This window comes from Epargyreus clarus, unplaced genomic scaffold (assembly GCF_041222505.1).
Source record: "Epargyreus clarus isolate Ecla_fem2 unplaced genomic scaffold, WU_Ecla_fem_2.2 ptg000015l, whole genome shotgun sequence".
Classification (NCBI taxonomy): Eukaryota; Metazoa; Arthropoda; class Insecta; order Lepidoptera; family Hesperiidae; genus Epargyreus; species Epargyreus clarus.
Window position 1 is genome coordinate 7,471,195 of NW_027332223.1, and position 115,526 is coordinate 7,586,720.

At 34.1% G+C, this 115,526-nt stretch overlaps 13 protein-coding genes across 23 annotated transcripts in view; 5 read left to right on the top strand and 8 right to left on the bottom strand.

The window, feature by feature from the left end:
- Positions 1–786: 786 nt before the first annotated feature.
- Positions 787–23,292, bottom strand: LOC140747753 (probable G-protein coupled receptor Mth-like 3). The gene is made up of 8 exons (XM_073080344.1): positions 21,950–23,292; positions 17,914–18,158; positions 16,369–16,552; positions 15,663–15,741; positions 6,260–6,444; positions 5,651–5,843; positions 4,364–4,554; positions 787–2,638 (listed from the first exon to the last, which is right to left on the bottom strand). The coding sequence occupies exons 1-8, from the start codon at positions 22,914–22,916 to the stop codon at positions 2,505–2,507; spliced, it is 2,178 nt and encodes a 725-aa protein (XP_072936445.1). The 5' UTR covers positions 22,917–23,292; the 3' UTR covers positions 787–2,504.
- Positions 23,293–28,098: 4,806 nt separating this feature from the next.
- Positions 28,099–37,024, bottom strand: gbb (glass bottom boat). The gene is made up of 7 exons (XM_073080346.1): positions 36,472–37,024; positions 31,786–31,975; positions 31,187–31,341; positions 30,516–30,716; positions 29,538–29,611; positions 28,675–28,809; positions 28,099–28,245 (listed from the first exon to the last, which is right to left on the bottom strand). Exons 1-7 carry the CDS (start codon positions 36,845–36,847, stop codon positions 28,120–28,122), a joined length of 1,257 nt encoding a protein of 418 aa, XP_072936447.1. The 5' UTR covers positions 36,848–37,024; the 3' UTR covers positions 28,099–28,119.
- Positions 37,025–39,953: 2,929 nt separating this feature from the next.
- c12.1 (spliceosome-associated protein CWC15) lies at positions 39,954–42,851 on the bottom strand. Its single transcript, XM_073080773.1, has 4 exons — positions 42,505–42,851; positions 41,025–41,304; positions 40,514–40,618; positions 39,954–40,148 (listed from the first exon to the last, which is right to left on the bottom strand). Exons 1-4 carry the CDS (start codon positions 42,633–42,635, stop codon positions 40,011–40,013), a joined length of 654 nt encoding a protein of 217 aa, XP_072936874.1. The 5' UTR covers positions 42,636–42,851; the 3' UTR covers positions 39,954–40,010.
- A 1,432-nt stretch (positions 42,852–44,283) lies between these two features.
- Caper (RNA-binding protein 39-like protein Caper) lies at positions 44,284–48,978 on the top strand. Of its 3 annotated transcripts, XM_073080348.1 has the most exons (10): positions 44,288–44,443; positions 44,693–44,747; positions 46,285–46,333; positions 46,485–46,542; positions 46,807–46,886; positions 47,065–47,605; positions 47,685–47,951; positions 48,025–48,240; positions 48,343–48,467; positions 48,566–48,978. In XM_073080348.1, exons 4-10 carry the CDS (start codon positions 46,540–46,542, stop codon positions 48,852–48,854), a joined length of 1,521 nt encoding a protein of 506 aa, XP_072936449.1. In that variant the 5' UTR covers positions 44,288–44,443; positions 44,693–44,747; positions 46,285–46,333; positions 46,485–46,539; the 3' UTR covers positions 48,855–48,978. The 3 variants fall into 3 exon arrangements, with proteins under 3 accessions (XP_072936448.1, XP_072936449.1, XP_072936450.1); XM_073080347.1 differs by lacking the exons at positions 46,285–46,333; positions 46,485–46,542 and having other exon boundaries at positions 44,284–44,443; XM_073080349.1 differs by lacking the exons at positions 44,288–44,443; positions 46,285–46,333 and having other exon boundaries at positions 44,731–44,747.
- Positions 48,979–50,531: 1,553 nt separating this feature from the next.
- On the bottom strand, positions 50,532–53,720 carry LOC140747759 (uncharacterized). 5 transcript variants are annotated; one of them, XM_073080357.1, is made up of 5 exons: positions 53,265–53,720; positions 52,602–52,628; positions 52,287–52,371; positions 50,857–51,208; positions 50,532–50,776 (listed from the first exon to the last, which is right to left on the bottom strand). In XM_073080357.1, the coding sequence occupies exons 3-5, from the start codon at positions 52,355–52,357 to the stop codon at positions 50,573–50,575; spliced, it is 627 nt and encodes a 208-aa protein (XP_072936458.1). In that variant the 5' UTR covers positions 52,358–52,371; positions 52,602–52,628; positions 53,265–53,720; the 3' UTR covers positions 50,532–50,572. The 5 variants fall into 5 exon arrangements, with proteins under 5 accessions (XP_072936458.1, XP_072936457.1, XP_072936456.1 ...); XM_073080356.1 differs by having other exon boundaries at positions 53,047–53,720; XM_073080355.1 differs by having other exon boundaries at positions 53,043–53,720.
- Positions 53,721–54,621: 901 nt separating this feature from the next.
- On the bottom strand, positions 54,622–58,854 carry LOC140747758 (uncharacterized). Of its 2 annotated transcripts, XM_073080350.1 has the most exons (4): positions 58,670–58,854; positions 57,979–58,407; positions 55,493–55,649; positions 54,622–55,138 (listed from the first exon to the last, which is right to left on the bottom strand). In XM_073080350.1, the coding sequence occupies exons 1-4, from the start codon at positions 58,743–58,745 to the stop codon at positions 54,904–54,906; spliced, it is 897 nt and encodes a 298-aa protein (XP_072936451.1). In that variant the 5' UTR covers positions 58,746–58,854; the 3' UTR covers positions 54,622–54,903. The 2 variants fall into 2 exon arrangements, with proteins under 2 accessions (XP_072936451.1, XP_072936453.1); XM_073080352.1 differs by lacking the exon at positions 55,493–55,649 and having other exon boundaries at positions 54,995–55,138; positions 58,670–58,853.
- Positions 58,855–59,956: 1,102 nt separating this feature from the next.
- Positions 59,957–66,057, bottom strand: LOC140747803 (2',5'-phosphodiesterase 12). The gene is made up of 8 exons (XM_073080423.1): positions 65,059–66,057; positions 64,591–64,714; positions 64,054–64,193; positions 63,569–63,731; positions 63,212–63,494; positions 62,827–62,953; positions 62,516–62,667; positions 59,957–60,112 (listed from the first exon to the last, which is right to left on the bottom strand). The coding sequence occupies exons 1-8, from the start codon at positions 65,714–65,716 to the stop codon at positions 60,005–60,007; spliced, it is 1,755 nt and encodes a 584-aa protein (XP_072936524.1). The 5' UTR covers positions 65,717–66,057; the 3' UTR covers positions 59,957–60,004.
- A 1,751-nt stretch (positions 66,058–67,808) lies between these two features.
- On the top strand, positions 67,809–68,975 carry Sec61beta (Sec61 translocon subunit beta). The gene is made up of 3 exons (XM_073080359.1): positions 67,809–67,998; positions 68,155–68,357; positions 68,572–68,975. The coding sequence occupies exons 1-3, from the start codon at positions 67,996–67,998 to the stop codon at positions 68,657–68,659; spliced, it is 294 nt and encodes a 97-aa protein (XP_072936460.1). The 5' UTR covers positions 67,809–67,995; the 3' UTR covers positions 68,660–68,975.
- Positions 68,976–70,045: 1,070 nt separating this feature from the next.
- Positions 70,046–72,601, bottom strand: fz (frizzled class receptor). Its single transcript, XM_073080358.1, has 2 exons — positions 71,226–72,601; positions 70,046–70,906 (listed from the first exon to the last, which is right to left on the bottom strand). The coding sequence occupies exons 1-2, from the start codon at positions 72,406–72,408 to the stop codon at positions 70,386–70,388; spliced, it is 1,704 nt and encodes a 567-aa protein (XP_072936459.1). The 5' UTR covers positions 72,409–72,601; the 3' UTR covers positions 70,046–70,385.
- A 470-nt stretch (positions 72,602–73,071) lies between these two features.
- On the top strand, positions 73,072–79,893 carry ida (anaphase promoting complex subunit 5 ida). Its single transcript, XM_073080743.1, has 13 exons — positions 73,072–73,357; positions 73,441–73,517; positions 73,650–73,866; positions 74,210–74,343; positions 74,938–75,047; positions 75,404–75,560; positions 75,765–75,952; positions 76,642–76,870; positions 77,208–77,358; positions 77,655–77,834; positions 78,763–79,197; positions 79,492–79,652; positions 79,747–79,893. Exons 1-13 carry the CDS (start codon positions 73,228–73,230, stop codon positions 79,864–79,866), a joined length of 2,289 nt encoding a protein of 762 aa, XP_072936844.1. The 5' UTR covers positions 73,072–73,227; the 3' UTR covers positions 79,867–79,893.
- A 392-nt stretch (positions 79,894–80,285) lies between these two features.
- IntS2 (integrator complex subunit 2) lies at positions 80,286–84,853 on the bottom strand. The gene is made up of 7 exons (XM_073080361.1): positions 84,356–84,853; positions 83,892–84,265; positions 83,438–83,622; positions 82,784–83,132; positions 82,594–82,666; positions 82,325–82,508; positions 80,286–82,242 (listed from the first exon to the last, which is right to left on the bottom strand). The coding sequence occupies exons 1-7, from the start codon at positions 84,646–84,648 to the stop codon at positions 80,323–80,325; spliced, it is 3,378 nt and encodes a 1,125-aa protein (XP_072936462.1). The 5' UTR covers positions 84,649–84,853; the 3' UTR covers positions 80,286–80,322.
- Positions 84,854–87,789: 2,936 nt separating this feature from the next.
- Ac3 (Adenylate cyclase 3) lies at positions 87,790–109,135 on the top strand. Of its 3 annotated transcripts, none has more exons than XM_073080888.1 (21): positions 87,790–87,917; positions 90,620–91,260; positions 91,839–91,988; positions 92,065–92,180; positions 92,484–92,595; positions 92,676–92,803; positions 93,055–93,213; positions 94,910–95,048; positions 96,735–96,830; positions 97,090–97,181; positions 98,198–98,453; positions 98,750–98,833; positions 99,260–99,364; positions 100,280–100,488; positions 101,283–101,358; positions 102,683–102,905; positions 103,530–103,612; positions 103,900–104,001; positions 106,134–106,382; positions 107,070–107,216; positions 108,342–109,135. In XM_073080888.1, the coding sequence occupies exons 2-21, from the start codon at positions 90,721–90,723 to the stop codon at positions 108,432–108,434; spliced, it is 3,159 nt and encodes a 1,052-aa protein (XP_072936989.1). In that variant the 5' UTR covers positions 87,790–87,917; positions 90,620–90,720; the 3' UTR covers positions 108,435–109,135. The 3 variants fall into 3 exon arrangements, with proteins under 3 accessions (XP_072936989.1, XP_072936990.1, XP_072936991.1); XM_073080889.1 differs by having other exon boundaries at positions 87,804–87,917; positions 90,544–91,260; XM_073080890.1 differs by lacking the exon at positions 87,790–87,917 and adding an exon at positions 88,743–88,939.
- A 5,668-nt stretch (positions 109,136–114,803) lies between these two features.
- Positions 114,804–115,526, top strand: part of serp (chitin deacetylase-like protein serp) — a 12,385-nt gene continuing 11,662 nt past the window's right edge. Inside the window, exon 1 of one of the 2 annotated variants that reach the window (XM_073080370.1) lies at positions 114,804–114,938. In XM_073080370.1, the coding sequence (XP_072936471.1) occupies positions 114,884–114,938 (55 nt within the window). In that variant the 5' untranslated portion in view covers positions 114,804–114,883. The remainder of the gene's footprint in view (positions 114,939–115,526) is intronic. The other variant, XM_073080371.1, reaches the window with a different exon arrangement.

The window sequence follows — 115,526 nt, forward strand, 5'->3', positions numbered from 1 at the left end:
ACCTTAGTTTAATTTATTAGACAAGTATCTACTTCAAATGTTATCAGTTTTCTCTTATTAGCTAATTACTCGTAAATAAGTGGAGACCGTAAAAGCGTGATAAATATATTTTATAAGACAAACAAACACACGCACCGCTTCATTGTAATTGATATGTTGCCGTTACTGTGTGTATTAGGCCAACATCCATCATTATAATGATTTAAAAGGTCAAACCAAAATAGCAATCCTCTTAAAAACTAGCTTATTCTTGGCATTTTTATATTATGACATTGAAAAATATGGATCTATAGTCTGATTCATAATTAGGTGTCCAAAATGTAAACAAAGAAAAGTCACTGTCAAAATGCGATTACAGGTATTATAAACTATTGGAAAATGTACATTGATCTTAATTTATTTAGATTATTATTTTATTACTTTAATATCGTCAAAAATAAGAAACTACCATTTGAAACATATTGTCTTGATAGGTCAATACCGTTGTTTACATTTTGGGCACCTATAATTTAGTGTCACTTCACAGACACTACACATGTTCTAAAATGGTAGAGCGCTCTATTGTTTGTGAGAAGCACCACCAACACACTCAATTCTGCCTTATGGCTATTTAAATGTTGGTTTAAAATTAAAATTAACCATACTAATAAAATTTAATTGAAATCAGTCGAACTATTTCAGAAATAAGTGTGTACCAATATGGCGTTAGATGGATGTGATGTGATTAGCTACATAGGTTGTACATTGACTAAATGTCTACCCGAAAAAAAGGAAAGTAAAAAAAGATTACGTTGAGAATATACTTTATTTTGTGGTCCAGCTTCCTTTGTAATTATGCAAAAATATACGCTTACAGACATACCAATAAACATTTAAACGAAATTAAATTTATACAAAAAACATTCGTGTTCTAGATTTTTATTACCTTAATCTATGACTAGATGACAGGTACTGTAACCTAAACGATATTGATTTCATATATATAACATACTTCACATTCAATCATATACATGTACTTTATATTGCCCAAAAGATACACTTACTCCTTAAAAATACCTAATTACTGATTACATACGTGTTAGCCACATCCATCAAACACATCATGGAATTCTAAGTGTAGTTAGTAATAATAAAAAATGTTTAACTACATACAATATTTAACATCAAGGTAGGTACTTGCTTCTCTATTTTTATATATTCCCTCCATCAGGCTTGCAACTGGAAAATACATGCTTTAGTGCCGTTTAAAAATTTTCCTTAGTAATTGTTTAAAACAATGAACATCAAAAACATATATATTGGCAAGAACATGTGTGATATCTTATTACAATGTTACAGAATTTTATAATTGTATAAAGAAATACCTAGATAAAATATGGGCACCTACATATAAAATATCCTAGACAAAAAGCTCTTAATAAGCGTATATTCTTATTATAATTATTAGAGATGCGCCGAATAGTGGTTTCATCGAATAACCGAATAATATTCGGTTTAACCTTTACCGAATCAAATATACGACCGAATTATTCGGTTAACCATTGCTTTATTGTCAGTTTGTCAATTATGTGTGTTCATGAACACTAAAATGTTGATTTGAATTTTAAAAATAAATACTTATTTAAGGTTTAAAATAAATGTTGACTATACTAACTCTAGATTAAGTAATAAATGTATTGACTTGAGGTTTCAAAATAAATGTTGATTTGATGTTTAATTGCTTTATTTTATTAGCTTTATTCAACACATTTTTCATAGAATTTGAGTTTTACTTATAATATAAGATAAATCTTACATAAGAAGTTTTGTGTTTTAGTCTTGTACCATGTCGTGTACACAAGAAAATAGAGACACTCGAACCGAACATATTCGGCACCAAAACCGAATAATTCGCCCCAATACAAATAGTAAAAAAGATGCCGAATACCGAATACCAAATGAATATTCGGCGCATCTCTAATAATTATTATTAAATCTAGGTAAGCCATCAAATATTCATAAGAGTAGTATAAACATCTACTAATGATTTGAATATGAAATTAAACATGAAAAATATGTACCTATATAGTAATCAGTACACAATAATACCTTACTTGGTAGACACACAGCTATAGGACAAGGCTAGTTTAATTATCTAATTTACTTAATTGTCTTATCTTGTACACCAGACGTCGACAATATCATTCCAATTTAGTTCAATTTGGAAGAAATTACTGTTACTCTACTTACTTATATAGATTAAAATATGACTACAAGCTTATCTAATCGTAAAGAAGAAAGTTCATACATAAAATCAAATCAAATTATGATTCTAGGAAACTTCAAAATGACAATATTTTAAAAAATAATAACTTTACCGATAATATCGAGAATTTCAACGTGATATTATCTATATGAAAAAAAAAATATTTATAAGAAAAATATTACAAAAAATATTTCTAAGCTCAAGCACTTTGAAGTAGCGATTATTAAAATGCCAAATGGCTCTTATTTCACTTTTATCCTCACACTTGCTTAGGGTTGGACGTAGCTTTGAGGTTAGCGCGTTCATCCGAGCTGATCGTCCTCGACAGGAAGGTGGAGGAAGTGCGGCCGGACGACGAGGTGCCGTTCTTCTGCGGATCTGGTTTCGCCAGCCCTGTATATTAGTAGGAGTTAATAATGTCAAACTCTGATAATGTGGCGAAAGCGACATGCTACATCACACTGACCGAGTACAAGTGTTGTAAATATCTGTTAAACATTTCGCACTTAAATTCAGTGCACTGATGGTTATAGCACTCAGATTGACTTTATAACTTATAATTAATGAGATGCAATTTAATGATAGATAGACAGAACTATAATTAGTAATCAACAATGATAATTAGAGCACAGAAAACAAACACTACAGGAAAATTGTTTCGTAACTTTGTTATTGTAACGATAAAATGACAATTATCTATATGATTCACATATTCTATGAGTAGATAAAGCATACGAGAGCTTGACGCATTACTGTTGTCGTGATTAATGTAATTTATGAAGCCTTGCTTTTAAGCATCGAGTAAAAATCAAATCAAAAAGCGTTTTTTATTATATAATCTGTTAAGCTTAACTAGAAGTTGTTTTGAAGTAGGTACTTTATGCTTCACGATGACTTGCTGTTACAAATATATATAAGGCCGTGATATCTAATGTAGATAGAAAAATAGAGATAGAAAAACATTAAAACATTAATATGTACTTGGATCGTTTGGCGCCCGAGATAAACCTGAAAAATATAATTTTATGGCTATTTACATTTAAACATTATCTTAAAAACTAAGAATGAAAATAATAATCATGAAATGATTACAAAATAAATATTTACGTACATAAACAAAATATTTTTTTTTTTTTGTATATTTTAAGAAAACCCATGAATAATTGCAAAAGCGAAACTATTCTCGTGAATGCCAACTTTCACATAAAACCCGTACATATTTCCGAGTATTTTAAAGTAAATTCCAACAAAAATCGTTCAATTATTTCCATGAAAGTTCGTAGAAAGTATATGAAGGTAAATAGGTAGAACTTTGCTGTAGTTTAACATTATCTCAGTAGCTATTTACTTACGTAGATATAACCTACACTCGTGACACTATCACCCTATGGAATAAAAATTCTAAAAAACGTAATACACGTAAACAGTAAGTAGATTACATTTTCCGTGTAAATGTTAATCATAATGTAGGAAGTTTTATATACCTGTAGCACTACCATGAGTTGGCATAGAAACGCCACTATAGAAATTGTAAATAGAAAACTATTGTCATTTTGCTAGTGAATAACATAACTACTATCGTTACGGTATTTCTTGACAACGTCTGTCAAATTAATGACTCATGGGACCGAATTTGTATGGCAATAGGTCATAATGACATTCGCTAATTTGATTTCGATAGGTTTTTTTACGTTACGAGTGGCTCACACTACGGAATTTAGTTCTACGAGTAACCACCAGAGGCGCTGTACAATTTTTCATACATTTATTTTACGCAGTCGTTAGCGAGTAATACTTTTGTAAACTCATGGTAGTGCTACTGCTATCCAGCGACAACGCGGAATGATTCTAAATAAGCAAGGTATTCTGAATTATAGTATCGACAATTAGTATTCTTTCGAAAAGCGTCATTTAGGTACATTTCAATATCTTAATCTCTACCTACAGCCAATTCAGACGCCATTGCATTTATAAAAGACTCCAGATAAACCGAATCTTCACAACGATTTATGGGTTAAAGTGACTAATCAACATAAAGTGTCTCATCGCCATCAATTGCATGTATATTGTATATAGACAACAATAAACAACATTTTAGATAAGTAAAACTATCCTCACCTAATCGTTTCTTGATAAGATAGTAGACTTTCGGCTTGACGACCAGGATGAGGAATATAAGAACACCCTGCAATTCATTGATGAGGTCGACAATGTTCCACAACCACAGTGGTTGAGTGACCATGGTGGACAGCAGCTCCGAAACCCAACCAGCGCCCATCACTACCCATAGTTTTCCAGTCAAAATGTACCTGTAAGAAGTTTTTGACATAAATTACAGTTCTTTAAAAAAAATATTTTTGCCAAAAGAGTTATAATTCAGTCTCCGATTTTTAGTATTCGGCATGTAATGTTATAAATATACTAATTAATACTAATTACAGTATTAATTGAAAAATATATTCAAGTACTGCAAGCCTCAAAATTTCTTAATGAGCTTTCAGTCACAGGTTGTACCTTTATCTATTTAAGAGACACCCTGTTTCTGATGAAAGAGTGATTAGTTATTTATTCATGAATAAAAAAACTGCTCTTGACTTCCGCTTGCGGCAATATTTTGATAAGTATCCCGATATAACTGAATTGCTGTATTAATCAAAATTAATCTGTTTTAAAAGTAAAATTATGCAGTCAAACCGACCATCGACCCGGAAACTTGTTAATTTCTTCGCAGTCCCCAATCGGTTTTAATTCCAGCATCCGTTTACGTGATTTGCATGCAACATATCGACCTTACCCGAGTAACACTCCGACAAAGTTTTTGTTTATTTTTATCGAAACGAAGCTGTCTATTACCACCAGAACATTAAACAGTGTTAGTGAGATGTAAGAGTTACAGCCGAAAATATTACCTACATCCTCTTAATACACTCACAATGCCATTACTACAACGTTCTATAAAAAGAATACACACGAAATAAACTTATCATAGTGCACGAGGTAACGCTCTTCGTTGTAATAATGAAAGAATGCGGTAAAATTTTACTGTTATTTCCTACGTGTGTCATGTATAATGTCTTGAATTGACGTAAAACCCATGGATTAAATTAAAGGGCCATATAAAAATTATGGCAGCTAAATTAAAACAGCGGTTTCTTGAACTATTCATCGGAATTAGTAAAGTGTATCCAGAAATTCCAGATAACATATAAACAGGCAAACAGATACATTTATGTTACATGTTAAAAACGTCAGTTCATTCTTGACAAGATTTTCATACAAAAACACAGAGGAAGATATGGTTACAGATGAATATATACAAGTTTTCTGTGCATTGAAACAGCTAATATATTGTAGTACTATCAAAACAATACTGTTCCTTTCGAAGACAGAAAAACTCATACTCACTTAGCTCTATCAATTCGGAATCGTTTTTTGGCTCGATCACCAACCGAGCCAGCCTGAAGTCGATGCACTTCGGACTTGATCTGAGCACAATGTCGCGCCGTCAGCAACCATAAGATGAAGTTAGTACAGGTGAACACACCCATAGGAATCACAAACAGTATATAGTGTGGCCAGTCAGAAGGAGAATTTTGAGCTGAAAATAACAATTCATTACGGTATATTTAGGTAATTTTGGTAAGTGGCATAATCGCGCTTAGAATAGTTCAGATATTTAGATCAGTTATTTACGTAGGATCATAAAATTTTGTAGAGCATACGAATCATTATACGACAGTAAATAGAAATGCAACGTGATTCTGATGAGATACGTTCTAAGTAGCTAATACAACTGCTTAAGATATTCAAATGTAAAGTAAAACCAAATCCAACTATTCAAACATATAACTTAAATCATGTGTATATAACATCATACATAATTAAACATGTTCGTTAAACCTAGTGATAAATACTTAACGATCCCTATAAAAGAAAAATTAACTGAATCCACTAAGTAACTGTCGAACAAATAAAAAAAAGATGCAATTACTGCAATATCATATGATAACTTACCAGTTCCAAACCAACAGGCCCCTTCCCCGATGTTGGAGTCGAGATGAATAGAGACAGGATACCGATCAAGGAGGTACGTGGTTGTAGTCAGCAATATCGTGATGCTCCAAGCATACAGCGAATACCAGAGGAATCTTCGCCTTTCTGAAGAAGATTTGCGCAACGGTTTCACTGTCCGAACACTCCTAAAAGAGAAATAGAAGGACAATATTAAAAAAAAGTCAAACTATAAATTCCTTATCTTCTCACATACAATATTATTAATTTTTAATTTAAATATTATGAGTCGTTTACTTTACTGCTTGTCATTCGGGCCATTTTTTATTTATTTTTTTGTTTTACATGCACGATATTTTTATTAAAAACAAAATACTACCCTAGCTTTATTTATTTCAATCTATTTTTCTCATTTATTTTCAAACAATTCACAACTAAGTCAAACTTAGAATAGCTAGGATGTCAAGATTTGTATCAAAAAATCAACCACCATCTTTTTTTTTTAATATAGGAGTAGCAGACGAGCATGCAGTCCACCTGGTGGCTACTGCCGCCCATGAACATCTGTAATCAACCCCAGATAGGATTAGATATTCCTGCCTGAGGTCGGCCACAGATGCGCCGCTACCCCTGAGGACTAAGCTGGAACGCCTCGGAAAAGTCTGTCTCCCTTACCACACCCTTCAAACCGGAACACAGCAGCGTCTAACACTGCTGTTATAAGGTGGAAATAGGTGTGGCAGTGGTGTCGCCGGAGTCAAACCACAAAGGGTTCTACCACCTTCCAAAAATCTAAATGTAGACATAAGATTTATGTAGAATAGGTGTGTAGCTAATTCTAACTACGATTGGATAATATTCTAAAGTTGGCACTATCTGTTATACATTAATAATTGATGAGTAAGCATGTGTACCCGGACCTCGAAATATTTTCGAGCGAGTTTAAATGTAATACAGGTGGGAGGAATAGAAACACGTCTAAAGAAATAATAGACAATTTCTCTCTTGCGTGCCTGCAAATCGGTTTACAAGTATTACATTTTCGCACACACTTACTAATTGTTATTTTTATGAGAATTACAAGTTCGCCGCGTATTTCTTAATGTTTAGATTTTTAGGGTTTAGTACCCATAGGGTAAAAACGGAACCCTATTACTAAGCCTCCGCTTTCTGTCCATCTGTCACAGGACTCTATCTCTTTAACCGTAATTGGTAGAGACTTTTTTACAGAATTTGTGTAACGGTGGCCGCCTTAACAACAAATACTAAAAATAAGAATAACTTGAAAATCAATGGGTGTCGCCATAAAAGAAACCGCTATTTTTCGACTTGCACTTGGCTAATTATTACATTACATTTAGTCACAAATAATGTAAAACTTACGATAACTGAAAACACAAAAATATCCTATTAATACACATTACAGTCATTCCCGGAACATTTGTTAAGCAATGATTAAATTAAATTACCCATGATGTTATAGATATTAATGGCGCGTCATAATCTGTTTACTTAACAAAGTAGATTTCATGTTTGTTGAGTAATGGACGATGTTCTACATATTTCATGCTATATATTAATATTAGTCATTCGAATATGACGAGGATAAAGTTTTTGTTTTAGTTAAAACTGCAGAACATGTTTAGATATTTGACAAATTGTCTATTAGAGAATCAATGATACCATAAATGACCAGCATTTTAGATATATTCAAAGTAATTTTTTGCCTTATCTACTGAACATCAGTACATTACTATCAACCTCTCTAAAAGCAGAATACTTAGCTTTAAATTTCAAAAAGTACTTAAGTAAATTAAAGTTTATATCCCTAAATTTTAAGCTGAAGCAATGAAATGTCCCGATAGCTTGATCGCCCGATTGAAATTCGAATGCAATTCAAGGTCAAGCCATTATTGTCCCACTCCTGGATGTATTCGCGAAGTAAGAAACTTAACACACTTTTGAGGCCTTTTATTTAGAGAACACTCAGACGTGATTCCTCATGTTTGCCTCACCTTTACAGCAAGTTATAAATGATTTCTAATATGCACATTGATAGTAAGAGGTGCGTGTCTGGATTTCAAACCTCGGACTCCGCCATTGACAGGTGGAGTTTCAACCTGTCTATTACAGATATTACTATTGCTTTAAATGAAATAAATTAACTAAACGATGAAAAACGACCACTTGAAAATTACCCACTTATTATTCTGGTTACAGAATTTCAATAATTATCACTCACATATATATTAATATATTTAATCCCTTATCTGTAGGGAAATATAGGTCAATACATACTTCCAAACTTATATTGTTTCAAATCATTACATATTTTTATATATCCAAACTAGGTATTTATTGTAAACGTAACCAACAAAAGGGCTATAAATATATTGCAGATGTGCATCCTCCGGCTTGTTTAAACAGAAGTTCAAACGTAAAAACGTATACCCACAGCACTGAAGCACACCACAATCTGTTTATTTATGTTATTGCTATTAACTTGATGATAAATTTGCGAACATCGCGCATATGGTCCATTGTTTGGGCGGTAATTTAAAGACGGTTATGAGAGGTCGTGCAACTAGATTCAAATACCTAGTCTGGTTATAACTATACTACTTTTAATACAAACAAGAGTCGGAGAAGAATGGCAAGGATGTTCAACTAAACGAATTGCCATAGCAATTTACTATAGATACACGATAACATGGGTACCAATAGAAGAGACAGGTTATAGATATAAAAGAAAGGATCACATTACAGGGCCGTTGTTTTTTTACAATATTTTAGACCCAACAACTAACCCTAGATAATCTTATACTGGATCTAAATAAGTACAAAATATGCAAAACTGTAAGATTTTCTTGTAATTTTTAGGCGACTTCAAGGGTGAAGACTTTGAAGTAATGAACTTATGGACCCATAGAAGATGACGACGCGATTTCCTGTACCTACGATATTAGTGAGTGCAGCATTGATATTATTGATTGATTGTCTGTTATTGATATCTTACTCTATGCACTACTTGCTATGTTAATGCTTAAATGCGGTAAAAACAAATTCCGTCTAATGTGATAACCTAAAATAGGAGTCTTATCTGTTATTCATGTTCCATTACAGTAAGTGTTTTCATAGAAGCTTTAGTAATTTAGATACTAATTTTCATAGCAGCTTCAACATAGGGGATTCCCATTGAGATTAGAAATATGTCTGGATTAAGCACGAATAAAGAATCAATGTACTAATGAACTGAAAGATACCATAAAACAGTAGGCACTCGAAAAGTAGGTCAAAGTAATTAACAAAATATATAACCATTTTATTGCGATTTTATTGCGAACGATATAATAACGAAGCTGTTACTTGGCGACAAATGTACAAGAGCCTATTATGGCAATCTAAACACAGTTTTAGTGCTAATCATGATAAAACCAGTCACGGGGTTTTATTTGCCCACCAAACGTGAAATCTGTTTAACACGTCATCCGATAGTGAAACAAATTAAAGATTAAACCTAAAAATTATCTATACTATAGTTTTTGGCAACAACAATGTGTGTATTTACACACTTACAAAGCTTATAGAAGCGTTCACGCGTATAAATAAACCAGAGCGAACGATAATATTTAGATACCAAACTATAATTAATTGTCTAGATTTATATGTAGATAGTAAGTTCAAAAGCTTGATTTTCATATAATGGAAATAGAAAACGAGCGTACAGTTCATGTAGTATGTCAACAGTTGCTCAAGAACCTCTTATAAACCCTTGACAGATTTGTCCTACCTGAGATTGGCCGCAAATGTGTTGCCACCCCTGCAGAACACATCATGCTAATATAAATGCTTCTTCCTTTCTAGAACTTTCAAATCAATATTAATTTTAATATTATTACATATAGGCAAATAGGTGAGGCGGCGACGCCGAAGTACGTAGAGTCGAAGTACGTAGAGCTCTGCCACCATAAAAAATATACATTTATCATAGATATGATAAATGTACTTTACCTACTTAATTAAATTGTTAGTCAGATGTTAACAACTTCCAGTTAAAAGTTCCAAAAAGGTGTGTTTACAGTAAACTCCCCACTGACGTGTTTTAATTACGGCCCAGCCTTCTTTACAGCTAATACAAAGGTGACTATTTAGTCGGTTTTATTAAGGTCATCTCGTGTTCTTCTATTTTAATTTACTAAGAGAGAAATGTATTTCGATACGTAAATTTAATACGTTATAGGCAGCAGGGCATGCGATTCATTTGCTAATTTACTCGTGTCACTGTAGCCGTATTATTACATCTACAGTATTGTAATTTAATGTAGGTACATGTACAATACCTTTTTCATCATATAGGCATAGATTAGTAAAGATTATTCGCTCCTAACAAGAAAATGTACCCAGATTTGTGAATTGAAATAGTTGCGTAAAAAAGTTTTGCCACGTCTCCGTGCTAAAATGTCCCTAAAATATTTGAAATAATTATTTATTTATTACGTAAATTACGCAGTATTAGTTATTTATTCGTAAATTTTCTCTAAAAATGTTTTTATTTGTCAAGAATTCAAAAAAATAACTTACTAAAATAAGCCGTTTGTGGCTTCATTCAATTTCAAGGCGGCGAAGTATCTTTACTAATCTATGCATATAGGTAACACCTTATACCTAACGAACGCTCTGATGATTTCATGAATAATAAAAAGCACAAAAGACGTATTTTATTCTTTAAATATTTTATCCTATATTTCTTCTTTAAATAAAATATAGCATATTATATTTCATCTATTGCCATTTATTTTAATTGTGATCGCGGTTAATTTTTAATGTCGATTAGGGGTTCGTGTTCATTGTTCGACAAGGTTTGAGAAACCCTGGCCGACTTCGTAATAAAAATATTGGTCAGACTGTAATACAATAGAGTAAACAGATTGTCGCCCGAACTAATAGGAAAAGCCCATAATAATCAAACAGAGAATCAATTCCATGACGCTCAAAGCTCTTTTAGGCGTAGTCGTGTGGCGGGACGACAGTATCAAATAGATTAAGGTGAATTTTCCACACCCCGACCTTTATTATATAACGAATGACACGTAACTATATTAGAGACATAACATGCTTTGTATTTATGGGAAAAAGTGTCGATAACTAAAGAAACATTTATCATATTATACTAATTTAGTACAAATTTTGGCAACTTTAAACACATCGAAACAATACTGACTCAGAAAATTTACTTAGTTGATTCATCATTCATCATTCAAATTAAATAAAAAATACATCGTATTATCCCATTTTTCTTACATCGACATCGGACGGATTAAATCATTGTTAACATCATAAGCGCAGTAACATAAACGACCTCTTACCAAATTCAGAACAAGGACGAGATGCAATATAAACTAACCGTTCACGTGTTTTTGGACGTCGTTTGCCATTAATTAAACAACGGAAAATCTGCGGTATTCAATTAGCTAATAGAGTACTTATTGACTGTCAGATAGGTAGGTATTTTAGAAATAGTTCCTATAAGTTCTGTTTGTCACTCCTCCAAATATCCGTCTGACCTTCCATTCAGGTGTGATAGGTATATTTAAACATAGTCAAGTGTCTGCGAGCACCAACCACGTCAAATTAATTTCCTACAAGTACATTAAGTGACACGAATACTGATAACGTTACATAGGTAATTTATTGAGATGCGTGTCTGCACATAGGAATTTTAATTTACTTTTCGGCTACAAAGCTACTTTATTTAAGCATACGTTTAAGTACGAGTAGTTCACCATTATTACTTAAGCACTGCACGTTGCTGTGCTACTACCTACTGTATCACTAAAAAATAAAAAAAAAACTACAAAATCCTTGAATATAAATAGTCTTTCGTCTCTTTTTTATTTGGTAGCTATTGTCGAGCTTTTGTGTCATTGATTAAGGTAAATAGAAAATTTATAATTATGGTAAAATTTTTCACTGGATTAATTCCACATATTATAAGTACCTAAATACCTATACTTAAAGAATAAGAAGCAAAATATATCATAGATATGTAGGTACTTTACATATGCATGGGTTACGCACATGGAAGAAACAAATCCTCCCACGTTCATATGATGAAGGCGATTAGTCATAGACTGAGTTAGAAGAACCAACACACACCAGTTAATTAATCAAAACATTTTGAGTTGATGAGTGTCTTACATGAATTTTTATGTTCATGCCTGATTCCTGATATTTATAAAGAAGTGCGAAAATCAACAATAAGTAAAAAATCGATAATAATATATGAATAATTTCTGAAAGTTTTGTCGGGACATAAATGAAGTTAAATTATTTTACAAAATTTTAAATATACCTAGTAATAAAATAATATTGTAAAAATAAATAGATACTTATTACCTATTTTACTATAATTTAATTCGTTGAATAATATGCAGATTTTAGACGCGACATTTCGATTTTGTTTAGGTCAACTTCGTGCAGTAACTTTAGTTGTTTTGTTCACCAATCCTAGCTATTATACAATACTTATGATACAATTACTTAATTCATTACAATAATATACAACAAATAAGTAAGTATAGGCAGTTGAAACAAGCCATCAACGGAACTTTAGAAAATCCCGAAAGATACACTGAGTAACACATTTCGTTAAATTGCTCAAAATACGCACAGTTTTTACAGAAGTGTAACGAATATACTAAGAAACTAGACCGACAATGTGAGTATAAACATTGATGCCGACAAGATAGCGAGCAATTTCTAAAAACCGATCATCAAACAACCGTCTGCATATACTCATACCTACTCGGTGTATAAACGGAATTATAAATGGATTTATGAAAAACTGGCTATTTTCAACCGTACGTTATTTTGATATAAATCATTATTCGAAATTCCTCGTGCCTGATTATCGTGGATATTTTCTTTGTTGTAAAATAGTATACACACAAAACAATTGAGATATTTTGGTATCCGTTTCATAACATAATCAATGATAGCATAGTGGTGGTACACCGCCTCTTAATCAGGGGTCCAAGGTTGAATCCCAGGCACGCTCCTCAGATTTTTCAACGTTTATACGTAAACTTGCTTAAACGGTGAAGGAATAGGAAGGTACCTACATCGTGAGGAACTTGCACGACTGAGAGTTCTTAAAAAGTTCTCAAAGGTGCGTGAAGTCTATTAATTCGCACGGTTAACCGTGTCCTAAACTCTTCACTCTTAGAGGAGACCCGTGTCCAATTATGGGCCAACAACAACAACAACAACAACAACGAATACTCTTTATTTGCACACCACAATACAAGGAACACATAAGATAATATTAGAGACGGTATACAAAAAGGCGGTCTTATCGCTAATGAGCGATTTCTTCCAGACAGCCTTTGGTTAAAGATATATGAGACATGAAGAAAGTAGGGTTTACACATAAAGAAGAAAGTAAACTACACATATATCTTATGTAAATGGTATTACATAGGTATAATAGGTACACTAAAAGGAAATGCGTCTTGGAGAAGAAGGATAAAAAGAGGAGGAAATTCAAATCAAAGCAAGTAATGAGCCTTCACTTGGTTCTTGAAAACATGCAAGGAACTAGATAGTCGGATAGATTTAGGGAGAGAATTCCAGAGACGGACAGCAACAGTAAAGGATTTATGGTAGAAAGAGGAAGAGTGCATAGGAGTGCTGAGGACAAGGACAATAATGGGTCGACGACGGCTATTTCGTAACATATCAGTATAATCCGTAAATAAGACCCGTCTAAAGGACTACTGGTCACTTCTAATTCAAGTAGTATAGTTGTCCACGACACTTAGTGAATATAAAAATTTAAAGATAAAAATAACGAATTTAAAAAGGTGACATTTGTGTTTTGAATCCGGTGGCACCATCGCTATATGTAGACCTTTTCTGTCATGTTCGTGTTAAACGAACGAAGGCAACGCATCAATGGCCAACCTAAAATTATTATAGTATACCTATTATAGCAATGTTAAGTTTAATTTATCCTATATGAGATTGATCAGAAACGTTCACGGGTCGCAGCTGTCACGTTTCCTGAGTTCTATAATATAAGAAAGTAACTTAAATCTCGAATTCTCACATAAAATTACTTAAGCTATCGTGCGATCATAAGGAAATACAAAATGGGAATCGATAGTTTCCTCATAGCTCATGACAATATACCTACACTTTAATAAAAATAAAAACGTATCTGACATTGCAGATTGATAATTGGAAGTAGTCACTAGGTAATTACAATTCAAATAATTTAAACGTCGTGTTCCAAGCTCAAGAATGTACCTAACTCTAACATTATGCGGATTTTAAGCATCATTTTACGACCAGTAATACCTAATAATAAATACTATTTAGACTATTCCTGATCATCGTCAGCACAGCAACAGGCTTGCAAAGTGTGGATTTGTAAATTACACACGTTTGCCTAACCCGGAAAACCAAATAATTGTCTAATATACAAGCAATAATAAAATCAAAATCTTATAGTTAAAAAACTCCGTGCGAGTACATACTAATCGTAATTAATTTCACATTGAATTTTAGTTTTTAATAGGTATATATTTGTACATTTTATACTTTGTATTCTTTATACTTTGGCATTACGCAGGACAACACTTTTCGAAGAAATTAAGGATACCTACATCAAAATACAGTTTCGATTCTTCTCATAGTAACAAACATAATAAAAACTGGGGCTAGAAGCGTAGACGTGTTAGGGGAAGGTTTATATTCGATCATAAAAATAGCAAACACATTATCGTCGATAGGTATTGTTTCTTTACTTTCGTAGTTAAGCAGAGCAAACGAAAACAATGGGATGGGAAATTGTAATATATGAGAAGCAAAAATCAACCGTTTTATTTATTATAAAATACCAACAAATATTAAGGAAAGATAGCGCTGTACTAAATAATAAATCATACTGTTTTATGTACCAACACAGCAATAGCCGATACCTTTTGTCGATTTCTGTAGTTCGAAAGTGAAATTCGGAATCTAAAATTAATTTAACGGTTTGTTAACGATATTAAGCTTTGTATCGAAGGCCAGGGTATCACAAAGTAATGTATGCTTACGCATTACGTAATGGTTTACGCCAGTTATCATAGGGGTGGGTACGCGACAAAATTTACGTAATGGCTTTTAAGGTTCAAATTGTACAAAATGTCTCCCAGAATCGAATCAAATTATGACAAGAAACCAGTCAAACACAACATTAATTTTAAATTACAACTACGAGTATTTGTGGCTATATTCTTAACAAAGTTTTATCTATAGCAAATTATTAAAGGAACACTCAGTTATTTTGAAAATCAAATCGGATTACTTATAAGCAATCCGGTAGAACAGAACACAGTATTATTACGTATGTAAATCTTACCCAAATGTCCACCATATGTCGAAGCACATGACGTTCAACCACGCAAACGCCGCCGTGAAGCCAAAGAAGATGGCGTATCCTGTGCAAACAATGCTAAGTAGTGATCAAACAATATTATAATAATTACTTGTACATAGAGAAGTACAATCCGCGCCAAAGCGCTAGTCCGCTGAAGTTGTTGCGAGCAGGTGTAGTCATACAATTTACTATGGCGACGCGACTCATTTCTATGTTCAGAGCGGACTAGCAGTTTGGCGTGAACTGTACTGATTTAATGACTGCAACCTATTACCGTTCGGCTGATCACCACCGGTGAAACTCTAACATAACTATACTGTTTTAATATTTATTTAGTTAAGTAAAGTTAATGTTATGTGAACATTCTATAGATAATAAAATTAAATATAATAACTAGGTAGGTAAATTAAGATTATAATATGTGTACACTTGTGCAGTTACGCTGAGCTATTAAGCGATTACACTCATAAGTACTTACTTAAGATAATTTTATATTTTCTACGAGGCGACCATTTCAGCCCTCAGGAGTGGCGACGCATCTGTGATCAGCTCTTAAAGCCTGATCTTTATGAAATTGGTCATAAATTGGCAGTGACCACTTACCATAAGGTGAACTGTAGGCTCCTTTGCTACTTTCTACGTTAAAAAAATATAATTAGACAATATTTAAAATTTAACTACTCCTTACCAAGCACGGTACATTCCAAAACGTTGTCCACAGATGTATACTGCACTCTAGCCAGGCAGCAGTAAGCCAGCAGCATCATGCCCACATGGCAGATCAAGTTCCGCCCGTGAAGATTACGCAGCTCCGGTATGGTCACGTATACCATGAGCGTCAGCGCCAGACATACGCATGATATCGCAATCATCTAGTAACATCACAGAATGAATTTTTTTTTTTTTTTTTTTTTTTATAATATAGGAGTAACAGACGAGCATGCAGTCCACCTGATGGTAAGTGGCTACTGCCGCCCATGGACATCTGTGATCAACCCCAGATAGGGTTAGATATTCCTACCTGACTTCGGCGACAGATGCGCCGCTACCCCTGAGGACTAAGCTGGAACGCCTCGGAAAAGTATGTCTCCCTTACCACACCCTTCAAAACGGAACACAGCAGCGCTTAACACTGCTGTTATTAGGCAGAAATAGGTGTGGCGGTGGTGAATGAATGATTTATTAAAGACCATTAGAATGGTAAATGGTACTGGTCAAATCTCTGTCGTTAGACGTCTCCTCTCAGAGCCACCCTGGCCAAAGTATAGGTAAATTTCACACACCTTTGAGAACTTTTTATTTTTCTGAAGAACTCTCAAGCGTGTCGTGCCAGCTTGATAAGTAAACTTAATATATGGATTGCATTATCTACGTGGAAAGTTATTCATCGAATGATTATTCTAAGTTATTCTCTTATATGCTTTCACAAGAAATACTGGTAAGTGCTGCGACTATCTACAAAGGATATTTACAAGTATCTATCTTTTGTAAAGCAAGTCTGTATCTAGGTATTATGGCATGTATGAAAAAAGACGCCTTAATATTCTTGACAAATCTACTTTTCGTTTTCATTTTTGACTTGACAATTTTTGGGGTTTCTTCACAAAAAATGGCTAAGAGTAGCCATATTTATAAATATGTTAAATTTTATGTTAAAATCTTTCACCTTTTAACGAGATTTTTTTTTTTGTTCGTATAACCCGTGTCAACTAAAATATTCTTTAAAGAAGTCAGACAGAGTCAGAGTTTAGTCATACAATTTGGTTAAATTATTTTAAGAAAATGTTACAATTAGAATATATGTGCTATATGTACAGTATATACATATACACATAATGACATACTTAATATAGACAAACAGATATTCATGCATACATAATAGGTATATACAACTGTAGTACTGTACAAAAAATACCTAATAATATACCTACATTATTCAGATATCTTACGGAGGTGGTAGAGCCCTTTGCGACTTCAGAGACACCGTCGCCACACTTATTTCTGCCTTATAACATAAGTACTAAGCGCTGTGGTGGTCCGCTTTGAAGGGGCATACTTATCTGAGCTATCCCCAGTTAGTTCTCAAGGGTAGGAACGCATCCGTAACCAACCTCAGTTAGGAATCTTATCGTATCTTGTGTTGATTACAGATATCCTTGGATAGAAGTAACCGCTTACCATCAGATGGACTGAATGCTCGTTTGCCATTAGTATTATAAAAACCAAAGCTTACCACAAAAGACACTCGGAAGTTTTTTATCTCCTTCTTACGAATAAAACAGAGCACTCCGCTGGTGACAACATCCTTAGAAGGACAGCTGCGGCGGTCAAATATTTCTAAACAATATGTATCTGTTACGCCGAAGGGCATATCCAGTTGCCCTTCAGCAGTCAGTTGGTGCTGATCTTGTGTTTGTGACTTATTTAGAACATATCTTCCGTCCGGACATTGCAAGGATATGCGGATACCCATTGTATCTGAAAGGACAACGTAAACTTTAACACTATATAAACATTTAGACACTACAAGAATACGGTAGGTATTCTTGTAGTTGTATTTATTCTTAAATTAATTTCATCATTCAATTAATTTTGTTGTAACATGATTTATGTACCTAAATATGTTTCTGTCATTATATCTTTTTAATATGAATGTAAATACCATATAATACTCGTTTGGCATAACAACCGTATGTAAGTATCTACTTGTTATTTAACATAATTGTACATCGCATGTTGATAAATTCTGAATTCATCAGAGCGTATCACGCCATGAAACATTTAATGTACTTCGTTATCCTTATCCTTACTAATATTATAAATCCGAAAGTAACTCTGTCTGTCTGTCTGTCTGTCTGGTTGTCTTTTCTTCACGCCTAAACCACTGAACCGATTTTAATGAAATTTTGTACAAAGATAGTCTGAGACCCGAGAACGGACATAGGATCGTTTTTATCCCGGAAATCCCACGGGAATTAGGGATGCGATCTAAGATCGATTAATCGGAGAATCGATCTTTTGGACCAAAAAGTCGATTATTTTAATCGATATCCTTACTAATCCTTACTAATATTATAAATGCGAAAGTAACTCTGTCTGTCTGTCTGTCTGTATGTCTCTTTTTCACGCCTAAACCACTGAACCGATTTTCATGAAATTCTGTACAAAGATAGTCTGAGACCCGAGAAAGGACATAGGATAGTTTTTATCTCGGAAATCCCACCAGAACGGACTCCAGTAATGGATCGATTCAGTGAATCGATCTTTCAACCCAGAAGATTTAAATTCGATTTTCGATTTTCGATTTTACCTACAGTTACTTTACTTATCCATTCTGATCATGATCATCTATCTATTTATATAAAAATGAATATTTGTCTATATACTTTTTTATAGAATCGGAAACTATGCATTTGATCAAGTGATGATCTTTTGCAGAGTTGTTGTCCAAGAGCCCACGAAGGTTTGGGAGGTAAGACTAAATTTCGACAGATGGCACCACTGTCATTCCAATGAAAGTACGAATTTTCTGTTTTATGTATGACATATTATATCTTTAAAATGCGGGCGAAGCCGCGGGCACCACTAGTCTTCTATATATCTATTATGTACGACAGAAAAATAGAAAGGTCTAATAGAATCAAACGTATATATAAACGGGACTGTACTTTTTATAACTGCATGTTTGCATGCAGTCTATCTGATGGTAAGGAGCTATTGCTGACCACGGGCATGAGTAACAGTCCCAGATATGATTAGATTAATACCTGCGGTTTGCTACCCCTGAGGAATAAATTAATACGCCTCGTACGTACTTGACGTATTCTTTACCATTAGCTTCAAAGCGGAACAGAGCAGCGTTTAACACTACTTTTACTCGTATTAGACGGAAATATATGTGACGGTGGTGCTTCAGGAGTCGAACCACAAAGGGTTAACGTCCTTCAAACAATATAATGGGGTTTCTTAAGCTCATATATGTTTTTTGTGTCGCTTTTCAAAAGTACCGTATAATTCGATAGAATTAAAATATACATAGGTAGGTTTCTGTAAAAGCTCTGCTTCTGCCAATAATTAGTAATTACAATAATATGTTCAGAAAACTTAATGAATAATTCCATTATCATCATATATAATTTCAATCATATAGTCGAATTACCTATGTCTGATTATATCCGTTTATTTTTCACTTTTCTAAATATAATATAAGCAAATTAGAAAACAGGAAATTCAGTCCAAATCTTATAAAAGAGACTTAAATGATTATTACTACCTTGTGTATTTTAACATATGTATATCTATCATTTTTGCGATTATTAGTTATATTATTAATTTTATACAATTTGAATAAAATACTGAGTAGGTAACAAGTTTAGTAATGTGTAATTGCGTACGTGTTAAGTAAATGCTATCTGTTCTGTTTACATAAAATATGACCTCCGAAATCTTGTCTCCGCAATTTTTACGATAAATACAAAACTTAATACCATATAAACATAGCGTCTTGTAACATATTGATTTTACATAAAATGATAACTTAAACTTTGTATGTTTTTATATTTATATATAGTACATAAGTAGGTACTATCTTTTAATTATAATAACTGTACATAACGATACTGAAGCCTGAGGTTTAAATTCGGCTCGTGTGTCTTTGATGATGATGATGTGAGTTTAAATTGGCTTCACATTATTCCAATCCTAGGCACAGTAGGTAGGTACCAAAAGTGTTATTATGTTATTATGGGACAGTATTATATGTGACCATGTCGCCTTTACATCGAACTTTCAAGTGCCTTGACTTAGCTATAATGATATGATTTCATTATTTATCAGCAAAAAATCAGAACATAAATATAAGTCCCACAAGTGAGGTTTTTTTACACACATACATTACATATTATCTGGATTTATAACCGCTCATTATTTCGCAAACTTTTATTAAATTAGATTAACGGAAGGTAATTAGGCGAACGCCATGCGATACGCCAAACATGTCAGATTGCGCCAAACATGTCAGATTATTCGTTATCATTCGTTACATGTTGACGAAATTGTTTTATCTAAAAATATCTGGTCATATGTCAAACACACCTCTCAGAAGGATAAACGCAGTTTACTGTTTTGATTCTGAAGCTGTCATGTTATCGCCATCGCCCAGTGTTGACTGGCCGAGAATACCATTAGGCCAAATGGCCTAAGGGTAAATACCCTTTGTTACACTAGTTTAAGGTGTATCAAGAAAAATAAATAAATAAATTACTAAATTAATCACCGTTTACAGCAAAATGCTTAATTTTATGCAATACCTATACTTAGTAGACGTATTTAATTATAGGTACGATATTTCGCAGCAAGTCTATTACGGGAAAAGCTCTCGTAAAAAGCTTCCGCTTACGCTAATTATCCCATCAACCACAGTAACATAATTATAGGTATATAGAGAGGTACCAACAATTTTAGCGAGTAAATACGTAATACTATAATCTCAAAACAATTTCTAAAAATGTAGCTTACAACTATTCATAATATACCCCACATATATAAGAATACCCCACATACATAAATATACTAATATATACCATTACTATTTGTTTTAATAATCTCGTAATAGGTTTCCATTTTTCGTTTTTTTACATCCCCAAGGAACCTATGTTTTACAGATATTCAATATACTGTATATTGACAAATCACGCAGCCTATAACAGAACTATACAATAGATGTTTAAAAGGTTAATTCTGTATCAGTTTTAAAAATGCTCTTATTATTACAGTCCACACATACACTTCAATTTGAATCGCTTCATAAATAAGGTACTCTAGATCTAATCGTAGTAAGCTTTTATCTTAAATTTTAATGCGATAATTATACTCGTATTAAGTATTACAAAAATCATTAAATAAACAAAAAAAATGTTTTATTGGAAACAAATATAATATGTATTTAAGGTTTTATTTGAAGGTGGTAAAACCCTTCGTCGTTCGACTCCGGTGGCAGTACAGCCACACCTATTTGTGCCTCATAACAGCAGTGTTAAGCGTTGCTGTGTACTGGTTTGAAGGATGTGGTAAGGGAGATATATTTTTTCGAGGCGTTCCAGCTTAGTCCTCAGGGGGGGTCGGCACATCTGTGGTCAACCTCAGGTAGGAATATCTAATCCTTATATCTTGGGTTGATTACAGATGTCTACGGACGGCAGTAGCCACTTAACATCAGGTGGACTGCATGCCCATCTGCTACTCCTATATTAGGTATAAAAAAAACTTACCGGTAATGTGTTCATTTTCTTCTATTAAAGGTTCCATATAGTGGGACATATTGAAAAATACTTTATCATCCACGTAAGGCACACAGTCACTGGCTAAACTTCCACAACGACGAGGCCTAAAATGATGTCCCGGGGGACAGCACTTCCTGATGCAAAATGCACCATAAGCCGAACAATCCCGGGAACACACTTGAGCAATCAACCCATCACTATCGTACTTCTGCTCTATACACCACTCTCCCTGCCTCAGTCTGTTACTGTATTTGCCATCTCTGCTATTTGTAGTTAAAACACTTCCATCTACGTTCAATGTAAAATGACGGTCATTCAAATCTACAGCATATTCATCGAATTTACACGGAAGACCAGTTTCCACCTCGTAAATGTATTTCCCTTGTTTATTTATCCGGTTTAATAATTCTTGGTCAGTATTATCTTGGCTAGAATTTCTACACGTGTGATACTCTATATCATAACTCTGTCCTCTTGGACAACATTTACGTAAGTGATCTATATTCAATTTAGAGTTAAATTCTTCCTCAGCCTCTGTTTTGTTACAAGTTAACATAACAATTTTAGGAATGTTTTGTTTGAAGGTACCATTGACAATTTCTGCGACAAGTCTATCATAACACTTATTTTCCGACACAATTAAGGTAATTTCGACACTTGTAAGTTGAATCATTAGTGGATTGTCACAATATAGGGGAAAACCATGTAGAACATCGACGTTCCCTCCAATAAGAAGCGGTACTACCGAAATGTTGTAAGGGTTACTAGAATCACTGTTAACGCACTCAAATATTTTACTGTAGTCTGGGTCGAACTTGGAAACTTTAACAAGCACTTGGCCCGGGGGACAACATTTCCGGAATACCAGCTCGAAATCTTCACTGGGAGGTGTCGTATCGTAGCCCGCACTCGCCGCTGCACTGGTTAATGCACACAGAACAAAAAGGAGCAACATATTTTAGTTTAAAAAGCTCGTCTTCCCACAAATATTTTATATTCATTTATAACAGGTGGCGAGCGTCGATCGTCTCGAATAGCATTGTTTACACAACGGACGAAGTATGGGACGTGCGTTGTAGCTCATCGACGACGGCTGAGTAACGCGGGCCTCCAAGCTCTCTTGATCAACGCCGGAGGCTGCTGCGCCCTTGAAGCTGTTGACGTGACTTCCTGCAACTGCCCTACTACTTCTAGTAAACTTTAACAATACTATTCACTTAAAATTTTAGTGTTCAATATAAATATGAATTCTTTATTCCTTTGGAGCGCTACGAACGAACGCACGTACACCTTCGATTTGATAACGTTGCGCGTACTTTATGTTGACTTGTAAATAATGTTATAGTGATAATGCGACAAAGATGACGGCTCAGCTACTTATCAAATACTGATAAATATGAAACGATTGATTGATTTCTTGGAAGATAACGATATTTTTCATCGTACGCGTAGATTACGTGCACAAACAAAAATATTAACATTAAAAATATTTTGAAATTTAGCTTATTATATTATATTTATATTATAAAGTCATTATTTTCTACAGAGCGATATTATTGTTAATATTTTCTTGGTAATTTACTTAAAATTATATATCCATAAATAACATACAAATGTATTATATGGATTGTCGTTAACATACAATTATTACCAAAACGGCAATGCATATATTATAATTATGTGTCTGCTTGGGAATAATTATTCAAAGGTGTGATTCTAATAAGAATTTTATGCGTGTATTTGTTTCTTAATAAAGTTTTCCTTTTCCTTTAATGCTAAATTGCAATTATTAGGTGATGATAGTTAACATTACGTTATTATGTATTTACAAACTATAAAATATGCAAATATTTTGTCTCTGGCATCATCGCTATTTTCTTCATATTCATGTTTGAACGTCCAGACATTGTGAAACAAACCGGTTGTGCCAGCGATCACAACAATATGGACTAGTTTTAAGAACCAATAAGTTGGACGTATTGTATTATACCATTTCGTTCTAACTCAACTTTGTTTTCTATTAGAAGAAAATATTCATATAAAAGCATTGTTCTTCATCCAACTTCTCCCCCATCGAAATTAAAATGTATTAATGTTTTGTATCAAATTAATCCTAATTAAATATCTGTCTTTTGTTAACTTTACATTATTGTAGAAGATCCGAAGCAAAATCGAACTGGACCGAGCTGATAATAGAATGAAACTCATTTTATAACGAAATTAGTACATTGGGTAATACATTAAAAATGGGTTTGCTAAAAAAATCCTGGACAGGATAATTTTAATTATTTTTTGAAAAATTAATTTTCTTTTTGCAGACATCCCTATATCAACGTGTTCACAATAAAACAGCGCTTCTACTGATATAAAATTTTATCTATTATCATCATGAGTGAAAGTAGTTGCCAGCGAAATACCTGTTTATACCTGACAACCCAGTAGTTCGTCCACGTAAATAATAGGCAACCCAAAGCCTGCACATTCTGTATGTTTTTAACATTCACTCAGAATAGAATTTTCTTATTATCTTGATGTTGCAAAATTTAATTTTCAATTAAATTTTAATTTTTCAAAAAATAATTAAAATTATCCTGTCCAGGATTTTTTTAGCAAACCCATTTTTAATGTATTACCCAATGTACTAATTTCATTATAAAATGAGTTTCATTCCATTATCAGCTCGGTCCAGTTCGATTTATCTTCGGATCTTAGACCATTACAATAACGTAAAAATGATAACAAATAACTGGATTTACTAGGTATATACATAATGTTGCGGCGATGGTCCGTTCAGGCGAAGCGTGGAATAGCGTGGTCGCATTCTGCGACCGCGTTATGAGCGCTAAAGAGGACGCCGAACGGGCCAGGGAGCGCGCCGATCCCGCGCGGAGACGGAGACGCCGAGGGCGTAGATAGCGCCCTCCGGCGCGGTGTCCCTGTAGTACCGGGACCAGAATAGGGCTACGGTAACCCTTGCCTGTCGTAAGAGGCGACTAAAAGGGGCTTCCGGGGTTGCGGGCGGCAAGAGTGGGAGCTCATACCGTCCAGCAAGCGACCCCGGGAAGGACAGCGGTTTGTGTGGTCGCATATCGCTGTAATCACCAGGGGATGTGAGAGGAGCGTAAATTGCTCCCCCCAGGGCAGAGCCCGATAAAAGGGCATCGCGTTAGGAGGACTCCGGTTGTGTTCCGTTGGAGATCCCGGAGTTCTCCACCAAACGCTGAGGACGGCCACCGGGGGGGTTTTAGTGTGGTAAAAATCCCACATAACCCGGCGTCACTCCCATGGCGTCGGGTTTGAAGGTTTCCCCCCCGTCAACAAAAAAAAAAAAAAAAAGGTATATACATAATATTTCCTTAATGTTACTAGTTATCCAAACCTAACCACTATAACCATGTAGGAATTGCACTGATAAACATTGGATAAATTATGATTTGTTTGATAAGGGACATACATGATTTACATTGATAATATAAATCATGTATGTCCCTTATCAAATTAAATAATAATTTTGCTATAAGTCTCTATGTATTTCCAGATTAACATATTATCTTAAGTACTGGCAGAGGATATTATTTACCATAGTGTAATTGCCAAGTGAAGTTACCAAATTTGTCGGGTGTAAGTTTCGGGATTACGAGTTCGAAATTAATGCCACATTATGCATACTTACTTCTGCCTTTTATTTGAATATCTGCCCTATTATTTTGTTTCATTAAATGACTTTGTTCAATTAACCTCCCCTGTGTACCCTTACCTGTAAAAGTATAATAAGGTATGTTTTCTTTGTTTTTTTCCATTCCATTATTAAAACAAGCTACAGATTGATAAGCAGATTCAGCGACTGTGTTGTTTAGTAATCTTATTATTAAGCTATTCCTAGTAATGGCTGAAGTTATAGTAGCTACCTACATTTCTCTATAAGACTTTTTGCCTTTCTGTAGTTAATTATATAAATTAGCGAACCCCTGGGGTAGGGAAAAAATAATATGAAAGGGTAAATGCAAGGAGAGCAACGGATGACTTACAAGAAAACAAATTGATTTAAAATGGTATTTTATTTCCATCAATGTACATGTTTCAAAATATTACGAACAACATCTTATTGAATAACGCCTTATATCTATAACTATATTATTGACTTGTATATTGGCACGTGACAAAAATAATTACAATTTTAACTATGGAGGGGTACATTGCTTTTAGTTATGAAATCTTGTCAAGTGACTCATATAACCAATAAAAATATGTATATTAATAATAATATTTATACATACATTCATTCATAGTTATGAGTATTCGTTTATGTTAAGCCGATAAATAGATAAAATATCCTTTAAAGCGTGTAGATTATGTGCATGAATGGAAATTTATAGTGTGATACTCGTGCGTAGTGTAAAATATTTAGTTGTTTTTCGAATTCACTAAATATAATTTCATAACGAAAAATATACCTAACAAGTAGAATTCAATACATTTTTCTACATATCAATACATACATACATACATGTGCACAAAAATGCCGTAGGTCAACAATGATGATTGTAAACCTACGGCATTTTTACGATAAGTAACGGTATTTTACGACAAGCAAAGATTTCTGAATACTTACATAAAATATATATCGTATATAAGGACCGATCCGGCGAGGCAAGCTGAGCTATTGCCCAGAGCAGCAAAATAAAGGGCGGCAAAATTGAAATATCTGACATATTTGTTGTTAAAGAACCTTTTTGCCAGTCTTCCCACGCTACGGCAAATTCATGACTTTTATGGTGTCAATATTTACATAGCTACTATATAACCGCTATATATTTTTATACATTAACGCCTATTATTTTTAAATTAAATAAATGTGATGTTTCTGGATAAATTTACGAGTAACTACGAAATGTCCCTGTATAGTTTGGCCTGAGCTTATAAGTATAAAGTTTCATTTACACTATCTACGACATAAATGTATTTATCACAATATAATTTTTTCTCTAACACTTTCTTCTTTTTCTTATATTTTATCGTTGTAGGTGGTAATAAGGCACAGTTATAATTTTAAAATTAATAAAATTTTGAAGTAAATTTGTACCCCTACTCTTCACACATTCATTAATTACAATTCTTTATCTGGAGGCACGACAGTGCCTCCGCCAAGTCGAGCTTCTAAAATTTTCTGGAAGTACTCTACTTCGCCAGTTATGATAAATTTATTGTGTGTTCTTTCTTTTAATTTTAGTAGGTATACAATAAAATATTTGTAAGTATTCCATGTACATTTATATCGCATAAGTACAAGTATAGAAATATTAGTTAAATACAGTCGTGATAACATGAAGTGGGGTTATCGTGACATACTGTAACTACGACTAAACTGCATTAAATCTAAGTAAATGACTTAGCGAGATAAATATGTTCAATGGACAGTCCTTATTTTTCAATTTCAAAGGTATGATTATAGTACAGTGTACTATAATAAGTACAGTAGACGCGCGGTAATAATAATTATCCAGCTTTCGGTTACTCTATAATCCAGTGCCTGGTTCATATATCGATACCTTAATTCGCAAATCAGCCAACTTCACTTTTTGTCAAAATGTTTTTTTTATTTATTTTGATTTCGTTCGAAGCTATTTACTATCAAAATAAATAAAAAAAATTTTTGACAAGAAGTGGAGTTGGCTGATTTGCGAATTAAGGTATCGATATGGATAATCTAGTGGCAGAACACAATTACACAAGTATCTGGTTTCTATCTTTCAACGATCTTTAACAAATTCGTCAATGTGTTCAATATTCTGAATTACAAACGTTCGGACGTCGTACTCTAGTTGGACAAATTAATTCATGCGACACCGCGCTGCAAAAGGGTTGACGCATTACCACAACTTCACTGTATTGTATCAAACTTGCAAGCCCAACTTTTGCAAATGTATGTGGACGTAAACTACGCTTTCAAGTGTATATCTAGCCTCTATCCCACAAGGGGCCAGATTTAAATGACACTTACCTTCCTACACATAAAAGTTACAATTAAATTTGTGTGACTTAAATATGAGCTTAAGATTATTAATATCAGTTCCGTAACATTTGAACAGTCGGCATTTTGCCCAAATCTCAAAGACTAGTTTAATAATATTGGCAACCAAATGTGCGTGTGTTAAGAACTAGTGGCAGCCACAGCTCTTCACGACCATGTTCTTATACTTTCGGAGTATTACGTTAGAATCGTCGGTGTAGTAAAGTACTGAAATCGGTGACAGCTTAATCGGAGCGCACGATGGTTTTGGAACCTATAAAAGAAGATACATTGTTACTAGTTATTAATTTATATGAAGTACCATTTATGTTCAGTTCGTAGCTGTAGCCAGATTATTATGCGCGTTTGCTGCTTTAGTCGTATAATATTACTATTTTAATTCCTAGCTTTAAATGTTAACGTTAATTGGCTTAAATACACTTAATTACGGATATAGTCAAGTTTTACATAGTTTTGGGTAAGAAGACAGCCGTAATTTTTTCAGTCAACAAAAATATTACAAAAGAAAATAGTGTGGTCTAAAATAATATTAACCTTAATTTACGATATCTTCCTGAATTTTGGAAAACTGGTATCAGTAGGTATATACTTACACATTTATTTCCATTTAATTTAGTTATTCATAACACTAAAATGATGTTGAAGATTAATAATGAACCAAAATAAAATAAAGTAAAAATACCTGAGTGGGGTTTAATAGATGCACTAGCGTTTGTACGATGGCGTGGTTAGTAGCGTTCTTGTGAGCGTTTAAGGGGAAGTTACATTCACCGCTACAGTAGAATGCGCCGTACCCGTCGGGAGCTATGATCCAATCCTGTTGGGGAAAATAAACCAAACTTCAATCATAAACTAATTTGCAAAAATCGATACAACAGAAAAAAAACCTTCATCTCACCACCATTTATTTTCTCGCTGTTGAGCACGTGTATCTTTTCATTAATGAAAATGCTATAGTCCTCAAAACTGACCAGGTACCGAGTGATAGATACAGTCTGACTTTAGAAATCTTTTTTTACTGTGTCATAAATTTGTATGTAAGTTTTCTTACAAAGTCTCCTTTCAACATCAAAGCAAATGATAATTTATATCATCTACACAATTAAATACTCCCGGAAATAATAGGTTCGCGCTTGGCATTTCAACTCCGAGCTCCTAGCGTGAGAGATCGAATCATCTCGTTCTAGCTCAGTAGTTTTCAAAATGGTCGATATCGACCGTTTGGGGTCGAAATTGAAAGTGGAAATAATTATGTTACATATTGACGTAAGCGAGTAACATAAAGGGAAGAGATGACAGTGGAAACACTGATATAACGTGAGGTCATGTAGTATCGATATGGCAACGATTGACAGATTCATAAAGACGGTAAACAAACGTGATTTCGTCAAATGAATTACGTCATGTTATCGAGTATTTTGTTTGTCACCTTTACCCGTAAATTGGTAGTATATAGTACCTATATCTACCTATTAATATATTCATTAAACTCTATTGTTTCCAATTAGTAAAGGAGAAAGAGAGAAGTATGATTGTATATCGTACCTGCCATTCTAGATCCTTGAAACTCACGTACAATGTTTGTATTTCACAACTTCTCGTTGTCCAATGCGACGTGTCTGTAAAAATAAACATTTTAACATGAATATAAGTAACAAATGACTAAAAATACCTGCTAAATAGATTTTCTTTTTATATATATATGTCGGAGGAAGAGTCAGAGTTATTTAATATAGCTTTAGCTATACTGTTACTTTAGTATTTTAGTAATATTATTGGTACTTGATCAATCGAAGGGTTAATTGATTTAAATTATAATTAACAGTCATTGTATAGCTTTCGTATTAGAATCAGAGCAGAGACTTTAAGAGGTCTCTAGTGGAGTCGAGGTATTTGGCGGCGCGGTGGGGAAACATTGATAAGAACTGATGTGAGTGATCGAGGTGGATCATTATTTCGTTGTGCTTTGGAGCGTGTAGTCACTACCTTGAACCTGCTGCTCAAATCCTTTGTTTGTAAAGTAATAGTAGTAGTATAGTATAGTTATTTTGTAAATCCGAAGTTATAAATTTTAAGAACAATAAATACTGTGAGTACTGTATTTGTGCCTGCATCTACCCTATGACAACGCCCACAAAACCCATAGATTCTATCAATGATGTCGATGAGAGCTGTCCTTCTCCGACATATATACGTTCTCCCAAACTCATAATGTTATTAAAATTATTTTACAGACATAATAGAAATACATTTTACGGAATAGAATTAGAAACAAGTAAAAGGAATAAAATTATAGTAAAGAAAAAGTAGCTACAGTTATTTCATTTGTTTATGATAAAATGAATATAGAAAATAGTACATTTTATCAGGGATAATATTTCAGGGTTAAAAAACTTTCGTAATTGCCTAAAATCAACCATTCCGTTGGAACTCTTCAACCCAAATAAACCACATTACGAGTACCACTTTTAAATGCATTTCCTTCAAATATAATATAATAATTATTATAGTATTCGTATCAACCTGTTAGAGGATTTCTCAAATAATTTTCTGAATAGCCATGAGTACGCCATCGCCTTGCTTCCCGTTTTCTGCGCGCTCCAGCATCCCCACTGCCGAGTTTCGGACCATTCTTGAAGAACGCCACTAAGAACGGCTGCTTTCCTTCCGCTGCGACACCACGAGCTTCTTCTAAGCCGATCTCTTCTGGTTTTACATGTCTCTCTGCGAAAATCGTAATGAACATTTACAAGCAACCTCTTTTATAATTATTCTATTTGCCAAAGGTACTAAGTTGACTTAAATTTATCCGTAAAAAGATTAGTATGGCCCCACACAATCTATAAGTTCGGTATACTTAAGTAGATCGCAAAGGCTAGAAAACCTTTCGATATTATTTCGCTATTATTGTAGCGTATTCGCTACTATCGAAACTATCAAACTTTTGTTTGTCTTTCGTTAAAAAACATCACTGTAGGTCTTCGATCACTAAAAGCTGTAGGTGGAGTGATATTCACTTTGAGTATAATATAAAATAAGAGTTCAAATAAATATACGAAACGAATCCTCCTACACACATGGGATTCATTGGGAACTCGGTTAAAAATATTAACAGTTTCGGTCGAGTTTTCCCGACATCATGCATTTAGAGTCCCAAAATGTTAAATAGTCACAAAGTTGTTCACATAATGTACCTGGTTGTGAGTGTGGGTGCATGGTAATGAAAAAGCCCTGGTTGTCCGCGGGCGCGCTCAGCCAGGTCGCCAAGGCGCCCGTCACGTTCAACTCGAGCCAGCCCTCGGCGCCCGCGCTAGTGTTGACCGCCGCCACGCGCTCCAGTTGCAAACTCCTGAAAATTAAATCATCGTTTCACTAATAGGAATATGAGTATTTTTCCACTGAAATATCATTTCGACAAGTAATAATAGTTTTCATTTAAAAACCGTTAAAAATGTTAATAAATATCCACTTTTGACAAACATTTCCATGAATTTTCTAGTTCATTAATTTAACAAGGTTCTGAAACAATAATTAAGTATATAAAATCTAAGACACTAAACTATCAGATTACTAGGTTCTGATTATCTGTTTCACAAAGTAATTTAATTTTACATCTAATAATATATGATACGTAGATAGGTTTAATATTTAAAAAAAAATACTTAGATATACTTCATATGTCTGCAACCAAATTACGTCTATTTGCGCGGTATACTCTCCCCGCAACTAGAGAAAGCCTAGTGAGTACTTTCAAAGCTAGTCGAGTACAGATATGCAGACTCTCGTTACTCACCCTAAATTATCAACACTGAGGACTCGATGCACAACCACTGTGTAGAGGCTCGTGGGGTCCTCAGTATGCGAGGCCGCTTGATGCAGGCGCAGTTCCGCCCCGAGGAGCGCTGATGCGTCGCCCGGAGCCCCCGCCACCTCGAACCAGACGTGCCTGCCGTGCCCATGACGTAATGCGCCTAGGTGATGCTCTGAAATTAAAAATAGTTTGTTCATTTTAAGCACTCCGTGTTTATTTTTCACCTCAATTCGCATTTCAGTTGGGAATACCATCTGTCAGATTATCCACATACTGACACTATTGTAATTTTCTTCTTTGCATTCACGATGCAGCCTGCATAAATTAAAAAATCGTCGTAATTTACAACAGTTGCCTTTTCTAAAAATCGGTTAATCCGTTTCCAAAATTACCTGTTGAATCCAAACCAAAATTTAAGTTTTAAGTTTCAGAATAAATTTAGGCGCCGAAGATATAAGCATATTAACCTCTCATGCATTTGAAGTTCACAGGCTCTACAGGTTAAGCAGATACAAACGTATAGTCCGCGCCAAACTGCTAGTCCGCTCTGAAGTTGTTGCGAGCAGGTGTAGTCATACAATTAGCTAAGGCGACGCGATTCAATTCTATATTCAGAGCGGACTAGTAGTTTTACGCGCACTATGTATATTGGACTATACCTAAAATAAATGGTCAGGACAATTTGACTGTAATGATTCACCAAAAAGTCCGCGAAATGAAACAAAAGTACATTATGTTATGAGTTAACATAAGATATGGCTAAGAACAAAGCGATATCGTGAGGAAATCCTAACCGCATTGAAGGAAACTTAAGCCAAGCTTCACTTTAGAAAGTAGTCACTCTTTTCTTGTTATCAGATTACAATGAGACACATAGAGATATGCATGTACTCATGATTCATTTTGTAACTGTATTTCTTTAATAACGTACAATTAATTTATGAACTGAAAAATATATACAATTATAATACAGAAAATTAAATATAATAATTAAATTATAAATATAAAATAACTTATTTACAAAATTTACATATATACAAAAATGAAAAACAAAAATATAAAAACAAAAACACTACCATAAAAATTGTCAGCATCACTGTCTTAGCAGGGTTCCCAAGACGCTGGCAGCATTAACTCTCTGAATTGCTATACCAATTCTTTGAGTGAAATGTATGCCAGCTCTCGGGTTCCCAATTTTACATGTACTTATTCAGCTTATTGAATCTTATTTTAATTATATGTAAGTTTGATACCCAAGACCTATGATTTTTTGAAGTTATGTACATGAAAGCCCTTGTAAATTTTCTAATATTTCAGAGTTCTTTAAAAATAACATTCTCTACGTGTGTAAAGTTTACCGATGCGCAATCGGTCAGCGTGGTAGCATATGGTCAAAAATCCTCTCGCTTAGCGAGAATCCCGCTACTGGGAAAGTTGTGCATTGTCGGGGAATTACGTATTTGGTAATTTAGGGCTATTTCACATATTTTTACGACATGTATCTTTTAAAACTTATTGGGTAAACTATGGATAAACTCATGACGTGATTATTTAAATGTACAAATTATTTACATTCATTTTCATACTACCTATGTGATATAAATAGCCATTAGGTACAACTATACACGTGCATGCGGAGTTAAGTTTCACCCGGTTTGTCTAACGACGCCAGTGAACACCTGCTGTTGACGCTGACTTAATCTCAGCCTATTTGGTTATGGTCATTTTATATTAGTTTTATGTCATAACACCAATATTTGCTCATAATTAATAATTGGAATAAAATATTTTATATCAGTAAGGCTGTGTAGAGTTACTAGATAAAATGAAGTGTAATAAGTATGTACCATCACAATTGCCACTTAACAATCTAAATAGAATTAAACGTTTTTCGTGCTCAAAATAAATGTGTAAACTACTTATATTTCGCTTATCACTACTGTTATGAGGTAGAAATATATTGTATTAAAAAATTTACAGCCATACACAATTATTTTAGTGAAGAAGTAAGTACAATTAAAGTAAAGAAGTGTAGAAGTACATAGTTTCACCGAGTCTCGTAGAGTTGTTTTTAATGCAGTTTTTTCAATGTTTATTTTTTTATTTAAAATCGAATGGAAATAAAATCTTCAATCGGTTTGTATGAGAAATAAAATATACCTGTAGGTATACCTTTTTTTTGTTTACGAGGGGGAAGCCTTTAAAAGGTACCCGACGACGTGGGAGCGACACCGGGGTATTTTTACCGCACTAAAACTCCCCTGGTGGCCGTCCTCAACGCTTGTTGGGAAACTCCGGGATTTCCGAAGGAACACAACCGGAGTCCTCCAAGCGCGATGCCCTGATCGGGCTATGCCCTGGGGGGAGCACTTTCGACTCCTCCTACACACTCTGGTGTTTGGTGGTGGTGCTCACGACGGGATGCCACCAAACATACCGCCCTCCTTCCCGGGGTTGCCTGCTGGACGGTTCGAGCTCCCAATCTTGCCGCCCGCAACCCGAAGCCCCCTTTTAGTTGCCTCTTACGACAGGCAAGGAATACTGTAGCCCTATTCTATTCCCGGGACTACAGGGACAATATACCTGTATACCTAATAACTTTATTTTATACTTAAAATAAACATGCCTACTGAATACAAAATATTGAACAAAGCTACTACTGTCGACGTATATTTTTTCATATTAATGTGATAACATAATGTAAAATAGAACTCCTACTTTTAATAACATTCTAGGAATCTCGTTATCCTGGGTGGCGCCAAATGGTAACGGTCAATGGCATACCACTCGCTCCCATCTAATAATATTGGTCAAGATACACAGTGACTCACGTCTACCTGCCGTTTTTGTAGCATAAAACAAAATGGAATGTCATTGTTTTAATATCCTCCATAAACTCCTCTTGGCGACGAGCAGGTAAACAGCTAATTCTCGATAGTACATAATATAAAAATTATATAAATAATGAAGAAAAATAATTGGTTTACTGTAGCTTTTAATATTTCTTAATAAAAGTACCTACTGATATTTGATACAGCTAAATAAATCTTCTTCTTTGTCGTTTTCTTCATTTCTGAAGGTCGTGCTCGTTCTGGTAAGCCTCTGTGGAAGATCTGACGAGCTGCTTCCAAGCTACCCGGTCTTCAGCTTGTCTGAGAGCGGTTGTCACTGGAAGTCCCGTAATTTCTTTTATGGAGTCAGACCATCGACTAGGTGATCGGCCCCTAGGTCTTCTCCCATCTACTTTGCCCACCACAACCAGCTTTTCAAGGTTGTCTGGATCTCTTCGCGCTATGTGGCCAAAGTAGGTTAGAATGCGCTGGTAGCAGAGCGTAGATAACCTCGTTTTAATTTTTAGCTGTTGGAGAATCGACTTATTGGTTCTTTTAGCCGTCCACGGTATTCGTAACATTCTCCTCCAGCACCACATTTCGAAGGCATCGATCTTCCTTCTGTCTACAGCTCGGATCGTCCAGGACTCAGATGCGTACAGGAACACCGAGAAGACCAAAGTCCGTACTATCCTCATTTTGGTGGCATTGGAGACGTTTCTGCTCTTCCAGATTTTTGTGAGCTTGCTCATTGCATTTTTGGCCATTTGAGTTCGTCGGCGTATCTCCTTTTCGCATCCTCCTTGGTTGCTGATCATGGATCCAAGGTAAACAAACTCCTTTACCGTTTGCAGGTTTGATAAAAGGCCAGTCTGTGAAAGCTGCTCAGCTCTATCGACGAACATGACTTTGGTCTTTGCCCTGTTAATCGACAGCCCCACCAGCTTGCTCTCGATCTCCACTCTCCGAAACAAATTTGCCATCTCACCCTCTGATGCCGCAAAAAGTGTGGTGTCATCTGCGTATCTCAGGTTGCTGATCTTTTTGCCACCAATTGTGATGCCTCCATCCCAGCCATCCAATGCTCTTCTCATGATGTACTCTCCGTAGATGTTGAAAAGGAGAGGAGATAGAATACATCCCTGGCGCACTCCTTTTTATTAATTTTCCGCGCTAAATAAATAGCGCGGGATAATTAATAAATTCCTAAAAATATAGGTAGGTAAACCTGGTTTATTTCACTTTAACTTATTTTAGATTTAACCGTTGTATTATTAAATTCTTATATAACTGATTAAATACGTATGTTATTTGTTTAAAGTGTATTAACCATATCTATACTAATATTTATATATTTAATAAATAACAATTTATCCTTAATTTATTTCCATGACATGTTTATAGATAATAAATTAAAATCTCAGGTTTATGACTCGTGTTAGATATACGTATAATGTAAATAAATAAATATTTAAGACTTAAATAATTAAATTTTAATTAAAAACAAAATTGAAATTACTCATATTTGTTAAAGACACTTAGAAAAATAATGCATTACGTAGTTACTTACTAAACTGTTCTTTAATGAAAACCAAACAATTTCTAGTTCTGCAAACCGATATCTTGTAAATAACATTATTCCGAGAACGTAAAGATTATGTACCCAGAAATAGCATTTGCATTTATAAACATTCTTATGTATGTGGATATACATACCTACTAGGTATTCACTAGATGCCGACAATTGAATAAAGGTAAATATTTTTTGTTTTAAAGGATAAAGGCGAATATACAATGAATATAAATTAATAGGAAATATCAATGGAAATATACGTACTTTTACTCTGAAAAGTCATGATGAGATCGCTTTCATCAATAGCCTGCTGTTCTTCGCCACTAAGAGCCATTTCCGAACTCCGCGTCGGACGAGCTTGTTCATGTTCCTCCGCTAATTGCTTGTACACGTCCAACAAAAAACTGGGTGCTGAACGATCTAAGGGTGGTGCCCGAGATCTACGCGGCCTTTCTCCGAGTCCTAACAATTCTAATATTTCGTGTTCAACTACTTGTCGTTCATGTCGCGTCATAGAATGATGTATCACAGTCTGATCCACTCCGTTGTCGATGTACAACCCGGATAAAGCTGCCTCCGTTACTATGGTAAACAACACCATAAAACTCGCGCATTGCCACGCCGTCTCCGGTCCAGCCATGTTCGCTGTCCCCTACCGGTGCCTGTGTACGCTGTCGAAGCGCCCACTCAACTAACGTCTAACGAGTTAAGTATTTATGAGTCGGCCGGCCACAACACGCGACGGGACTAGCCGCAGCCACTGAACCTGCCCACTCAAGGTGGGCCACCGGCCGCCGTCGTCGCACTTCCACGACTCCCCGCTACTCCTCTGCCCTCTCTCGCCGTATTATAAGTACTCGTTTTAATTGTAAACATAGAAGCGCCACCGTCGCAATAAACGCATACACGAGCGTCAAGCTGGCTGCTGTCAGAACTAGAACCTAAATACATTGTATGAATGCTTTATCAGGGGAGCTATACCAAAATAGAAATGCGTAATACCATTTTAAGTATTGTACAAAAATAACTATTTTTTAAGTAGATACGACTAAGGGGCTATTAAAATAAATACCTCATGTACCACTACCTAACTATAAACTTTAGCAAAATTAATTGTTTTAAGGACGTTATTGGTTTTTACCTAGATGAATTAAACGCTTGACCATACCTAAACTACTGATAACCCATTTGACTCAAAGTAGATAATATTTTCTCCTGAGACCTAACTTATGACTAAGAAATAAGTTTCATATACATATATGTTTCTCGACTACATTAAAGTATGTTAATCTAACGATAACTACTTCAACTGAACTGAATACTTAAGATTTTTGAGGAAAAGTTACGTGCTTAGAATGTCTGTAATGATTGTATTAATGCGATAGAAATTAAATAGGAGTTGGAACTGGACTACGCGTAGAACATCGTTCTACGAAAGGTCGAAATTAAGCATCAATGCAATCAATCAGTATTCATGTCATTAAACCCACGATGATTAATTAGTAAAACACTCATGTTAAGACGAAAATTACGTCCAATAATTAAGTACACTAAAAGTTAATGGATGGATGAAGAGCTTTTTTCAATCAAATTTATTATAACGCGTAAAGTACCTATTTACTTACCTATCTATTCGATGGCAAACTTTTCGTGACGAACTTATTTAAAAAAATAATGATGACTTCTAGGTATAGGTACGTATATATTTAAAAACCACATAACCAAACATATCGTTAATTCGTTTTTTATAATGTATATGTAACATTCATTATATGTATTTGTAACATAAACAACACAAAGATGGCTATGCTAGAAGGGCGAAGTCCCAGAATGATCTTGTATCTACCAACGTATGTTATAATTTAAATTGGACTAATTGCCTAAATTAAATGCACACTACAAACTTGCGTACGTCTGGATCCTGAAGGAATAAATTATTTACTTACGCAGTCATAAAATTAACCAAACTTGATATCACGTACCTACTTACCTGGCAACTGAATGTTATTAATAAATGTTAATTCAATTTCCTTATTATTCAATATTATAATTACATATAAATTAGATATATTGTAATAATATTATATTTAAGTACTTAATTAGTAACTATGCCGACACCAGTATTTTCTCAGAGTAGGTACGCGATATGCTTGAGCTCCCACTTATGGGCTGGCCTGGATGGCCCAGAGATAATTAGAGGGTATTGATGATTATCGGTTTAGGGGCGATGGGTTTCTTTTGATAACTTTTTAAATTACTACATTTTTAAAGTAAAACAAGTCTTACCTATGTGTGCCGACCGAAAATACAAGTGGTGCTACAAAATAATTGATTCTTAAGTGTAGTAGATGAAATAAGTATCTAATTGCCACTAAACATCAGACGTCTAAAAATGAAGTAGGAAGATATAAATAATATAAAGTAACTAAACACACTCAGGAACGTTTGTCATTTGACCGATTTCCAAAAATTTGCCCTAGTTAAAGTAATTCAGAGAAATATCCGTGTAAAACGAGATGATTTTTACCAACGCAGCTGATCCTTTCATAATGACAAACAATAAAACAAGATTAGGATTATTTAATTATTTTTGAAGTATTTGTCCAACGTCCACAATTCTGTTGACCGCAGCAATGGCGGTGTTATTGGTTTCAACTGCAGTAACACCATAACTACATTTAATTTTTCCAAAAATATAACCCGATTTTTCAAAAAGTAATAAATTATTATATTTTTTGTTGGGCAAGGTAACTAACAATGCTGTAATTAGACTTGGTAAGCCTGTAGGTTTGTTTATCTTGCGACAAGTTGTATGTGTGCTTGGTCACTCCCCACAAGCAGAGCCTGATTAACCCTTATGCTAATTAGGCTGCAGCCTAGGGCGTGAGGATCGGCACTATTAATTTCATGCTAGTACACAATGTCAAAACTAATATATTTCTTTTAAGGTCTATCGTTACGGTGGGGGCGCGTCTTCGTAATTAGCCTAGGGCGGTCAGAACTCTTGATCCGTCACTGCCCACAAGTCTTTGTACATTTTCACTAGTCGCCTCCTCCTCATTACCTTCCAAGACTAACTTATTCAGACAATTTGCAAAATTATTTTTATTTTCCGCAGTGATAGCCTAGTAGCTGAAACTCGCCCTCTCGATCGAGAGGTCCGACGTTCGAATCCCAGGCACGCACCTCTAATTTTTCAAAGTTACATACATACTTATAAAAATAAATTATCACTTTAACGATGAAACATAACATCGCAGGTACCCGAGATCATTAAAAAAAACTCAAAGTTTTGTAAAGTCTACCAATACGTCAAAACTTGACCAGCGTGCTCGACTATGGGCTAATCCTTCTCATTCTGAGAGGAGACCCAGGCCCACCAGTGCACAGCAATGAGTTAACGACTTTTATTATCGGTTACGCCTCGTCTCTGCCTCTATTATAGAAAAGTTTCATGGCGCTGAACTCCTAAAGGTGGCGTTTTCAAAATAGTTCACGAAATAATGATACGTCATCGAATTTGCACCACGATTATCAGTACCTCCCCGGGCTACGGAACTATATTGGAGCTACGGATAGCTACGTCAGCTACTATTACTACTAGCTCAAGGAGACAATTACTTTCAAACCATCAATTGATTTGTTAAATTGATGGTTCGAAAATAATTCATTGATTAATTGACTGTGATAAGAAATTTTAGAAAATGCAAAAAGAGAATAGTGGATATTAAAAGGATACAACTGAATAATTTATTTCATAGCAAATTTATTAAAATTAAATCTTATTTAATAACAATGGACAATCATTTAACATACTTTTCCATGAACTTCTTGTGGAATTCTGATCTTAATGAGTCATTAATAAAACTATTTGGTTTCTTTTCAGGTTCAGAGCGTGCACAGTTTTTGAAGACAACATCGTCATCCCATCTTCTTTTGACCTGCAACATACAAATTGATATTCAATGTGTTTTTTTTCTCATTTAATTTAATACAAGTTTTAGATATATTTACTACATTAGGCTTATTTCACAATGTGACACAAAACCCCTTATTAGGTACTATGAGATTATGATTAAAAAGTGTTATTTAAATTGAATATGTTTAAATTTAAGTAAGAGACAAAAAATATAAGGGGATTTAACTGTAAAACCATAATATAAATAATTTATCTTTACTCAAACATTGTGAAAGAGGTTTCAATGTTATTCAATAAACACAATTGATGAATGCATTTAAGAGTTTTAAAATGAGTCACTCATACACTTAAATGGATGTGGTGGAACCTTTACAATGTTACAAATACCTTTAGGTCATTCTTTTGTCCAGCTGAAGAATAGTTTAATAATGGATTTCCTGACAATATGTTCTCCATTCTGATCCTTTCTTCTTCTTGTTTCCTTTCAGCTTCCTAAAAACGTTATAAAAATTTAGAGATCAAATTAATATAAATAAGAGCAATAAATCTTTTCTTCAATTTATTGTTATATTTATATCATTAAGTAAAGATTAAAACTATGTTGCAACAATCTGCTACAAATATGTATGATGGTATATATTTTAAACCGTGCAGTATGTAAACACCCTCCCTCCCACAAAGGATGTGTGCAGAAGCAAAAAATTAAAAGTATACACCACCATACATACCACCAACACGTGTTTTGCTCCAAAATGGAGCATCATCAGGGTAGTAATATTCATATCACTTTTTATACATTCATATATTTTTGAGGTGAGAGGATGGAGTTGGTAGGAAAACCATAATTTAATATAAGAAACTATATCAAAATATGTAAAAAAGATTTCAGTTTTTTAACCTTTTTGGCCTGATCAATTGCTCTCTCCTTCTTTATTTTGTTTAGCTCCGCAAGTAATGCAGCCGTGTCATCATCTGAGTCATCTGAATCTGAAGAGTCACCTTCGAGTGGGTCATCTGCATCCAAGCTTGCGGCCGGTACTTGATCTATTTTAAGTCTCTTAACCGGTGGTTCAGCTTGTCGTCGTGCACTTGGGCCTTTGCTCTCCTTTTCTCTCTCTTCAAGTTCCTTACGGAAATCCCTGGCCCTTAACTCTTCTGTAGTGCCCTGGCCTTGTTCTCTGTAAAACAAATTAACACATATTATCATAAAACATTTAGAAAAAGAGTAAACACAACTTCATATATCTTATATATAAAATGCTTCTGTCACAATGTTAGTTACCATACTCCTCTGAAAAGGCTACCGATTTTCACCAAATTTTATATGCTTATTCAGTAGGTCTGAGAATCCTACTGTAATACTATCTATTTTTCTTACCCCTAAGTGATAAGGGTTGTTCACCCTTAACATTTTTTTATTTATATGGCAACACAACGTTTGCCGGGTCAGCTAATATATAAAACTGGCTATCAAAACTATCAAAGAAATGAGGGATTAATCCATATCATATAAACTCAAAATACAGGGTGATATACCAGTGTGCGAAGATTATAAATGGGGTTACCCAAGATTTGCTCTAATTGGAACTTTGAGGACATGTTGTTGGGGTCTCGCACAATCGATAATATGTTCAACATATTGCTGAATGTCCATAAAGAAACTTTGCAGTGATAATTATGGAAAATAATATGTTATCAATACTATTTTTACAAGCTTTTTACACGCTTATTATTAGCTTCACCTGTATGTTTGTATGTTTGTAACCGACTTCTTTGGGCGCGATTTTGACCCACTTTAAACGGCCAAATTTCGTTCAAACTTTGTAGATTTATTTCACAATTATACTATTTACTGTTCCTTAATTGATTCCTAGATTCATTTAGATTTTCTACTTTTTAGTTAATTTTATCATAAAAGCGTGTTTTTTAGTTTTTTGAACTATATTTATTTTAATCAAGTAGAAACTACAATACTAACATCATTTTAATATAATCATAAGAGATTAGTATACACGGAAACTACCAATATACTATGGATTGGTTAAGTCTTGTTATTCACATATTCGTAACCAACATAGTTCAGGGAGTATTTGTATACTATATAATACAGATATTGATAAAGGTACAACATTGAACACATATTTAAAGTAACATAGTACTGGTGAAACCTACAAATGACCATCAGTTTAAGCATCACAATACCTATGACCATCATTAAATGGAGTAGAATAGGAGCTCCAATAAAGTAGATTTAATAGGAAGGTTAACTGTTTAATAATGAAACAAGGAGGTAAACTTAAGTAGTTAACTGTACATCGCAAATAAGCATGCATTGATGTTATCTGACTTTACAGTTTAGTAATAGTGTTTATAGTTACCGATATTTCAATTTCGTATGCCCTGGAAGATCTCTACTAGAATACTGACGAGATATAGCACTTAAATCTTTCTCTCCTCGTCCTTGGCCCCCTCTGGCGGGATCAAACGTTGGTCTTGCAGCTGTAGTCATGGCTCAACTTTTTCTTTTCAAAATGAAATCATAAAGTTACAAATCACAGAAGAAATCAGCACATTAACGGCGGATACTTAAATAGTACAATTACAACACAGTGTATTCGAAAGTAATCAATAAATAGCAACGAAAAATATTAAGTAAAGGTAACCAGCAATCAACAATATAACAGTGCCATTGTCTGATGTCAAGATTGTCAAGCGACATCTTTGATCTGTCCACAGAACACCTATACTCCTAACGGAGCGTCTGTGACTTAATAGTGGAGCTTTAGTTACACAAAGACTATTTTATAACTAATTTATAAAAAATATATCGTTTTTATACAATTTTCGATATTGGATATTTTGTATTGATATATTGGTATATTAGATGAAAATATATCGGCCAAAAAATCGCTATATCGGACTAAAAATGTCGATAAATCGATATATCGATACATTTTTTCACTTCCGACCCGACATCCCTACTGTAGTGAAGTATAGTCCGCGCCAAACTAACAGTCCGCTCTGAAGTTGTTTCAAGCAGGTGTAGTCATACAATTTGTTAAGGCGACACGATTCATTTTTATATTCAGAGTGGACTAACAGTTTTACGCCTATATAAGTCAGTCTTTAGGGGTATATGTGTTCTGTGGTCAATGTAGTCACTTCCAAAAGAATAATAATTATAGTAACCGATAGGCAGTATCGTTCAGCCATGTATAAGTTACTTCTTATACAGGTGAATCTCCATAAAGTGCACATATTGAAACAGGGAAAATTAAACCGCATTTTGTCGACAAAAAAAATAAAAAAAATAATAATTTTTTTTTTTGGGTTTTACGACCTTTTGAAGTTTTTTTTTGGAATTGTGCACCTAAAGTAAATAAATCGCTATAACTTTTGAACTAAAAGAGTTATCATGTTCAAACAAAAATTACAATGAATGCCAATTATAGGCCGTACTGATCCATGAAAAAAAAAACAAAAAAGTTCATCTTCCCAGAAAAAAATTGTCAGATTAGTGTGAAGAAAGCAATTTTTTTAGGTTAAATTTCAGTAATCGTGAATTTCCTCAAAATAATCTAGGCTTTTTATTTTATTTTTATTATTTAATGTAATTCTACGTCGTATTAGCTTTCAAACACTAAAAAAAGCATGCCTCTAACTTAAGTATATTTTTTTTTGATGATTTTTTTTTGTTTTTTTTTTTTCATGGATCAGTACGGCCTATCATTGGCAATCATTGTTATTTTTGTTTGAACCTGATAACCCTCTTAGTTTAAAATTTATAGCGATTTATTTACTTCAGGTGCACAATTCCCAAAAAATAATTCAAAAGGTCGTAAAACCCAAAAAAAATTTTTTTTTAATTTTTTTTATATTTTTTTTGTCGACAAAATGCGGTTTAATTTTACCTGTTTCAATATGTGCACTTTATGGAGATTCACCTGTATAGGTTACTATACTCTTTGGTCCGCAGATATAGATTTTAATTTAATAAAATTATCACATTATAAAAATATCACCAGTACTAGAGCTTAGGTGTTTCTCAATAAAATGAAATTAAAATATTTGTCAATAAGGTCATAATTCATATTTTACTGGCAACATTAGATAAATTATTTCATTTCGTTCATTCATTGTGCATAGACAATCAACAATGCCCCCGCTCCCGCCTCAGGTTTCACCCCGCACTCCAGCGTCGATCGAATTCCATGAAATTGAAATTTCGGTCGAAGGAAAAATAGTTTGTTAATATTATAATCCAGAGGAAACCTTAGACATTACACTCTAAATATAACTCTCACTAATATAAATCAGGTAAAGCAAAATTCCACTTATTGTATCATAAAATTAGTCATATTAACTTGTACAGAATTGATTGTAACTCAGACTTGTGCGCCATTTTGAATAGCTTGCTAATAAATTTCGACTCCAAAATCGTGGTATTTCTGAACATTTTAGTAATACTATTACAAAGTTAGTATGAAATTAGTTTAGTATTACAAATCGTATACAAGTAGTAATAAGTCAGTGAAATAAACCTACTTTACTTTGTTTTGAATACAGGATGGCTGAAGATTTCGATGTAGAGGCAATGCTTGAAGCTCCATATAATAAATCGGTAAGTAATTACTACTCGTATGTAATAGTCATTTTAATTTTGAAACTTAGACATAAGATGTACAATGTATTACGGTTTATATATTTCCATAACAATTTGTATTAAAATTTCATGCCCTTATAACCAAAAACGTGCTTTTCCTGTACACAAATCCTTTTATAGTAATATGTCAATTATTGTTTAGGTCTGTAATTAATTTTAATGTAATTCCTTGTACATAGTGTCAACTATTCATCTATAACATCAACACCTAAACGTTAATAACACATGCAATCAGTCTGATCAAATTAAATTGTAACCTTTGTTACCTAATATCTATATCTATCCATAGTCAAATCATAAGTATATATACATAGCAACAAATAATATTTGATATGTAACTTTGTACTCATAATTTCATGTATATGAATATCGAAGCAGTTGAAAACCATTTATCCATTTTATATTAAAGTGAAAGTGTCATTAGTGCTAAAATATTTTTTGTAGCCCTAGTGATTTTTTTTATAAAAATACACATATGCGACTTGAGAAAAAATCATATACTTTTTACTAAAAATAGTAAGTAATTATAAAAATAATGTTAACATTGTTTATGAAGTAACACTTCTATAGGCATACATTCACCTGTAAGCAAATGTCACCACCACAGAGTGTATATGCAGGTTAAATTTTTCAACTGTGTGTGTGGCTAAATCTGAAAGAATAAACAATAGTCAAAATACTCAAAGATTCAGGGCCCATTTTGTTAAAAACTAAAAATTTATAGTCAATTGTTAAAAATCTATTTAAAGTAATTAAACCTTAACTAATCAATTATTTACTTTTATGCTAGTTAATTTCTATATTTAAGTGGACTTGAGGTGTGAGTAATTGTAGTGCAATGAGCATCACAACACTTCTATCAGAATTTTAAAAAATGTCTTAACTTATCTTATCCATTAAAATAGATTTATAAAAAAGTTTACAAATCTACAAACAATACACCCAGAGAAAAGGTGTTGATAGATCATATAAGACTTCTTGAACTAACAGTTTCCGAATGTTATTTGAAAACTGGTAATATTAATCAACAACTTCATGTTAAGTGGGATACAGTCTTTATGACTCTACATGTAGTTGGTATTAAAAGCAATGGCTTATTGTTGAACATTTGTTTAGTTAAGGTTTAATTAATGTATGAAACATACAAATTACACATCCATTTTTTTTAAGAACAATCAAAATACTTAGAAATGCAATTGTAGTAGACGCTTAACATATTTTATTTGGATATGGGTTTTCCGCTGTATAGATATTATCCAATACACAAAATAATACAGGAAGAAAATTGATAAATAACCTATGTATACATAACTGAATGTATGTATTTGTGATTTTGTAGGAAAACTATTTACAGATGTATTAAAGCATATCTTTTTTCAAAAATTATATTGAAAAGTTGTAAAAAATGATTGTATCCACATTACATCTTTGAATAGTTTTATGGTTGGAATTTTAGAACAAAATTTCATTTGAGAATCATTTCTTGTATTTATAGAACTTTGTGGTAATAGTCCAGCATACTTCACCGACCTGAACAATAAGAGGTATCCACCACTATACTTAATTTTTTTACTTAATTTTCTAAATTTTAATTCATTGTTAAATCTAAAAAAAAAATATTTCTAGTGAAAAATGAAATATTAAAGTCAGTGTTTGTAAAACATGATGCGCTGATGGGTGGTAAATCTTTTGCAGAAGTATCCCTGTGTGATGTTAGCGCTGTGTACATCCTTAGTCAGTCGTTTAATGAATGGTAAGTGTAGACCAGGGAACCAAGATCAGCAACGGCAAGTCGGATGAACCACAATCGACAGTGTTCTTAAGTGTCAGCAGTAGTATAGGAAAAGTAATAAACCGTCATTTGTGTACTCTCATCAATGATCATTTCTCATTGTCTCCATTGATGAGATAGCACAAATGCTTGCCATACAATTAATACAAGTAAACTAATGCATTTTTATTTATTCACTCGGCGTGTTGCTGTGGCGCTGCTTCTACCTTGTGCTTTGTGTGACAGGATAACACGTCCTCTTCAAAGCATCGATCCGACAAGTATCCTGATAAGCACAGGGACAAGGACAGAGAGAGCAGTCGAAGGTAACCAACTTTTTTTTTTTTATTATGTTACTGCAATACATACATTGTGGTGCTTGAGCAGTAGTCTGTGGAGAAAAAAAAAAGACAAAAAGTGGATTGGAGCCTGGTTGCAATTATCATACTACTATCATAACTATTTATTTTACTTGTCATTATTAAATTAATATCCATTTTTTAGGAGAAGCCGATCAAGAGACAAGAGAAGATCACGTGACAGGGACTCACGACGTTCAAAGGATAAGGATGATAAAAGAGATAGGGATCGTGACAAGGATAGAGATCGCCGTGATAGAGAGAAGGAACGCGGTCACAGGGACAAGGACCGTGATAAGGACCGTGATAGGGAACGTGAAAGAGATAGGGAAAAGAGGCGAGGGGGAAGCAAGGATAAAGAGAGAGAACGTAGTCGGGACCGGGAAAGGAGCCGTGACGGTCACTCCAACAAGAGAGAGAAGAGTGGGGAAAAAGAATCCAGAAAAGAATATAGATCCAAATCACGTGGGGTTGAACCAAAGTTAGAAGAGTTGCCCCCAGAAGAAAGGGACTTGCGAACAGTATTTTGTATGCAATTATCACAAAGAATTAGAGCTAAGGATTTAGAAGAATTTTTTTCTTCAGTAGGTAAAGTTAGGGATGTAAGACTAATTACTTGTAATAAAACACGACGTTTCAAAGGAATTGCCTATATTGAATTTAAAGATGCTGAATCAGTACCACTGGTTAGTATTCATTTTATTACATGGTAGTGTTATTTAGTTTAATTCAGACTATTTTTTAACCAACAATCTTGTTTTACAGGCCTTAGGATTGACTGGACAAAAGTTACTAGGTGTTCCAATTATAGTTCAACATACTCAAGCAGAAAAAAACAGAGTTGGAAACACATTACCGAACCTTGCACCGAAGACCAGCAATGGCCCAACAAGGTTGTATGTTGGTTCATTACATTTCAATATCACTGAAGACATGTTACGAGGAATTTTTGAGCCCTTCGGTAAAATTGATCATATTCAACTCATGACAGATCCAGAATCAGGAAAGAGTAAAGGCTATGGTTTTCTTACGGTAAGTTAACTTTTTTTCTACTTAGATTTTCATTAAAATTCTTAAACTAAATTTTACTAACGCTTTCTTATAGTTCCACCATGCAGCAGATGCGAAAAAAGCTATGGAACAATTAAACGGGTTTGAACTAGCTGGAAGACCAATGAAAGTGGGCAATGTAACAGAACGCACTGATGGGAGTGCCAGTACTCGTTTTGATGCTGATGAACTAGATAGAGCTGGAGTGGACCTGGGAGCGACTGGTCGGCTACAACTTATGTTTAAACTTGCTGAAGGCACTGGATTACAAGTAAGTGATTCTTAATATTATTGCACATTTTATGACATATTAAGTAAAATTTATGTAACAAAAAATATTATATCATTAACTCATGTTATTTTTATTTTCAAGATTCCACCAGCTGCAGCTTCAGTGTTAATGGGATCTGGTTCAACATTAATTACACCGCAACCACAAGTTGCACCACCAATTGCTACCCAATGTTTTATGTTGAATAATATGTTCGATCCAGCCACGTAAGTATACCTAGTATGAATAAACAATATTAAAAATAATATTGATTCTATCAAATAATTTATATTTTTGTGTATAATATTCATTATTTTGTTTGCAGAGAAACTAATCCAAGCTGGGATATTGAAATTAGAGATGATGTTATAAGTGAATGCAATAAACACGGCGGTGTTTTACACGTGTATGTAGATAAAGCGTCACCACAAGGAAACGTGTATTGTAAATGCCCAACGATAGCTACTGCTGTCGCATCTGTAAATTCTTTGCATGGGCGGTGGTTTGCTGGGAGAGTGATCACTGCGGCATACGTCCCACTTGTCAACTACCATTCCTTATTCCCTGATGCGATGACTGCACTTACATTGCTACTACCAACGCGACAAAGATGAAATATGATAAATAATACAAATGCATTTACTGACAGCACTTTTAGTGTTTCAAATTTGGGTGAATTGTTAATCTAGAATGTCTAGTAATTTTCTTAATTTAAGCCAATAAAAAATATGATAATTATTTTATTATTTCTATTACTCAACTAGAAGCACTTTATACACGAAATATGTTAGTTTGCCATTTCCAAATCGAAAGATGAGGACGCAAAGCAATATGACTAATAATTCATTGCTAAATTATTTATATGACATCTTAGATAACTACAAAAGCTGCTTCTCAAAATTTGATCTGTATATGCGATACTGCAATTGTGAAATAATAGCGTTTTTTTAAATGAACTAGTTCCATTACAAATAGATTTTTTTTAATCTGATGCAGTTTTTGTGTGTGTGTTTTTGATGTTCTGATGAAGTCCTTTCAACATTTTCGCTAAATCCATAATTATAGTTCCAGTTCTTGTAATTTAGGCAAACTTAAAAAATTAACGCTACCTATATACGTATCAAACCCAAAAAAATATTTTGCCTTTAACAGCGACTGGAGCGGTAGTATAATACTTTTCTTTCGAAGTCTGTTCTGTCTATATATTCCGCGGGTTGCAATGGGCGCCGGCAACGGTTCCCAGGCCATCGGAAAGGAAAAAAAACTTTTGCACCCGCGCAAGTTTTAGCGTACGCCCTAATACGTATTAACATGTCCAGTTCCCGTTTCCTTAAAATTTTATATGAACAAATTATGTTACATTATGTTTTCGGTAGAAAAAACTACATAAACTCTTTAGTAAACAAACAGATCATTTTATCCTGAGATTCTACCAGTCCATAGTAAGTCGGGTTTTTTTCTATCACTAAAAATCAATCTGTCAATAGGGTATTTGACAATTGTTGGGAACGTATTTTTATTAATGTACATTATAATATAGGAGTAGCAGACGAGCATGCAGTCCACCTGATGGTAAGTGGCTACTGCTGCCCATGGACATCTGTAATCAACATCAAGTAGGATTTGTTATTTCTACCTGAGGTCGATCACAGTTGCACCGGTACCACTCAGGACTAAGCCGAAACACACACCCTTCAAACCATAAGACAGCAGCGTTTAGTACTGCAGACTGCTGTTATTAGGCAGTAATAGGTGGTGGTGGTGCCGCCGGAGTCGAAAAACGAAGGGATAACCACCTTAGAAAGTGTTTTATTATCTACATATGTTTAATGAACCCCTTGTCATTGTCCTTTTTTCGAAATAACGGTTATTGTTTAGTAAAAAACATTTAACTACGTTAAGCGGAACGTCGCGCGAAAGCAGTTGGTCACGTGAAGTCTCGTATTATAGCACGTGACGTCACCATATATTTACCAATGTTAGGTAATTACATAGCCACAATAACGATATTTACATATTCTTCCAAAAAGAAACATTGATAGTTATTTAGCTATAGCTTAATATACATTTAATAACTTCTTCTTTACTTTAGCTTCAGCCAATCTGGAGCGTTTTCAATCAAGTGGTCGAACATGAAAATATGTTAAAAATATCACAGATACTTTAAAATTATTTGTGAACTTCATCGCTTATAGAAATTCTTGCAAACAACAGTTTGATCAATATCTTCACTATAGTCACCCATTGCTCATGAGTCATATTGAGTAGAAGTTAATTAAAACGAAAATATGTAGAAATCTTAATTTATTAAAAAACGTATCACTATGTAGACTTAGATAGCTTTTATCCAATCTATTTCTAAAGTTGCTGGACCTTTTTGTTTAACTGGTTGATAAACTCCACCGTACATCTGAATACCTATACTAGTAATTTGAGATATATCAAGTGTAGTGTTATTATTATGTCGTTTTCCTCTGTAGTATGCTTTAAATTCCGATAGAGGCAAAGTGCGAACTGCAAATTCGTCTTTAGGTCCCTGAAACGAAATGTTTTTTTATCAATATAAAGCACCATCCTGTAATTACTCTTTATTATATCTTTAATTTTTGTAGGTACCTGAAAATATTGTTCGAATGAATAGTTAGGTTCATCATTCAATCCTTTGTGCCTTAAAACTACTTTATAACCATTGTATTGTCCTTGTGCCCGACAACGTATTTGTAAACATGAATATCCCGTCAAGTCATAAGTCCTGATTGCGCGTATACCAGCAAATCCAGCTCCATTAAGTTGAGGATTCAACAATACAAAAAATATAGCTCTTCTGTATTCCGTGTTTTGATGCAACACTACTGCTGCTTTGGACATTCCTACGCTGCGCACTGTATCGGACTGTTCTTGCCAATCATTAACGTCATCGTTTTTGGTGAAGTCAAATAAATATCGGCCCTCCGGAGCCGATACATTACTGTTGGAATAAAAATTGTTTATTAATAATCTGGAAACTAAAGGAAAACATCAATAGGTAAAGAATCACGATTAAAAGAACTTTTAATTTGATTTGATTGGTAGCTTAATTTTATTTCTATTATTCACAACTTTGCCCTTCCAAACATATAAAAGTAAAAATAACTATTACATACCGCCTTATGAATCGCCCCGAAACAAAAAATAATAATAATATAGTACAAGATATTTAAGTTAAATACAAACATTCATGTTATGTAAATGAGTACTTAATATATTTCGTTATAATGCATCAGTATTATTACCCATGAAATAAGATAATACTTAAATTACTTACTTATTTTCTACTTATAGGTACTCACCAATTTTCGCAAACAACACTTAAAATAAATAACGAGCCGATAACTAATTGGAACGACAAACTTTGATTTAACATGACTACAGATTTTTAATTTTAAAGTAGTTAATCCAATGCAATACAGATAGGTATGTTAAGTTCAAGCCGAGTTACAGAACAAAGTAATAACCATTTAACTATACTCGACACTATCAATACGTAAACAAAGAAACTTGGTAGGGGGCTAACATTATGAAACATTTTCTTATCTTTTTTATAATGTTATTGACGTCGTTTGGTATCTCTGTTAGGCACAATCTTATACTGCTTTTATTAAACTCGTAGTAACCAGAATTAATGAGATAAAATAAAGTAGTTCAGTCTGCGCCTATTCAGAATTTTCGATGGTCTTCTGTAAGTAGCTACCTAATTATTATCAATCTTAATATTCTATGAATTAATAAAAAAAACATTTATCTTGTTATAATAATAATAACTCAGCTCAGTATTTCAAATTATTTTGATATTAAACAATAGAGACTGTAATAAAGTTCTTTATTATAAATTATTGGCAATTAGGTATGCGTGGCCGCTAAAGGTATTTGTAACAAATACCTACATATAACCACGTTTCCTACACATGGTTTGCGAAGTAGAATGGAATTCATACATTATACATACGATGGGAAACTTCGATGTAGGTATGGAAGAAGGATGAATTTATACAATGCAGCTTACTTACCATTTGGCAATATCAGATATTACAGAAGTCTGCAGCTCTTCCTCAGCGTTCTGATATACCGTATTTTCCATGTTTATAGACTTAACTAAAATCATTACAGTAAAAATTCAGCGTTACAAAGCACTTATAAAGTTATAAATTACCGTATTTGTATAATTTTTAAACGTTTTCAGTAACACTGGCTAGATAAAAAAAATAACTTAAGTGATTTTCAATAAAAAAAACGTAGGTATTTAATGCGTTGTGGGATTAATTATTATTATTATTATTATTATCAATATTAATATTTAAAAAAGCGATTAAAATAATACTTACTCGAAAAGGCCAGAAAATTGACAGAATCTGTAATTATTAAAATTCTTAAATTATTTGATTTAAAAATAACATTTTCAAGTCGGATCGAGAAAACTACCATACCACAGGAATAATAATACAAAGTTGTACATTAATATGCGACTAAAGCGACGCAACATAATTATAAAGGTAGGTACGTTAATGATTAGATTACTATAATGTATGTATGGCATTGTTGTGGTATGGAATGTAAATTATATAGATAGTACATTAAATAAAGAATATCATTAAGTGTACTACAAACGAATACCAAATAAAAATAAACTGAACATCATACTAATCTAACACCTAATAAGTTACTGATTTAAAGCACAGGGTCAATCGTTTCTCAAGGACTACAATCAATAGTTCAGTATCTACTCGGATTGTATCGGACAAAGACATTAATTTACTTATACCTACCTACCTATGGCCTTTGAGTCTCGGCACTTTAGACCGTTTTTGTATAACTATAATATAATTGATATAAGGATATATAATTACATATACTTATGATACATTACGTATGTGATTAATGATATTGTACTTTACTCTCTGTATGTTGTACACATACATGTAATAATCAAAACTACATTAAAATACGCAAAAGAACACAAATTTACAAATAACCAAAACTATATTTACATATATATTATACGTCAAACAAGGTCGTACAGGTACTACGTTCTTCGTGGCTTACCTACAGTTTAACAGCTCGATATGTAGATGTTTCAGTCTATGGATGAGGTCGGTCCTGGGTCCATAGATAACATTGAGACCACATAACAAGAATGTCCTTAACTATTATACAAAATTTAAATCACTTCGTTTTCGAGTATAAGCCTCTAAAAGCCCCCGCTATTTAGAAAAAGTAAATATGTATTCACTAGCTGATCCGACAAACGTTGTTGCCATATAAAAAAAAAGTTAAGGGTGAACAACCCTTATCACTTAAGAGTATGAAAAATAGATAGTAGCCGATTCTCAAACCTACTAAATATGCATATAAAATTTGGTGAAAATCGGTAAAGCCATTTCGGAAGAGTACGGTAACTAACATTGTGACACGAGAATTTTATATATAAGATTAACTATATAAACTAGTTAAAATATTTGGCTAAGTTATTACCACGTTTCTTTTATATTAATTAAGTTATAGGAACATAAAATAAAAATAAAACTTCAATTTTCTAAATAGTTTATTGTAAAATTATTATTACGTAACTCATAGATATGACGAAATAAAAAAAAACAGGAAAAAAAGGAAATAAGAAATATTTTTATTACATTGATGTTTTTGGTGTAATCTATTTTAGATGTGTATAAAAGTTATATAATTTTCGTGATCGAGTTATATAAATTAATATAGATTTTTATGGGGGAGGTAAAAGGACAGGAAGAGTTTAAAATCAAAAAGGTAAGTTAAAAGTAAAGTTGACCAAATTTTTAAAAAGATCTCATTTTTGATGAGGTCTAGAAGTATCTTTGCAACTATTCCCAAGGCCTATTTAACACTAAAAATGTCTAAAATCTAAAGTCGGATTCACAGATTTATTTGTTCAACCAAAATAGGCTGTTTTATGGTATATAAACAAATTTATTTGAAAAAAACATTCATGGATTAAGCAAGCGTCTAATACCATTGCCATTGCATAATTGTTGCATGTACAGTTTCGGAAGAGTCATTTCGCACTTGTGAATGATTAAATGCTTGAAAAAAATGCCGCAGTGTTCCATTAAGTTTGCTCGTTTATTATAACATCAACATAACGTTAATTTTTCAATTAGAATAACGAATAATAATGAAGAAGTTAATATTTTTTATCATGGACGATAATATCAATGATATTTATTATAAAGATGTATCGTCATCGGACAATAAACTTGATAGGTAAGAACTTTTGAACACTTTGAAAAAACGAATTAATTTGTTTTTTTTTTAATTGTTATGATTATTAAACGACGCAGGTATTTGACATGAATAAAATGCTGTCTATGAAAAAAAAATAAAAAACAAAGTAGGATCGACTATTGAAGAAATTTATTAATGTTTGGCTGTTTTTTCAAAGAGAAATAATACGAATAAGTGGGATACAGATGAGGAGTAAGATATTTATATAAAAATAGCGATTTATTATAATATACGGTAAATGAAATATACACACTTCAATAATAATAAAATACTATATGGTAAGTACATAATAAACTTACTCAAATGTTAAATAATCATGAAGACCTTCTATATAATAAATCTAATAAAAAATAATGTGTATACTTATATTATTTATGTACTTCTACCACCACCACCACCACTTACATTACCCTTTAATATACCAATACGTCTCAAATATCTCACTATAAATGGCGTAGCTGATAAAGTTACAACTACCCTCAATGGAGCGAAGACTTTATGTACTGCATATGCTATGACAAATGTCCCAGCATTAGATGTAGCTATATTTGATACTGTTCCTTCGCCAACATTGAAATATTTTAAGATCGCCACCACGTCTACTCCGCTGAAATACAATTAAAATTACATTTTAATTAAAAATATTATATCTAAAAAGTTTATTTTGAGCTAACAAAAATATAAAAGTTGGCATAGCAAATAAATACGACGTTCTAAAACGAGATATTAAAAAAAGTGTTACCTACTCTTTAAAGTTAAATGTTTTGATTTTTTTATCAATTTAAAAAAGCGACATATCTAACAAATTACACAAAACACACTGTTAACAAGCTATACAAAGTTAATAAGCTATAAGCATGCACAATATTATAAGTACAACCAGTACTGGTTAGTGTATGCAATGATTTGTTTGAAATAGATTTGTTACTATGTTATTAAACATATACAACACTAAACATACCTAGATACAAGAGCATAAAATCCTCCAAGTGAGAGAAGTGAAATAGTAATATGAAATACTATTACTGTCGAACCATACTCTTTAACGGCATTTTTGAGTTTATCTTTGGCAGTTAATGGAGGGTTAGCGTCTGTGCTCATGTTTCTTGTTCCAACAGCTATGCTTTGAAAAAGTTAAACCAACAATATTTGAATCGTTATAAATATGTCACAAATGCATACGACACGCAGTTTAGATTTCGTTTTTCTCAATTGCAGACCCACTGACATGACGCGATATTGCAATCCACGATCCTAGTGGATCGTGGATTGCAATATCGCGTCGTCAATATCGTTGGATTGGGATATCGGACTAGCGACAATAAAGAAAATAAACACTGCAACTTTCGCATTGTGAATTAAGTGTAAAATTAAATATCATAACCCTTTTAAACTGGTGTCCCAAAAGAATATTACATCAGCATACATTTTATGTAGCAATAAGATCAGTGCCAGATTTACTAATAGGCTGAGTAGGCTGAAACCCAGGGCAGCAGATTTTAGGAGAGGCAACCTTATCTTGGCCGCACTTTTTTCTACCAATATTTTTTTTATACTAACTTATTTCCACAGGAGGACGACGAATAAATTATTTAAGTTAGGCACTAATTTGTTTTAATAACCTACCAATCTATAGTAATTTGTATTGGTAACCTACCAATCTATAGTAATTTGTATTGGCCCACAATCGCACATAGAATAATATATCTGTTAATTTAGAAATAATAATTTAAACTGTATGCAATAACGCATGCATATCGAATCGGAAGAGAGATTAAGAATTTACAACTCCAAACAAATAGTTGTACCCCATCTCAGATATGATCAGAACCAAATTCATCTATTACATACTTTTTGCTCCAGACAAGTTCAAGCTCTTCAGTAATGTTAAGAATCGATATAGCAAATATCAGTGTAATCAAGGATTGAATGTTTTACAAGCACAATTAGTAGAAAGAGGTAAAAAGTATCACAGTTTTCAAAGACTGAACACCAGCAAATACCCCACAACTGATATGGTTGATTTGTGAATACCATGTAATATATTATGATCTATGATAAGATGATAACACGAAAACTTTTATTTCAAGTAGGTACATTCAATGATACATTTCAGAGCAATGGCAATGACCGCCTTATCTTTGTAGAACAAACAGTTCCACTGTGATTAACCTTTTGTTTGCTCATCTTAATTTATAGAATCAACAAATACAACTTAATTCCATGGTTGTGTATAAAACTTTAAACAGATTTTTTTAAGAATCTTGTATGATTTACCTATACATATTTAAAAGTAGTGTCTTAGCTATTGAGACTTCCAAGTTTATATCATATTATTTCAAATATGTAAAGGGTATTATGGCCGCCGCTATAGCTTTGATAAGTGACTGGTTCCACAGGTCCTTAATACAAATGGGTCGGCAAAAAAAGACATCGTCGAGAATACCTAATGCCTAAATTAGAAATAAAGTCCGCGAAAAAAGCAAAAAAAAGTTATCCTTTTAGATTTTTTTCTCTCTTATGCTAAGGGGTGTTAAGACTACGAGTCAGACTTTAAAAACACCCATAGCAGGTATAAATTGATTTATAAAAAAAAGACTTAAGTATAGTATTTGCATTATTTCTTTGATATGTACGACATGATGATAAAATATTTAAAATAACAATGACATTGGAAGGATGGTTAACAGCATATAGCACTTATTGATTTTCAAAAAAGAAATTTCTCAAATTCTACTAACTTACTTGCTTAAAACCTCCTACATGGTATTAAATTAAGTAAAGTAAGATTGGTCTTATACAGTTTTAATGAAAGTGAACAGTGTTGGTCAATTTGCCATTAAAATTAATTAATTCAAGCAGTATTGAGAAATTTGATGCAGCCTTTCTGAACCAATCACTTTTGGACAACTGCAGGTCTACAATCAGTCTCACTATAAGTGGGCCGTGAAGTAATAAATGATCTAGCTGACCCAGCAAATGTTGTGTTTCCATATAAATAAAAAAAATGTTAAGGGTGAACAACTATCACTGAGGGGTATGAAAAATAGATAGCAGCCCATTCTCAGACCTACTGAATATGCATATAAAATTTGGTGAAAATCGGTAAAGCCATTTCGGAAGAGTACGGTAACTAACATTGTGACACGAGAATTTTATATAAGATAACTACTCATATTTTTAACTCATTTGGGTAGTAGGAGAACATTTGTTTTTTTTTCAGAATTTAAGCAGCAAAATGATTTTCTATTTGGCAACAAAAATATAGTAAGTGGTTCATTATGATAAAGGGTCATAGGTAAAGGATTAATATTGTATTTAATAAGATAGAGATTTATTATTGAATATTGTGATGCCAAAACATGCATATATGTATGTTCCTATAACTAGTTGATGTTGTTAGCAGCATTAGTGGCTTCTTATATTTAAAGATTGCATTTTACATACCATTATTGAATGTTCTCGCCCGATACTCATTCCTCAATGTTAAATAATGAGCATTGTGCAAGTGATCAGAGAGATATTTATATCCCTGGCCCCATTGTGATCCGGGCATGTTAAGATGTGTATGATTCCCAGAGAAAGGGCTCGGTACATTACTCTGCATGGATGAAGACAGGCTAACTGCTCCACGACAGTCATATTTATTAACATGAGGGTCAGCCTGCACTGTTATGTCAATTTTAGGAAAACTTTGTTTCACAGCATAACTATTGATCACAGGCCCGGAGATATCTCTTTCTCGTAATGGGGAAAATCTTCCCATTTCGGAGGAATTAATGTCCACAACATTGGTGGGCAATTTTAGAGCAGCAACTTGTGGATACTTATATGCTGTCGTGTTGTGAATAACTTTCCTAAGTCCATGATTATCACCTAATAAAAACAAATATAAATAAAAGTTAACGTAATTTTGCTCTGCATATACCATACATCTTAATATTACTTTGTTTAAACATGAGAGTTTTTATCAAATATCATAGCTTATTTGGAAACGTAAGAACAGGAATTCTAACGGAGAACAAATAAGACATATTTCTAACGGGATCAAGTAATACAGTTAGCCGTCTATTAGCCAATGCATAGTATAATTATTAACAAAGGAAATTTCCATAAAACCAGCTATGACGTATCTTACCTGAATACACATTCACCAAATATTTTTTGAAATAAATATTGCAGTTAGAATTTGCATGGACGTTTACTTTAAACATGGTCAAATCTAATCAGTAAATTCATTCAATAACAAGAACAAAATACACCTTTGAGAAATGCCAAAACAAAATTGCCAATCGTGTTATCTTAACTAGAGATTGGATGGAAATCCAAAATCGATTACTTTGATATAAGTACCGATTTTAATCGATATTACGAATCGATCTCAGAAACCAAAAATAGGAATTTTGTCTATTGCTATTACATTTTTAAATGGCAAAATATTAAAGAATTTAGTTTATACAGAAACAAAAATGCAAAACATTTCTTTCGTCTTTTTATTTTCAGAATAGCAAGCGAATAGGACCTACTGTGGCGTCGACCATTTAAATAATTGACGGCCATCACCATCACCATTAGTTTATAGGTACACTACTCCATTAGTTTATAGGTACTACACTCTTTATTTGTGTTCTGCTTTCATAAATCTATAAATCATTATTAATCAACAGAAGTTTCGTAAACAATTTTTGTTGACGTCATAAGTTACAAGTACACACATTCACAGTAACATTTTCAGCAGTCTATGTAATAAATAATGAAAAGAATCATTGAGTGATTTTTTTATTCTGAAATTATTGTATTCCCTTGAATTTGGTAGACGCACAACAGCCGAGCGTGTAGACCAAAGAGTAGAGTAGCCTACACAACCATCTTCCACCTTGATAAATTAATATTGACTTACATTTTCTAGGCCAAGTACACTGTATTATATTTTAATATGAGTCTAGTAGGCTATTATGATCGTCTTCAGATACAATCACAGAACACCTATACACCTGATAAGATTCTTGAATCGGTTATAGTCACTTATAGGCGACAGACACCAACCTCATTTTTGACATGAAAGCTTGACATTGGCTTTAACATAAAGCAGCATTATATGATTTTAGAATAATAATTAAAATTATCGTGAATATATAATGAATTTTAAAACGTAATGGGTATTTCAAAAGTGTGTATCGTGAATCAGTACTCATTTGTTATAGAAATTTTCCGATAATCCTTCACCTGTTTCACGTATGCACGCGGTTTTATATTTAAAGCGCAACATTGTATATTGACTATGTCTAAATCTGTAATTTAATTAAAAACCAATGTATTGATTGAAAGACAACTTATTATAGTTACTAGTTTTATTATTTATTTAAAATAATCTAGGCATGATAAGTCTCATAACGAGTGTTAATATTAATTAAAACTCGTTAAATTCACAATTCTTATTATTTTATTGCTATGCACTTTCTTTTCTTACACGCTATTTAAATTGTAGATCAGATACAATTGCTATATGATCTGAGGGAAATACGACGCTCGGTAACGCTGTATTTGCTTTTAATTCTTCAATGCTGGGCAATGGAATGACCTGTGAAATTGACAACATTAACATATTATAGTATTTAAAAAAACATTATTACATTTAACTCTAACTATATAACTTAATATAAATTATATATATTATGTAAATCTTTCGTTATTAAATACTAGATGACCCGGTGAACTTCGTACCACCTAATTATGAGTGACTATCTGTACCTCGTGGTTTCACTCGTGTAATTTATGTATTATGTCCATAAACTACTGGTAAATATTAGGAAATGGCCACAGGAGAACAGGAAAATAAAAAATACAATTAAATAAAATTCACTCTACCTCTCTGCACTCTGTTATTTTTTTACCGACTTCAAAAAGGAGGTGGTTATCAATTCGGCCGGTATCTTTTTTTTATGTATGTACACGAATTACTCCGCCGTTAGTGAACCGATTTTAATAATTATTTTTTTATTGTGTTATTTTTTATTGTAGGTTCTAATGAAATTACAAAGTCAGTGCATCATTGACTATTTAAGGGTCTGATAATGTGGGTCGGAGACAAAATATGTAACTCCTCAACCGATGGGGATATTTGAGTTGTGTTTGAAGATATTTGGTGTAAGTTCTAACGAAATTGCAAAGTCAGTTCATCATTGACTATTTAAGGGTCTGATAATGTGGGTCGGAGACAAAATATGTAACTCCTCAACCGATGGGAATAATTGAGTCGTGTTTGAAGATATTTGGTGTAGGAGGTTCTAATGAAATTGCAAATCATTGACTATTTAGTTAGGTTGGAACACATAAGACAATATAAAACTAAGCGGGCAGGGCGCGGCAGCGCCCTGCGTGCGGGCGGTTCCAATCAATGTAAATTCAGACCGTACCTTAATTCATGATCACGTTTATACAATTTTATATTGTATTAATATAAATGTTATTATGTCATCACTAAAAAGGGTAAAAAAAAAAATTAACAAAAAATACAACCGACTTCTATGTCACTACATATTAAAAAATAATTCAAATAAATGTTGGTTTAGTACATATTTCTGAAGTCGGCGCTCAATATATTTCGTTCGAATTATTTTTTACTTTGTAGTGACATAGAAGTCGGTTGTATTTTTTGTTATTTTTTTTACAAACACGCGAAAAGAAGTACCTATAACTTCAATAACGGTTTTTTTTAAAGAAAGTTTATTTACTTATAGTACTCTAATCGGGTTGTGGAATAGCTAAAAATGCTGAAACAGGTGTGTAAATAGAAAGGCGATTTATAACAGTCTTAAGGGTTGATCTAAAAAAACAAACAGTGACTCAGATGCTTCATTATGTCTTATGATAATTTTCTTAGTGCTCCAAATTAACGGATATTAAATTAAAGTTCCATACCCGATTAAATGTCCCTAAAGGTTGATTTTCCAAAAACGGTGAAAAATGTGTTCTATTATTTTGAATCAAAAAGCTAAATTCCAATTTTCATAGACTTTGCTTCAAAATCTGCCGATTTCTAAACGAAGTGTCTACTAAAGCCAAATGCAATTTTTTACAGTTTTTGCTTCCAAATTAACGGATTTAATATAAAATTCCAACCCCTACTTAACCAACTTAAGGGTTGATTTTGCAAATATCGTAAAATAGATATTTAATTACTTTCTATCGAAATCCTATCAAATACCAATTTTCATATAGATTTGCATCAAAACTGGGGGACTTTAATACAAACTTTCAACTCTTATTTATTCACGGAAACGCGGTCGAACAGGATAAAAAGTATCCTATGTCCGTCTCCTGGTGCTAAGCTACCTCTCCACCAATTTTCAATCAAATTGGTTCAGCCGTTGTTGAGTTATAAAATGCTTCACGAAAACGCGGTCGAACGGGATAAAAAGTATCCTATGTCCTTTTCCTGCTTCTAAGCTACCTCTCGATTAATTTTCAGTCAAATTGGTTCAGCCGTTCTTGAGTTATAAAATGACTTCACGGAAACGCGGTCGAACGGGATAAAAAGTATCCTATGTCCGTCTCCTGGTTCTAAGCTACCTCTCCACCAATTTTCAATCAAATTGGTTCAGCCGTTGTTGAGTTATAAAATGCTTCACGAAAACGCGGTCGAACGGGATAAAAAGTATCCTATGTCCGTTTCCTGGTTCTAATCTACCTCTTTACCAATTTTCAGCTAAATCGGTTCAACCGTTCTTGAGTTATAAAATGACTTCAAGGAAACGCGGTCGAACGGGATAAAAAGTATCCTATGTCCGTCTCCTGGTTCTAAGCTACCTCTCCACCAATTTTCAGCCAAATCGGTTCAGTCGTTCTTGAGTTATAAGTGGAGTAACTAACACGACTTTCTTTTATATATATAGATTAATTTTATTATATACACTACATTTAATAAATTGCAATCATAGACATTATAACTTTAAGTATGTATATAATAAAATTATGACATTACCTGTGCTACAGTAAGATTTTTTGTATCATAAAAGATATAATCCAAACAGTCCGCAAACCCTTCTGTGAAATTAGTATATTCAGGAGTACCACAGGCACTTGCAAGTGATATTTCTTGATTTAAAGTTAAATTGTCTATGGCCTCATTTTGATCTGAAATTAGCAGAAAAGTAAACTTAATACTACCCCTTATAATAACCAGGTACAAAATGATAGTAAGCATATGTAGGTACCCAAAGTGGTACTGAAGAATATAAATACAATCTCATAGACTTAAGTAAACTATGACTTAATGAATAATGATTCACTTACTTGAACTCCAATCTGGCAGTGAGTTAGGAGCAACACCTTGAGTGTAGAGTTGATAGATGCCACAAGAAGGAACACTATTAAAATCCCCACACAATATCAAGGATATCCTATTTTCTTTATTTTGTTCCTAAAAAAAGTGGATAAACGATTATGATACATACACAAACATTTTTTACTATTGCCACCAAAAAGCCATTTTATTTTACTAACAAAATTCATACATTAGTAACAAAATTAGCCAAACTTTTGAATTCTACAGAATCAGTAAATATGTATGCGTAATTTTAAACCAATTTCCGTGGACCATTTGTGGCTCTCAGTGACACTATAAATAGTCCGCGAAATTAAGGATTTTTTTATTTTTCCAGGGTATCTTATAACTTACCTTCAAGGTATTGCATAAATGTTGAAGCCAATAAATGACTATTCCTCCCTGAATTAATCTTATATGATCAGAATCTGGGTGGAAGTAAAGATGAGTATTTCCAATAACAAGTATTTCATTTGGGGTATCAATTGATCGTAGAATTGTAGCACTTGCTACTGTTGACCGATCTAACACTCTTTCTTTTAAAGCTTCATTTGCTTTGACAGCAGTCCAAACTGGTTGCAAATATGATTGAGTTTGTAAGGCTTCTGCTAATAATATTTGATTTTCACTCAAAAACCTGCAAGAAGACCAGTATTTTAAACACATTTATAAAAAAATTTTCAAAGATTTTTAGTATTAAACTTTGCCTACCTGTATCTGTCACTTCTGTAAAAACATGATAAACCTTCTGCAACTTCTTTTCCCTTTTTATAAAATCTTCCTTCCATAACTTCACTTTCCAAAATTGGTTTTAAATAATGATTAAAAATTTTAGAATCCACTTCCTGAAGGCACATAATGTCAGCATTGTAACCTAAAAATAGAAATAAATAAATTTATATGAGATCTTATTAATGAACACTCATTATTTTACAAGATATATAAAGCCCTTAAGAAAGACAGACTGAACAATAATAATTATTATTAAATAATTATAGGAAATCTGTTTATTATGTAAGACTTGTTGTATTTCATAGTATTTGATGTAAGTCTCCAATAATGACGTTAGACTTTTAATTGTAAATATTGAGTGATAGCTTGATACCTTTCCTAATCCTACACAACAGCTCCTATTATAGTTGCTTGCAATGATTAAGGGTTAAAAATGTTGATAAACACATCTTTACAACACTGACCTAGTAGTTCCTTGATGATAAGTTGTTTTCTGTAGTCTATGTGTAAGGCATACGGAGGACAATAGGGATGCAATGCTGTCCTGGTAAAGTCTGAGTCACAGTACAAATCAGCCAAAATGTTGTATGAGACACACCGGAAACTGCAATACTATATGTTGATTATTATTTCTTATATTGTCTTAAGTCCATAGGCTCAATACAATGATAGCAGAGAGTAACATTTGTACTATTTATAAAATAACAATAAATTTTACCCAACATACTATTAAATAGCCATAGTTTGCCAATACAATACTTATTTAGTTATGATAAATTTTACTAAGTACTAATTAAATTAAATAAGGAACCTTTTGAGAATCTTGTTATAATTCATTTGTTCCCTAAAAAGTCCCCCAGTTGGTCAATATAGTGAATTAAATTGGTATTTTAATAAAAATAAATCGATATTTTTATTCTTATAAACACTCATTTAAAATCCTGCCATTACCTATCTTGCATTAAAGTTAAAGTAAGCTGAAATGTGTGAAAATATTATACCTGTTGCCCTCTAACTTTTTAGATGTAAACAAGTGTCTGTTCTCAAAAGGGCAGTGACCAGGACCTGCCTCAACCACGTTTTTTGAAATAACTTCAACAGCTGGGCCAATCAATGTGTCATTTGCTGAAAATTTGCACATCATTAAAGTTATTAGTTGATTAAACAATTTAACATACACATAAACTTACTTATTTTACCATTATTAATTACCATTATTTTGTCAATGTTTAAGCTAAACAGAAGCATTGTTTTCTGTTATTTGCCTGTCTGCACACTTTTTTTGATTTTGGACACATTTTGCACAAGACAAATATTTTTGGGGTAAAAACTAGCCATGCCTAAAAGTTGGTCACCCATTGCAATCAGTAATAAAGTATAAGGAATAAAAAAGTTTTGGTATCAGACATGAAAGAAAAAAAAGTTGCAATTGCAAATTCAGATATTATATTTTTTTCTTTAATGCTTACCTGGTATACATTCTAACTTCAATTTCATACCAATGTCATCAGTTGAAGGTATATACTTTTGGCCTGTAATAATTGGTGTCCATTTTATATGTATCTCAGCAATATCTCGTCCTTTCTCATTGAGCGCTGATCCCTTATACCAGTTAAAAATACTCTTCTGTTTATCAGTGTATTGAGCCACAAAGTTTTCAGGGTAAACTGGGAATCCCGCTAAAATACTTTTCGGCAAGCTTAAACTTTGTAAATATGGAGCATTAAAAACTATATTATATATTTGGTCCTGGATTGTTAACTTCATTGGATCTGTCATAGAAAATAGTTCTGAACAAGCAATTTCTTCTGAGATTGTATTGCTTTGTGCATCTAACACCTTGATTATAATTTCAATATCTTCATTGGGTTCCTTCTTGCCTTTTGACTTCTTCGTAACTTTTTGTATGTTGGTCGCCATTCGTGTAAATATTAGTTTCAAAGTATCTGTAGTTTTTCTGCTTAAATTGAACTGTCTCACTGCGTTATTTATTTTATACAGAAATGTTATATCAATTGTATCATTTTGCATATGTCTGAAGTAACACTTGTCCATATTCATATTTGTTTTAGAAATAGTAACAAAAGAAGAGTATTTACGGACGATTCCGATAAATCGTAAAAGCATACTAAGGTACGGATAACTGAATTATATATAACCTATTATTCTATTACCAGGAATTATCATTAATTATTGATAAGATAAATCTTATTAGAATGACATCACTAATATCATAAGTTTCGAAACTACAATGCACATTGCTCAATATTTCATATGGTAGTACTCTATGAAAGATTTATGATTCACGAGTGTACACCGCAACTTTCACAAGTGTATTCTTATTATTTAGTATAATTAACTTGCTTAGTGTAGTCGTAACTTCTCATTTCTGAAAAAAGACGAGGTTACTTAAGTCGCTCAAATACTCCGCTCCCGAGTCCTTCTCCTTACATTCCTATCTTGCTGACAGATGATGACAGCATAGAATATTATTATACACGTTAGATGACAGTGACAAATAGGGAATATAAATGTTATCAAAGAGTATAGTAACCTATCTAGGAACATGTGATTTAGATTTTCTTGTTAATTTTATCCTGGGTACTTTATGGTCCTAAAATTACATCTAAACAATTATTTTTTATTTATTTCGTATTTAATTGATTAAAACTTTTATCAAAAATCGTAAATTTTAGAAGCGAAATTCAAATTAGCAAAACGCATTGCCATTGGTCGAATCGAAACATGACGTCACGCAGCGTGTTACGATGGCTATCGGCGTCGATATTCATACTGTTTGAGAGAAAAAATGTTTTAATTTATATTCCTGTAGTGTTTTTATTACCTAGCGCAATTTTACTATAAAATATTATTAAGAATAATCAAGAACAATGATTGAAAGTAGTTTATCAAAGTACATTCGAACTATTAACCAAAGTATGCAAAAATGGATAAACAGGTTTTTATGCATAGGTCAATTCAGAAATATTTAACTGATAATAACTTAAATGATGTTAACATTCACTATCTTTATAATATTATAATAGATTTTAATTCATTTTTTGCGTTTCAAATGATAGTGTTTGTTGTAGAAGTCGATAAGTACGTAACGACTACTTCGTTGCAATTATCAACGCAATATTTTAAAATCATTTACCTAAAATTATTGTTTGTTACAGTAAATGCAAATGTTAATGCGATTGTGGAGATACTTTATCTGTTTCCTATAATCTTGCATCATTTTTTCGTATTTTCGCATCTTTTGCAACAAAAAAAAAAACACTATATAATGTGTTTGTAGTAATTTTTTTGCACAATAATTCTAGGAAATGTCTATAAAGTGGTCATTTACCATCTCCTGCGATGTAAATAGCAATGAAATTTTTTAAATAGTAAGTTGAAATCTCTATTAACTTGACATATTTTTTTGGGCAATGTGCACTTATAGTTCAGTACCAGGGGGGGCACACTTCCATACAAAATGACTTTTTGTGTAGATACTAGCGCCTAGTAACGACTCGCCCCATAAGCTTCAAATTAAAATGGCAACGGAGTGACACCTTACCGTCACAATGATGTGTCTGTTGTCAAATGTCCGCAACTTCGTTAGTCTTTCTAATTTAAATAGTTGTTTTTGCACTTTAGACTTTAGAGAGACACCGTTGCGACAACTGTACATATTTGATGCCTCCCACGTAAGTTGTATCTTTAACATCAACTGTAAAGGAGCGTGATTCGAAGATTCACATCGTCACAAATTTTTGTATCTTTCTGAAATTTTATAAAGTGTTTAATGTTGTTTTGTTCTTGTATCAAAATTGGGAAAGAAAAAAGTATAATGCAAATGTGAATCTTTGGAACACAGTCATTTATAGTTCGTGTTTTAGAGATACAACTTATAATTTACCTAATTTTAATACATATAATTAATATATAATAGGTATCTATAGATATGTATGTAAAACCCATGAGTAGTTCTGGGGCAGGCCACTAGGGGCGCTTTAGGGGAGACAAAAAATACGTAGAGTTTCCTCTCTATAACATGTATATAATAATACTCTATGTTCAGTACGTTTTTTTTTTCACCGCGAATAGTCAGTGTGTTCTCCCCAAGTTTGTCGTGGTACTTACGGGACAACCTGTATATTATTATAATAAGAAAGTTTATGACACAAATATATTTATCTGTACTTAAAAACATTTTTTGTGAATGGTAATATTTTACGACAACGTGTCAATTAGATTGTACGCGTAGCAGTTGCAGCAGTTCCAACGCGATAATTTGTCGTCAAACTTAAACTGTTCTTGTTCATTATACATTTTAATTTTGACCATATTGGTCTCAATCGGAATCTATTGTATGAATTAATTTCAGTTTATTGTGAAGTGTGTAAATACATAACAATATGGTGAGTTTTTGGTTACTTTTATTTTAAAATTTAGGATATTCCCATTAGAAAACATTCTAGACTTCCTTTTTTGATTTAAGGACGAATTTCTGTCTTACGAACAAAGGATTAAAATTATTTATGTGTTAATTACAACTTATCTCTTATCATTTTCAGCCAGCTGCTCCAAGCTCCACATCAGTAGGATCGGGAGGGCGTTCACCCAGCAAGGCAGCCGCAGCGCCACGCTCCACCAGTGGTGGCACCGTACGGCAACGCAAAACTACTACAACCACAACAGCGGCCAGAAATCGCGCCACAGGAGCTGGGTCTGGTGGCATGTGGCGCTTCTATACTGATGACTCTCCTGGCGTTAAAGTGTAAGTTTTTAATGTAATCAGATCAAAATGTTAATTTGTAAAATCTAGTGTTTTGTAAATATTTTATCTTGTTATTTAGTTGTTTAGTTATATACCAACTTGCAATATAGATTGAAATTATTCATTGGAATAAAATTGATTTATTAAATATCTAATTTGATTGTTATATTTTTTGATTGTTTGTTTATTTATATATAAATATTTTTTATTACAGGGGCCCCGTTCCAGTGTTAGTGATGTCTCTGTTGTTCATTGCATCAGTGTTCATGTTACATATCTGGGGAAAGTATACTAGAGCTTAGAGCTTTCTATCAAATGCTGATATGTTAACATTATTATAAAAGAGAGTGAAAGTTGTAAGTTATGGTGGAGTGTTCTTTGTGAAGACATTTAGATCATAGGTTATATAAAATATCTATTTGCTCTTAAATATATTTATAAAATTTAATTTAAGCTTTATGGTAATATAAATTTTCTTCCAATGATTGTCACCCATTTTGTATTTGTTGATGTTGATTTGCATTTACATTTAAAAACTCTGTAATATTAATCTATTAAGTAGTTTAATGTAAAAGTAACTTTTTATTTTGTAAACAAAATAAAACATTATACAAATTACATACTTGTTTTTATTTCTGTCTGTACCTAATAAGTAAAATAAAAGTAAATTTGTTTAATTTTTAGTATTCAGTAAAATTGTTAATTCAGGGAAGTTATGTAGTAAGCAGAATTGACTTCTGTACTTATTTTTTTATTAAAATAATGCAGTGTACTGTAGATTGTTTTTTCCATTTATATAAAAAACAGGGTAGAGAAAAAAGGTTAAAATGAAAAAATAGTTTATTAGGTACTTTTCACTTCAATTGTTACTTATTAGATATGTCATGTATGCTAATTACATCTATGTAAATGAAAAAAAAAAACTTTAGTTGGAGAAAATATATACACTATCAGCCTTATCATTAATCTCGCCATGTGTCCTAAAATAAAGCAAATATTAATACTAGAAATAAAAATAGTTGCAATTATTTCACATTTCTAATACCTTAAATTGCGAATATGAATGTGTATAATGTAATGTACTTTTCACAATAGTTGTACTTGAGGTCACCATTGCATTACCAAGGTAGTTAAAAATAAAGAACATGTTTATTCCAAAAATTAAAATAACTGCCATGTATGAAAATAATGTCTAACGTCTTAATAATACTTATAAAGTACATATAAAATAATAATTTACAAAGTAAATACTTAAAAAATAGTAGCTGTGGTTTTTTGCAAATATAAGAAGATAATCTTTCAGTTGTATAAATATAGGCAGTGTTTTCGAAAAACAATTATTATATGTAAATTCTTATTGTACTTCAAATTAATTGGATGATTACTAATTTATAGAAGTAAGTACATTTACGTAAACCAAAAATACTTTTTTCATTTTAGCATCAAACATTTCAAATACTGGACATAGATGTTCTTCCTTTCAAAATAAGGATGGTTAGACTATAATCCATGGAGTGTTTGAGGATCGATCATCCGATGTAACTCTTAAAAGCTTTTATGGGGAAGACTTACAATGTCTTCACCTTAATTCACCATTAAAGCGAGTGATCACTAATTGCTAACAAGTAGGTAACAATTTTAAAATAACGTAAATACTTGGAATTTTTTACACTCAAAACCATTAAGTTAAAAAATTGTTGGATAATTTTTTTTAGATCAATTGACATGTGATTAAATTGTGCAGTCCTGACATACAGTAATGAAATTACATTTTAAAATAGTTGAATATAAGATTTAAATACATCTTAAGGAATTTGTGACATAATTGTGTTACTGTTATTTTGTATACAACATTAACAAACAGCATAAATGTGCTAAATCATGATTTAAATGAAGTTAGTTTGATCTGTTGGCATTTTGTAAACAGGTAGAAAGTATTTAAACACTTATGTCTAAAAAGCTATTCTACTAATGCTGCTTTTTGTTGGTTCATTTGATCCAGGTTTCTTCACCATGAAATATTAGTCATCATACATATGCCTCTACTCTCCTGCCTTTTATTCTATCAAAAAACTGGTGCCAGGATACTAAGGTCTTTCCAGACCAGATCCAAAAACTAGATGTAATACCAACTATCATTGTCATAAGGTACTTTATCATGAACATTTCAAATTTAGGTCTGTCCATCTCACTAGTATTAGTAAAAGGACAAGGAATAGAATAAATTGGAGAAGAACACATTTCCCGGTGCCATGTTATCATCCAGCTATCAAAATTAGCTTGTTCATAAAAGAGACATGCAATGACTATAAGAGCTGGCACTGTATAAAGCACGCCAAATACTCCAATGCGAATCATTAGTTTCTCCAGTTTATCTGTTTTAGTTCCATCATGCTTCATCACTGTTCTTATTCTAAACAAAGAAACAAAGCCTGCTAATAAGAAAATTGTTCCAAGAACTAGGTATGCACATAGTGGTGTTAAGACAAATCCTCTTAAAGCTTCTGCATCCCATAGACCCACATAACAAACGCCAGACAGTATGTCACCTGAAAGAAAAGACATTTTTATGTATAATAATGGAAAAAACGAATTTCTTTAACTTTAAACCTTGTAATTATGCATTTTCTACTTAGTACTCTTGTTATAGTCCTCGCCAAACTGCTAGTCCTCTCTGAAGTTGTTGCGAGCAGGTGTAGTCATACAATTTGCTATGGCGACGGAATTCATTTCTATATTCAGAGCGGACTAACAATTTTACGCGGACTACATCAATTTACAATATAATGCATATAAAGAAATTGTATAAAAGTAGAAAATTTAAACATTCATATAAATTTCACAGCATATTTGCTGCATATTACTTACCATCAACTTTTCCCATCGCTAATATTGATATTGTTTTGATGGCCGGGACAGCCCAGGCAGCTAGATGAAAATATTGGGAATTAGCTTCAATTGCTTCATGGCCCCATTTTAAGCCTGCTGCTAAGAACCAAGTGAGGGTCAATATTACCCACCATATACTTGAGGCCATACTGAAGAAGTAAACAACCATGAATAAAATTGTGCATGGTTCATGTTTTGTACCTTGGGCAATAACTGATATGTTAGGTAATCTTGTTCCACTGATTGTAGAGGGAAAGGGACCTTGACAGCTCACACTATCTCCCGCACTCCATCCCATCACATAGGCCGCAGCTACCATCAAGTAACACACTGACAGGAATATAATAGGCCTCTCTGGATATCGAAAACGATCAGTGTCTATCAGGAATGTTAGTACTGTAAACAAACAACTCATGGCACACATTGTCGCCCACATACCTATCCACAATCTGGCAAAGTTCTTTTCATCTTGACTGAAAAACATGCCATTGCAAGGAGCCCCACAATCATATTCAGTTTTCGATCCAACTTTCAATGAATACTCCAAATCCAGGCTCTTTGGAACTTTAAATTGTACAGGGCATACAAAACCAAAATCTTTCGCACCTTGTAGTTTTGTCGGATCTCTATCTATATTAGACTTAAAATCTACTTTAGGAAGCTTCGTTTCAGAGGGTTTTCGAGATTCTTGAGTTATATTATTGTCACCAACACAAATAACGTTCGGATCGGTCACTACGGGAAACTTTGAGCATTCTAAATGTTCTGGCCAATGGAATCCAAATTGTATCATCAACTCGTCGCAATTGTGTTTCGCTGACTCGCACAAATGTCGACACGGTGGGATCGGAGCATCCAAAATAGTACACACGGGCGCATAAACAGAACACAAGAAAAATTTGAGATCAGGTGAACAATTCACTTTTATAAGAGGCGTGAATTGATGAACATCAGGACCAGCGTCTTCTTGTTTTGCGTGGTTCAACAAATTTGGGAAAATCGTTTGATTATATCTTATTTGCTGGCAGAATTGAATTGTGATGGGCTCACAGCGACCATGGTGAGGTAATTTATCTCCTTGATAAACAGTAACACGTGAAGATTTAGTACTAACAAACAAATAAAACACTGATATTAAAAACGAATTACACACTTTTCCCATTGTAAACAATAATAATACTTTATATAAAACTATATGTTACAAACATGTTGATCTATGCTACACACTGCATCTGAATTTATTCACTGTGTTTCATTTACAATTGACGAATGTAAAACAACGAAAAAAATAATACTACTCTAACAGCCGTGCCAGCCATAATCGAGAATTCGAGATTACAAAAAAAAACTTGAGCATAGACCTGTAGAATTCCAGATAGATAGGGTTTATTCCACAGATTATATAGTACATCATTCAACAATACTGGTCATAGACAGTGGTATTTAATCTACATTCTTTATTATCGTACTGTCATTGAAAACTATAATCGATTATTCGAGTTAAAGAATTTCAACTCAAATCAATTGACTCGGTATACCGGCGTAAATTGGGTTTTTTTTTCTAGAATTATAAACAAACCTATTACTACGAATCTGTAATAATTATGATAAATTATTCAGTTTATCATAGACTATATAATTTATTCCCAACTAACATACGTAAATAACCTATAAGTAATTTAAAAACTTATTACGCACTGAAAAGTTTGACGGAATATATAAAAAAATATAAAGCAAAGAGTATAGGAACTATGTAGGAACTATAAAGACGTGATATTACTACAATCTATGGATAGAAGATTGACAGATCGCTTTGAAGAGTTTGATTGACAATGACGTTTGAAGTTAAACTGACCGGTACGATACGAGGATAAACATTAAACAAAATAATAAAAGTATTTGAAATTGATAAATTACTATAATCTTCAACTGTATTCATTATATATTTTTATTATTATTGTAGTTAAATAACAATTTGAAAATGGAAGGCGGAAGCGATAATATTGATTTTATGAAGTTGATAAATACTAAAAGTAATGTTGATAACATCACTCCACATAAAATAGCCGTTGTTGCTTTTATTCGCGAATACGGTTTGCTAAAAATGCAAGGTACGTTTATAACTAGGCCATAATTGTCCTTTTTGTTGTGTATTTACAGTTATTGGCAATTATCAGTAATGTTTGCTTTTCAGCAAAATACATGATTGATTGTACTATGGCGCCCAAATACAGGAAAGACTTTTGTATCCTTGCTCTAAAGCTCATTCAGGTATAAACAAAATTTTAAATTGGAATAAGTACATTTCTATAGGATTTTTACTATTAGAGAACTAACTGATTGTAAGGAATATCCGTTGTGGTATTACTATTGTATTACAATATAATTTATGTTATATTGCAGTGCCCTGATATGGAATTCAAAGATTTGGAAGCTCTTCTCACAGATGGTCGCTACAATCTGTTGAGTGTTCACCTGCAGAATTTTTGTGTACGCTTACAAAATATCTATGTGAATGGAATCAATGCACTCATGGATTGTGTTATTTCATCTGTTGAAAAACTTATGCTTGAGCATTCTGAGACTTCACCTTCTGTTATAACGAGAAGTAGTATCTTAGGTAATTCAAAAATAATGAATCTTTAAGTGTTATACAATCATATATTTTTATAAAATTACTTTTGTTTAAAGTGGTAGAACTCTTCGTGATTCTAGCTGCAAAACTGTTGAGATCTAGAACTAGTTTTAAGGTGTTGTGTTGGAAAGAGACATCTATTCTTCAGGTCCTTAGGGCTGCAGAAGTAGCAATGTATTGTATTTGTATTATAATGTATTACCACCAGTTGCTCTGCAGACACATTTGAGCTGCTACTCTTTAATATATTAAATAAGTCATGAAAAATGTTAAATTATTGATTGGGATTGGACCAAGTATATATAATAGTGTTATTAATTCCTTTCAGGGTTTTATTTAAGAAGGACAATGGTACATTTGGATAGACTTACGTTTGTGCAAATTGTTTCCTTGTATAAATCATTTTGTTTGTACTACCAACGAGGCAGACCTGGCCTTATGATGAGATCACTAAGTAAAGAGGTGAGATATAAATATGATGTCAAATCAGCGTGATAAAAATCTCATTCACATTTTTCATTTTTATAATAGTTTCTGTTAATTGGTGAATATGTGTATAAATAAATCCTTACTATATAACACACCCCTAGGTTACCAGGCTCCAAGGACCTTGATGTGACATTCATTTGTCAATGTTGTGAATTAATTCTATTATACTCCATTTTTTTGGAGATTTGCTTACGTTATATGTTCGACCATAATTCTACCATAAGTCCAGAAAAACTAATGACCACAAAAATAAAATCCTTTTCAAAATAATAATATCTTGTCATAATGTTTATAATAATATGTATGTGCACAAAAGGCCAGATTATACTTAGTGTTGCAGTGCAATTGAATGTTATAGTCCGTAAAATGTAAATCCGTAATTGGCTAATTTGTTTAATATAGAAAGTATAAAAGAAGTAAATTTGTTTAATATATCATTTAAGTAGCTGTGGATTTTGTTGAATAAATAAATAAATAAATAATTATGCAGCTTAATACTCAAAAATTAAATATTGATGCAGTGCTTTGGTTGGTTTTATTATTAAAAAATACATTGTTTAATTACAGAAGCTTAACAATATGGAATCTCAAACAGTACTGAGATGCCTTTCTCCAACTCTTCCTGAAGAGAATAAACCTCAAGATATTTTAAAAATGAATGCCATTGATAGAGATAAGTAAGTATAAATCCATATAAAATTATACAAGTACAAATAATAACACTAACACTGGGATTCTGACTTATTGATTGTAGTTATGTGAAGCCTAATAATGCAAATGTATAAAGACTTTGGTCTGAAAAGGGATCCTAGCGCACAGTATACTTATATTTTACAAGGTTTTTTATAGAATCCAGAATCATATTTTGTATAAATATTATATATGGTTCTACTATTAATATGTAGCAGTTAAAAGTGAACTAATAGAAACATTGCTTTAAAATCATTCATTTATACCAAACTTTGGGAATATTATTATTATACCATTAAGCTATTAACTTATTCTCGTGTCTCATGTATATATTGTTCAGTAGCTTAGAAGAGTGTCAATGGTCCCGTAAGCAAGCTGAACTTTTCACTGCGCAACAGGCAAATTTGTTACAAGTGAATGAAAATAAGGCATTGCAACCTAGACAAATGCAAAAAACCATTATGCAAATAATTCATGACATACCAGAATATCCTGATGTGGTAAGTGAAAAAAGTTATAGTGATTATTTTTGACATAAAAAAAAATATACACACTTTAATCTTTAAATATTATTAGTATTCTTATCACTAGTACTCTTCTTATTAGTATTATTTGAAATGAAACTCCATTAAGCCTTAAGAATTCTTGGACAGTAATAGTTTTTTTTTAATTAATTTTATTACTCACATTTATCTCTATTTCAGCATTTTCTCAGTTTCCTGAACTGTATTCGCATGAAGGAATTTTGTGGCGCACAAGATTCGCTTTACAATTGCTTTGATCGCACTATGTCGAGTACATGTGGAACTAGCGTCGTGTGCAATGATAAAAACAAAAATTTTCGTTACGCCGCGCTCAATAGAGCCGCTATGCACACTAAGTTTGGTCATAAGTAAGTTATTTTTAAATATTCATAATTATGGTATTTATACAGTTTCATATTTTTTGGACATACCCTATCCATTGTATAATTTATTTATTATTTGGACACAATGTTGAGAGTACATTTTTTAACATCTAAAATCGACAACGTAAATATGTACTCAATGCACTATATTAAGAAATGTATGCTAAATATTGTATTCTGTGAATGTTAGAGACCACTACAAACTTCTAGTCCGTCAGAATACAGAAATGAGTCGCGTCACAACCGCATATTGTAAATATTAGCGGGACGAAGGCAGCGCGGGACCCTCCTGGCACCCATCCGCTGCCCGCTCTCGCCTATGGGTACATAGCTGCGTTAGTGTGCCCTTACTGTTGCTTCGGAGTATTGCTTGTACATGTGTTCGTGCTCATTGGCTCTGTGACTGCACCTGCGCACAACAACGTCAGAGCGGACTAGAAGTTTGTAGCGGTCGCTAACATTCACAGAATACGATCACGACACGCAGATGTTTGCCGAACGTATTTGCCAAACGAAAAATAAATAAATAGATATGGAATGATAATACCTTAGCAGTTAGTACGTAATTTACTTAGTTATAAAATGTACTTATAAAATAAAATTGTACAATGACTAGGGTATGTCCAAAAATTATGAAACTGTCTAAATACATTAGTAATCTGTGGTGTGGTCAGGGCGGTGGCGATGGAGAGCGTGCGCGAGGCGGTGGGCGCGGCGCAGGAGGCGGGCGACGGCGCGTGCCTGGCGGCGGCGGGCGCGTGGGGCGCGCTGGCGGGCGGGCGCGCGCGCCGCGCCGCGCTGCTGGCCCGCGCGCCGCGCCCGCCGAGACACGCCGCCGCCGCCGCGCAGCTCATGGCGCAACACGCCGCCGTCAACGCCGCTAAGCCCGCGCACATTTTTCAGGTATTCGTCACATTCGTTTTTAAATATTATTATATCGTTTTTAATTATAGACTTTATTTCTAGTACTATAAATAATCAGAGAAATACATAACAAGGTTATTCTTTCGTTAAACATGACATTTGTATAATTGTAATTGTATATCATTGGGCACTAATTTTATAGCGAAAACATTCTTTTAAAATGTGAGATGGGGAGTTATCTTTTGGTTTGAGTTTAATAAGACCTTTAAAAAAGTATTACATCTCATGTAGATTTTACAAAAATATTACATCTAATATAAATTAATTAGATTATTATTTAGTAACTTTTATTAAGTATTCAATCATTTTTTTCTAGATAATAAATAAAGGAGCTTCAATAAATTACTTACATTCGATGACTGATCTCACTATGGTCGGTCTTGCAAATACTGCTGCGCTTTGGGCGCTATATGGCAAGACAGAAATGGCTTCAGTGAGCAGTCAATTACTTCTCAACCTGAATTCGAGTAAGTACTTGTACCAATTGTATATAATTCTCGATCACCTGAGAACCTGCCCGGGCAAACCCGAATTTCCTGCCCACCGCCCTTATGGTGACATTGTCGCAATACATGTGCGCCCGGAGGGTAAGACGTCCCAGATTAGCTAGAACATAATTAAAGATACCCATAATCATTATATATCAATTATAGCTTTATATCCTCAAGAACAGTAACATAAGGTATTTCAAAGATTATGTTGCGTTGTTACGTAAATGTGTCATAAAACAGTACGTAATTTGTACATTTGCATCGTGTGTCAGAGTGCAACGTGGGCACGGGTCGCGTGTGGCACGCGTCGGAGAGCGGCGGCGCGGGCGCGCTGGCGGCGGCGGCGTGGCGCGGGCACGCGGCGCTGGCGGCCGCGCTCGCCTCGCGCGCCGCCGGGCCCGCCGCGCGCGCGCTCGCCGCCGCGCACCACGCCACGTTCGCGCTGCACGCCGGTCAGTGGCTTTTATACAACTCGATTATGGATAAGTATAGATATCTCACCGCCAGGGGCGGCGTAACCTATAGTGCAGAGTGTGCAATGTACACGGGCGCTGCCGTCTCAGGGGGCGCCGCGGCGCTCCCTCGTGGTACAACAATAATATGACAGAAGCGGCCAGCCAGCGCGGTCGCGGCAGTTATCAAACGCGAGCGCCCTATGGGAAAATTGGAAAAAACTTTCTTATTACGTCGGCAAAGTTAATAGTTATAGCCGTTCAGGCCTAGGGGTCGCCAGGGTTTCATTGCACACGGGCGCTACACGAGCTAGAGCCGCCCCTGCTCACCACCTTGTAATTGAAGGAAGCCATTAAATGGCTTAAACACCTGACAATTCTGTCAGCCATTTAATGGCTGTCATGGTGTAATTTCCGCGCAGATTACATCATTACAGCCATTAAATGGCTGACATATTTGTCAGCCGTTTAAGCCATTTAATGGCTTCCTTCAATTACAAGGCGGTGAGATATCTATACTTATCTATGCCGGTTAGTTGCTTTTATATAACTCGTTCGACATTTTAGTAAAAAGTTGCAAGAAGAAGTACGGATTTTGTTAATATTATTATCGCCAACTCGCTAATTTCCCGTTTCAAAATTTGGTATACACGAAAGCGAAGATTTCTCGTAAATAACCAACACATACGTACAATCCTCGCACGATTCGCCACAGCCCTTATATCACTCTTTACTCAGTGTTTAAAATCTTTTTAAAATTTTAAGTAGAGTTATACTAAGTCTATTACATTCCGCTGTAAACTCAAGTTATCGCACACGGATAGTCTGTAATATATCATGGTATTCGTTTACTTATTGTCGAGATATCTATATTTTCTTCATTACGCATTCATCTAAAATATTTGCCTTACTAGTTTTTATTTTTCAGGTAAATGGGAAGAAGCAGAACAAAGTATAAAGCAATTAGCATCGTTCGACCGATGGCAAAGTCAGTTACTAAAAGCGGAAATGTATTTTCTTAAAGGCGACGCAACTGACGCGTTAGAATGCCTTCAAGATATTTTAGATTTTTGTAAAACAGAAGACGATACTTTACACTATGTGTCCCTCAGAGTGAAATCAATGATAATGATGTCGGAAGTGCAGCAATCTTTCAGTAGCATTCAATCAACAAATATTATGTTATTAAATGAAGCGCTTTCAGTTGCAAAAAAATATCATTTGCACTATTTAGCGGCTACAGCTGAAATGCACATTGCCAATGTGCAACTCCACATGGGTTGTACGAAAAATGCTTTATTATTAGTGAGGAAAGTACTACCTTCAGTTATGGCACACGGTAGCGCTTATGATTTAGCAAGAGGTAAGATCCAGACAGATTTAACAAAATAACGTATTTTAAAAGATTATAACAGACTATGCTTAGTGCCGGAAATGGTGTTTTTTTTTTAATATAGAAAGTTTATTTAGATAAAATCGTACGATTAAAATCATATTTTAATTTTTTGTATGTTTTGTTTTTTAATAATGGATAACGAACCCGTACATAATTTTTATGGCGTATTATATCTTATCAATGTTATTGAATATTACCCTATTGCTTCTTAATCTTTCTCTATCTCATGTATAAATTATATTCTCATCAAACCTTTTTCAGCGTTATTACTGTATACAAAATGCCGGATAGCTACAGCCCCGACAGCTGGTGAACCTAGAGTTCAAGTGATACAATCTTGCTGCGAGGCTCTGGAATCAGTGAAGGAAAACTTTTCTAAAATTGGCGCACATTCCAGACTTTTGCAAACTTGGTACTTACAGGTAAAAAAATAATCAACATCAAAAATATAGATAAAAAACAACATTTTTAACTTATACTTTTCAATCTACAGCAAGATTACTTTTCTTTTTTTAGGCGCAATTGTACAATGACATCGGTAATTACGCTTCAAGAAACCAATGTGCCTGGATGTATAGACAACTTGAAACCCAAAACCCAATCGAACCTTCAAATATGTTGCACATAATGTACTAAAAAGAATAAAATTCATTCATTCTTGTATGTAGATTTATTATTTTTATATAATGTAGATGCAGATGCATCTACATTAGATTACATTATATTAGATGCAGATGAGCATGCAGTCCACCTGATGGTAAGTGGTTATTGCCGCCTGTGCACATCTGTAATCAACCCCAGATAGGATTTCTACCTGAGGTCTGTCATAGATACGCCTAAGGACTAAGCTTATTAGGCAGAAATAGGTGTGGCGGTAGTGCCGCAGAAGTCGAACCACAAAGGGTTCTACCACTTGTTGTATTTAAGTGTTGTTTAAATTGTTGCTAACATTTTTAATTTCTTTTTTTGGGATTTTGGAACTCAAAATTCCAATGGCAGAAGTAGGGATTGGTTACGATGACATGGAATAATAATAAGTGTGAAGAGGATGAACATAAGACATAGAATCCTTTATTAATAAAGTAGAGTTATTTAATACAATTTGTCATTCAGTAAAGCTTTCTGAATAATTTCTGACATTGTCGTTTTAATGTCTCTGCTGAGGACTTCTGCTACTAAGACTTTTGTTTTACTTTGAATATCAGATGGTACATAGGCCGCTTCCCCTAAAATATTCGTATCATTCCAACAATGACCGAGAGATGCTTGCGATTCGCAAATGCGCCCTAATTGTAACAATAAAGATGTGATATCTTCCAGTAATGAGGGAAAAGCAACGCAAATTCTCATGAGCGACTTGAGCACGGGTTGGAATAACTCTAAGCGCAAGTCGCTCGGTAAAACTGACAAGAGTGTCGACAGAGTGTTTACGCATAATCTTGCGATAGACATCGCTTTCGGTAACGCATATTGAATCGATAAATGTGATACTAGATCAACGGCAAAAATCTGCTTTTCGAGAGACGCCTGACTTAAAAGTTCTGGAATGAAATCCAAACAAATATGCATTGAAGGTATGCCTTGAACTGTGACCGGCAACAGTTCTCTTGGGTATCCTTGGAAGTGTACTAATTTAGCCAATGAAGGTTCAGAGATAAATACTTGATGCAGGAATGAGCAAATGATATTTCTAACTTCCCGTAATGACCACATAAGTTCTGGTTTAGATTGATCTTCATTAGTTTCTAAACAAGCTTCTAATAAAATTTGAAGTGCTGCACTTTCTTGAGCAGCTATTAAAGCATTCTTTAACTCTTCCCGTTCCGTATCCGAAGTTAGTTGTCCGGTCTTTTCAAGCAAGGGTTTGTCCAGTAAATGTCTACTTAATTGGCTTCTCGATGCTGCTAAACTCGCTTCCAATATTCTTAAAATGATTTTTAATATCGGACCGCATCTAAATACTCTTATATCGCAACGTAGCACTTGTAATGGATCAACTAAAACATTTTCTTGAGTTATAGTTACGGTTTTAGCAGTGCCATTAATATCCAATAATGCATTTATAGTCATTATCCATAAACAACGTGGCAAGACTGTATTAAGACGCAGCCAGACTTCGCGATATAGCTCCTGGATGTGTCGTGGCACCTGGTCACTGAGTACGCTTTTAACGTATCTGACGAATATCTCTGCAAACGGCCATATATCCGTGGGATTTTTGTTAAGCATAGCTTTTAAAATTTTGCCAGTTTTGTAAGGGTTTACTTCTATATTTTGGAAAGCCTCGTTAATAGACGATTCTGATAAATTGACGTCCACTTGGTGACGGCAGTAATCTCCAAAAACTTGATCATCCATCCAATCATCAACAAGTGACAACTGTGGGAAATGGGTGGCGAGTAAACGCAACAGTGGACTGAAAAGACCGCCATAGCTCATTTGGTCTTTCTGAGCTTGATGTAATAAGTATTTTATCGGTAATTCAGAGAGAAAGGCGGCTGAATAACTTTTTATGTTTCTTCCATTTGCCAATAAGGTTGCTGCATTGGACAACCTCACATCCTCATAGAGTAGGAGATAGTATATCAAAAGTAACTGTGAGGCTAACGTTGGCTTTTCCAAATTAAACTCTATTGATGATTCACCGTTATCTATTTCCATGGGAGAAAATGGCTTCTTTTGAGCATCAAAATTAACACCAAATATAGAATTTCTGAACACTCTTCTAATTTCTTCCTCTGTTATAGGCTGATTAAAATATTCATTTGACCCTTTATTATTTATAACCAAAATTGAGTTTACATAAACTTCCACAAGGGCTGGCATGACAGGATGCAATGGCGCTGTGCAGTTACAGATTTGGCGATAAATCCAATTTTTTATCGGAACTTTGTGTTTTGAGAATGCTCGGGATTTTAAGAGTTGATGGATGCAATGGACTGGCAAGTAACCAGAAACATTACTATTGAGATTTACTGTAACAGGGACTTTCACAGCGTGTGCGGTAACCACCTGGAAAATATGAAATATTTAGCGATTGTCAAACAATAATGTGTGTGTAAAAAAATATCTTAAAATAAAATGTGTTATTAACCTGTTCGGTGAATATTTCTTGAGTGAATGCTTGCTTTATGCGGGCGAGTCCGTTTGGTCTGACGGGCACCCGCATGCCCAACGTGGCGCACACGAGCTCGCCCACGGCAGCCAGTTGTCCAGAATGAAAGTGAATTGCTATCAGAAGCAACATTTCCCCAAATGATGCAGTTACTCCAGAATTACTGTAATTAAGTTTTAACAAAAAATTTAAAGTGTTTAAAATCACAATAACATAGTTAAAATGGAAGATAATGAAGCAATACACACCTTTCAAAATATGCTTCTTCTTTTACCAACCACTGAACCCACTCAATGGCTTTTTTCTCATGTTCTGGAGCGGCTAGAATAGATTTTTTTTTTTTATATTTGTTACAATTTTGTCCATTATTAACACTGTTAATTTAAATACAAATCATTATAGGAACAGTCTTCTAAAAGTTATTATAATTACACATACCCATTAGCGATGGACAAGCCAGGATCATACAAAGACTCAAAGATACAAATCGTACACCAGCTGGGGTGGGAGGGGGTTTTTGTGTTACTAATCTTAGCAACCCAGAGACTTCATCATCTTGGAATTTAATTCCTGCAATGCCTCTTAATGCACAATAAAGTCTTAGTAATGCCGATGCATCGACTCCTGCAGATGCTTCTTTAAGCCTGTTCAATAATTCTTGGCGTAATTTTATTAGTGCAGCATTGCCATCACCCTTGCCTCTTTTATGGGAATTGCGTAGGAATGTAGCGAACCAAGCTCGAGTGGTTTGATCTGAGCCCAGTAGAAGCCCAGACATAAAGGACACCTGAAAACGTACATGTTTGTTCACTTTTCACAATGACAAGTTTTTATTTTAAAAGGCAAATTCTTGAAAGAAAAAGTGAATTTAATTTTATGATGATAAATGTTCTTATTAGTGATCGAAGTGATAAATATAACAATTTTAATGGGGAATGAGATACTAGATAAGCATTTGCCCAATTAATTTGCTGCATTCCTAGTATTCAAGTAGAATTCTTTTTGCATTATATTAAATTTAAAAGCATTATATTATTTATATCCTGTCAAAAATTTGCACTATATTACTTATCGGTATATGAAAAAGCTTACTAAATCATCCTGATGATGACTTAATGTCAGATTTATGACAAGCGATGGTAATCGAGATACAGAAGCTGCTTTTGCCCTCACGGTTGCCGAAATATGTGGACAAGCGTCACATAGTATGGTTAAGGTTTTAGCTCTTATTCCACCTTCTTCGCCCCTTTCAGCATTAACCACAAGAGATTCCGCCACTGCAAAAGTAATTACCATAAATGTAGATTGGCTTACTGTATTTTATTATAACATTTACACCATAAAACAAATATTAGAAATACAATACAAAGCAGCTAAACAAATACTGATATACAAAAGATATGTAAAAAAGATGTGGTAATGCTGCATGGTCTCAGATGTTATATAGAAAATTTATAACCACCTAATATGAGCATTTGTTATGAATGTCGATCATAACATGTGATGTAAGGTTAGTCAGTACAATATGTAGACATAAATATTTTACCTTCATGTAAAGTATCGGGCATGTTGGCAACCACCCATGATATTATATTAGGACCTTTATTGACATGAAGTAGTACTTCTATTATGTCACAAATGTTCAGTAAATTGGGCAGCTCAGCTAGACTGATACATATAACATCAGTTATTTCTTCCAAGTAAACATCATTATCAAACAGTTCCGATGGCTTGATAGCACAGTCAACATTAGAGCCTTTATTTTGATTATATTCTGCTACTTGAGCTTGCATTTGCAATATTTCTGATAATACAAGACGGAGACGCCTAGATGAATCAGATTGTTCGAAGTCACTAGCTAGGCCATTAACAACATTTTGTACCAAAAATGACTCTGTGCATTGAGAGCCACTTCTAGCCCTGGAAAGTTAAATATCATATTAAACTTAATAGTGCTCATGTCATTATATATTAAAGACACACATAACACTAAATGTTTCATAAACTCACCGCATCTCTTGCTCCTTTTTGAGGTCACCTTCTAGGGCGTGAAACTCGATAGAAAGAAGTGATACAATGAAGTTCACTAAATCAATGCCGGATAAAAGAGTAAGTATATTAGTTTTAGCCTCTGCACAGTACTGGGTTACATCCAAAGGGCAAATGAGTGCCATACGTACAAGACATGGTATTATAGGCCGAATTTCTTCAGGAGAACATTTCATTAGAGTAGCGGTGTCTAAATCTTTTATTGCTTTAAATACGTGTGGCTGAATCGGCTTCATAAACATACACGAATCCATGGTTGGTAATCTTATGTGTAATGAATAATTAATTCACTTGTTGGCACACTTCTAGATATACATTAACGCTGGTTTAATACATTTTCTCATTAAACGCATTGAGTCAAGTAATTTATCACAATAATACATCAAAAAAAATGATGCACAAATCTGCACAGTAAAAGGTATGTGTCAGAATCACACTCAGAAAGTCAGATCAAACGTGACATTACCCCGAGACAGGGTTGCCAACCCCAGCATAGGCCAAAACAGTAGATATGGTTGAAAAAAAATCTGTAGAAAACTGTAAAAATCAAATTAAAAAAACAGTAAAGCTACATCTTTATCTTTTTATTATTTTGTATTATTTAATTATAGTCATAAATAGTATTCATTATAAGGAGATAATTAAAAACAATATAATTATAGTTTAAGAACTTAAAACCACGCCAAAATCGCACAAGGACTAACTATGTAAATTTGATTTGAAATCCAATTAGCAGTATAATATTTAAAAACTAGGAAATGCTAATCCACTACAAAAGTTAGGCAAAAACAGACATCGACCGTGGGTCGACGACCGGTGACCGAAATGTTCCACCACTAACGCCATCTATTAAATTGGTTGTCTATTATAGTCCGCGACAAAATTTTAGTCCGCTCTGAAGTTGTTGCGAGCAGGTGTAGTCTTACAATTTGCTATTACGACGCGATTCATTTCTACAGTGGACTAGCAGTTTACCGCGGACTATACCTCCGCTTCGATAGTGTATGGAATTCGTAGCGAAGCAAATAGATGCCGCTAGCATCTTATATAAAAAACTGTACTAAAAACTGAGAGAACTTTCAAAAAACTGCAGATCTACAGTTAAAACTGTACACCGTACTGTAACTGTAAACTGTAACTGTACTACAGTTAATCTTTGTACAAAATTTCATTAAAATCGGTTCAGCGGCTTAGGCGTGAAGAACAGACAACCAGACAGACAGACAGACAGACAGACAGAGTTACTTTCGGATTTATAATATTAAAGTAAGGAGTAAGGATAAGGATAAGGAATTAGTAAGGAAGCAAGGATGCTTCTTCATTTTCGTCACTAAGGACTGGTAAAATATATAATATTCATAAGTAGAAAAAAGTCCGCGCCAAACTTCTAATCCGCTCTAAATATAGAAACGAGTCGCGTCGCAACAGCAAATTTTAGGTATTAGCAGGACAAATACAGCGCGGGACCCAGGGCCGGATTTAAGGGAGGGCAACCGGGGCGGCAGCCCCGGGGCCTCCACAAAAGAAGTGCCCCCACAATAGAGACGTCGGATTTTATTTTAATTACGACTAGTAAAGACTAAAAAAATATATCATCTCCTTTGATATTTTTTTTCGCTGTTTTACCTTTATCTACAGTACTTTGTACAAACATGAATACTAGAATCTACCTGCGTTTCACAATAAAATATTTATTGAAAAACTAAACTGAAAAAATTGTTCATTTTATTCCGAAAATAATTTGGGGCCAGGGGGCCTCCACTCCTTTGTTGCCCCAAGGCCTCTAGACCTCTAAATCTGGCCCTGCCCCCGGCACCCATGCGCTGCCTGCTTTCGCCCACGGATACATAGCTGGCTTAGAGTGCCCTTACGTTGTTACGAATTATACGCTTGTAGTTATGTTTGACCGCATTGGCTCTCTGACTACACCTGCGAGCAACAACTTCATAGCGGACTAAAAGTTTGGCGCGGACTATCCTACATATATTTTTTAATAATAGTATTTTTTGTACATTTTATGTTTTTAAGATTTAACAATTTGAATTTGAATTTGAAACGCCTCGGAAAAGTATGTCTTCCTTACCACACCCTTCAAACCAAAACACAGCAGCGTATAACACTGCTATTATGAGGCTTCTACCACTTTCACCACTTTGATATTGAAGTGTCAAAGTTAAAATATAAAGATACATATATATAATTTTAGCCGCTCATATTTATGATTCATGAATTTAATGCATCGCAGTTAGGGAAATAAGCGCCCTTGAGAAAGTTTGAATTTTATGCCGCCGAGTTTGAAGATCTTGAGGACCTTTTTTGTAGACCTATTTCAAAGAGTACTGTAATTATATAATAATAGGTTGATTGGCAGCTGCTCTCTAGTTACAAAGTCCGACACTGTATCTAAGTAAAATGATTCAATATTAAATTGTTTCTGTACAAACACAATTTAATATTGAATAGATACAATTATTTGCATGTGTTTACTTATATACCTACTACATACTCTTAATTAAGTATAAGTACTTAGATAAATATGTAAGTAAATAAATTCGCTATGCAGATATTTGCCAGGCCGGGGTTGAAATCTAGAAAGATTTTGATCACAAGTTGAGCTCAATGATTTTTATAAGATGGGAAGAAATTAATATGATGTATAATGCTTACAATGGTGATATATTTGTGACACGGAAGCTATATATTCAATGTTATCAAGATATTATTTCAGAAAATTCATTGTACCTATAATAGTTTATCAAATAATTAAACAGTTAAACTTATTTGATAATTATTTGTAGTATTAGTATTAGTATGTGATTAATTATTATATGGTTTATTAAAAGTGATTGGAGTTAATATACTTTCCAAAATTTATAAGGAATGAGTATATTTGCTTAAGAGTACATTAATACTGTAGAGTTTCAGAAGTTGAAATAAAAAAGATTTAATTGAATTTGACCTAAATTATTGAGAGAGCGAATTACTTAGGGGTGGATCGTATGCGAGAGCACGCGATCAATGAGACTCTATCTGCTACGTGCTACGGCTACGACTCTTGAAACTCTGAAACTCTGAAATTGCTGCGTACAATTATTATGAATTTCATAATGATTTGTTAGCATTTGATAAATACATTTTGTCTTTTTTGCATAACATTAACAAAATGTACATATTTAAATTTTAATTCGGTTATAACGACAAGTTTTATCATTGTGTAGAGCTGAATTGTATAAAATAGATCGCGAATTGCTCAGTGAGTCATTTGTTTCTAAACAAACTCGTACGTAGCGGTAAAGTGAAGATACAAATGATTTGTGTAAAGCGTTTGCGGAGTAACGAGTGAATCGATGTAATGTGTCAGGCAGCAGGGCACGTCTGGGGCAGTTCGGGTGGGTCGGGCGGCGAGGCCGCGCGGAGGGCGGCGGCCGGCGCGGCAGTCGCGCGCGGGCACGTGCGCGCACCGCCTTCGCGCCGTACGCGGTCTTCCCTTCCGTCATATCACCCCATTACGTTCAATATTCGGGTGATTATTAATCCTCTTATGAAAATATGAGTTGTGGCGTTGAATTTGTTATTTTAAATGTATATATTACGCCCAGGCCAATATCGATTGAACGACCTTCGGGGTTGTTGAAATTTTATGGGTCAATAGCATAATCTCTTACAACGATTGCTTGCACCATTAGAGTCACACATTTCGGCGGGAAATATTAGCAGAAATGATATCTGAAGAAAGCATCAATCATTTAACTCTCATGTAATAATATATAAAATTCAAATTTTGTTTATATAAAAAAATAATCGAGTGTTAACACAGATTGATGGAGTCAGTGCCTTAAGTTGATACGTTTTTTGATAAAGTTCAATATAATATTCAATCAAGATCGTAATATAAGAAAGATCAACGATTCTTTTTGGTTTGATTGAACATTATAAATTATTTATTACAAATTGTAAATGAAATATAACAAGATATATTTTATATAATCATTGCAAATATTAAATATAGGTCAGGCGGGGATATGCGCCTATCTAACTATAAAAGTATATATAGGTACGAGCACAATACTTTTTGGTAACTGACTCATCGGAATTATACAAATGTTATAAACATTTCATATATTTTATAATCATTAAATTACCTCCATGTTATTTTATCCTACACCTAACGGTGCACATTGCAAAAAAAGCGGATTTCACCTTACCATGCCGGGTCACACAAATTGTAAATGACAAAAAACGTTGGATTTATTTCTTGTTAAAATTACATCGAAGAAACGAGTGACCTTAACCTACCACAATGAATTGATACTGTAAGATTGTACCTATCTATTTGCCTTCTAAGTAGGTTAGCCTGGTTCGGGGAAAATGAAAATGTGTTACAATTTAATGCAATCTCTTCTGCACCTCTTAGATGATTGCTTTGCGAATTGGGTCGTGAGCACGGAAGTTGCACGGTCGTAGTTAAACTAGATATAGCCTAACCTGGAGGAACTACAAACGGATATTTAGATAAAGAACGCTTCCATTGCAATTTTGTTAAATGTAAGTACAGCAAGTAGGTAAGTGTTAGATAACATATTTGAGTATTTTAGTCTTATTACCACGGAATTGAAAGGTACATAGGATTGTATTAGTTTTCAGTTTAGTTATAATTAAAAAAAATACATACTCGTATGATAATTAGACATAGATCACTAGACAATAACAGTAACATGTAGAAAAATAGAGTCTTTTAATTTAATTGCTCTCATCAGAGGCCTGTTTTGGGTACAAAACAAATACAGGTCTGTGGCTCTCATATATGTGAAGTTATGTAAATATATGTGAAGTAAATGCATACCAACGCATTTAATTAATAGGTATAACATTACTATTATAAGAATTGGACGATTTTTCTGGATTTTTCTGTGTTTAAAAAAAGAATCCTCGGAAATATGATATAATTTATACTCAAGCGTCTACTAAGTTCATTAAATCAAGTGCAAAAATTTGGACTTTAGAAAAAAATCATAGATTTATATCTATTTAAAAAGATACAAGGGCACTAAAATTAATAATGCAAACGGAGCGACTAAATTCTGAACGATATTTTTAGGTACAGTAGATCAATAGATTCAAACTATATCAGGCTATGTGTTATATTTAATGAAATTAGATGCAGAGACAAAGAACTATTTAAACATATTGTTCCTTTTTAATTTTGGATGTAGAGATGCATACGGGTATTGTTGGCCAAATAATAGTTCCTATTATTTATTTCACTTTCTGGGCACCTAGTTCACTAATTTCCAAAAAATAAGCTCTTAAATCCAAGTTTCATCAAAATAGGTCCAGTAGCTTTTGTGTGATACCTTAGAAATGAGACATAACATAGTTATAGTAGTTTTTTGATAATGTAGATAGAAAATATTCGTATCTTAATGCGCAGGTACCATCTGTTATAGGTTAAAGTATTATGTAAAACAGCCCTTTTCATATTGCCAATTATGTTAACGTCATTATAGTGTTTATCGTTTGTTTAAATCCCAAAACAATTGTTTACACGTACCAAAATAGGAACTAATATAACTTGCCTGTTTAATGTATAGAAATACATTAGTTATAGGAACTGTAACTCTTGAATATAGTAACATAAACGATGTTAACGTGAAAAATAAATAAAACCAATAACAACTTATACAAGTTACAAAAAAATTCACGGTCGCTAATGTACGCGTCATAAATAGAAACAATTGTGAATATGAAAAATAAGTTGTAATGTAACAACACTGAGATGATCAAGTGAATTCTAGTCTAGTTGACGGCTTAACTAATGGACGGATATCGGAACAATGTTTCAGCGTGTAATTTATTCATTACACAGCGTCCTCGATCAGGCAACCGTTAACGGAAAGTCTCCGCTGAATGTTTTCTAACGAGCTCCGTCTACGACACAAATCATTCAAGTCTTTTCGTCATACGCACATGACATATTTAGGGATTGTTGTTTTTAAACAAGTATTTAAGAGTTAACATCAAGTCATTTATCTTATGTAAAACACAAATATTACAGTGAATTGAAAAATACGAAAGAAATATGTAAATTTTACAGAATATCCACGTCGTTTATAGGAGATTATGCTATTTGAACACATTATTTCGTACAGGAAACCTTTACGCCGTGCATTTTTTCTATAGTGTTTTAAGTGTGAAAATGTTTGCATATTTTATTTATTTTTAAAGCAACAATAAATTTCTTGACGAATGAAAACTTCAACAAATCAGACATAGTTTCAAAATATGTTTTACATCGGAAATGCCTAAATTACTGACCTGAAGACAACATGGAGAAGTCAGTGCCGCCCAGATCGTTGAAAAAACGTTGGATGTGTCTATTTCCACCATGGAGATTCACCGATTTATCAGACGAAATATTGTACTCGGCCTACACTCGCAGGCTGCAACAGAGAGCCTTGTTGCGCTTGCTGATTACTGGTATTATGATGCAAGCTTTTACTTCATTCGTGCCAGGAGAACGAGTATTGGACTACGTTTTTAGACCACTTTTTGTGGAAATGCTCTTGAATGTGGTATTTTTGCTACTTTACTTTTTTGCCCCCAATACACGAACCCCATGTACTCACATAGTATGGTTCGTTCTATGGGGTCATCTGATCTATTCTGCCGCTCGTCGCGTTGGAGATTCTTACAACGAAATGCTCGGATGGGCAGTAGTATTTCAATACTTAACGCTCGCAACTTTACCATTTCATTACATTTTACTAATAGTCTACAGCGTAATCTCCTCCGTCTCATATATCCTGGCACAGTACTACAATGCTATGGCATCTGAAGGCCGACTTCCTGAAGATTTCGTTTCTCAGGTGAGTTTAAAAGTAATGTCTTTTTTGGTTTCTGAATATAAACAGTTTTTATGTAAAAAAATACCTGACTTTTATGCCACAATGCAACGTCGCACAAATGCCGCACATAATTATGTATAGCATTCGATAGAACTTAGGCCCCTATGCTCTTTGACTATTTTCTCCTTGTGTAACTAAAACCTTTTCCTTCAAAAAGTCGGCAATAGCGCCAGACAGACAGTGGTAACCTGCCTGGGGGTAGATCTTCCTTCATCAAAAGACCATAATATGTCGGGATGATTGCTTCATAAGAAGTGTTTTGTATTAGACCTACTGACTACATGATATTTTGGTCTTGGTAAACGACAGAAAGCCTGTATTTTAACCATGTTCAGTAATAGGTGATGAATTGAAATAAGTACCCAGCTTCACTTCAAGTCCTTATTATATGTTGTATATTAATTATATGTTTTATTAACCTTTCAAAGTATAAGTAACTTTGCAGTTGACAGAGGCGATTCAGTAGTTTATGGATGTATTTAGGTCAAAAAAAATTCTATATATTATGTTGTAAGCAGCACATCGTTATTTTTTGGCAGCAAGTGGCAAATGCTTCTTTGCTTGTGGGAGCCACGTTCTTAGGAGCCGCTGCATATGCCATCAGCGAGAGTCAACAGCGAAGTGCCTTTCAAGAAACGAAAAGAAGCTTACGGGACAAACTCACTATCGAACAGCAAAGTAAAGAACAGGTATATAAAAATCTAAATTTGTTGATAACTTTAACTGCTCAACAGTAAAAATATAAAGAAACAATGTTTGTTATAGGAACGCCTGTTGCTCTCGGTACTGCCGGAACATGTTGCTATTCAGATGCGACAAGATTTAGGATTGATTGATACTCAATTCAAAAAGATTTATATGTCGCGACACGAAAATGTTAGGTAAGTTATTTTTATTACAGTGAAGAATCATCGGTAATCAAATCCAAATAAGACTAAATTCCTACCTGAGATTGGTCACAGATGAGTTGCTATCCCTGAAGACTAAGTAAGCCTCAGATAAGAAGAAGAATATTGTACCACACTCTTCAAGCCAGACCACAGCAGTACTTAACACTGCTGTTATTAGAAATAGGCGGGGCCGTGGTGCTTCCGCAGTTGAACCACATTGATTCTACCACCTTCATAAATATAATGAAGAATATTTTTATTGGAAAATGTTTATTTTTCTTTTTGCTTGTCTAGCATCCTGTACGCAGACATCGTGGGCTTTACTGCCATTTCTTCAACATATTCGGCACAGGATCTCGTCGCTATACTAAATGAACTATTTGCCCGTTTTGATCGTCTCGCTGAGGTACTGAACTCATCATTATCTTGATGAATATTTACATTTGATGAACATATAAAAAGTATAATAATATATGTTTTTTATAGAAATATCAGCAACTTCGCATAAAAATTCTTGGAGATTGTTACTACTGCATTAGCGGCGCACCAGTCGAGCGACCTGACCATGCCGTCCTTTGCGTGCACATGGGATTATCTATGGTTAAGGCTATTAAGTGAGCATTTATCTGCGTTTTATAATATTTAATTTTAGAAAAATTCTGATATTTGAATAACTAAAATGGAAAAATAAATAAATGCCAGCCGAAAAACTAAAAGGTATAAACAGGTGATCGGTTTAGTTTGTAAATAATTTACCGTACGATTTTATAAACACTTTGAAACATTAGCAGTGGTTGTTGAAGTACTAGCAGGGAGGTGTAACAGTTGGAGCTGTATATATTTTTAAAATTTTATATATTTTTAGGTACGTACAACAAACTACAAATTCACCAGTAGACATGCGCGTGGGCATTCACACGGGGGCAGTTCTGGCGGGCGTTCTTGGACAACGACAATGGCAATTCGACGTATACTCCCGAGATGTAGAGCTTGCAAACAAGATGGAAAGCAGCGGCATGGCTGGGTAATTGAACAAACACACATGTGTAACATTTTAGGAAATAGTAGAAGTAATAAAGAGGCAGTCCACCTGATGGATAAATGGCCATATATATATATATCTGTAATCAACCCCAAATAGGATTGAAGTTCTGAAGTTGCACATAGTTTCTCTATCATTCTAAAACTAACTTAAAACGCTTTAAAAAGAAATCATATTCCACCCATTATTGTCCACTGCTAGACAATAGTCAAAAAGATGAATTGTTGAAAACATTGATTGTTGAAACTACTTTACCTATTTGTAAACTTGAAGAACTCTGAGGTTAACATTTCACCTTATTCTATTCCACGTTTTTCCTAAGCCCTTAGGGCGATGCCGTCATATAGCGTCAGCAGACCTGTTTGTGCCGACCACTTTCTCCTTCCATGAGGATGCTGATGGGCCGGTTTTAGAATGTGTCGGAATCTCTTCGAAGAATGTGGCCGAGAATTAATGTTAATAGTCCTTAATTGAAATATCACTTTAGGATATGATAATTATTTTTTATCAATTATTGCCCTAAAATTGTTATTTATAAACGTTGAAGGGTCTGCAGGTACTCTGTACCTACCTAAACAGATGCGATTATAAATGAAGATTAGAGTTGCAATATGTAAGAATATTCATGAATTATGTGTAATCTTAAGCATCAGTAAATATGCGTCCATTTATAAAAAGTAGTGCCATATTAATTTTATTTGTTCATTCATAACATGGTGTCATCTTTCATCCGTTATGCTGTCATTTTTCTCGCCTCATACATAGGGTTGGCGCTAAACAAAAGAGTGTTTAGTATTTACCGCTGCATAGTTGTTCCACTTTTAATTAATAGTTCCAGTAACCTATTCAAAACAACTGTCTATTATGTTAGTTGTATCCGGCGTGCTCATATGAGCAATGTGGAACTTTATTAATCCGAAGGTTTGCATAGTTTTGGAATCATTTGAAAAATTCCAAGTTGTAAATTAGTTTGAAATAAGTATAAACAAGATCGACATTGTTTACAAGTTGCATAATTTAAATGTTTTGCTTTTAGTATTTGAATTTAAGTTTCTTGAATAATTTTGCATCATAATTCTGATTATTTTAAGAGAAGTACGTTTAGTATACTAATATTCATCTACAGCCTTGACCTTATCTCAGTTGTACAATTCCCTCCTAGGCTTTTTTTGACAAATACGCGTAAGAATGTCTTCGGCTACACGACAAGTCATAATGACTTGCTCGTTCTACTATACGCTGGGTTAAAGATATTAGATGCTAGCAGTTTAATATATAGTGTATTTGGGTTCCGTGGTAAATTTCAGATCCAATGTTAATATTTTTCCGTTCATGAATATCTTTGCGAATTCTGTTACAAGATATGAAATGAAATGTGCATCTAAGACTTTGAATAACTTAAATAAAAAATACAATTTAACATCGAAAACTTTCGGCTTTAAGTAGTATTTTTGACTTTAGAACGTTTTGTTTAAATTATTGTCTTAGTAAAAGTAAAAATATTTTGAGAGAAACAGGCATAATAGTGTGTATGTAATAAATTATTTTGTCGAGCGTTTTAGTAATAACACAATTCAGAGTAATGTGTTTGAGCGATTGACAACAACGGGTTTCTATTTATTTCCTAACGTAAAGATAAACAGTGAAGCAATATTTATGTTACTTTTATGTTCGTTAGGCGCGTGCACGTGTCAGAAGTAACTTTGAGTTTTCTAAACAACGAGTTTGAGGTGGAGCCGGCGCACGGCGAGCGCCGCGAGGAAATGCTGCGGCAGGCCGGCATCAAGACATACTTCATTGTACGCGTGCTCAAACCCGTAAGTAATACCTGTTACTATTACGTTCTATATTCACTGAAATGAGTAGTAGTTACAACAAACCATGAAGAGAAACAAGAAGATCGGAAGATGGTTGGAAGGTGGTAAAACCCTTTGTGGTTCGACTCCGGCGGCACCACCAACACATCTATTTCTACCTAATAACAGCAGTGTTAGGCGCTGCTGTGTTCCGGTTTGCAGAGTGTGATAAGAAAGACAGACTTTTCCGAGGCGTTCCCGCTTAGTCCTCAGGGGTAGCGGCGCATCTGTGGCCGACCTCAGGTAGGAATATCTAATCCTATCTGGGGTTGATTACAGATGTCCATGGGCGGCAGTAGCCACTTACCATCAGGTGGACTGCATGCTCGCCTGCTACTCCTATATTATAAAAAAAAATTAGTAAGTATAGTACACACAATGGACGAATCAAGTTCAGAGTGAGAAACCACGGAGCGTTTTTCTTCGATCTCCGCAGCGTATAGTTTCAAATCTCACGAGACCGTAGCTTTGCGCGAATATGTATCCGTCGCGGTTGCGTAGTAACCGCACCATGGAAAGAGATTGTAATGTTACCTACAGGTGCAACGGAAATATAACAATCGTGACGCCGCGGAAACTTATTTAACGCGTTGTGAAAACAGCAACTGTCATATGTATAGACGACTTAAAACACTCCGTGAGTTCTAATTAGCCTTATTTGTCCTTTAACTTGCAGTATCTAATTATAAGTATTTAAAAGCAGGTGATTTCACTTCCAACAAACGAAAGTAGTGAATAGCCAATTATAATTTATTGAGGGATAGTTTGTATTGCTCAGTAAAGGGATACAGTAAAGTAAAGTGATACCTATAATTAAGTATGTAATGATGGCGAGATGGCGAAGACGGGACATAGAGAATGAAAATAATTATATTCGAAGCCTTGAAAAAAGTCCGAAACTAAACGGTATGTTTTGAAAAATAAGGTTTTATGTGTAACTTACACTGTCGAAATACTGCCTGTCTACGATTTTAAAAATAATTGTTGATTTGTAAGTTTATAATTTCATATTCTATTCGGCAAAATTTCAAAACTCACTAATATTAAAAATCACTGAACAATGAACATATTTTAAGGGTTTCTTTACGGAAATATAAACACTGTGCCGTAGATATTTGTGCCCTGAAATATAAGTACGTATTTAAAAACGTACTTTTCATTTAACCTTATTAAATAGAAGCTATTGAATCGTGCATTTGCACTTATAAAAGAAAAACATTGGCAGAGTACCTACAAGTATGATTTCAATATTTTAAAGGTAGAGTTAAGCCATGGGAGACTAAAGTTATATATATGCAGTAATCTTTTATCATATACCAGCCAAAGCAATTAATAAATTATCATTAATAACTACATCTTAATTTAATGTAATAAATCAGAAATCTCAAACATATTTCCCAATCTACAGTAAGATTATTACCAAGTATTCTTATAATTTATACTTTAAGAGAACGTAAATCTGTCGGTTCACGGTAATAAATGTACTAAAGATTCATGAATAAATATTTGATCGCTGTTTAGATATAATACTGACGTAACGTCGTTTAATATAACAAAATACTCGTGTATAGGCCTGCATACATTTTCACGATGCTTCTTTCAATTCATGTAATTTAGGTTAACTAATTCAGTTGATGCAAATTCTAGTACCAGGGTGGTGAGGAGAGGTGTATAGCGGAGGGTGCGGCGAGCAGCGACATGGCCGACGCGCTCTCCGATCTGAAAGACGACGACGAGGACTCTGTGAGTGCACTTCTCGTACCTCCCCATTCCCCTGCCGCCCGCCTGCTCCCGAAACCCGAAAATAGGACACCGGGGCACTAGGCTCAATGCTCTAACCTAGTTCTGCACTAGCCCATTTAAAGACACCGCTTGTAACCGTTACCGATGTCAAATTGCTCATTAGAATTATCTGAGCACTAACGAATATGCTACCTACATTGCGTCCATATCGATTTGTTGCTTGATATTTACATAGATACGCTTCGTACATTATCCGTAGGTGCTATCACCACAAGAAGAGAGCAAGGACAATGAGGAACTGAAAATACACGCAATGTTAGAGGAGGAACTCGTCAATAGAGACGATGACAAGTAAGTGCCTTCTTTATTTTTAACCCAAAACGTATGTTGATTCTAAAATTTTAGTACTTAACAAAACGAGTCAGTGGAAAAATAGAAGCATGTGTTTATTACGTAGCTACTTATTCGTAACGTGCAACGTTACTTGCCCTCGGCTTTTGTCATCTGCTTTGATCAAAATGTACTCAATCATATTCATACATATGAGTAGTTCTCTCAGTCTACGGAAGTATAAAACTGCGAGGGTAAAAGTATTACGACCTTACATACTAACCAAGCTTTATTGAATTTATATTTATGAATGAAATGTCTTAACATTTTAAATTAAGATTGGATTTCGTAAATATTAAATTGAGTTAATGATATGTGACCAGTAGTATCTAACGAGTTTCAATTTATTTTCCTGAATTCAAGCTACATTTCCTGCAAATTTTCTCGAACTTTTGCTTTTATTTTCTTAACTAGTTTATGATTTTAAGTAAAAACTCTTATCTAAAATAACTAATTGATACTTAAATAAGGTCAGTTACGTAATGTAGTGTTAAATAAAAAAATAAATAAATTAGAAGTTGTTTGTAAATATTAATGGACGGCAGTGACTGCTGCCTTTTTTTATTTAAAATATAATAAAAAGTTAAATACAATTTTTAATTTCAGCCCCAGAGCACTTAAGTTCTTTTTAACGTTTGTAACATCAACATAGCTTGTAAACCTTGTCATAGTCCTCTGACAAATAATTGATTAGCAAACTACATACCTATTTTGTTTCTATTTTTAAATATTTAATATAAGTATTTTTAAAAGTTATGCATATAAACTACTGAATTTTAATATAGTTATATAAACACTAACATAAAAAATGTATAAATATTTTTTCAAGCGATTAACAACTATTAATTTCAACAATAAATAATAAAAACGCATGTTATTGCAATCTCGTGAAACGCTAATCTCTTTCACTCGTGCAATCGCCGCGTATATTTATGTAACGATGAGTTGTCGGTCGAGGCTTACGTCACTGTGTGCAGGGAGCTAGCGAACGCGACCACTCTCTGCCTGACGTTCAAATCGAGCAAGGTTGAGGAGGCGTACGCGCGGCGCAGCGACGTGTACCCGCTGGCCGTGGCCGCGCCGCCGCTGCTGCTGATCCCCACGGTGGTCGTGCTCGCCAGCTTCGCCGTGCCGCCCACCTGGTCGCTCCACGCCGTGTACCTCGCTCTCGTCCTCGAGACGGGCCTGGTCAATGTCATCTACTACGCCGGCTATAGATATGCTCAATTTAAGGTAACTTGCAATTTATATTTACTGATTATGTTTGCTTGTGCGAAACACTTGTGGAATGAATATTTACCTTGGCGCCAGCGCATTTCTGTCCCACTGCTGGGCACGGGTTTTCTTTCAGAGTAGGAGGGAAAAGGGCCACAATAAAATGCAATTATACTAACATTTAAGTAACTGTAAAATTAGAAAACTTAATAGATATTTTGGATAATACAGACAGCTTCTTAATTTATTACCAAATAGCTTTAATAACCTTAAACTAAATCTCTAACTGATAAAAATTAATCTTAACTTTTCAGAAAAAGACTATCAGCCCTACTTGGAAACTATTCTGTGGCCTGTTCAATATAGCAGTTTTTGTTACGGCCAATATCGCACCATTGGTGAGTATAGAAGTTTTTAGTCGTTCCGAATTTTTATGTTATAAGGTGTAATGTAGATGCAGCGGAAGAGCTTGCTGCTCGACTGCCTCTTATACGGGTACTCTGCTACTGACCTCAAACTTGAGGCCTATCACAAATGCGTTACGGCTTGTGAGAATGAAGAAGAAATATTAGATATATCTGCATGACTTACAACTTTTAAACATTAGGTACATTTATATGCTACTGTTATAAAATAGAAATAAGTGTATTAATAGTGTCACTCGGTGTCGGTCTACGACGAACTCTATATTCTAAATCAAAATGTAAATTATTAATTGTTTAAATCATAGTTATTTTGATACAATACTAAACGTCTTCACCATAATTGTATGTGTTTAAGGAATTATAAATGGTGTTTCAATAAATATTTGATTACATTTACAGATAATCTGCGGTAGTTTTGAAACGGCCTTGCAAGATGGGTTACGAGACGATGCGCCGTCGCACAGCGGAGCCCGGCACTGCGCCCATCCTTCCTACTACTACCACGTATGTGCTATCTTATTACATTGCCATAATATCATTACATTAAATATTACAAGTGCACAAATAATATGCATGTTAAAACACACGGACCAGGCAAATAATACAACTTTACACACTCTATCGTGGTGGAACATAGAGTTCTGCCATGTTCTGCGATAAATGTTAAATCACGCTTATAAAAGGTCTGGAAGTAATTTAGTCTATTATAGTATTCTTAGCTTTTAAAGAGATCTGGTCAGTTATTCGAAGATCACCAGCTCTTTTCTAATTGGATTAGGATTTTTTTAACCGTCTATTTACGTCCTTTTCTTACATCTATTTCTGCCTAATAACAGCAGTGTTAAGCGCTGCTGTATTTTGGTTGGAAGGATGTGGTAAGGGAGACATACTTTTCCGAGGCGTTCCAGCTTAGTCTTTAGAGGTAGCGGCACATCTGTGGCCGACCTAATGTAAGAATATCTAATCTAAGGTTGATTACAATTTTCATTTGGAAACATACATTTTGGATAGTAAGTGGCTACTGCCACCCAATTGAATTGAGTGGCAGTAGCCACTTACCGTCAGGTGGACTGCATGCTCGTCTACTACTCTACATTAAAATAAAATAACACTACTCTTACACATATATTATTAAAGATTACTCCTTACAAGAAAATGTAACCAGTTTTGACAACTGAAATTGTTACTGTCATCTATTTTCGTGTTTGAAAAATATAAAAAAATGTAGTTTTTAGATAATTTACGAATGAAACGATATTTCCTCGATCTTTTTCTTCGATTTCGTGTTTATGCACCACTTAACTGCGGATGTCGGTACCACTTAACCGGTTAAGCCATTTAATGGTTTCCTTCAATTACAAGGCGTTGAGATATCTATACTTATCTACGCTCTTACATTATAAAAAAATGTCCATGCAGGTGGGTGCTGCGGCGGCGTGCGGCGCGCTGTGGGTGTGGCCGATGAGCGGCAGCCAGCGGTGCGCGCTGCTGCTGGCGCTGGCGGGCGGCCACGCCGCGCCCGCGCTGCTGCACCCCGCGCTGCTGCGCCCGCTGCGCCCGCACCGCGACCCCTACCTCCTGCCGTACAACGTCACCTTCGATTACGCTCAACACTTTTATGACGCATAGTAAGTTTTTTTTTTTTTTGGTTTTGCGATGGCTTCTCGGTCTTATGACCATTTTGCCAATGTCAAGTTGGTGTACGTTTAAAAACGGGGAAATTCAAAATATAAAAAAGTAAAGATCGTTTAATTTGGAAAAGGACAAGGATCAGGGAAGTTTAGGAAAATATAGATACATAGGAAAGGAATATAAATATTAAGTAATTATCAAAGGTTGATATTGTTTGTAGATAAATAAGATACTAAGATTGAATATATTTGTGGATTATCAAATATTAATAGGGTAGTGATACTAAGACGCATAGTAAGTTATTACTTCACGTATCACTTGATGTTTTCTCTATATACTTTGTAGTTCTGACCTACATCAATAATTAATTAACTACTGTAAATTAATTCATTTAAAGAGTTTATGGTAAAAAAATGATGCATTTAATTTAACTGACGGGTTTTGTTTCTTTTAATCCATTCACACGTTAACATTTGAGCCATTACGTAGTATTTAAATAGTAACAAATTACAATACGCCTTAAATTGATATTTTCGTTTATTCATTCTGAACTATTTATTCTATAGTTTATGTATTTGTATTTTTTGAACGAGAATCTAATTAATTCACAACAATAATGGTATTAATTGATATTTTTTTTATTCAGCCATTTATTAAATTTAATATGAAGATAATTTTGCAATATATTAAAATACCTACCGTGTATATTTGTGTGTGTGTGTGTACGGTGTATATTTACATATCTACCGTGTATTCACTAAAATACGTATTTATGTTATTTTTATTTCAGCGCCTTTACATATGCTATCCGAAACATACTGATGCTGTTCATGATCGTGATTGCTCTTCTAATATACAACAGATACGTGAGTATTTTGGATTTCTGGGAACGGTTGTTCGCGGTTCGGAGTGTAATCTTGCGGAGATAATGTATGTCTTCCGCGCTATTTATAGCCAATGTGTTTATTACTCGGCTACTTGCTGTTACTGAATGACTTATAGCGATCGCAAGTTCCACTTCTGAATGTAAATGCTCTAGTTTTGATGAGAATAATTGTTTCAATTGATTATACATAGACAAATAACTATGTCAAATAGGTAAAGTTAAAATCATCCATCAGTTAATCCTGAGATGAAGCTAATGCGATATTTAAGTTGAATTAAAATTTTGGCAATCTTACCTTCTATGTTGCACATTGAATGCGGTTAACCTTGCCTTTTGCACATTATGAACAGTTGTTGCATGTGTGTATCATAAGCAATGTTTACTATTGTTTCTAAACGCGCACACAGGCCAAGTATGGCATTGAAAAAGACGTTTAAATAATAGAACAGTAATATTACTTGTAACCACTTTTTGTTGATTTTTTGACCTCTTCGTTCTACTTAGACATTTGCTGGACTACGTCTAGCGTAACTAGGGAGGTAACCAGGCGCTGCGTAAATCCATTTACTTTACAAAACAGGATATTCGATGGATTATTTATCAATCAATCAATCAATTTACTTTTACGATCTGTACTAATACGTTCAACATTATAATACTAAATCTCACGCGTGTATTTCGTTCTTTTTCATTTACTTTGTGGATGTCCAGGACCGTAGAGTAACTCCATGCCATCAAAAATTAAAGTAAGAGATGTTAACGTTGTCCACATTGCTAGCGCCTGTTATTAATAATCAATCTATGCACCTTTTGACTACCAAAGATCAAAATTTGTCAATTTCTACCACACAATTGTCAAATTCGATCATCGGTAGACAAAACATACGTTACAGTGAAGGTGGTAGAACCCTTTGTGGTTCGAATCCGGCAGCACCACCGCCACACCTATTTCTGTCTAATAACAACAGTGTTTAATGCAACTGTGTTGTGTTTTGAAGGGTGTGGTAAGAGAAGCTTACTTTTTTTCCACATTCCACCTTACATTCCATCTTAGTCCTCACGGGTGGCGGCGCATCTGTGGCCGACTTCGAGTAGGGGTTTAATTTTATCTGGGGTTGGTTACAGATGTCCATGGGCTGTAGCCATTTAAGATCAAATGAACTGCATGCTCGTCTGCTATTCCTATATTATAAAACAATTAATCTATTCACGTTGTAACTACGATCAAAATTTGACCACACCATACAATTGTCAAATTCGGTCGTCGGTAGATGAAACATCTACATTGATAACTAACAACGTAGATCGAGTCGCTGGAGCGCGCGCGGCACTCGCGCGGCGAGCGCATGCGCGTGCAGGCGGAGCAGGCGGCGGACCTGCGGCGCCGCAACCAGGCGCTCGTGCACAACGTGCTGCCGCCGCACGTCGCCAGCCACTTCATGGGCGCGCGCCACCACCACCGCGACCTCTACAGCCAGAGCTACGCCGAGGTCGGCGTGCTCTTCGCTTCTATGCCCAACTTTTCAGGTGCTGTGTCATTTTAGGTCGCTGGTTTATCTGAATATTCTGTGTGTTAGTAATAATAATGCGTTGAGCGCCGTACACTTCCTTGGCGACTGGTCAGCCTTGATGACCTTTATCCAAATATTTTGTGTGTTAGTAATAACAATACCGATGAAGACTATACATTAATACCGTCGAGAGCCGTAGGTACACTTCCTTGGCGATCGGTCAGCCCTAATGCGCTATGCCACCACAATCGCATCGAAAAAAGTCCTCATGAGACTTCAGTTAAAATTTATATATCGTCCCGTGACGAGTTCTGAGTAAAACCTGTTAAAACGTCAGTTTTAATGTCATGACGACTCGTGTAGCGGAGCCGTCACCATACCGGTCTGACGCGCAAAGGGTTCCGCATTCGATCCCCGGCCTGACAGTTGTCTGAATGATGAATTTACATATCATAGTAGGTCTGGTGGTAGGTGTTTGTATATTTGATTTTGTATGTATTTATGACATAAACACATATAAAATCCACTTCCGATAAACAGCAGGTAACAAATGTTATAATAATAGGTAGGTAATAGGTATATTGATAGTGCGTTAGTAACGCTCGGGAAATAATAAACATATTCTATGAATTCATTACAGAATTCTACTCAGAGGAGACTGTTAACAACCAAGGCCTAGAATGTTTACGATTCCTCAATGAAGTTATATCGGATTTTGATCTGGTGAGTAACATGTGTAATGTGTAATGTCTTATTATTTATTTTCATTGAAGTGAATATTATAAGTACCTATTAATGATGCCATAAACTTAAAATGGTTTACGAACCAAACACTAGTATTGAAAATATAGTTATATCTACACACTTCTTACTTAAAGTCCCTATAACAATTTCGTCTTTAAGTAGTTTAGTAAAACATACACAAGCTTAAGTTTTTATGATATGTCATTATGTAGTCATTATGTACCAATGTTTATTCGAATTGTGACTTTATATTTTTCAATTTACAGTTGCTAGAAGACCCGCAATTCAGTAAGGATATCATCAAAATCAAAACAATAAGCTCTACGTACATGGCAGCCTCCGGTCTTAATCCAACACGTCAAATGCAGGTTAGACTTAAACTAATAACACAAGCTTTTTTGTATCCATGCAGTAGTAAAAACAATTTGGTGGTATGTATGTTGAAAACATCGCCTATGGAATGCTGAAAGCAGAGCAGTACCCTTACCATGAGTTTTTACGTTTTGACAAATATGACTGTTTTGGTATTTGTTTACGTATTGGCCTATACAATTTCCAAGTTCTGATACAATCCGCTAGGGGCGGTGATTGGAAATTGTATGGGCAAATACGTAAACAAATACCAAAACAGTCATATTTGTCAAAACGTAAAAACACATGGTAAGGGTACTGGTAGAACGAGAGGACCGCTGGAATTTTTTGAAAGAACTCTTAGACTCACCTTACGATACTTTCATTTACTTAATAGCATATGTTAATTTATTTCTAATACGTACATATAACTTCAAAAATCTGAGGTGCGTGCCTGGGATTCGAATTTCGGACGTTCCGATTGAGAGGCGCAAAAAATCAAATACGAAAACAATTTTCTAGCCATCTATTAGAATATTTTTTATTTATTTAAGCAAAATATGATTTATGTGAATTGAAAACATAGAACAAAGAGCGCTAAAATACAACCTCGCTCTATTCTGATCAAGGACCGCCGGCGATGGCTTAGAGGAACCCTACGAATATTAACCAGGTTTATCGTACCTACAGCCCTACATGACATTCTTATGAAATAATTTTATTTTATTAGCAACCGGAGTAATAATAGATAGATATATAATTATATACCTATGAGTATGTCATTTATTACATAAACAAAAGAAAGGAAGATCACTAGAATGTGCAAACATACATTTGACAATAGAGAAAGTTCCTAAGACGGTTTGAATCAATAGACTTTTACGATTTATAGCAAAACGCCGCATCATTATAAAACTATAAAACGAAAATGTTACGAGTGTGTTTATTGTTTAACTCTTCTAGAGTGCAATTTCTACGAATGAATCGTACATTAATAAAACATTTTTATCAATTGTATTCTAGGTTCACTTTGCGGATGTCTAGGACATGAGAGAAAACTTGAAGTAATTTTAAGACAAGTCATTCACCCCGTTACTCGCTCGTGAGGCACAAAAACATTTCACGCAAAAACGCTACGTACTTTCAGATTAAAAACAACTTAGTATATGTCACCTCACATCAAATTATTAGCGTTATAAACGACGTCACCTCAATCCAGTATTGTCTAAAATTTCCCCTATATACAGACAGATACACTAAATAAAACAAATAAACGCTTTTTTACTTTTTCTGTCCTATTACCTAATTATGAAGGTAGAAAAATAGCATTTATCTTGAACAAAAAATGAACGTATTTCTGTCGATAGAAATTAATCATACTCGTATAAATTATTATTTTAGACATTTTTTGAAAATACGCGCAGTATACTGTATAAACAGTTTGGCAAGTAGGTATAATTAAATGTATTTTATTTGTACCAAATTTGTGATTAAATAAATAAATAAAAATATAAATCAAATATACCCGCTTGACAATCGAGTGTTCGATCCGATCTCACGGAGACACTAGGCGGTCGCCACTCCAAGAGCTTTCAACTCGCTCATTTGTATTCTGAGCAGCAAGTGTCTGGTATTCAAGAGGCTTCTCCAATGTTTTCAAGTATTCTGTGCGATGTGTTTTCCAAAGTTGTTTTGTTTGATTTTTTGCTATTTCTGATATACATAGGTACGAAAAACATACATATGTCATACTTAATACGTTATTACAGAATGAATTCCCTTATTAGAACTAAGAAAAGAAAATATTTAAGTAAAGAGGAGCAATAACAAAAATGTAGAGTCAATTTGTTTAACAAAATAATGTGTCTACATACTTTTCAAAACATTAACATCCACTTAATATTACATATAATCTACATTACTAGATATTATTTAACTTCATATAATATATAGCAGTAGTTAATTTCAACCAGAATATAGCATCATGACCTAATCACGACAGAACCCAGGGTGCTGTGCAATGTTTGCCTTGTTGTTCTAAGTTATGAAGGATAAGCACGAAAACAGGTGCATTGGTAAATTAACTCCATTGCCACCAATACATTTCTTACTTTTAATTGGAAATTATATGGAAAATATTTTTTTGCAGCCCTCCGACGGTGTGTTAGTTCGCTGGGCACACCTCGCCCGTTTAGTGGAGTTCGCGCTTGAGTTACAGCGTGTTCTTGCTGCCATCAACGAGCAGTCGTTCAACCATTTCGTACTGCGCATGGGCATCAACCACGGACCTATCACGGCTGGTGTTATTGGGGCTAGGAAACCTCATTACGATATATGGGGTAATACCGTCAACGTCGCTTCGCGTATGGAAAGTACTGGCAAAGCTGGCTGCATCCAGGTAAATTTTCTTGTTTAATTCAAAGATTATAATAAATATAAACTAATTCGCACTGGAGCAGCAGAAACGTAACACATCCTTTCCAAGAATTTCTTAGTTTCGAAGAGAAATCGTGGCACAACTGTGAAACGTAGTTTTTATACTAATGATAATGACAGGAATTAATTATGAGAAGCTTAAATCACCAGCAATTAGTCAATTGATTTGCTATTACGTGTTGCTATTTATCGTCATTACGTCCTAAGCTTCTAAATAATGCCTCTAAGCAAATCATCATAAAATAGTTTATTGCATAAATTTACAACTATGTATGTCCTTATAATTGAAATTCCGATGACCTGTGCTACCACCTACTTACCTAACTTCTATGTGCCATTCCGGTGACATTCTTAATTATTGAAGTTTTGTTGACGGTTTATTTTACAAATTTTTAGTATCCTTAGTATGAGTTTTTACGTTTTTACAAAAATTACTATTTTTGTATTTGTTTGCGTATTTGCCCATACATTTCCAATCAGCGCCCCTAGCGGACTGTATCGGAATAGATCAGAAATGTATGGGAAATACGTAAACACACACAAAAACAGTCATTTTTGTAAAAACGTAAAAACTCATACTAAGGGTACAGGACAGTTTCGAGTTTTACACCTTGTATCTGACACTTCTAACTCTGTTTTGAACTTTTAGGTAACAGAGGAAACGTGTCAAATTCTTCAGAATTTTGGATACTATTTTGAGCAACGTGGCTTAGTGGCAGTCAAGGGGAAGGGCCAGCTGATGACGTACTACCTGCAAGGAAAACACGATACCGCTGCAAACCTTGGACATATACCTGTTAGTATAAAGTTTAATCGGATGTAGAGTTCCAATAGCTTTAAATATTTCAGCTTCTAAACATTTTTAACACCACATAATATCTAAGGACCCACAAATTGCCATTAGAAAAACACCTGAAATAGATGTAAAGTATCAATAGCTTTAAATATTTCAGCTTGAATACATTTTTGACACCATATAACACTTATGGATCCACAAATAGCCACTAGAAAAACACCTGCAACAAATTGAAGCATCACAAGCAATCAAGATTACTTTATTGAGACCTTTAAAGATATTGAAGATTAAGCGAGACGAGGTGGACAGTCTACCCGGACAGGCCGTGTTCAGTGTCCGGCCTGCCTGGCCAGACTGTCCTAACCGTCATCGCTATTCCCGAACTGAAGAAAGAAGAACATCTACGAAGAAGTATCATGCGTTTATATCAGGTTTTATCATTATTAGCCTGTATTTTTAAAAGTATAATAATGGTACTGATAGTTAAATTCACATTTAAGATTATTTTTTGAACACACAGTGTTAAAACTCTATGAAAGCATTCCAAAAAATACAATATCTATATCTTTATCATACTTTCATTACAAAAGACATTAAGTACAAAAGTCAGATGATATTTCAAAACTCATGGCAAGACTGAATATTCTAAAAATATAAAAATAGAAAAGTATTTAAAAGTGACGTAAATTATCAATAATCAGCAATTATGTGATTTATGCATGAATCAGTGTGACGTGACTGTAACATTACGCGTCAAAAACGCAATATATCTTTGTTAAAATTTTTAATTAACCTTTAATGTATGTAAAAATAGATAGATATTTTTATTTCATTAGTATTTGTGGCAAAATAATCGTCCAAAGTAAATTTGCCGTCCTAACCTTCAGTCAAATCAAATTTAAACTTTACAAACTGGAATGGACAACTCATTTGGTAAAAATAAGTGGTCGGGGGCGGCATTTTTCAGTTTTTGCCCCGCCTAAAAAAAACTGAAGATCCGGGGCTGGTAAATCCGTCACCGCTATCCAATCAAACCAAAAAAGAACGTGTAACAATAAGTCCTACTACCCTTAAATAGTAAGAAGCATGTTTTTGGGCAGCTTGTGAGAGATGTGTAACTTGCAGCTGGAGGGCGAGGGCGAGCCGCGCGCCAACGGCGCCGCCGCCGCGCGCGCGCCCGACGACGCCGGCGCCGAGCGCCCGCTGCTGCCCGTCTAGCCTCACCCTGCCTTCAGAACTATGGAATAGACGGCTTAAGTCTAGACTTTCTGCCATTGTAACGATAATCAATAGTTTTTCTATCTATGCTATCAAATCACTGAGCTTGAGACATAGGTGTTTATATGTGTCCTTTTGTAGTGGGATATTTCTTCCAGGTTACATACCTATATGTTAAGATAAAAGGTAGATGTGAATGTAAACATGAGATTAGCGGATTAATGTTAAGATTAGATTTTTCTCGGTATATACCTGTAATCATTTGCAAAAAAAAATACCTCGGGTGAGTCTAAACATTAACGGAAACCTAAAGGTTAAAAATGAAAAATAAAGCAGCGCCGTGATCTCTGACATCGTCAATGTTGTGTAACCGTATAGATTTCAAAAAGTTTCCAATATTTATTGATAAATCACGATCCTCTCGTACAGGTGAAATAAAACAAAAGTAGCGAACGATCGAATCTAAGCTTAACTTTAATCAGCTAACCTTATGTTTAGTCATTAACCGTAACATAAACATTGATTAAATATTTTCATCCTATAAAATATCCAGTATCTTTATCCTAATTACTATGTCTGTCTACTGTTATGCCATCGGCAGTCCGTACTGCAGATTTATAACTGTATGTTTGTCTAAGCGTGGTGTTGTGAATAAGTTTGTACGAGCTCGAACTTGACAATAAATGACGATGAGCAAGGCATCCCTATTTTTAATCCTGTAGAGTTACCATTGCAATATATGATTAATTACGTTAGGATTAAAATATTTTAATATTTTCAATTCTGTCATACTTTATACTATGAATGTTGTTTACCAAAATGAACTCTAATATTATAGATTATACAGTATTAACTATAAATAACAGTATCTTTGTGATAACGATTCATGCATTGGAAAGCTAAACCTATCACCATGAAATTTTATTAATGAACTGCAATTAACTCTATCTTGAAGAGATTTATTTACGAAAGCGACACGCTTGGTATATGTCTCAAGTGCAATAAAAATCATGTCACAACAATCGATTTAGTGATACTTGTATTCAATGACGCTATGAAAATTACTATGAATTTACTGTAAATTTTCTTTTATTTTTTTACAATTTATTAATTTTATTAATGAGTTATGCATCTTTTGTAGTTCAAAATTTATGAAATCCAAGATTAAATTATATTGTTTACTACATTATTGTTTGATCAATAATTTATTAATGTCTTTAGCATTTAAACATTGCCCAATTTATTTCACATAGTAATATTTTAGAAAGCGGGCCTTGCGTAATAGACATAGTATAATACGTTTCAGTTAAATCTTTTTTAATCATGGTATTTACTTATAGATCTATACTAATTATAGCTATGTAGTTAATTAATAGAATCTAATGCAGACTATTAAAATCACATAATGAATATCCTCTATAATAACTTTCGCTTTTATTAATTTAATAATCGTAAGTAATAAGAATCTGCAATGACATGACAAATGTATAAGTATAAAGACATATTGTACGTATGCAATTAAAATGAATTCAATCAATTAAGTAAAAAGGGCCCCAATAGTCTGCTACTTTTAACGTGCTGCAATAATAATGCAGTAACTTACATTATCGATACCGCAACTGAACGCAGAAATTTCTCGAAACGTGATGTAGTATAGATGCAATTGTAAAAAAACTAATCGCTGGTGCTAAATATCTGCCAGGGCCGTATAAGAAGATAAATGTGATAGTTACTTCCGAAAAATTGACATCTATGTGTCACTACCGCTCGCTCTATCTGCACGATTCCCATGGGCCCCATGTCTCGGCATTATCGATTATACCTGCTAAGAGTAAAATTGTGAATACACAAACACATGGACATGTATATAAACAGACGTTCCAAATGTCAAATAAAGTTCAATTCACATTTAAACTTTAATCAACTTTAGTAAATTATTGAACTAATAAAATGCATTATTGCGCCAATAAATAATGCTAAAGCAATATGGTCCCTTAAATGCCTTGTTAAAAGAACTATAAATAAATAAAGACTTTGAAACGCAAATCGCAATTCAAATGCAAGTTGCTAACACTTATGATATTATTTTAAGACATGACAGGTTGTAGTCAAGTGTCTTAACTTATTGTAGATTTAAATAGACGTGGCTTATGACTTATGACAATGAAACCCCAAATAACTTAATTTAATTGAATGCCAGGATTGAAGAATACATAAATTTAAGTTTATTTAGTATGTCCGTAGCTACGAATCTTAAGTTATTATATTATAGTGATGAGCCACGTCTCGCACGCGTGTGCACGTGTGTGCGGACGCGGGGCGGTCAGCGCGAGGCGCGACTCATTACATAACATACTGTTTACGGATAAATCTGTAGTTGGCGTTGCCTCATCTTCATCTTCGTGTATTGAGTAGCGATATTGTGATATTCACTACTAGGTAACTATGTAGGTTTACTTTTTAGTCGCTTAATAAATTATTGACGCTTAATTTGTAGGATTAATCTAAATATATTACTTTGATAGAATGTGTAATGAAAACGTATTTTATTCTAACATAAAATGAAATGTGTAAGCTAATTTATATAATGTAGACGATGTGCTTTGAATAATGTCGCCTAGGAGTTTAGCCTAAGAATGGATGTATGACGTAGAGGTACTAGATTACGTGGAAATGTAGACTTACCTTGTTTTTAGTTCATTTGTGAATCTGATGACACGCTTGAATTTTAAATAAAATGTAACTTAGGTTAATAAATGGTGATACTATTTATTGTAGGTTAGATTGTCTACTTGACTTTATTTTCTCTAGTATTGATATATTATGTGTACTTTCCTGTGATTTGTGACTATCAGTGTGTAATTTTATACTTGGTTAGCTCAAGCATCTGAGGTTCAACCTTACGTGGCTATAATACTATCTAAAAAGCAATACCTATCAATGTTGTTTTAGTACTTACGACGATATTACATTATTTGACGTAATGAATATAAAATCATAATTCTACCAACAATTTGTTTTTCTTACCCACCTTTGTTCCTGTGAGCGTGAGTTGTGTAGAACATCTACACTGAAATCTGCTACTCTACTGATATCTACGAGAGCTTTGAGACACAGAGTATACGAGATCAATCGAGTTATCTAAATTAGTCGTTGTCGACCTATTACTACCCCATTGCTGGGCACGGAATTTCCTACCATTATCCACCATACTGGCCAAGAATGAATACGGTAGAATTCACGCACTTTTGAAAACTTTTTAAATAACTCTGAGGCGTGTAGGATTTTCTGATGTTTTCCTTTACCGTCAAAGCAAGTGTCAAAATTAAATTCTAATATGCACATTACTTTGGACATTCAGAAGGGTGTGTGTGTGTAGGATTTGAACCTCGAACGACTAGGTGCACAAACCGACTTTCAGGCCACTAGGCTATTAATGCTTCTTAATTAGTAAGACCAGAAGGACTAGAATTTAGAATCCTTTATTAACAGATACGGATAAAAAATCTTAAAAAGCTATCTAGCTATCTTAAAAAGGTCTTTAAAAATCTATTTTTTCGATTTAAACAAGGAAAGAAAAATGCGGTAGTTTTGACATTACAAACACGCACACATTCAGATTTAGATATCATACAATTGGAACGTCATACTACCCCGTCAGATTATTTAGATAGACTCATTTAAATGGAATGCAGACTTTCAAATAGATTACAATTAGGATTATGATTGGTTTAATTACTAGTGATTTGTGACGATCATTAGGACTAATTGTATAATTTTAGTATATAATTGACACATCTACCTTGTCGCTAATAATGATCCTTACTCAGTTATAAATTATAACACACATAAGGACTATTTTAATGAGTACCTTATTAACCTTAACCTACACAATAATTATTCACGATAAAATTGTATGTGGTGGTATATTTTAGGTGGTAAAACTCTTTGTAGTACGGCTACGACAATGTTGCTACATCTATTCCTGTGTAATAACAGCAGTGTTAAGCGCTCTTGTTTTCTAGTTTAAAATACACTTATCCCGCATTCCACCTTAATCCTGGGTTCTAATAACGTATTTGTTGCGTACCTACCTCAGATAGTATATATGTACTCTAATCCTAACTGAAATAAATTTTAGATGTTCACTGTTTACTTACAGTCAGGAAACTGTATACTCAACTTATACTTCTGTTTTACAACATTTGTAAGGACAAGAAAAATATCAAAAATACAAATGTATAGTATTTATATAATTAGATTTTAATTCTCGAAATCATAGCAGATTGATCTGAAACTTTGTACACCTTACACAATCATCGGTTGACTTAGATAAAGAAAGCGATCGTCATCAAACCCACTAAGTATGGAAGAATCGGATATCTTCGGGGATACAACTAAAGAACTACATAAACGTGATATCAGGTCAGAAGGTCAGGGTCAAAATCTCATTACTGGTAAACGTATTCCCTCATGTGGCCGTTTTTACGATTCATTCATGCGAGAGTCCTATGGGGATGTGTTCGAAGCAGTTTTACTTTAAATAATTTTATTGTTCATTCACTCCAAGTATTTCCATTTCACATCGTTTTATTGTAAGTAAGCACTTCTTGTTTAGAATGAATGAACTGTAATTTGCAGTTAGACTAGTATAGTACCCGGCTGCCCATTAAACAGGCCTCAGCTTCAGCTTAAAATCTAGCTAGGACGGCTATTGTTTTTTTATTTTATATTTCAGTTGTTTTCAATTTTATGTTGACCAGGTTGTCCTCTCCCTTAATTTTGTTATATTTATTGACGTCACATTAAAATAGGCATAGTCGCGCTAATCCTCTCTCAACCCTCAACCTATTAGGTACCCTTACAACCTACAATCTCTAGCGGACTAAGGGGTGGCGGAAAACGCGTCCCGCCCGGGCCCCCGATCCTTGCAAACACAGTAGCTAAAAAAGGTCGTCAGATTCAAATAATTTGTGACATGTGTCCGCGAAAAAAAAGGTCACCGAAATCATACGTATTTTTCGGCGAATAAGCCTATGACACATTTGTAATTTTTTTTAAATCAAATCAGGTTTATACACTGGGGAGGCCTCCATTTAACTTTCCGCCCCGGGCCTCCGACGACCTTAGTCCGGCACAACATACAATATGAACAGAATAATTAAATTAAATTTTGAAAACTTCTCATCCATAAACCATCAATATTCTATGCCTAACTAGGACCTCTCCTTGTGCCCCGCGGTCTTTCCGAGAACCTAATTTTTTGCCCGCGTTTCTTCAAATTGTACAGACATATAGAAAATTTATTCTTGACGACCATCTTTTCAGGCGTCAAATTTCAGGGCTATTTATTGTTCTACTTGACGACTTTTTTTCGCTGATAAATTTCAGTGACTATTTCCACATGCGGCCTATTATTTATCTCATGTAGTTAGTATGTGGCCCATGTTGGCAAAAAGGTTACCGACCGCTCCATTAGGTACAGGTTATTTTACTCATAGACTTTTCAAGTACATTGGTCATTGACTTATAAATACTAATAATTCCCCTACTACATACTTATTTATACACATAATATATTCATAATTGTTTACCTTATTAAAGCGATGTTTATTTCGATCTGTTATTCCCAAAAAATAATACTACGGTGACAAGGATAAGGGCAATTAAATATACCTGCCTATACTTATAATTAAAATGGAACTAAGGTAAAGTTCCTCACATCATAAACTTCCGCATATTTTAAATACACAACAGTCTTGTATCGGTTCAAGTTAAATACGTATTGATATCTACAGTTAGTTAATTCAAAACACAAAGTTACTTAAGTGTGCTAATCTTCCAAAATGCAGTTGCAATTTAAGATATGCTTCAAAACAGTGGATGGTGTGTCAAGAAGTATTTTTATATGAATGATATTTTGATCACCGTTTATTTTGTTAAACTATTATACCTACTCGTATATTGGAGAACTTCCCGAGATTTCTGTTATTAGACACTAGACGTTTAGCATTCTAATATTTATTCGGTCGTAAATAGATAAATGTATATTTTATTCAATTTTAGTCCTGTTAAATTTCCGTTAATAGGTACTTACAATAAAACAGGTTTTTGTCTAAACGTTTACAAAAATTTATATGAAAATGTTATTTTGAAATGAAATAATAATATATGTTTCTTCGAAAAGGTATCCTTTTGTGTTTATGTGAATATTTTAATGAACTTCGTTGGCATACTTTAATGTCTAAATAACTTGAAGTCAGGCGCATCACATGTGATGGCGAGCTCCTGAAGGTGCAGGCTGCAGGTGATTCACAGCTGATGAGTGCAAAGGGTGTTGGCAGTTGGCAGAAGTGTAAGCGATGTGGGCGAGAGGGGCGGGCGGGGCACAGATTGAGGCCACTATTTAACCGCACGGCCGCCGCGCAACGACCTGTTGTGATCCCGTCATGGCGCGCTTCGCCCGTGTCGCTACTCTGGCCGCGTGTCTCTTGTTCGCCTGCGGTGAGTCCTAACCTTTATCCTACGTCTTCTGATGCCGCCTATTTCGCGACGTCATTAGGACGCGACGTCACATCCGCATATCCCAATCAAATAAACCAGTGGTTGCGTCAACGTTGAGTGCCGCATAAAAAGTGAATAGTGAAGTAGCTAGAGTCCAACCGTGGCGAGATAGGCCGTGTCTCCACAGAACTTGCAAATGAATGCAGTCGAACGCGATCTCCTTGCATCAAATGACTTAAGAATGTAATCAACACGCAGCAAGCCTTTCAAGGACAGCTTTAAACTATACTTTACTGACAACTATCGAGTCTGATTCATGTGTACCGGTGCTGTGAACTAACTTTCTGACAATTCATTCGGTGGTAAATTATGGAGATTTTCCGGTATTACGAAATCCTGTAATCGAACGGAATTCGGTAATTGAACGTAAGGCATGCCGAATGATAATAAACATAACAAGTCAAAGTATCATATAAAGCTTATTAGGTAGATCCGTAAGGTAACAATAGTTGATAAGTCTTAAACATATTCAGTATCGTGAGGTAATTAAAAAAAAATGAACATTTAGTAAAACAAACGTTTATCACT

Excerpts from the sequence above, each read along its gene's own strand:
- LOC140747753 (XM_073080344.1), bottom strand. The coding sequence starts at position 22,916 with ATGTTGCTCCTTTTTGTTCTGTGTGCATTAACCAGTGCAGCGGCGAGT. Across the intron at positions 18,159-21,949 it reads AGAAAATGAACACATTACCG|ATACAATGGGTATCCGCATA; the intron begins GTAAGTTTTTTT and ends TTGTCCTTTCAG. Across the intron at positions 15,742-16,368 it reads TTTGGAATGTACCGTGCTTG|GATACGCCATCTTCTTTGGC; the intron begins GTAAGGAGTAGT and ends TTGTTTGCACAG.
- gbb (XM_073080346.1), bottom strand. The coding sequence starts at position 36,847 with ATGGCTGGACCGGAGACGGCGTGGCAATGCGCGAGTTTTATGGTGTTG. Across the intron at positions 28,810-29,537 it reads TCAAGGATCTAGAATGGCAG|GATTGGATCATAGCTCCCGA; the intron begins GTACGATATACA and ends TTTCCCCAACAG. Across the intron at positions 28,246-28,674 it reads ATCTATTAAACCCCACTCAG|GTTCCAAAACCATCGTGCGC; the intron begins GTATTTTTACTT and ends CTTCTTTTATAG.
- c12.1 (XM_073080773.1), bottom strand. The coding sequence starts at position 42,635 with ATGACTACAGCTGCAAGACCAACGTTTGATCCCGCCAGAGGGGGCCAA. Across the intron at positions 41,305-42,504 it reads CATACGAAATTGAAATATCG|AGAACAAGGCCAGGGCACTA; the intron begins GTAACTATAAAC and ends TTTGTTTTACAG. Across the intron at positions 40,149-40,513 it reads GACAAAAGAATGACCTAAAG|GTCAAAAGAAGATGGGATGA; the intron begins GTATTTGTAACA and ends TGTATGTTGCAG.
- Caper (XM_073080347.1), top strand. The coding sequence starts at position 44,694 with ATGGCTGAAGATTTCGATGTAGAGGCAATGCTTGAAGCTCCATATAAT. Across the intron at positions 47,606-47,684 it reads ATGCTGAATCAGTACCACTG|GCCTTAGGATTGACTGGACA; the intron begins GTTAGTATTCAT and ends CTTGTTTTACAG. Across the intron at positions 48,468-48,565 it reads AATATGTTCGATCCAGCCAC|AGAAACTAATCCAAGCTGGG; the intron begins GTAAGTATACCT and ends TTTTGTTTGCAG.
- LOC140747759 (XM_073080353.1), bottom strand. The coding sequence starts at position 52,701 with ATGGTAGTTTTCTCGATCCGACTTGAAAATGTTATTTTTAAATCAAAT. Across the intron at positions 52,372-52,601 it reads CAATTTTCTGGCCTTTTCGA|TTAAGTCTATAAACATGGAA; the intron begins GTAAGTATTATT and ends TAATGATTTTAG. Across the intron at positions 50,777-50,856 it reads CATTCGAACAATATTTTCAG|GGACCTAAAGACGAATTTGC; the intron begins GTACCTACAAAA and ends ATTTCGTTTCAG.
- LOC140747758 (XM_073080350.1), bottom strand. The coding sequence starts at position 58,745 with ATGTTTAAAGTAAACGTCCATGCAAATTCTAACTGCAATATTTATTTC. Across the intron at positions 58,408-58,669 it reads TTTGGTGAATGTGTATTCAG|GTGATAATCATGGACTTAGG; the intron begins GTAAGATACGTC and ends TGTTTTTATTAG. Across the intron at positions 55,650-57,978 it reads GGCGAGAACATTCAATAATG|CTGTTGGAACAAGAAACATG; the intron begins GTATGTAAAATG and ends TTCAAAGCATAG.
- LOC140747803 (XM_073080423.1), bottom strand. The coding sequence starts at position 65,716 with ATGCTTTTACGATTTATCGGAATCGTCCGTAAATACTCTTCTTTTGTT. Across the intron at positions 64,715-65,058 it reads GAAGTTAGAATGTATACCAG|CAAATGACACATTGATTGGC; the intron begins GTAAGCATTAAA and ends GCAAATTTTCAG. Across the intron at positions 63,732-64,053 it reads TATCATCAAGGAACTACTAG|GTTACAATGCTGACATTATG; the intron begins GTCAGTGTTGTA and ends TTCTATTTTTAG.
- Sec61beta (XM_073080359.1), top strand. Across the intron at positions 68,358-68,571 it reads GACTCTCCTGGCGTTAAAGT|GGGCCCCGTTCCAGTGTTAG; the intron begins GTAAGTTTTTAA and ends TTTTTATTACAG.
- fz (XM_073080358.1), bottom strand. The coding sequence starts at position 72,408 with ATGGGAAAAGTGTGTAATTCGTTTTTAATATCAGTGTTTTATTTGTTT. Across the intron at positions 70,907-71,225 it reads AGCGATGGGAAAAGTTGATG|GTGACATACTGTCTGGCGTT; the intron begins GTAAGTAATATG and ends CTTTTCTTTCAG.
- ida (XM_073080743.1), top strand. The coding sequence starts at position 73,228 with ATGGAAGGCGGAAGCGATAATATTGATTTTATGAAGTTGATAAATACT. Across the intron at positions 74,344-74,937 it reads TGAGATCACTAAGTAAAGAG|AAGCTTAACAATATGGAATC; the intron begins GTGAGATATAAA and ends GTTTAATTACAG. Across the intron at positions 77,359-77,654 it reads ACTTCTCAACCTGAATTCGA|AGTGCAACGTGGGCACGGGT; the intron begins GTAAGTACTTGT and ends ATCGTGTGTCAG.
- IntS2 (XM_073080361.1), bottom strand. The coding sequence starts at position 84,648 with ATGGATTCGTGTATGTTTATGAAGCCGATTCAGCCACACGTATTTAAA. Across the intron at positions 83,623-83,891 it reads GCCCGATACTTTACATGAAG|TGGCGGAATCTCTTGTGGTT; the intron begins GTAAAATATTTA and ends TTACTTTTGCAG. Across the intron at positions 83,133-83,437 it reads GTCATCATCAGGATGATTTA|GTGTCCTTTATGTCTGGGCT; the intron begins GTAAGCTTTTTC and ends GTACGTTTTCAG.
- Ac3 (XM_073080888.1), top strand. The coding sequence starts at position 90,721 with ATGGAGAAGTCAGTGCCGCCCAGATCGTTGAAAAAACGTTGGATGTGT. Across the intron at positions 91,261-91,838 it reads CTGAAGATTTCGTTTCTCAG|CAAGTGGCAAATGCTTCTTT; the intron begins GTGAGTTTAAAA and ends ATTTTTTGGCAG. Across the intron at positions 99,365-100,279 it reads ATCCTTCCTACTACTACCAC|GTGGGTGCTGCGGCGGCGTG; the intron begins GTATGTGCTATC and ends ATGTCCATGCAG.